Consider the following 144,179-nt stretch of genomic DNA (forward strand, 5'->3'; position numbering starts at 1 on the left):
AGATTATATGGTAGTTCTATTTTTGATTTTTTAAGAAACCTCAATACTATTTTCCATAATTGGCTGTATTAATTTACATTTCCCACAACAGTGGGTGAGGGTTTCCTTTTTTTCTGCATCCTCTCTACCACTGTTAACTTTTGTCTTTTTGGTAACAACCATTCTAGTAGGTGTGAGATAATATCTCATTGTGGTTTTAATTTCTATCTCTGTAATGATTAATGATGTTGAACATTAAAAAATATACCTGCTGAGCATTTGTGTGTTTTCTTTTGAGAAATGCCATTCAGGTGTTTTGCCCATTTTTTATTTATTTATTTTATTTTTATTTTTATTTATTTATTTATTTATTTTGAGACAGAATCTTGCTTTGTTACCCAGGCTGGAGTGCAGTGGCATAATCTCAGCTCACTGCAACCTCTGCCTCCCAGGTTCAAGCGATTCTCCTGCCTCAGCCTCCTGAGTAGCTGGGATTATAGTTGCCGGCAACCATGCCTGGCTATTTTTTGTATTTTTAGTAGAGATGGGGTTTCACCATGTTGGCCGGGCTGGTCTCAAACTCCTGACCTCAGGTGATCCGCCCGCCTCAGCCTCCCAAAGTGTTGGGATTACAGGCGTGAGCCCCTGCGCCTAGCCTGACCATTTTTTAATTAGGTTACTAGTTTTCTTACTACTGAGTTGCTTGAATTCCTTATATATTTTGCATATAGTCCCTTCATAAATAAATGGTTTACAAATATTTTCTCCCATTATACAGGTTGTCTCTTCACTCTGTTCATCATTTCCTTGGCTGTGCAGAAGTTTTTAGTTTGATATAACCCTATTTGTCTATTTTTGCTTTTGCTGTCTGTGCTTTTGGGTTTGTATCCAAAAATCATTGCCGAGACCACTGACAGGGAGCTCTCCCCCTGGCTTTTTTGTTTGTTTATTTTGTTATTCTGAGGCAAGGTCTCACTCTGTCACCCAAGCTGGGATGCAGTGGTGCATTATAGTTTACTATAGCCTTGAACTCCTGGGCTCAAGGGATTTTCTCACCTCAGCCTCCTGAGTAGCTAGGACCACAGACATGTGCCACCACACCCAGCTCATTTCTTTATTTTTTGTAGAGGCATCTTGGTCTTGGTCCAACTCCTGGCCTCAAGCGATCCTGCTGCTTCCACCTCCCAAAGTGCTGGGATTACAAATGTAAGCTACCATGCCTGGTTCCCCTCCTCTCTATTTTTTTCTAATACTTTTATAGTTTCAGGTCTTACATTTAGTCTTTAATCCATTTTGAGTTAATTTTTTAATATGACATGAGAGATAAGGGTCTAATTTCATTCTGTATGCGGATATTGTGTGTCCTAACATAATTTACTGAAGAGATTCTCCTTTCCTCATTGTGTGTTCCTGGCACCTTTGTTGAAAATCAACTAACTATAAATGAAGTGGATTTATTTCTGGGCTCTCTATTCTCTTCCATTGGTCTATGCATCCAGTTTTTTTGTTTGTTTGTTTTGCCAGTACCACACCATTTTCATTACTGTATCTTTGTAGTATATTTTGAAACCAGATAGTATGATGCCTCTAGCTTTGTTCTTTTTGTTCAACATTGCTTTGTCTATTTGGGGTTTTTTGTGGTTCCATATGAATTTTAGGACTTTTTTCTATTTCTGTGAAGAATGTTATTGGAATTTTGATGGGAATTGCATTGAATATGTAGATAATGTTTAGTAGCATGGAGATTTTAACTATATTAATTCTCTTAATCCATGAACACAGGATGTATTTCCATTTATTTGTGTCTTCTTCAGTTATTTATTTATTTTTCTTTTTTAGACAGGGTCTCCCTCTGTCACCCAGGCTGGAATGCAGTGGCATGATCTCAGCTCACTGCAACCTCTGCCTCCCAGGCACAAGCCATCCTCCCACCTCAGCCTCCCAAGTAGCTGGGACTACAGGCACATGCCACCATGCCCAGTTAATTTTTGTATTTTTTGTAGAGATGGGGTTTTGTCATCTTGCCCAGGCTGGTCTCAAATTCCTAAGCACAAGCAATCCTCCAGCCTCAGCCTCTCAAAGTGCTGGGATTACAGGCATGAGCCACTGCGCCCAGCCTCTTCAGTTACTTTCATTTATGTTTTATCATTTTCAGTACTCATCCTTATGCATTAATATTGGCTTACATATTTCCGTTTCAGTTTTGAGATGTTTACATTGACCTCAAGCACTTCATTTTTAAGTGAGGATTCCTGGCAGGTAGAACCATCCAGGGAAACTTGAGTTTACTGTGTAGTACCTCTGTGAATAAGGTATTTACATTCATTGACCAAGGTATCTCAGCATTGGCACTATTGACATTTTCAGCCAGATAATTCTTTGTCATAGGGACTGTCCTGTGTATTACTGTAGGAGGTTTGGCAGCATCCCTTGCCTCTACCCACTAGGTGCCAGTAGCATTTTCCCCACTGTGGCAATCAAAAACTTTCTGCAGAAACTGCTAGATGTCTTTTGAGGGGTAAAATCAACCAATCAAGAGCCACTACATTGAGACTGAGCTCAATAACAAAGAGGATTTCTGATTTACTTACTATTGCATGGTAAATACCATATCAGGCACAGAGTTGGTGCCTGATAAAGAGCTAATCAACCAAAGCACTAGATTTCTGCTAATTTGTTCAGTATCCTTACTATGTTTGTATTGAATTGTATCAACCACAAGTTTTCCCAGGGATTGAACAAGGAAGGGTTGGGTTAGCTTCATGGAATCTTGTGATGAAACTGCATTTCAGTCAAAGTTCAAAGCCCTAATTATACAGCATAAATACATAAATCCAGCACAGTATGCAGTTAGTTTTAGAAGGTTTCTTCATTTATGTAAGAAAAAAGGCCGGATGCAATGGCTCACACCTGTAATCCCAGCACTTTGGGAAGCTGAGGCGGATGTATCACGAGGTCAGGAGTTTGGGATCAGCCTGGCCAACATAGCGAAACCCCATCTCTACTAAAAATACAAAAATTAGCCAAGTGTGGTGACACGTGCCTGTAGTCCCAGCTACTTGCACGGCTGAGGCAGGAGAATTGCTTGATCCCGGGAGGCAGAGGTTGTGGTGAGCTGAGATCACACCACTGCATTCCAGCCTGGGCAACAGAGCAATATTGCATCTCGAAAAAAAAAAAAAAAAGGAAGAAAGAAAAAAGAAAAACGATCACTGACAGTTTAAGTCTGGCAGGGAAGCTGATGGGATGAAGGCAATTGATTCACCACACAGGGAAATCCTGTGTGTATTATGCAGGGGTCTGGTTTTGATGCTTCTGGGTAAGTTATCCACTTGGTCTGTGAGGAAGGTTGAAGGCTCATTCATGCTGAACTATCAGAGACCTTTCTTATCTTAGCTGCAATAAATGCACAATGTGAAAAGCAATCTTTTTTTTTTTTTTTTTTTTTGAGACAGAGTCTCACTCTATCGCCCAGGCTGGAGTGCAATGGCACGATCTCAACTCACTGCACCCTCTGCCTCCTGGGTTCAAGCGATTCTCGTGCCTCAGCCTCCCAAGTAGCTGGGATTACAGGTGTGTGCCACCACTCCCGACTGATTTTTGTATTTTTAGTAGAGACAGGATTTCACCATGTTAGCCAGGCTGGTCTCAAACTCCCGACCTCAAGTGATCCGCCTGCCTCAGCTTCCCAAAGTGCTAGGATTACAGGCGTGAGCCACTGCACCCAGCCAAAGCAATCATTTAACTTATATTTGTCAGGCAAGAGAGGCATGGAAAAATTGTGTGTAAAATCATTACATTAAAAATACTATCTTGAAACCGGGTGCAGTGGCTCACGCCTGTAATCCTAGCACTTTGGGAGGCCGAGGCAGGTGGATCATGAGGTCAAGAGTTTGAGACCAGCCTGACCAATATGGTGAAATCCCGTCTTTACTAAAAATACAAAAATTAGCTGGGCATGGTGGCACACACCTGTAGTCCCAGCTACTCGGGAGACTGAGGCAGGAGAATCGCTTGAACCCGGGAGGCAGAGGTTGCAGTGAGCTGAGATCGTGCCACTGCACTCCAGCCTGGCGACAGAGCAACACTCCATCTCCAAAAAAAAAAAAAAACATAACTGGTTGAGGATGTAGAAATGCAGGAACTGAACAATAAATGCTGAATAGTGTTATCAAATTCTATTCTGTGTGTTATCTATGATAGCCACTGGAGAATATCAGAGATAAAACTAGTGGTTCCAGATTAGGGGCAGGTGAGACATAGGGTAAGAGTAACAGGTGACAAAGCAGAACACAGTGCTGCTGCAAGCTGGAAACAGGATGTGTCAAGAACCAACAAATGATAGGTTGTACCCACCAACAAAACTGCCTTGCAGGAGACAGGGGAGTATAAATCCTGTAGAAAATGTCCTTAATTTGCCCCCTAAAAGGTACATTTATATCTCTAGGTCTCATTTGTTTAAGCAGCAAGCTACTGCATATGCAGTTGTTATTAGGCTACTTTCTTTTTTTTTTTGAGACAGAGTCTCACTCTGTCGCCCAGGCTGGAGTGCAGTGGTGCGATCTCTGTAAGCTCCGCCTCCCGGGTGCACACCATTCTTCTGCCTCAGCCTCCCGAGTAGCTGGGACTACAGGCGCCTGCAACGACACCCAGCTAATTTTTTGTATTTTTAGTAGAGATGGGGTTTCACCATGTTAGCTAGGATGGTCTCGATCTCCTGACCTCGTGATCTGCCTGCCTTGGCCTCCCAAAGCGCTGGGATTACAGGTGTGAGGCACCGCGCCCCGCCTATTAGGCTACATTTTAAAAGGTAAATCTTGCAAAATCTAAAATACCTAGAGTGCTGCTTTACCTTGCAAAGTCTCCTTTATTGTGCTTTCAAGGGATTTGAACTGCAGTTCAATTATAACATAAAACAGGTACTTTCAAAATCATGAATATATAGATGGTAAGAAGACCAGGCAGCCAAATCTCTCAGAAAATACTCATCTTGGAATGACCTTAACTTTAGGTCTCCCCTGCAAGAGTTTGCCTCATTAATGTCTCCTTGGAGCAGCTTTTATCACTGAGACAGTATGACTTTTGAGGTCATTAAGTATAAGAGAAGGATGTTAAATACAAAATAGAAAAATTTGAAAAATATAGAGTCCACGAAACCTAGCATTAACATCTTAGCAAATGTTAGATAATATTTTTTTCAATAGATCTTATTTTTAAAAGCAATTTTAGGTTTACAGAAAATTGAACAGAAAATACAGAGCTCCCATATACTTCCTGCCCCCACACATGCCCAACTTTCCTCACTACCAACGTCCTGCACCAGATCAAGATCGTATTTTTGTTTGTTTGTTTGTTTGTTTTTGAGACGGAGTCTCGCTCTGTAGCCCAGGCTGGGATTACAAGCATGAGCCACCGCACTTGGCCATGTTTGTTTATTTATTGTCTACTTCCTCCCTCTAGAATATAAGCTCTACAAAGTCAGAGTCTTATTTGTTTTGTTTTGTTTTTGAGATGGAGTCTCACTCTGTCACCCAGGCTGGAGTGCAGTTGTGCAATCTTGGCTCACTGCAACCTCCACCTCCCGGGTTCAAGCAATTCTCTCACCTCAGCTTCCTGAGTAGCTGGGATTACAGGTGCATGCCACCATGCCTGGCTAATTTGTGTATTTTTGGTAGAGATGGGGTTTCACCATGTTGGCCAGGCTGGTCTTGAACTCCAGCTCATAGGAAAGGCACTATTCAGGGGCCCTCTGCTTATAATCTGAATTTGCTCAGGCTTTCAAATGTGTACAAGTTCATAGTAGTGGCTGCAGCTCTAGCTTCACTGTTTGCGCTCCCACCTGCACACACACATAATGCCTGACTTCCAAAGATCTCCTATTTTCCCTCCAACTATTTCTGGATTCCCTAGATGCTCTTCACATGTTCTCGCATATAAGCCTTCTTTTAAAAAGTAATTTATTTTTATTAAAATTTTTATGAGGTTAAATTAGCATAACATATCAACCAGCCAGGCGCGGTGGCTCACGCCTGTAATCCCAGCACTTTGGGAGGCTGAGGCAGGCGGATCACGAGGTCAGGAGATGGAGACCATCCTGGCCAACATGGTGAAACCCTGTCTCTACTAAAAATACAAAAAAAAAAAAAAATCAGCCAGGCGTGGTGGCAGGCACCTGTAGTCGCAGCTGCTCAGGAGGCTGAGGCAGGAGAATGGCGTGAACCCAGGAGGTGGAGCTTGCAGTGAGCCGAGACCGTGCCACTGCACTCCAGCCTGGGCGACGAGCAAGACTCCGTCTCAAAAAAAAAGAAAGCGAACACTTCAATGGCATTTAGTACATTCATAATATTGTGCAACCAATACCTCTATCTAGTTCCAAAAGATTTCATCACTTTAAAAGGAAATCCCATACCCATTAAGCAGTTGTCCTCTTTCAATTCCCTCCCCATATTCCCTGGAAATCACCAAGTTATGCTACCTATTGGGGATGTTTCATGTAAATAGATCATACAGAATGTGACCTTTTATGTCTAACTTCTTTAACTTAGCATAATGTTTTCGAGGTACATTCATGTGGTAGCACACAGATGTACTTCATTCCTTTGTATGGCTGAATGATGCTCCATTGTATTTATGTACCACAATTTGTTTAACCTTTCATCCACTGATGTACACTTGGGCTGTTTCCACCTTTTGGCTATTTTGCATAATGCTGCTATGAACAGTTTGTACATGTACCAAGGCCTTCTCTTCCTGGATGAAGCCACTGTGTTATGGGGGACCACAGAGTCTACCTCTTGGCGTTGTTATTGCCCACCTGGGCACTCCCACCAGTGACCTCGATGGTACCTTGTGTTTCCAGGTTGTGTGGTTCTTATTTTGTGATTTGGGTTGTATTCTTAAAGCCTTGGTCCTTAGAAAAGAGGAGAAATTCTATGTAAAACATTGTATTGGTCTCATTCCTTTCGTCTCAGGCTCACAGAAGACCAGTGGAGAGAGGAAAGTAAGAAAGAAAATTCTGTAAGAAATTTTCAAAGGAAGCAGCTCTTTCTTTCTTACTTTCCTCTCTCCACTGGTCTTCAGTAAGCCTGAGAGGAAAGGAATGAGACCAATGCAATGTTTTACACAGAATTTCTCCTCTTTTCTAAGGACCAAGGCTTTCTTATAGGTCACTATTGCTTCCTAGTTCTTTCTTAGGATGAGTCGTTTTCCAGCAAAATCTCAGTCTTCCTTTGCCACAGGTGTCAGTTTACCAGCCAATACCATTGAATTATTAGACTCAAGCTAGAGCTCCAGCTACATAGAGATATAAAGGTTCACAATTAAGTCTTCAGTAAATTCATAAATGGGTACATCTTGACTTGAGATAATTTGACTATAACTAATAAATGTTTATTTATTTATTCGGGCAAGTTTTTCGCTTGTGGTGGTGATACAGTTTGGATATTTTCTGCTTCAGATCTCATATTGAAATTTGATCTCCAATGTGGGAGGTGGGGCCTGGTGGGAGGTGACCGGATCATGGGAGCAGATCCCTGTGACCTGCTTGGTGCCATAAGAACTGCTTGTTAAAAAGAGGTTTGCCTCCTCTCTCTCTCATCCTCTCTCTCCTTGTAATATACTGGCTCCCCTTTGCCTTCTGCCATGAGTAGAAGCTCCCTGAAGCCCTCACCAGTTGCAGATGCTGGTACCATGCCATGCTTCTTGTACAGCCTGTAGAACTGTGATCCAAATAAACCTTTTTTTTTTTCTTTGAGACAGAGTCTCACTCTTTCATCCAGGCTGGAGGGCAGTGGCGCGATCTTGGCTCACTGCAATCTGTGCCCCTGGGCTTCAGGTGATCCTCCTACCTCAGCCTCCTAAGCAGCTGGGACTACAGATATGTGCCACCATGCTTTGCTAATTTTGTATGTTTTGTAGAGACAGGGTTTCACCATGTTGCCCAGGCTGGTCTTGAACTTCTGAGCTCAAGTGATCTGCCCACCTTGGCCTCCCAAAATGTTGGAATTACAGGCGTGAGCCACCATGCCTGGCCCACCTGTTTTCTTTATAAATTACCCAGCCTCAGGTATTCCTTTATAGCAACGCAAACAGACTAAGGAAGATTGTTTTAAAATGTCCAGAAACTCACGCCTGTAATTCCAGCACTTTGGGAGGCTCAGGTGGGTGGATCACGAGGTCAGGAGTTCAAGACCAGCCTGACCAACATTGTGAAACTCTATCTCTACTAAAAAAATACAAAAAGTAGCCGGGCATGGTGGCATGCACATGTAATCCCAGCCACCAAGGAGGCTGAGGAAGGAGAATTGCTTGAACCCGGGAGGTGGAGGTTGCAGTGAGCCAAGATCGTGCCACTGCACTCCAGCCTGGGCAACAGAGCGAGACTCGGTCTCAAAAAAAAAAAGTCCAGAAACTTGACGCTGTTTGCTACAAAAGGTGGAGCCTCATTTTTCTCCTGTTGTATATGCGCCATTCTGAGTGACTTTCTTCTAATTAATAGAATATGATGGTGTGACTTTTGAGGCTTCTTTCTTGCTCTCCTTCTGATACTTATTGCTCTGGGGAAAGCCAGCAAACCACCAAGTGATGGAGCTACTCAAAAAGCCTGTGTAAGGGCTAGGCACAGTTCTTCATGCCTGTAATCCCAGTGCTCTGGAGGGGTGAGTTGGGAGGATCGCTTGAGGCCAGGAGTTTAAAACCAGCCTGGGCAACATAGCAAGACTCCCATCTCTAACACAAACATACACACCCACACACCCACAAACAAAACCAACTTAGCCAGGCATGGCAGTGTGTGCCTGTAGTCCCAACTACTTGGAAGGCTGAGGTGGGAGGATCACTTTAATTCACTTTAATTCAGGAGCTCAAGGCTGCAGTGAGCTATGATTGCACCACTGCATTCCAACTTGGCAACTGGTGAGACCTTGTCTCAAAAAAAAAAAAAAAAAAAAAGGAACTGAGGCCTTCTGCTGACAGCCATGTAAGTAAGGCATCTTAGAATCAGATCCTCTAGCCTCAGCCAAGCCTTCAGATGATAGCAGCCCAGGCAACATCTTGAGTGAAACCTCATAAAGAGACTGGGCCAGAACCACTGAGCTACACCCTGAATTCCTGGCCCACATACATTTTAAAATAATTTTTTAAGCTGTTAACTTTCAGAGTGATTTGTTACACAGAAATATATAATTAGTATATTTGTTTCTTGAATGAGCTGGACTTTGTAGGGCACAAACAGAGAATAATGTTATTCTTTATTACCTTTTCTCCTACAAACTTGTTTGCTCTATTTGTTCTTTGCTGTCCCAGGATGAAACAGTAGGAATTTGCTTAACTTTTCTGAATATGCTTAGATATTAGAATGTCCATTTTAGTCTAAAAGTTATAACTTCTAACTCTTATTCAATTAAACTACACTCCTCTGCCAGCCAAGGCCTATTTCAGGCTTAAAAGCCTGCAGTTGGAAAGAAAACTTGGCTCACCTCTTTATTTCACATCGTGCTCTATTACTTTTCCCCCACTCACAAGGCTATCTCTGATGCCTCCATGGGTAGGAGTCAGAGTAGAGAAATGAGGCCAGGTAAGAATCAGGAAAGGCCTTGATTGACTGCTTTGGCTGTAATCTGGCTTTTGTGCCTTCTGGAAACGGTACAGTGGTATGTGGGAACTGGCCTGCACTGACTCAAAAGAGCTGACAGTTAAATTAGTTAAATCAGGGATTTTTGCAAGGAGGTTGTTAAATCCAGCCATCATTATAATTAAATGACAAGGACAGGCATGGTGGCTCACTCCTTTAATCCCAGCACTTTGTGAGGAGGGTGGATCACTTGTGCCCAGGAGTTTGAGACCAGCATGGGCAATATGGCCAAACCCTGTCTCTACAAAAAATATTAATACAAAAATTAGCCAGGTGTGGTGGCACATGCCTGTAGTCCCAGCTACTTGGGAGGCTAAGGTGGGAGGACTGCTTGAGCCCAGGGGACAGAGATTGCGGTGAGTTGAGATTGTGCACTCCAGCCTGGGTGACAGAGTGAGATCCTGTCTCAAAAAAAAAAAAAAAAAAAAAAAAAGAAACCAAAAATAAAAAACATACTCATTACCTCCAATTATTTAACTACATTTACGATTACTCATGCTCTTATCTTGAGTTTACTTATACCTAATTGTAAATGCAGAGTGGAAATACTCTATATAATGATGTTCTGTTGTGCATCTTTTCTCAACTCCATGTTCAGTGACATCACATTAGTAACTTGAAGTTGGCCTTGGTAGGAGTCAAGAACCACGAAATTATAACGCAGGCATCAGAAACACTTCATATATGGGCTGTTTTCCTAGAGATCTGGTTGTGAAATCTTTACTGGAATACCAAATGCAAATTTATGTTCTCATGGAATGCTTCTGCTGGGAAATATGGTATATTCCAAATACAGATCTCTGTTTTCACAGGATGTTTCTGCTGAGAAATATGTTTCCTGGAGTTCACTGGACATGGGTCCTGTCTGGTTTACCTGGCCATTGAGTCATTGTCTGTTAGGGGTACTGCATCCCTCTAGGCAGCCCTAGTGGACAGAATCCCTCATGTCATAAGAAACCCATTATGGCTCTTTCCTCTAAGATCCACTTCTGGCCCATGAGAAATTCATCTTCATTTGCCCCGCCTGGAAGTACAGGCCATTCCCATCCAAGTTCCATCTTCTTATCTTGCTGTCAGAGTAGCAAGTCTCCTGTAGCCTCTAGCTGTAGCCTCACCCCAAGACTGGGGCACCAGTGTCCCTTAAACCTGAGAGAATATATGCCAAGATCTCTGTATGCTCTCTCTAAGTGCCCACCTCCCACTTTGCTCGGCTTGGGAAGGGAAGAAGCATACCACCCAAATCCCTGTGGGGATGCTGATAGTGATATTCAGATCATGTGATAACTCTTCAAATAAATTCATACTTACCCATCTCTTCAACTCCTCTATGGGTTCTTAGTCTACATATACAGGCTGGATATGCATGGTGTGCTGATGGTAAAGCTGGCTAAGACACACTTTTTATAAGTCCCACATAGATAGTCTAATACCTCACGTTACACTATGACTATCTTTGCTAACTATTTTTTGTTCTGTGCTTTCATTATTAAGCAAACAGTCTTGGTGCCTGATGCACACGGAAGCCAATAACCATAGCACTGGCTTTTGAGAAAAGAAAGGCTTTATTGCAAACTGGCCAGTGAGGAGATAAGAGTCAAGTTCAAATCCATCTCCCTGATTTGGAGTTTGGGGCAAGTTTATGGGTTCAGAGAGCAAGGCAAAGGGATTTAGAAATGTTGGCTTGGCATGGTCTGATTGGAAGGCTTCAAATTTGACCATTTACCAAATTATGGCATTCAGGTTCAGGTCATGTCCCAGTCTTGATGGGTCTGAGGAGAGAAATTGTTGGTTCCAGGTATTGTTAAGGTCAAAGCTTTTTCTACTGCACATGCCCAGGCAACATGACCTTCAGTTTTTGGCTCTGTTATACCTATAAGGTAACTCAACATTTTATTATCAACAGAGTAGACCTAGTTTGGGCTGGTCCTGCCACTATACTTTGAGGGACTCTGTTCAAAGCAGAAGAAAAGAAAAGTCATACCTAATAACGTGTTACACATATCACGGCCTCAGTCTTTTTTTTTTCCAAATCTTTTTCCTTGGGGCTTAAGGCAATCTGGGATGTTCACTGGTCATAGGGGTTGGGGAAGGGTCCCAGGGAGTATGAGGCTCAGGCTGAGTTGTTCACTTAGTGACAAGAAGCAGATAGGCATTTAAGTGCTGGTGCAAAACTTATCCTCTGAAGGTTCACTGAAAAATCAGCTCACGAAAGACAGGTTAATAGGTGAAATGGCATACAAATGTATTAACATGTACCAAGCTGCCTGCCATTTGAGTGGCCCACGCCAGCAGACTACAGCATGGTAATGTAAAGAGTCACACAGTGATTACTCCATGCAGAAAATGAGGCACAAAAGCTTATAGAACCTCTTAAGGTTACAGAAAGAATGGAGGGTTTGATGGTGGCAAAATAGGTTATAGTTGGGGAAGAAGAGGACTGGCTAGAAAAGATGGTCTTGTTATGTAGAGGAAATCTCACAGATAGCAGCCCTCAGAGAGAATAGATGGTAAATATTTCTTGCAGATCTTTAGAGGTATCAGATTCTCAGTTAATCTTCCTTAGATTTGAATAAGAGAGAGCCTCTGAGAAAGCCTGGCTATATCAATGCAGATTTTCTCTACAGATGCAACTCTCCCCAACAAAAAGACAGCTTTTCAGCTGTTCTCGTATTTCCAGCCCTTCTGAATAGCCATCTTGAAATATGTTAAAGAATTCTGTTTTGGGGTGAAATATTTTTATTTCCCTCAATGCAAATTACAAGAAAGAGCCAATGTTGTCCTGGGTGAGTGGTATCCGATATCAGGAGCAGAGTACAAGCCAAAAGATATTGTTCAGATTTGTGTCTGCACCCAAATCTCTTGTCAAATTGTGATCTTCAGTTGGACAGGGGCGTGGCGGCAGGTGACTGGATCACAGGGGCAATTTCCGCCTTGGTCTTCTCACAATAGTGAGTGAGTTGTTACAAGATCTGGTTGTCTAAAAGTGTGTAGTACCTTCTAGAAGTTCTCCCTCCTACTCCAGCAATGCAAGACATGCCTGCTTTTCCTTTGCCTTCCACCATGATTGAAAGTTTCCTGAAGCCTCCCCAGCCATGTTATCTGTACAGCCTGTGGAACTGTGAGTCAACGTAACATTTTTTTTCTTTATAAATTACCCAGTCTCAGGTCGTTCTTTACAGCAATGCGAGAATGGACTAATACAGAAAATTGGTACTGAGGAGTGAGGCATTGCTATAAAGATACCTAAAAATGTGGAAGTGACTTTTGAACTGGGTAATGGGCAGAGTTTGGAACTGGGTAATGGACAGAGGTTGAAACAGTTTGGAGGGCACAGAGGAAGACAGGAAGATGAGAAAAAGTTTGGAGCTTCCTAAAAACTTGTTAATTCTTGTGACCAAAATGCTGAGCGTGATATGGATGATGAAGTCCAGGCTGAGGTGGTCTCGGATGGAGAGGAGGAACTTACTGGGAACTGGAGCAAAGATCACTTTTGTTATGCACTAGCAAAGAGGTTGGAAGCATTGTGCCCCTGCCCTAGAGATCTGTGAAACTTTGAACTTGAGAGTGATAATTTAGGGTAACTGGCTGAGGAAATTTCTAAGCAGCAAAATGTTCAACACATAGCATGGCTGCCTCTCACAGCCTATGCTTATATTCATGAGGAAAGCAATGATCTGGAATGAGATAAAAGGGAAGCAGAGTGTAAAAGTATGGAAATTCGCAGCCCAGCCATGTGGTATAAAAGAAAAAACAATTTTCTGGGGAGGAATTCAAGCTGGTTGCAGAAATTTGCATAAGTAAAGAGGAGCCTAATGTTAATAGCCAAGACAATGGGGAAAATGCCTTGAAGGCATTTCAGAGACCTTCATGGCAGCCTCTCTCATTACAGGCCTGTAGGCCTAGGAGGGAAAAATGGTTTTACAGTCTGGGTCCAGGGCCCTACTTCCCTGAGCAACCTCAGGACACTGCTCCCTGCATCCCAGTCACTCTGGTTTCAGCCATGGCTAAAAGGGCCCCAGATACATCTCAGGCCACTGCTCCAGAAGGTGCAAGTCGCAAGCCTTGGTGGCTTCCATATAGTGTTAAGCCTGCAGGTGCACAGAGGGCAAGAGTTGAGGCTTGGGAGCCTCTGCCTAGATTTCGGAGGATGCATGGAAATGCCTGGGTGTTCAGGCAGAAGTCTGCTGTGGGGGCAGAGCCCTCATGGAGAACCTCTACTATGGCAGTGCAGAGGGGAAATGTGGGCTTGGAGTCCTCACACAGAGTCCAAGTGGAGCCATCCTCCAGAACCCAGAATGAATCCATCTACAGCTTGCACCATGCACCTGGAAAAGCTGCAGGCACTCAATGCTAGCCCATGAAGGCAGCCGAGAGTGCTGTACCCTGGAGAGCCACAGGGTCAGAGATGCCTAAGGCCTTGGGAACCCACCCCTTGCATCAGTGTGGCCTCGATGTGAGACATGAATTCAAAGGAGATTATTTTGGAGCTTTAATATTTAAGGACACCTGCTGGCTTTCAGACTTGCATAGGGCCTATAGCCCCTTTATTTTAGCTGATTTTTCCCTGTTGCAATGAGTTTATTTAGTCATTGCCTGTACCCTCATTATATCTTGGAAGTAATTAACTTGTTTTTTATTTTATAGGTTCATAGGCAGAAGGGACTTGCCTTTTCTCAGATAAGATTTTGGACTGTGGACTTTTGAATTAATGCTGAAATGAGTTAAGACTTGGGGAACTGTTGAGAAGGGATGATTGTATTTTGTTATGTGAGAAGGACATGAGATTTGGGAGGGGCCAGGAGTGAATGATATGGTCTGGATTTGTGTCCCTGCCCAAATCTCAGGTGGAATTATAATCCCCAGTGTTGGAGGAGAGGCTGGGTGGGAGGTGATTGGATCATGGGGGCTTGGGGGGAAGACTTCCCCCTTGCTAATCTTGTGATAGCAAGTGAGTTCTCATGAGATCTGTTGTTTATATTATTTACTTATTTATTTATTTTTGAGACAGGGTCTGGCTCTGTCACCCAGGCTGGAGTGCAGTGGCATGATCTGAGCTCACTGCAACCTCTGCCTTCCAGGCTTAAGCAATTCTGTCATCTCAGCCTCCCAAGTAGCTGGGTGATATGGTTTGGCTCTGTGTCCCCACCCAAATCTCATCTTGAATTTTATTCCCATAATTCCCACATGTTGTGGGGGGCACCTGGTAGGAGATAATTTGAATCATGGGAGTGGTTCCCCCATACTGTTCTCATGGTAGTGAATAAATCTCACAGGATCTGATGGTTTTATCAGGGAATTTCACTTTTGCATCCTTCTCATTTTCTCTTGCTGCTACCAGGCAGGAGGCACCTTTCGCCTCCTGCCATGAGTCTGAGGTCTTCCCAGCCATGTGGAACTGTAAGTCCAATTAAATCTCTTTTTCTTCTCAGTCTCAGGTATGTCTTTATCAACAGGATGAAAACAGACTAATACATTGGGACTACAGGCATGTGCTACCATGCCTTGGGTAATTTTTGTGTTTTTTGTAGAGACAGGGTTTTGCAATGTTGCCCAGGCTGTTATCAAACTCCTGAGCTCAAGTGATCCACTTGCCTTGGCCTCCGAAAATGCTGGGATTACAGGTGTGAGCCACCACGCCTGGCCTCTGGTTGTTTAAAAGTGGGTAGCAACTCCTCCATTGCTCTCTCCCTCCTACTCCAGCCATATAAGACGTGGCTGCTTCCCCTTCAGCTTCCACCAAGATTGAAAGTTTTCTGAGGCCTCCCCAGCCATGTTACCTGTACAGCCTGTGAAACTGAGTCACTTAAACCTCTTCTCCTTATAAGTTACCCGGTCTCAGGTAGTTCTTTATTGCAATGTGAAAATGAACTAATCCACCAAAGATGGCAGATGAGGGAACAAGTTAGAAGCTGAGGTCAAGACCACATTGGGAAGTGGGTGTGGCTGTCAACGAGCTCCTCATTACCATGCCCTAGTCGGCTGGCATGGACCACTCAGCTGGCAGGGGGCTTGGTCAGCTGCTTGAAGGCACAGGTTGGGCATAGACAGTGCCATTTTAAATTGCTCAGGAGCCAATCAGATGGGCTTTTTGCTTTCTTATCCAATTCCCTACCAATTATGCCTTCAACAATAAGATACAATAGGAAGTGATACCCAAGTGAGATCATTTTCAAAATCATCATTGATTTGGTTTGCAGCATGGTACAGAGTACCAAGAGATGTAAGCCAAAAATAAAATTTCCTGATCAACTGAATCAACCCCTCCTCTCGGCCAAGGACATTCCAAAGTTAACCAGAAAAACTATTTCAGGCCATGATGGGAAGTGAGGGTCAGACATGATTCATTATACCCTCCTCCCTTTGGAATTCAGGCACAGCTGACCAGCATTAACATTAAAATAGAGATCTTAAAACTGATGAAACACAGTTTTTGTAGCAATAAGACACCAAATTTCAGCCTGACTCGAGAATGGCATCACATGGCAGATAGTGGGCCTTGAGAGAACTCAAAGTATTTTACCCCAAAATATATTAATTTGACGGAGGATACTAGAGAAACGCATTTAGTTTCGGTGTCTGCTAACTTAGCAAATACCTGCCCAATTTGATAATCAGTTTTGTCTATAACATGATTTCCCTAAGGGCAGACCCCATGTCTTTTGTAGTACTTCCACAATACCACCACACTGGTAGATATCAAGTGGACATTCAATACTTTTTTTTTTTTTGATATGGAGTTTCGCTCTTGTTGCCCAGGCTGGAGTGCAATGGCACAGTCTCGGCTCATGGCAATCTCTGCCTCTCGGGTTCAAGCTACTCTCCTGCCTCAGCTTCCTGAGTAGCTGGGATTACAGGCATGGACCACCACGCCAGGCTAATTTTGTATTTTTAGTAGAGACGGGGTTTCTCCATGTTGGTCAGGCTGGTCTCCAACTGCCGACCTCAGGTGATCCTCCTGCCTTGGCCTCCCAAAGTGCTGGGATTACAGGCATGAGCCACCGTGCCCAGCCAATATTTTCCAATCTACTGAAAGCTTTTCTCCCTTACTTAAATGCCCTTAGGTTTTCATCACATACAAATTAAAAACTCTCTTGCCTAGTTTCCAAAGCACGCTTCAGTCTCCCCAGAACTCACCTGACCTGTCTTATTTCCCACTGCTTCTCTATATATATGCCAAACCAGTTTTACACTTGCCTATGAACATACCTTTTTTGTCTTGGTCACCACAGTTTAACTCACTTGGAAAAAATTCCTTTTCCCCCTTATTAAAATCCTACCCATCACTGAAATCAAGCTCAGATTTCACCACTTTTTAAAAGTCATCTCTATCAGTATCTACCTGAATAGGTCACTCCAGGATTCTGGTCCGTCCCCTCATGGGCATGACAATAAGTGGGGTACACAGTTGGCTGAGGCAAAATTAATGTAAGTAGAGTTAATTTGGGTCAAGCTTGAAGATTGCAACCGAAGAGCATAGATTCAAGTTGCCTTGCATATACACACTGATTAGCAGCCATCTTCAAGCAAACACTGCCTAGGGATGCTTATTCTATGGATGTTGGGAACTTTTATTCAAATTTCTGTGAATATATTACTCCTCCAACTTGCCAGTAAACCCCTTGAAACTTATGACTTGATTGCATGCAATAACCCTTAATACTTTAGATATCTCAGAACCTCCCAAGTTTATGACGTTCACTACAGCATGATTTACTCCATAAAATGTAGTAAGGTGGCCAGGAGCGATGGCTCATTCCTGTAATCCCAGCACTTTGAAAGGCCGAGGTGGGCAGATCATTTGAGGTCAGGAGTTCGAGACCAGCCTGGCCAACATGGTGAAACCCTGTCTCTACTAAAAATACAAAAGTTAGCTGGATGATAGTGGTGCATGCCTGTAATCCCAGCTACTTGTGAGGCTGAGGCAGGAGAATCATTTGATCCTGGGAGGCGGAGGTTGCAGTGAGTCGAGATCGAGCCACTGCACTCCAATCTGGGTGACAGAATGAGATCCCGCCTCAAAAAAAAAAAAAGTAGTAAGGTTCAAATTCAAAATAAGTCTTTTATATACAATAATTTTTAAAAATTGTTGACCTCAATCCATTTAACTACATCTTAGAAGGAAATCAAATCAACAAACATTTGTCAAGCTGATCATGTGCCCAGCATTCTGGTAGGTACTGCAGAAAATAAGATGATATAGAGTACTCTTGTGACAGACTGAATATAGAAATGGACAATGACCAGAGCATATATAAAAATAGAACTCTGACCTACAACCTCTCCAGGAACTAGTCCAGAAAGACAACAGCTATTTCTGCGTTAATCATCCCAGAACTTGATCAACTGCCAGTTTCCTTAGTTTTTGTCCTGTTTCCAACCTAGGACCAACCAGAGAAAGCCAAATATGTATCCCCAACTGACCACATAGGATGCCGTGCTTCCACTTAACCTGCCTCTAGCCAACAACATCAAATCAGGGCATACCTGAAGTCTTTCCTTTTTTCACATTATAAAGCTTTCACACTCTCCTGCCTGCCTTCCAATCTCTGAAAAACACAAGTGATGGTGGCTGACAGCTTTGGTACAGCAAGCTTTGAATAAATATCCTTTGCTTGTACTCATTTGAGTATTCTCCATTTATTTCTGCTCTTGGAATTACAGAATTATTATAGGTGGTTTCAATTATTAATTTATACCCCCAAAGACTCAAGACATAGTCATTTATAATTTTAGTAGGGCTGGGATTTGAATTATACTATTTGAGACTGATATATGGCAGTAAGTGACTGCCCTGTACACACATATGACTTTGCTTTTATATTCACACTGTGACACATGCACCTTACTGGGGAAATTATATTCTCTACAGTGTATTTTGGGGGATTATTTTTGAAGGCGTTGAACTTAACACCTGATGTATCTTAAGGGTCTACTATTGAGAAATTTCAAGAGTGATCGACTTTGAAGAGTAAAAACAAAATTAATAAAATTAAAAGATCAAGCCTGTGGGACTTAGAAAAATAGTGCTACTCTGTTGACCTAAAAGGAAGAAGCTGAAGCAAAATTAATATAAGTAGAGTTAATTTGGGACAAGCTTGAAGATTGCAACCTAGGAGCATAGATTCAAGTTGCCTTGAATATACACACTGATTAGCAGCCATCACAAGTGAATCTTTTTTATTTACTTATTTATTTATTTTGTGACAGAGTCTCGCTCTGTTGCCCAGGCTGGAGTCAATGGCACCATCTCGGCTCACTGCCACCTCCGCCCCCAGGTTCAAGAAATTCTCCTGCCTCAGACTCCTGAGTAGCTGGGATTACAGGTGCGTGCCACCATGCCCGGCTAATTTTTGTATTTTTAGTAGAGACAGGGTTTCGCCACGTTGGTCAGGCTGGTCTTGAACTCCTGACCTCGTGATCCGCCTGCCTCGGCCTCCCAAAGTGCTGGGATTACAGGCGTGAGCCACTGCGCCTGGCCCACAAATGAATCTTTAAAGGCAAAAAAGGGAACAAGGAGTGGGCTGATACCACGTTGTGTACAGAAATTCTTATTGGTTTATGGAAATAACATTTATTAGTGATTGGTTACATTGTTAAGCTATAGGATGTGGGTTATACTGTCCAATGGGACATTAGGTTAATTTATAGCTACTTGTGGCATAAGCAAGTAGTTTCAAGAGATGAATACATAGCTCAAGGGAGAAGTAGGATGTGATTGTTGTCTCCTTTTAATGTCCCTCTGGGCCTGACAGTTTAAAATAACTACATTCCTCAGATAAAAATAATTTTCTTTTCTCACTACTAAATGACAGAAATGGAGACTTCAGAAAGGAATTAAGTATGAGGAAAAGATCAAGAGCCAGCAGGATGTTCAAGTTCATTGAACAAACATTGACTGCCAGCTAGAGAATAGTAAGCACTATTCTAGATGCTGAGGATAATAGTGAAGAACAAAATAGACCAAAATCCTTGCTCTTGTGGAACTTACATTTGAAATTATACAGCTGAAGATTTAGCCTTGGGTAAGACATAGACATAAGGACGAAAAAAGGAATGCCTGAGATGCTCAGGATGGTGCCGAAGCACAGAAACACACTAGGGCTTATGTTACAGCAGTCCAGTGGAATTTCCCTTAAAGACCCAGGGAAAAGATATTAATGGAAGTTAAACTATGTTTTGAGACTAGCTGAAGACAGTCTGCCAGAATTACTTTATCCGTTACAAGAATATCCACAGCTTGTCCTTTAACAGATGGTCTAGAAACAGGTGGTAATAATGGTAACTTAACAAAGTACTATCATTACAATGTTTTAATTCAGAAACCCATATTCATAGAAAAAACTAAGGCACAGTAGAGAGTGGAATAATCCTCAGGATTACATAACAAATTGTAGTCAGAGTAAGAATTGGTATCTAGCTTTCCTGACTCTTAGATTCTAAGAGAGATTTATAATGCTCTTATTTTTTAAGACTATACATCAAATATGTAGGATAAAGAATTCTTAGGCGTATTACGGGCTGATACCCTAAAGAATGCTAATGAAATAAAAAACCAACTGGTGCCGGAACAATGTGATTAATGTCTGCAACCAAATTTCCCCTAAGTAGTAATACCAAGTAGTTGGTTAAGGATTTATTTATTTATTTATTTATTTATTTATTTATTTATTTAGAGACGGAGTCTTGCTTTGTCGCCCAGGCTGGAGTGCAGTGGCGCGATCTCGGCTCACTGCAACCTCCGCCTCCCGGGTTCACGCCATTCTCCTGCCTCAGCCTCCCGAGTAGCTGGGACTACAGGTGCCCGCCACCACCCCTGCCTAATATTTTGCATTTTTTTTTTTTTAGTAGAGACGGGGTTTCACCGTGTTAGCCAGGATGGTCTCGATCTCCTGATCTCTTGATCCGCCCGCCTCGGCCTCCCAAAGTGCTGGGATTACAGGCATGAGCCACCGCGACCGGCCTGGTTAGTTTTCTTTTACTCTGCACAATAGGTTTCTGAATGATTTATTAGAGGTGTTTGATGCTGATAGTTTGAAACTGATGCGATCAATTAAAAATGTTCATTGGTATTGTTTTAGTAGTTGCTAGAATATGCATTCAACTTCACTGAAACGAGACTTAAAAGGTAAGAGGTACACTACATCTCGACTATGGGAGTAAGAAAATTTAATTTCTTCACACCATCTGACCAAGATGTTAAATTACAGAACCCTTTAGTCTTGTTTTTGTTTTCTAGATAGAAATCAGGATGCTGGACAAACCTTTCTCATGGAATAGTCAAAATATTTAAGGAACAAATCTATACAGTTTAATAACTGCCAACACTTGGCAGGGCGTGGTGGCTCATGCCTGTAATTCCAGCACTTCGGAAGGTCGAGGCAGGCGGATCACTTAAGACCAGGAGTACGAGACCAGCCTGGCCAACGTGGCGAAACCCCGTCTCTGCTAAAAAAAATACAAAAATTAGCCGGCATTGGTGGATTGCGCCTGTAGTCCCGGCTACACTGGAAGCTGAGGCTGGAGAATCGCTTGAGCCTGGGAAGTAGAGGTTGCAGTGAGCTGTGATTGTGCCACTGCACTGCAGCCTGGGTGGCAGAGAGAGACCCTGTCTCAAAACAAACAAACGAACAAAAAATTGCTAACGTTTGTGAGGTTCTTATTATATGCCATGAATTGATCTAAGTCCTTCACATATGTAAACTCATGCAATCCTGGCATACACACAAAAAACGAATATGGCAGGTACTATCATTATTGTAGACAAGGAAATCGAGGGCCAGAGAAGTTGAAGTAGCTTGCCCTAGGATGTAGCTTGTAACTCCTAGAGCTGAGATCTTGTTTATATACAAAAGGTTTCAAGAATCAAAAGTACTCCAAGCCACTTTGCGTTTCGGCTGTCATCGAGAAAGGGATATCCAAAGTTTCAGGTTCGCAGTTTGTGAAAGGGAGCCGCCAGCTTTCGTTCTAAGACGGGCGGAGGTTTGGCCACTCCCTCGTCCTTCGCTCTGCCCCAGACACCCACGCTCGCTTTCCTCTTCTTCCTCCACCTCGCCTTACTTCCCTTCTTCCTATCTTCTCTCTTCTTTCGCCTCGCCGCAGTGTGTCTTCGCTCGGTGCCCAGCGCCTCGCATTACTTCCCTTGGCTCGGCCAAGCCACGCTGAATAAGCGCCCACGCGCAGTCCGCCGTCGCGCCTCTATGACGTCACCCGCGCGCCACCGCTTTCGGGCTGGGGACGGGGGGCGGGGCTGCGCGGAGGGCAAGCCGGGGGCGGGGCCGGGGCCAGAGCAGAACTCCGGGCCTCCGCGGCCATCGCTGACTGTGCCGTCCCTTCCCCTCACCCGCTCCACGCCCTCCTGGGCCGAGTGGAGTTGGGTGGTGTCAGGAGCCTCTCCCTGAGGGGCACCGCGGCTTCAGGAGCTGGGCCTCCAGTGCGGCGCGATGTCTGGCGCGGTGACAGCTCTGTGAGTCCGAGGCCGCGGCCGTGGCGCTGGGCGGCTGCGGGGCCTGACCGGTCCGCTCATGGTGCCGCCACGACGCCATCGCGGGGCAGGAAGGCCAGGTAGGCGGGCAGGGAAGGGCCCCGACATCACCGGAGCCCAAACCGGGACGGAGTGCCCACCAGCAGCACCACCTCCTGCCTTTGGTGGCAGCAGGAGCGCCTTGACCGAAACCGTGAAGGTCTCTAGGGGCGGAGGGAGTGGGAGCTGACAGGGGCGCCCGAGTCCTGCGCCCACCGCTGGCAATTGAGGAAGCCGTGCGTGCGCCCTCGCCTCGGCTCCCCGGGGAGGTGTCGCTGCCTTAACTGTCTTCCCCGCTCCAAAACAGAAGGATGATTCCTTTTCCCAGCTGTTTCTTCTAAAATGACTGGATGTTTTGACAGAGGTGGGTGGAGGAGCGTGGAGAATCCTTTTCTTTTACCACTTGAAAAGATTGGAAAGGTGCCTTCAAGACCCACAACAAATCACTTACTCTCCGATAACCAAATTCCATTCCAGGAGATCAGGGACACAAAAGACACTTTTAGAAACAGTGTCTAGACGCTGTCCCCGGGGGTGGATTCCTCTGGATGGAGAGGTGAATGGAGTTCCGTATTTGTGCAACTCAGAGAAGCTATTTTCTAGTAGTTAACTATTCTTAAATGTGCCGTATGTTGTATATTACTCCCCCTCCCTGCCCGCCCCGTATCGCGTATCTCTCTATAATCTGAAGCGTACAGTGGATACCATGAAAGTACTGAGAAAGGTGGCAAGTATGTTTAACACATTTTGGTCCTTTTCGTTGATTTGCTTTCAGTTTGAAGATGAACAGTAAAAAACTATGTGATGAATCTTACCTTGAGTTATTCACGTTTTCATAGCATAATTTCATGGTTGTTTTTAGGGGTGCTGAGTTCTTCACCTCCTTTTAGACTGAGATCTGCCAAGTTTTCCGGCATTGCTCTTGAGGATCTCAGAAGGGCTCTTAAGACAAGGTAGATTCCACATGTTTATCCTCTATGTAACTTTCACACTGAACATTAGCTAACAAATGTCAAATGTTTCTGTTATACTAATTTTCTCATTTTTAATGGTTATTTTCCTAAAATCATCTCTAATGTGATCTGTATTTTCTAAAAAACAGACTGCAAATGGTGTGTGTATTTATCATGAACCGAATGAATTCACAGAACAGTGGTTTCACTCAGCGCAGGCGAATGGCTCTTGGGATTGTTATTCTTCTGCTTGTTGATGTGATATGGGTTGCTTCCTCCGAACTTACTTCGGTATGTACCTTTGGTCCAGGAATGATGTTACATTACAACCACAATGTTACTGTTAACCTGTATTAACTCTAGCCATTACAATCTCCTGCTTTCTAAAAGCAGTATCTTAAATACTATTGAGTTTTTAAAAAATGTATTATTTTTAAAAATAAAATGAATTATTTTAAATGATTCATAAAAAATTCATAAAAAAATGAATTATTGCCACTTGAAGTTAAAACTGAAAGGATGATCTTTTTTATTGTTTCATACAGTTTTCTTGTACCTTTTAGGGAGGGTTACTTAGAGAGACTATGCATATTTTCTTATATTTGAAAGTGTTACTCGTGGCTTTTTTTCTAAATTCAAATTCTTTCTGTAAATATTATTTTCTAGTGAAATAACTGTCAGGATGCAAAACAATGTCACCATTTAGTAGAAAGTTCAGAGTGCTTTTGGACAAATGCGTAAAAATAATGAGTTTTCTTGTATAGGTCACTGTTATAATGCCCATGAGTGGTTGCATCCACATTTATGCTTGCTGACTCAAACCTTATTATAAGGTGCATGGTACACCTCATAATTTTCCTTCAGTTAAATTGTATCTTTACAGTTTCCTTCAGTTAAATTGTATCTTTATTGATGACCTATTGGTAGTAATGTGGCATTTTGAATTTGCAAGCTAGTTTTTCTTTCTACTTGTATACTTCATTCTGCTTGGTTAGTGATCCCTATAAAAAGCAACTTTTATTTTCAGAAGTCGGCATTTCAACTTCTGTGTTGCAATTTTAAGGCGAATGTACAGCAGGAAACTGGCATTTATAAAATGAACCTAATTTTCAAAAGAAGCAGTTTAATACTCAGGTCTTCTCATATTGTAGCTAAGTAAATATTGACATTGTATCCTATGAGTATATAAGTTTTTTGTTTTTGTTTTTTTTTTTTTTGAGATGGAGTCTTGCCCTGCTCTGTCGCCCAGGCTGGAGTGCAGTGGCGCGATCTCGGCTCACTGCAACCTCCGCCTCCCAGGTTCAAGGGAGTCTCCTGCCCTGGCCCCCTGAATAGCTGGGATTACAGGCATGTCCCATCACGCCAGGCTAATTTTTGTATTTTTAGTAGAGACGGGGTTTCACCACGTTGGTCAGACTGGTCTCAAACTCCTGACCTCGTGATCCGCCCGCCTCGGCCTCCCAAAGTGCTGGGATTACAGATACGAGCCACTGCGCCTGACCAAGTATATAAGTTTTTATGCTTTTCGGAATTAATCTCTGGAATCTAATAGGCCATATATTTTTCACTTTAAAACTCTTCTATAACCTTTTAGATGAACATTTTGTACTTTTACCTCAAAGAAATGTCTTTGATATTGACAGGGAACTAAACCTATATTTTAAATTTTATTTTCATTTAAAATAAATAAGTTGTTTTTATTTATCAGTTAATAAAATTTAGGACAAAATAGCACCTGGTTAAATTATAATTTAACCATATCTAAACAAAGTAGAAAAGAAAAAACAATTTGTTGTTTGTGGTAATCATTTCACAATGTATACATATATTGAAACACCATGTTGTAAAAAGTACATATATTTGGTGTTTGTCACTTGTACTTTAATGAAACTGGAGAAAAAAACTCAACTTATCTTTATTTTTTTAAAGTAAAATATTTTAGTAAGAGGATATTTTTTAATCTCATTATTCAAGAATATATGTAATGTCTCTACTTCTTCAACCAGATATGCTCATTAAACTTTGGAGATAGGGCCGGGTGCAGTGGCTCACACCTGTAATCCCAACACTTTGGGAGGATCAGGTGGGCAGATCACCTGAGGTCAGGAGTTCGAGACCAGCCTGGCCAACATGGTGAAACTCAGTCTCTACTAAATACAAAAATTAGCTGGGTGTGGTGATGGGCGTCTGTAATCCCAGTTACTCAGGAGGCTGTGGCAGGAGAATCGCTTGAACCTGGGAGGCAGAGTTTGCAGCGAGCCGAGATCATGCCATTGCTCTCCAGCTTGGGCAACAAGAGTGAAACTCCTTCGCAAAAAAAAAAAAAAAAAAAAAAAAGAGAAAAAACAAACTTTGGAGATAAAATGTGTATTTCAAAAAGAAAATCAGTCTTTTTATTATGGATATTTTCTAACATACACAAAGTAGAATATTATAATGAGTCTCCATGTATTCATTACTTACCTTTAGCACTTAACCAAATTCGCCAACCTTATCAACCTGTCCTCAAAACTTTTTTTCCTGGCGCATTTTAAAGCATATTTTAAAGCATATGTCACATGCCATTTCACCCACAATTTCTTTCCTATTTACTTTAAACTGAAAAGGACTTTTAATTTTCTTAAACATAATCACTATGCCATTAACATAGTTAGCAAAATTAACTAATTCCTTAAGATCATCTGATATCCAGTCCATGTTCAGTTTTCTCCAGTCTAGTTTTCTCAAGTGGTGTCAAGGACTATTTTTTCCCGTTAAGTTTGTCAGGATCTAAACTAAGATCACGCACTGCATTTGTGATATCTTTTATTCCTTAACTGCATCTTCCCTCCTTTTTTTTTCATACCATTAATTTGTTGGAGAAACTGGGTCATTTTTCCTATTGGATCTATCACACATTCTGGATTTGGCTGATTGTTTCCTTGGGGTATCATTTAACTTGTTATTTTTCTCTTATTTCTTGTAAAGTGGTAGTTAGGTGTAAAGTCTTGATTTAGGTTTAGTTTTCAGAAAAGAATACTTTGGGGTACTGAGTACTTCCTGTAACATTCCAGCATGACATACATAATGACTGCAAGTCTCACTTTAGATGATGCCAATTTAAGTACCATAAAGTTCCTCATCAACTTTTAGGTAATAGTTGAATATCCACATTTCAGTTGTCTAGATAAAGTATTTCATTAGGGGTTGCAAAATGGTGATTTTTTTTGAGTTATTCCCTCTGTATTTATTAGCTGGAATTCTTTAAGTCTGTTTAATATGGACTTATTAATCTTTTTTTTTTTTTTTTGAGATGGGACAGAGTTTTGTTCTTGTCACCCAGGCTGGAGTGCAATGGCGCGATCTCAGCCCACTGCAACCTCCGCCTCCCAGGTTCAAGCAATTCCCTGCCTCAGCCTTCCGAGCAGCTGGGATTATAGGCACCTGCCACCATGCCCAACTAATTTTTGTATTTTTAGTAGAGACTGGGTTTCACCATGTTGGCCAGGCTGGTCTTGAACTCGTGACCTCAAGTGATCCACCTGCCTTGGCCTTCCAAAGTGCTGGGATTACAGGCGTGAGCCACTGTGCCTGATATCTTATTAATCTTTAACATTTTCTTTCTACCACAAGATGCCCTGGGCCCATCTTGTACATTTTCTGCTGCATACCTGGATTTGGCCATTTATTGTAGGAGCCGTTGTTTCTTTTTTCTTTTTTGGGGACAGAGTCTCACTCTGTTGTCCAGTCTGGAATGGTGCAGTGGCATGATCTTGGCTCACTGTAACCTCTGCCTCCTGGGTTCAAGCGACTCTCCTGCCTCAGCCTCCAGAGTACCTGGGATTACAGGCGGGTGCCCCCATGTGCTGCAAATTTTTGTATTTTTTGTAGAGACAGGGTTTCACCATGTTGGCCAGGCTGGGCTTGAACTCCTGACTTCAAGTGATCCACCCGCCTTGGCCTCCCAAAGTGCTGGGATTATAGGTGTGACCCACTGTGCCTGGCCAGAGCCATTGTTTCTTTTAGTGTAAAATGGCGTGGATCACCATTTACGTCCTAGAGTTGCACTTTCCTCCTGGATTGTCATTTTTTTCTATGCCTTTTTAGTGGATACAACTAGGAATTTTGTTAGGATATAAAAAATTGTGAGTTTATATTCACAATACACTAAAACAAACGAAAAAAAAAACAGTCTCCCTTGGGAAACGTCCATAACCTTGAAATTTATCAGTCTCCTTTTGGTGCTCCCATGGCATCCTGAACCCCTCTCTTGTTACTTGGCACATTATGCTGTCTTCTCTTCATATATATGTCTCTTCTATTAGATGTTAAGCTCCCCAAGGGCAGGATAACTTCGCTTACTTCTCTTTTGTTTTTCTTTATGAGATAGGGTCTTGCTCTGTTGCCCAGGCTGGAGTGCAGTGGCTTGATCATGGCTCACTGCAGCCTCAACCTTTGTGAACTCAGGGGATCCTCCTGCTTCAGCCCCCCAAGTAGCTGTGACTGAGGGTGCACGCCACCACGCCTGGCTAATTTTTCTATTTTGTTGCAGAGACAGAGTTTTGCCATGTTGCCCAGGCTGGTCCTGAAATTCTGGGCTCAAGCAGTCTTCCTGTCTTGGTCTCCCCAAGTGCTAGGATTATTGGCTTGAGCCTCCACGCCTGGCCCTGTCTTACTTTTCTTTAGCTCCTAGTATAGGCACTGTTTCATCGTAGGTTTCAATGAATGTTAAACCAAACTTATTTTAGCAGGTTGTTGCTGCTTTGTTTTCTGATATCCTTTTGTATGCAAGGTAAATACAGTATTCAGAAATGAATCTAAAATATTTTTGTAATCCCTTTGACTTTTTCTTTCCAAGTGAACTTCTGAAGAGTTAAAAATCATGTAGTCACTTTATTTTGGAGATGAGTAATAAGGTTTAAGGTCATCTCAGAGTTGTCTGTGTAACTTTTTCCTCTACAGTATGTTTTTACCCAGTACAACAAACCATTCTTCAGCACTTTTGCAAAAACATCTATGTTTGTTTTGTACCTTTTGGGCTTTATTATTTGGAAGCCATGGAGACAACAGTGTACAAGAGGACTTCGCGGAAAGCATGCTGCTTTTGTAAGTTTTTAATTTTAACTGTCTGTTAGGAAGGGGGTATAGATATATTTTTTCAAAGTTTAAAGATGTATTCGTTTCTTTAAGGACAGTCATATGTTAAGTTGTTCAGTTAAGTGAGTGAAGATGATATAAGAAAACCGCTCTTGTCCAGAATTTTAAATTTATTCTTCTAATTAAGTAGTATCAGAATATTTTGTGAGAACTCTTACTCCATGACATTTTCTGAGTTGATAAAAATTGTTGAATTAGCCCAAATCAATTAATGTGGCGATGAAGATGAAAGTAAGGAATAAGAAGAATATCAAGAGTCTGTCATTTGCAGATTGGATGAGTATCCTCTAATTGTTAGGTGGATTCTGGAAGCAAAAAAATTCAAAGTTTTATGTATTAAAATGAAAATATCATATTTCCAGACATATTTTAGATGTTTGGCTAATCAAATTATATTCTTTGATTGATGTAATATAATATGCTCATTCATAGTGTTGAAAGAAATATGAGTTTATATAATGATATATCTTCCTTATAGAAGTAGAAATTTTGAATTATTGAGAATGATGAATTATAAGACTTTCTTATATTAATCCTTTTAAAAAATTCTTTATTATGTTAAAATATATATAATGTGAAATATACCATTTTAACTATTTTTAAATGTATACTAGTGGCATTAAGCGCATTGACTTTGCTGTACAACCATCAGCTCCAGAATTTTTCATCATCCTAGACAGAAAGTCTGTACACAGACTTAAAAATAACCTCTATTCATTCTTCCCTCCAAACCCTAGTAACCACTGTATTATTTTCTGACTCTATTAATCTTTTTCTTTCATGTGTATTATTTTTTGTGGGTTAAAATAGTATTGTTTCTTGTCTTATCTAATAAGTACATTCTTTTTAAAATTATTGATTTATTTTTAGAGACAGGGTCTCACTTTGTTGCCCAGGCTGGAGTGCAGTGGTTTAATCACAGTTGGCTATAACCTTGAACTCCTGGGCTCAAGCAGTTCACTTAGTCTCTCAAGTAGCGAGTACATAGCCACGCAACACCACACCCCACTAATTTTTGTATTTTTTGTAGAGACAGTGTCTCATTATGTTGCTCAGGCTGATCTCAAAGTCTGGCCTCAGGCATTCTACCGTCTTGGCCTCCCAAAATGTTGGGGTTACAGACCTGAGCCACTGCACCCAGCAGTCAGGGGCTTTCAATAATTGTTTTTTAAAGCTGGGCTTGGTAGCTCATGCCTGTAATCCCAGCACGCTGGGAGGCCAAGGCAGGCAGATCTCTTGAGCCTCAGGAGTTCAAGACCTGTCTGGGCCACAGTGGCTCATGCCTCTTATCCCAGCACTTTGGGAGGCCAAGGGGGCGAATCATGAGGTCAGGAGATCGAGACCATCCTTGGCCAACATGGTGAAACCCCGTCTCTACTAAAAATACAAAAATTAACTGGGCATGGTGGCGTACTCCTGTAGTCCCAGCTACTCGGGAGGCTGAGGCAGGAGAATTGCATGGACTCGGGAGTCGGAGGTTGCAGTAAGCTGAGATCGCGCCACTGCACTCCAGCCTGGTGACAGAGTGAAACTCCATCTCAAAATAAATAAATAAAAAACAATTAAAAACAATTTTTTTAATTTAGGTGAAGCCTGCAAATGTATACTCATGTAGACACACAAATTTAGCTTACCAAAAATATGAGTATGTATTTTTTTACTTTGCAAAAGTAATACATATACATTGTAGAAATTATATGTACATCATAATATATGTAGGGATAAATTGTATGTGTATTAGCATAGGTATATTGTTGAAAATTTAGAAGCTACAGAGAAACAAAAAGAGGAAAATAAATTCTACCATTCAAGGAATAACCACCGATAATATTTTGACATATATCCTGCCATTCTTTTCATGTGTGTATTTTTTATTTTTTACAAAAATGGAATTGGGCCTGGTGCGGTAGCTCATGCCTATTAGTCCAGCACTTTAGGAAGCTGAGGTGGGTGGATCACTTGAGGCCAGGAGTTTGAGACCAGCCTGGCTAACATGGTGAAACTCTGTCTCTACTAAAAATACAAAAAAGTAGCCAGTCATGGCAGTGCACTCCTGTAATCCCAGTTAGTCGGGAGGCTGAGGCACGAGAATTGCTTGAAGTCGCGAGATGAAGGTTACAGTGAGCAGAGATTGAGCCACTGCACTCCAGTCTGGGTGACAGAGTGAGACTGTCTCAAAAAAATAAAATGAAAATGAAAATGGAATAGTTTCTTTTCAAGGTTTATCCATATTGTAGTGTTTCTGTACTTCATTCATTTTTTGTTGCTGTTGTTGAGACAGAGTCTCACTCTCTTGTCCAGGCTGGAGTGCAGTGGCGTGATCTCGGCTCACTGAAACCTCCACCTCCTGGGTTCAAGTGATTCTCCTGCCTCAGCCTCCTAAGTAGCTGGGATTGCAGGTGCCCGCCACCATGCCTGGCTAATTTTTGTATTTGTAGTAGAGACGGGGTTTCACCATGTTGGTCAGGCTGGTCTTGAACTCCTGACCTCAAGTGATCCACCCACCTCGGCCTCCCAGAGTGCTAGGATTACAGGCGTGAGCCACTGCGCCCGGCCAAATAATGTCATTTTTAAAGCTTTTAATTCTTATTGCTAAATTACTGTCTGTAATGGTTGCATTAATTCTTATCTCTGTTAGCAGTATATAATTAAACCCTTGTTAAATACTCATTAAATCTCATGATTGAACCCTTACCAACATCCCATCATTTGCCAACTTGACAGGTGAACAATGATAATAGCTTGTTTAATGTGCATGTTTTTGGTTACTTTTTCATATATTTTTTGGAAAGTAGAACTCTTGTGTGTGTTGTCTGTGTCTTATTTTTCTACATTGACTCCCTTTTTGTTATTGATTTGTTAGGGTTCTTTTACAGCATGGGCTCTAGTGTTTGAATCTTGTTCTATCACTTGCCAATTTTTGACCTTGGACAAGTTTTTTAACCTCTTCAGACTTTCAGCAGAGATAATGATAGACTAGCTGTGGATATGAAATGAAATCATACTTACATAGCATTAGTGCAGTGATTCTTAAAGTGTGATCCAGACCTTGAAATTCATTCAGGGTTTTTTTTTTTTTTTTTTTTGACATGGAATCTTGCTCTGTGGCCCAGGTTGGAGTGCAGTGGGGTGATCTCGGCTCACTGCAGCCTCCACGTCCTGGTTCAAGCAATTCCCCTGCCTCAGCCTCCTGAGTAGCTGGGATTACAGGCACGTGCCACTGTGCCTAGCTAATTTTTGCATTTTTTAGTAGAGATGGGGTTTCACCATGTTGGCCAGGCTGGTCTCAAACTCCTGACCTCAAGTGATCAACCCACCTCGGCCTCCCAAACTGCTGGGATTACAGGTGTGAGCCACCATGCTTGGTCTCATTCAGAGGTTTTTGAGGTCAAAACTAATTTCATAATAATACCGAGATGTTTCCTGCCTTTTTTTTTTTTTTTTTTTTGAGACGCAATCTTGCTGCCTAGGCTGGAGTGCATTGGCACAATCTTGGCTCACTGCAACCTCCACCTTCAGAGTTAAAGTGATTCTCCTGTTTCAGCCTCCCAAGTAGCTGAGATTACAGGCACGTGCCAACACTTAGCTATTTTTTTGTATTTTTAGTAGAGACAGGGTTTTACCATGTTGGTCAGGCTAGTCTTGAACTCCTGACCTCAAATGATCCACCAGCCTTGGCCTGTTACTTGCCTTTTTAACTAACCCATCCCTCCTTTCCCTACTTAGCTGAAATGTTATAATAGTGTTGTGAAAAGGGCATAAGCTTTGGTTTTAGACTAACCTGGGTTTTAATCCTGACTGTCAGGATTAAAAATCTCTCAGCCTCAAATTTTTCATCAATAAAATGAAGATAATACCTACCTCACAATGGTGAATATGTGGCATTAGCTGCTATTATTATTAGTAACAGTTTTAGTCTTATAGGTTGATTCTGGATTTTTGCTTCTATTTATTTGAGTTATGTCTGACTAGTCCTACAGTATAATGTAAGTTTCATTGAATTTTGTATCTTGTTATCTGTATTTAGTTCACAGATGCTGAAGGTTACTTTGCTGCTTGCGCAACAGATACAACTATGAATAGTTCTTTGGTAAGTGCTTCTTTTCTTGTCAGGAATGGAGAGGTGGGGTTGAGCCATGGTAGGAAAAACTGAAACAGTTTTGATGGCAGCAAAGCTGTATTACAATATAGATATGGCTCAATATTGGGTGCCCATCATGAGGATTGTAATCTGGTACTTTTTTTCTCCTTAGGGATACCTGGGGCCTAGAGGTAAGCAATTTAGCTGCCTCTGAAGAGAGAGGGAAAGGGGAAACTGGTTCAGGAGTGAAAATAGTAAAGGACAATCCTTTGTTACTAACCAACTTTTTCACTTCATGCACATTATTACTATCATTTAGAAACAAATATTTTTGACACTGAGACTATATAGGCAAATTATTCGTTTGTTCCACAGATTTTTTACAGTGACAAATATGTGTTAAACACGTTCTAGGCTCTGAAGATACAGCTTTGTTTTAGTGTGTGAGTGTGTGCGTATTTGCGAGGGGACAGGTAATAAGCAAGTAAAGTAATTGACATAGTCACTTATTTTAAGTATTTGTAATCTAGTTGGAGAGGTAGTATATAAAAATCTGTTTTTTTAAGATGATCACTCAGGCATCTCTTTTTTTATTTTTTATTTTTAGATTTCTTTTTAGAGACAGGGTCTTGGTCTGTTGCCTCGGGTGGAATACAGTGGCACAATTATGGCTCATTGTAACTTTGAACTGCTGGGCTTAAGCGATCCCCTTGTCTCAGCCTCCTAAATACAAGCATACTCCACCACTAACTTTTTATTTTTACTTTTTAGAAACATGGTCTTGCTGTGTTGCTCAGGGTGGCATCTCTTTAAAATGTATTTTTAACAATACTTGTATTCTTTCCAAACGTGGCATTTTATCTGAGAAAAATTTTAGTTACTTTAATAGCAATTTGTGAAGCACTGGCTTGGTGACCTTATTCACAGCACCGTGTTTTGTTTGTCTCTCTGTTTTTTAGAACTACAGTGGCATGCAGAGTAGGTTAATAGGTACTATGAAGAATTTTTTTTTTCCTGGGATCTTAAGCATCAATAAAATAACTTAATATCATTTGTCTCTATCAGTACAGAGGGCAGAGTTGAGATGGCAGCCTGCTCTTCTGACTACTCTTGTACTAATTCTTACTATTATCTGTAAGATGGATATGTCAAATTGCTCTAGGCCAGATGCTGTATTGAAAACTTCAGTATAACAAAGAGATTATGTCTATTTCCAGACCCACTGTCCCTTCATTTACTGATTTTTTTTTTTATTGGTAGAGCGCTGTACCAGGAGTTAAAAGAGAAATCAAAGAAATAAAAAAAGTTCTGTTAATTTTGAAGAATTAGCCTAGTTGGAGATTTGTACCTTAAATATAGATCATCTGAAGAACATTTGCAAAAACAGTTGAGGAATTTATAACTACCTAAAAATATGGACCTTTGGAGCATGGTTAGACAAACCTGGCTTTAATTCTTTTGTCTGCTACCTGATTACTTTATATCTCAGCTTTATTCTCTAAAATTATAAATATTATTATTATTTTGAGATGGAGTCTCGCTCTGTCACCCAAGCTGGAGTGCAGTGGCGCAATCTCAGCTCACTGCACAACGTCCGTTTCCTGATTTCAAGCGATTTGCCTGCCTCCACCTCATGAGTAGCTGGGATTACAGGCACACACCACCACGCTCAGCTAATTTTTGTATTTTAGTAGAGATGGGGTTTCACCATGTTGGCCAGGCTGGTCTCGAACTCCCGACCTCAAGTGATCTGCCCGCCTCAGCCTCCCAAAGTTCCGGGATTACAGGCATGAACCACTGTGCTGGCCATATTCTATAAAATTATTGTGACGACTAATGAGAAATATACATTTAACTGCTCTAGAGTTGGTGCTCAATCAGTAAGAACTGGTAAGTAGTAGCTATTTTGTGTAAAGGTCTTCAAGAATTTTAGTTTTTTATTGAGTTTTACATAATAAGAGGAGACAATTTAGTAAATATAAATACATACTATATACCTGGTTATCAGTTTGTTATCTGCCTTGCCTGTTACACTGCATGATCACTGAGGAAGAGACTGCTTTTATTCACCCTTATATCCCCAGGACTTAGAACAGCGTCTGACCTAGTAGGAGCTCAATAAGCATTTGTTAAATGAATGAAAAGGAATGAGAGATAATCTGTTAGCTGAGATGGAATCTGTTAGCTAAGAAAGAGATATGTTTTTATGACATTTAAATATTAGATATCATAATATGCCAATGCTGTTATATTACATTTCTAAACTGTAAACTGATTCTTTTCTGTCATTGTACCTGTATGGATCTGTTGAATTTCCTTTTTTAAGTCTTGAAAATTGCTGTTTAAACTTGATGGCGAACAACCATGTTTTAGATGGTATCTGTGTCTACGTACTATCCGTTTAAATTTTAACCACTACGTTAGCTTTTATATTTGTTGTTTATATTTTTTTTTGTTACATTCCAGAGTGAACCTCTGTATGTTCCTGTGAAATTCCATGATCTTCCAAGTGAAAAACCTGAGAGCACAAACATTGATACTGAAAAAAGTAAGCAAAACTTGGAAATGGGTAGAAAGTTTACCTTTATTCAAGCCACTTCAGAACTTAGCGATGATGTGGGTTGACTGAAACACGTAGCAGTTCTGCTCCATGTGGTGTTGGCTCAGCCTATAGTCTTCTAGAAGTTTGACTGGATTGTGAATCTAATATAGTATAATCATTTTGTATTATTTCAACTGGAAATAATTTCCAAATACCAGAAATCTCTATGGTTTCATCATATATATGTATACACACATACACACATGCATCACACACATATATATATATCTATATTAACAAATAATATCCTCTTAAATATGCCCTCGAAGAGCCTGATAGCAAATTATAAGAGTTTTGCTGGTTCTGTGAATTTAGTAAAGAATGCCACCTTTAACATAAGGTGCAGTATTTATCCTTAATTTCCCTTGCAAGGAATGGACCTATAGAGAATTGTTCTGCATGCTTGCCCAAGAAACTAATTCTTGTAAATTGGGTATGCATGAGGAAAAATACAAATAAAGTTTTACTAGAAATACTAAAATAGTAATCAAACTAAAATCCTGAAATACGCAGTTGTATATATACAATACACAATTGCAGAAAACTTGTTTGAATATTGGTCTCATTTTAAACCTTTTACAACATTTTTGTAAATGAAATCATTTTTCCTTTTAACTCTTTTAAGTGAACAAAGTTGTCTCTTTTTGGTTTACTTGGACTGTCTTACTCTGATCATAGATGAACTTATACATTTATCAGTAAATTAAAACTTGTGACTTTTGTTGGAGAGGAATTATTTAATTATTTCATATTATGCTTTTCCTTTTAAGCCCCCAAAAAGTCTCGTGTGAGGTTCAGTAATATCATGGAGATTCGACAGCTTCCCTCAAACCATGCATTGGAAGCAAAGTTGTCTCGCATGTCATATCCTGTGAAAGAACAAGAATCCATACTGAAAACTGTGGGGAAACTTACTGCAACTCAAGTAGCGAAAATTAGCTTTTTTTTTTGCTTTGTGGTAGGTCTTTTTATGATATGTTTGCATATGATGTTTGAAACTTGAATTTTAAGACAGTATACATACCAACAATATAGGATTGAAGTGTGAGACAATTAGGTTGTTTAATCATGACTTTAAACTCTGCTATTTGATACTTGTAGGAAGTTAGGGTATCAAAATTAATAAATGCTTGATATACCTCAAAGAGTTAGAATTCAATAAGTCCTATAACACTTCAGCTATTTACATATGTACACAAACTTATGAACACACACAGGTTGGGAAGTTCTTCAGAATTTAGCATTGCCTCATGGTCAAAATTATGAATAGAGTTATTTTACACTGTGATATATGTATATACAAAGGCTAGTAAATATCCAGATAAGAGTTTACTCTATGCATTGATTTTTTTCAAATAAGTCTTTTGCAGTTTTATATTCATATAAATGAGGTTAAGTATTATTTTGTCAAGTACTCAGTATATTTCTACAGAATTTCTGGTTGTATTATTTATAGTTTCTTACTTTTTAAAGATAGAAACTGAAAAATGTGCTTAAGATTTCACATAGAATAATGATGGAGTAAATAAAGTATTGTTATTTTGGGCTAAGCTGGGATTAGAGACTTGTCTGAGTTAGAACTCTAACATGTAGAATTTAAAGAATGAATTTCTGTGATATTTTATGTATACATCATTGGAAGTAGCCTAATCCAAGGTTTTTAAATATGAGCCTTTAAGATTCAAATTTGTACTGAGCATCTTAAAACCCTAAACAATGAAATGCTAATGTCAATGTTATTAGCCTGATTATAAAATGTTTTTAATGTCATGATTTTGCCTTTCATACTCATTAAATAGCCCATTTTTCTCCATTCCTTGGCTCTATTAATAACACTATTCTTTATAGCAGATTTAAAGATATGTGCAGATAATAGCCTTTTTAAGAATTAATTTTTGGAATTATAATAAAGTATACATAAAATATACCATTTCGATCTTTTTTTTTTTTTTTTTTTTAAAATGGAGTTTCGCTCTTGTTGCCCAGGCTGGAGTGCAATGGCACGATCTCAGCTCACCACAACCTCTGCCTCCTGGGTTCAAGCAATTCTCTTGCCTCAGCCCCCCGAGTAGCTGGGATTACAGGCATGCGCCACCACACCCAGCTAATTTTGTGTTTTTGGTAGAGACAGGATTTCTCCATGTTGGTCATGCTGGTCTCGAACTTCCAACCTCAGGTGATCCCCCCTGCCTCAGCCTCCCGAAGTGTTGGGATTACAGGCATGAGCCACCGCTCCTGGCCCTGATCATTTTTAAGTGTACAATAAGTGGCATAAAGTACATTCACATTGTTGCGCAGACATCACCCCATCCATCCACATAATTTTTTCATCTTCTAAAACTGAAACTATCCGTTAAACAATAACTCCTCTTTTCCACCACCCCCAGCCCCTGGCAACCACTATTCTGTTTCTGTTTCTATGGATTTGACTACTCATAAGTTCCTCATGTTGAGTGGAATCATACAGCATTTGTCTTTTTGAGACTGGTTTATTTCACTTAGCATAATGTCCTCCGGGTTCTTCCAGGTTGTAACTTGTGTCAGAATTTCCTTTCTTTTGAAGGCAGAATAATATTTCATTGTACAGATATACCATCTTTTGTTTATTCATTATTCTGTCAATAGACGCTTGGGTCACTTTGACCACAAATTGTCTTTAAAAAATAGCAACTTAAAATACATTGTGAAAGCAGAGAGCTAACAGATAATTTCAGTTTTATAAGATGAAAAAATCTGGCCAGGTGGGGTGGCTCACACCCGTAGTCCCAGCACTTTGGGAGGCTGAGGTGGGTGGATCACGAGGTGAAGAGATCGATACCATCCTGGCCAATATGGTGAAACCCCATCTCTACTAAAAATACAAAAATTAGCTGGGCATGGTGGTGTGCACCTGTAGTTTCAGCTACTCAGGAGGCTGAGGCAGGAGAATCGCTTGAACCCAGGAGGCGGAGGTTGCAGTGAGCCGAGATGGCGCCACTGCACTCCAGCCTGTGACTGAGCGAGGGTCTGTCTCAAAAAAAAAAAAAAAAAAAGAAAAAGAAAAAAATCCTGTGGATGGATGGGGTGATGGTTGCACAACAATGTGAATGTACTTTATGCCATTAACTGTACACTTAAAAATGATCCAAATGGTATATTTTATGTATACTATAATTTCAAAAAAAAGTTTTTAAAAACACTATTATCTGCACATACCTTTACATCTGCTCTAAAGAGTAGTGTTATTACATAACAATTTACGTAGTACCTTTCTCTCAGAGTTTTAAGTTAGGAAAACATTTGCTTTTTCCAAGGAAGGGAGATAGTTCCTTTTAACAGACAATAAGCTGTGTAACTCAGGGGCTTTCCTATTGCCTCCCTGCCTTTTTGCCTACAGATGAGTTGTGTGCTCACCTGAAGTAGCTTTCTTCCTTTAAACTGAAGTTTCTGATATAATCATCATGTTCCACAGCCAGCTCCCACTCCATTACCCATTTAATCTGGCTCTTATCTTTTTACTCTTGTTTTAATTTTTACCGTATGCAATTGGTCCTTGAACAGCATGGGTCTGTATTGCGCAGGTATGCTTACACACAGATTTTCATCTATCTCTGCCACACCTAAAACAGCAAGACCAATCCCTTCTCTTCCCCAGCCTTCTTACACAACATGAAGATGACGAGGATGAAGACCTTTATGTGATGGTTCATTTCCACTTAATGAGTAGTAAATATATTCTTTCTTATGATTTTCTTAATAGCATTTCTTTTCTCTAGCTTACTTTATTATAAGCGTATAGTATACAATACATACAACATACAAAATATCTGTTTATCATTACTTATGTTATTAGTAGGGTTTCCAGTCACCTGTAGTCTATCAGTAGTTACATTTTGGGAGAGTCAAGAGTTATAGCAGATTTTTTATTGCCTGAGGGTTGTCCCGTAATCCCCATGTTGTTCAAGGGTCAACTATAGATGCTTTTATTATACATCTCCTTTGAAAACTGGGTAGCATATAATTAATACATTTTAGTCCTGCCTGACACTCATTTAAAACAAGCAAACAGAGATCCCAACTAATAAAATAACATGAATATATGAGACTTTAAACTATTTTTATTACATATGTAATTATCATACTACAAATCCCAAAGATTTTCTTTTGATTTACATAGCAGAATATTATTAATCAAGTTAACACTAAAATAAAGGCATTTCTTTGGGAAGTCAGAGGAATATAGTCCAGACATACAGTTGGCCCTCCAAATCCTTGAGTTTTCCCTCCTTGTATCCAACCAACTACAGATCAAAAATAATGAAGGTGAAAAAATAGAAGAATAGCAATACAACAATAAAAATAATAGGGATTAAAAAACAATAGCACAACAACTATTTACATTGTCTTAGGTACAAGTAATCTAGAGACGATTTAACATATATGGGAGGATGTGTGTAAGTTGTATCCAAATGCTGTGCCATTTTATGTAAGGGACTTGAGCGTCTTTGGATTTTGATACCTTTGGGATTGGGGTCCTGGACCCAATCCCCTGCAGATACTGAGAGAAAACTAGCTTTTTGGAAACCTAGCTTAATATAATGATAAGCTTTAGATAAGGTTAAGAGCAGTGCTGTTCAATAGAAATATAACATGAGCCTCAAATGCAGGCCACAAACATAGTTTTAAATTATCTAGTAGATACATTTAAAAAAGGAAAAGGAAACAGATGTTATCAATTTCAATATTATATTTATATTTAGCCCACTATATGTAAAAATATTATTTCAACATGTTATTGATGTAAAAATTATTGATGAGATAGTTTACATTATTTTTTGGTACTAAAATCTTCTAAACCCAGTATGCATTATATTTAAAGCACTTTTCAATTCAGACCAGCCAATTTCAATTGCTCAGTAGCCATGTGTGGCTAGCGTCTAATGTATTGGACAGTATAGATCAAAAGGAGTTAATGATTACTGTATTTGCCAGTCTTCTTTGAATATCTTTTGTCTTACTAGGTTTTTTTTTTCTGTAAAATATAATTGAGGTGATACTGGCTTTATCAAGAATATCTCTTATTACATATCCAAAGTAAATGAAATCAGTATCTCGAAGAGATATCTGTACCTCCATGTTTATTTTACAGTATTCATCATAGACAAGATATGGGAACAACCTGAGTGTCTATCGATGGATGAATATATATAGTACATTTTCATGGCTGAACATAATGTAATATTATTCAGCTCTAAAAAGAAGGAAATCCTGCCATCTGCAACAACATGGACAAACCTGAAAGACATTATGCTAAATGAAATAAGCCAGGCATAGAATGTCAAATACTCACAAATATGATCTCACTTATGTATGTAGAATCTAAAAAAGAAGGAAAGAGTAGAATGGTGGTTGCCAGAGAGTAGAATGGTAGGGAAATGGGGACGTGTTGGTCAAAGAGTACATTATTTCAATTATAAGATGAATAAGTTCTGGGAACTAACGTATATGGGGACTTCAGATAACAGTACTATATTCTTGTAATTTGATAAGAGCAGATTCTTAAGTGTGTTCATCACATATACACACAGAAAAATGGTAACTATGGGTGATGATGGATGTGCTAATTAATTTGACTATGGTAATCAGTAGACAATGTCGTGTGTATATTAAATCATGTTATATACCTTGAACATACACAATTTTTATCAAATATTAACGTTTAATGCAATTTAAAAATGAATTACTAATGAAATTATGAAATATATTAATTATTTGCTATAATTATTCATAAATGGTTGTCCTCAACTCTGAAATAATGAAGGGAGACGTTGCATGGACAATTTTTATTGGAGGATGGTTGAGACGGGTCTTCTTTGGTGATGAGGGTGCTGTGGAAACAAGAGCCAGAGAATGGAGTTTGGGGAGAGGTAGAGAATGGGAAGGTTATTCTGGAAAGAATTCACAGCTAATGAAGGATTCTTACAACCTTTGAATGCTTCTTATCTAAGTGATCTGTTTTTTATTTATTTACCTTGCATTAGCATGGACCAGTGAGGTTGTCTGGAAAATAAGCACAATATTTAAGTATAAAAATAGTAAGAGAAGTGGGTCAAGAAAGCTAATAATCACTCTGTGAGCATTATCTGCTCATGGAGAAAATCTTTGACAGATAAGATTAAGGGTAGAATCTTCTAGCACTTCATTGGCATGCAGATTGTGGCTTCTCTTGCCATATATGTTTGATATTGCCCATCAATTGTTAACTTGTTTTATCTAGATAGGCATGTGAAATTATCTAGGAAATCAAAGGATTGCAGATGGAATCAGAACCACATTGCCACAGTTTCATTCTGGCTTTAGCCTTGAGTACAGTATGGACTGAATGGAGACTACTAGGCTCTCAGCCATCTGCTGCGTTCTGGTAGTGCTCTACAATCATGTGTCTCTACTGCTTCTTTGCAATGTAAATACTAATGTAAAACTACTCAGTCACAAGCTCTGAGAGAGATCGAGAGATGTCCTTCTCTTAATAGAGATAAATCATTTGGTGGAATAACTCTTCGAGTCAACCAGTGTAAGTAACAGAGACACCAAAAACAGTAGCCATTAGTTTATTTTGCTTGACCCAGCAATCTTAGTGTATGCTTTGGTGACACTCATGTACTTATGCACCAGGTGGCAGGCGTGTACTAGAATGAAGATATTCATAGTAGCATTGTTTCAGATAGTAAAAAAGTGTTATCCACAAAAAATGAATGAATTATCAGTGAAAATTACTGAACTTTGGACACACACACATCCTTCCAGCCTTCATCAAAAAAAGTATTATTTCTTATTCTCCATCCTAACCTAGATAAGTGGAAGAGAAGAAAGAATTTTTTTAAAAAAGTCCTGATAGCTGGAAAACTTCCTTCACTGTATCCAAAGTTATGAGAACTCTTTGGGTTGTGTCTCCAAACTGAGATTCAGAAAAGCAATCACAATTAATCAATAAATTAACATTTTCATAGGACATTTCTAAATTTCCAAAGTGAATATAGCCTTTTATTTTTCAATCCAGCTAGCTAGCTAGGTCCATCCATATCCATGCACGTCATCTGGTTTAATAGATATCTACATTATGCTGTTTTCATCTATACGTATTCTAATGTTGGAGAATTTTCTCAAATTTAAATATGATTTAGATAACAGAGTGTCAGCAGTACTTAGATAAAGCAACTTTTTTTTTTTTTTTTTTTTTGAGAAATGGTCTCTTTGTCACCTAGGCTGAAGAGCAGTGAGGCAGTCATGCCTCACTGCAGCCTCAACCTCCCGGGCTCAAGTAATCCTCCCACCTCAGCCTCCTGAGTAGCTGGGATTACAGGTGTGCACTACCATGCCTGGCTAATTTTTGTATTTTTTTTTTTGTAGAAATGGGGTTTCACTGTGTTGCCCAGGCTGGTCTCTCTGGGCTCAAGCAATCCACCCACCTCAGCCTTCCAAAGTGCTGGGATTACAGGCATGAGCCACTACGCGCAGCCTAGATAAAGCAAATTTTTAAATTGATTTGATACTTGATTTTACTCTCATTAAAAAAAAAAAACCTGAATGCTAATTGTTAACCAACTATTGTTAAATTTTAAGGGAAATTGTGTAGCAAGGTCTTAGGTCTGATTATAAATGTTTGTCTTTTTTGGGAGCCTGTGATTTTTTCAGTACAAAGCAGCTTTTAAAACATCTTGTGAGAACAGTATTTAGGAGGAGAACAAAAAAGGGAATTCTGAATTGTAATGACAGATGTAAACATGTTTTTCATTAGGGTTCACTTTGGTTTTCTTTTTCTTTAGTGGTTTTTGGCAAATTTGTCATATCAAGAAGCACTTTCAGACACACAAGTTGCTATAGTTAATATTTTATCTTCAACTTCCGGTAAGAAATTTGTCTTTAAAAATCTGCATTATAAATCAGTGTATGTATTTCTGGTATATATGTGCATACATATACAACATTTTTATCTTGTTATAGCTTCTTACATTAGTTCTAATATACATTAGTCTATTATAACTGCCTTTTAATCTGTATACAGTCAGGTGCTGCATATGATGTTTCAGTCTACAACAGACTGCATATATGATGGTGGTCCCATAAGATTATAATACTGTATTTTTATTGTACCTTTTCTATGTTTAAATATGTTTGGATACACAAATACTTACCACTGTGTTACAATTGCCTAGAGTATTCAATACAGTAACATGCTATACAAGTTGGTAGCCTACGAGCAATAGGCTATAGCATATAGCCTAGCTGTGTAGCAGGCTATACCATTTAGGTTTGTGTGAGTATGCTCTATGATGGTGGCACAAGGATGACTCTGCCTAACGACACACATGTTCTCTGTATTTGTCCCTGTTGTTAAGCATGACTGTAGTTTCATGCCTTAGCCTGTGCTATTTATGTTCCTTCAAATACTTTACAATATTTTTTATATAACAATATATTACAGTTTTATAGGCCGGCCTTTTGTATTGTAGTTGCCTTTCCCTTCACACATCCTTTCCAGAGATCTTTTTCTAGACCCTTTGGCTAAAATGTAATTGCTTATTTCAGAACTATAATTTGCCCTGTGATAGGTGTTTTATTTTTAAGATTGAATCACCTTTCAAATCTGGAAGACAAAAGTATTTTTGAAGCTATAAAAATAACTTTAGGACACAGGCTTGATTATGATGAAGTCAGCATGTTACTCTGAATAAGATTTAAGTTTCCTATTAGTTTAAAATAAATAGGACTGTACTTGATCTGTACTGTTGAAATAAACATGGTTTAGTTTGGAGGCTATTTTATGCATGAACTTTAAACATTTCAGTCTAGTCATTACTTAACTGCAGTCATTTTCTTAGTTAAGAGTGACAAAAATAATTTGAAAGGTAGGTATATAATTTGCTTATTTAAACAATGAAGTTGGTAGTAAAAATGTTGACAGTATTTAAACTCATGTACCATTTTTAAATTCTTTTCTCCTCATAGGACTTTTTACCTTAATCCTTGCTGCAGTATTTCCAAGTAACAGTGGAGATAGATTTACCCTTTCTAAACTATTAGCTGTAATTTTAAGGTAAGCATATAGTGTGATAGCTGGTTTACTCTGCTTAAAAATACAATGTTACAATTTCTGATAGTGGCACCAGGGTAGTTTATATTGTAAGAGCAAAGAAAGATGTGGATAAAAGAAGGCTTTAAGTGGACATGATGCTACTTAGCCCTGTCACATCCTGCACTAGGTTTCTAAACCTTCCTGGGTAGGGTAACCAGAGGGTAAACCCCAAGGCTGCTTTGGTTCCCGTTCATGTGTCTGCAGACTCATCAAGTATTGGACTGACGTTCACACTTAATGTGGCAGCTTAATCCTCATAATCTCCCAAGTTTCTATTTCTTTTTCTTAAGGCAAGTTCCCCTCTTTGTTTTGATTTTTATTTCTCCTTTTTCTACTTCTCTTAGAAAGCTAACGTTCAGTTTTCTCTAATTGTCTAAGCCTCAGGTGATGTTTCAGTTATTTTCTGTATAATTTATTTGGCAATTTTGCACTACTGCATAATATTAGTGTTGCTGATAACTATACTTAAATATTTTATTTTTATTTAACTTTGTGTATGTTTGTCTTGTCTTCCCTACTAGTTTGTAAACCCTTGAAGGCCAAAGCCTTATTTTATATTTGTGTCATCAAAGACCTAGCATAGGGCTTTGCCCATAGACAGTACTGAAAAAAGATGTGTTGGTTTAATAAAACTTATTTTTATGAAAGAAAATCAGAGAAGGTAGCAGGATGATTTAATGGAGAGTGGTGTTTCTTGGTTATCAAAGCTGAGATTGAATAAGAGCTCTGCTCTTTGCCCTGGGGCAGTTTTCTTAAACTCTGAAAGGGTTTCCTAGTTGAGAAAATGATATTGTCTATTATACCTTGCAGCCTTGTTTTAAAGTTTAGTGGTAATAGCTACGAAGTGTCTGGTATTGGACAATCATGTAAGACTGGTAGCTCTTAATATTAAATGTTTTTCTTTTTTAGATATAAGGGTAAATTAACCACAGTTGCTCCAATGGGCAGCTGGTTGATCCAACTTAATTTATCATTTAGACTTTATGGCCACTAGGGATTTGTTCTTTTACATGGTTTGCTAATGTTTTAAGCCAAGCAAATTTTTGCATTAGGGAAATATATTTGTATTGGAGAAGTAAATGAGGTTTTATTTAACTTTATTTAAAATATGTGCTAATTTATAACTTTTCTTCGTGGTATCTTAATAAAGACTTGATAAAGAAGGAAATGGATATAAAATATTGAACTTGTAAGTATTTTGACAGACTACATTACTTCTTCTCATTAAAGTAGGTAGACAAACAGAGGTTGGCAAACTATGTTGGGCCAGCTGCTGGTTTTGTAAATAAAATTTTATTAGAACACAGCCACTCTCATCTATTTGCAAATTGTCTATGGCCGTTTTAGCACTACAGAGGCAGAGTTGAATTGCAATGCCATGTGGCCCAAAAGCCTAAAATACTTACTATCTGTACCTTTAAAAAAAAGTGTTACTTAGAATTTTTTTGTGTAAGTATATGTTCTTAAGAATTATGTATTAAACATTGTTTAATATTTTGTTTTGAATTGGCATTTTACTAAGAGATTCAATTTCTGAGGATATAAAAATAATTTTACATAGCAACAATTTTGAAGGGAATCTAAGCAAAGAAATCTCATTTCATCAATTGAGAGACAAGAGTGTGGCCTCAAGCCAAACAACTTGGAATCCAATCCCATCTCCATCATTACTAGTTTTGAGATCTTGAACAAGTTCGTTACATTTCTGTGCCAATTTTCTCGTCTGTATATTGGGGATAATAATAGGATTTCTCTCATAGGATTATTATGAGGATTAAATGAGTAGAACTTCTAAAGTGCTTGGAACAATGTCTGATACACAACAGGAGGTGCTCACTATATTTAGCCATTATCATAATCATCTTCATTTAAATCGAAACAAAATCCCTGGTTTCTAATATATTGTGGATACTCAATAAATAATAGCTGAATCTGAATACGAACAGTGATTATTACAGAAAATTGTGATGATTTAATTGAAGGGTTTGCATATTTAATGTAAGGACTACACTTGAGTTCTGATGACATCTTTCCATAAGGGAATACATATTTTCTTTCATCTTCCTCTCCCACTGCCACCCTGGTCTTTCTCACCAGGGTGAGAGAATTAGGCTAATTTTTTTTTTTTTAATTAGCAATATCTCATCTACTTGAAAACATGTTACAATTTATAAGATTCATAGAAATAGAAAGACAATGTAAACAGTTCCCTGAGGACAGGAACCACATCTGTATTGTTCACTTCTGTAACCCAGTGCTTTGCCCATGTTAGATGCTCAGCAAATAACAATTGAGTTTATGAATGACCTCTGATATCTCTACATCCTTAATTCAGTCTTATTTTTATCCACTAAAATCATGAGATTAGTGAAATTGTTTAAGCACATGAGGATAGTTTTACTGTTAATTTAGATTTTACCAATAAGCAAGAGTACTACCATTGCTGGATTTATATGGGTTTGATATATTTGTATAATCCAAAAGAAAGACTGGAAAGGGATGACAAGTTGGTTAATTCATTCTTAATTGAAAGACAGTGGATAGCATAGCACATAAAAGCAATGGACTCTGGAGTAAAACTGCCTGTATTTCAGTCTCGGCTATGTGATCTTGGTCAAGTTACCTTACCTCTTTGTGTATTAGCTTTCACATGTAAAATGGGAATGGCAGTAATAACACTTCCTTATAAGGTATAATATTGTACATTCTGTGAGGATTAAGTGAGTTAATACAAATATAACACTATATTATATTGATATTGTTAGATATTATTATTGAAATTGCTAAATTATTTGATAGTTTTACCCAAAGTTGAGATTAGTCTTGATCACTTATAAATAATTTTTATCTTTATGATTAGCCTTTTCAGAATTCTTTAGCTCATCATTAATGACTGTTATTCTCATAGCATTGGAGGTGTTGTACTGGTAAACCTGTCAGGGTCTGAAAAATCTGCTGGAAGAGATACAATAGGTAAGTACTTGACTCTGGATTCTCTCTGTTAGAGTATACAAGAAAGTTTTTTGTTAGAGTAAACAAGAAAGTTAAATATGCATGCTCATGTGCACAGATACATGTACAAAGGGTAGGCACTAGCAGGGTTTTTTTTTTTAACTTCTCCTTTGGAAATAATATAAAAAAATGAGTAAATAGTTTAGTGAATTCTCATAGCCTTCACCCAGATTTTTCAAATGTTAACAACTTACATAACTATTATACAGTTATAAAAATCAGAAATTAACATTGATTATAATACTGTTATCTATAAAGCCTTTTCAAATTTTGCCATTTTTTCCACTAATGTTCTTTTTCTGATCTAGGATCATTTATTGCATTTAATTGTCATGTTTCCTTAGTTTCCTTTAAATGCAGAAGTGTTCCTCAGTCTTCTTGTCTTTTATGACCTTGACACTTTTGTAGGGTACCACCTAGTTGGTTTGTAGAATGTTCCTCAATTTGCATTTGTCTGACATTTTCTTTGGTTAAATTGAGGTTGTGCATTTTTGGTAAGAATATAATGGAAGTGATATTGTTTCCTGATCAGTGCATTCTACCAAAAGGCACATGATATTGATTTGTCCTGTTGCTGGTAATGTTAATTTTAAGGTGGTTAAAATTAACCACCCTACTCCAGTGTAAAGTTACTAATTTTTCCCATTGTAAGTAATAAGCATCTTGTGGGGGATACTTTGAGGCTATACAAATTTCCTGTTGCTGTCATATCTTCACCCACGAATATTGTCATTCACTCTTGATTCTTGATTCATAGTTACTGCTATGGTGAACACTTAGATTTTGATCCATTGCTTAGACTTAACAAAAACAAAAGTAATCAGAACCTAGCTGGGCTGAGCATGGTGACTCATGCCTGTTATCCCAGTGCTTTGGGAGGCCAAGGTGGGAGGATTGCTTGAGGCCAGGAGTTCAATACCAGCTTGGGCAGCATAGTGAGGCCTCATAATAAAAAATAAACCTAGATTAATTATTTCTCTTTGAATACTTCTTTAGATATTTGAGGTTTATTGAATAGAACAATGCTTTCTAAATTATTCCTAGCTACTACCCAGTGAGCTGCGCTTTGAACCTCCTCACCTCTTTCTCAACCAGAGCAGCTTTGTGTATATAAAACAATATATGTATTTGGTATGTGCATGTATATGCAAGATTTTGTTGACAGGCTTTTCCTTAGCTTTAAAAAAAAGTTTGAAAATAATAAAAAAAATTTAATAAAACATTCATCTTTTGAATAATTGATTAAAGTATTGAATATGACCACTTGGCAGAACATTATTTAGCTGTTTTGAAAAGTTTAAATGTTTTTGAGAGAGAGTTAATAAAGAGAATCAGTGTTTATTATTCATGTACTGTGAGATCTGTATTATGTTAGCTATTTTGGAACATTAAAAAGTATAAATTATATGTTTGCAGTTTTCAAGGAGTTCTTGATTTGGAACAATATGAGATTTATAAAATGAAGCTACTAGGGATTAAACTAATACCATACTTGACAATAGTAAGTATTGTCTAAAACAGAAGACAGGACAGAAATACAGCCAATTAGAAAGAGGATGCTTTGTGGAAGAAATGAAACTTTAACAGAGCCTTTAAGATGGGAGTGGTAGTGCAATACGTATTAAGAATGATATATGGGGGTAAGGAAGACAATACAAGCAACAGCTTAGTGATGGAAAGAGACATTTGTTAAGTTGGAAAATGCCAGGTGTCAAGATTGTTTATGTAGGGTAAAATAAGAAACATGCATTTCTAAATTAAAAACAAAGTGTTACTTTGGAGTTGTATTATTATAATATGTATAGGTTTTGGTCAGATCATTGAGGTGAATGCTTTTGCATTTATTTGTTAACACATTAAACTCCTTCCTGTACTCCTAGAAGACGTGGATGGGGTCGGCTATACCTTTTCATTATATATCTTTATATCAATATAAAGGTGATTTATATCATTATATATCTTTTCACTTTTGTATATTCTTGCAATATTATCTGACACATTATTGGATTTTAAGTGTATATTGAATGAGTTAATGAGTGATTGCTTTAAATCATGTCCATTTTTACAGGTTCCATTTGGTCTCTTGCTGGAGCCATGCTCTATGCTGTCTATATTGTTATGATTAAGAGAAAAGTAGATAGAGAAGACAAGTTGGATATTCCAATGTTCTTTGGTAAGAATATGTTTAACTTGGGAGGCTATTTACTCTAAATGATTAACACAGGGTTTTGCTTTTGTTTTTTGGAGGGAATAGGGAAGCCTTTTTTTTTCTTCCATATGATTCTTTAAAACCATTTAAAGATTATGAAGGCCAATCCCAATGTTTTCCTTACTTTATCCTGCATAGTTGTGCACCTATGAGGGAATGCCCACCTCCTCAGTGTGAGACAGAAGGAAACTCCTAACACTTTTTTCAAATTGATGTCTTCAGACTGCAAGTCAGATATTTATCTCATTGATATGACAGATTTATGCTCTTGTAAGCATGTGAGAGTTTACCTGCTGTATTTTACATTTTGCCATTTTTGAATAGTTAGCAAAGGATTGGGGAGACTGCCCCTGAATTGTGTGTTTAATGCTGTCACAGTCTATGTACTTATGTACATTAAAAATTGTAGGCCATTTAAAGGCTTTTCATTTGGATTTTATCTTTAAGACACAGACACTTTTATAACATAGATTCATTCTCAAATTACCCAATTATAGTTGCTGGATATGGTTTATAAATTTTCCTTTGCCTAACATCAGTTCAGGAAAGAACTTGCGATGTCTGTAGGACTGCAGAAGAAGAACACATTGACAAGATATCTTTCAAAAGATATCTGAATATAAATAGATAAAGAAGCTCTGTGATAAGAGTTCAAAGTGCAGCTTACAAGGAGTCAGGAGACCTGGAATCCAGCTATTGTAACTTTAGTTATCTCATAGGCATCTGCAATATGAGGAAATTGGACGAGACGAATGGCCTCTAAACTGTGATTTAGGGAATAGGTAGGCTCCTGGGATGGTTGGAAGGAAATAGAGTTGCATGCAGGGGTCTAGTTCTTGGACTCCTTTGCTGCTTCACCTGTGGAACAGCTCTACTTTGTTGAGCATTTTGCATTAGAATTTAATTTGTAGTAAAGATTTTTCTTATGGCTGGGCATGGTGGCTCACGCCTGTGATCCCAGCACTTTGAGAGGCTGAGGCAGGAGGATTGCTTGAAGCCAACGATTCAAGATCAGCCTGGGCAACATAGGGAGACTGCATTTCTATTTAATTTTTCTTTTTAAAAGACTATTTAAAACTATTTTAAAACTAAAAATAGTTTAAATACTGGTACCTAAAGACTAACAAAAATAAAATGTTTGAAAAGCCATGAGGCTGAATGATTGCTTAAATTCTTTTTAAATATAGAATTCAAGAAATATAGCATAATAGCCAGGTTTGGTTACATGTGTTTGTAATCCCAGCTGCATGAGAGGCTGAGGCAGGAGAATCACTTGAGTCCAGGAGTTCGAGTCTGCAGTGAGCTATGATTGTGTCTCTGCACTCTAGCCTGGGTAACAGAGTAAGATGCTGTCTCTTAAAAAAGAAAAGGTAATTTTAATGATATTTTATTTGAGAGTCATAGAAAATTTTATTTGGAATGGAATAAAATGCTAGTTTTTTTTAGTGTTATAGGTAGGTGGTTGGGTCAGTGGTACTTTTTAAAAATTTAAACATTGACAACTTGCAAGAAAAATTGCTTAATTTACTCATATTAGGGAGAGTGCCTATAAACATGTAGCTTGTGTTGGTCCTGTTCATATGTGATGTGATATGTAAAGCAATATTGATCTGCCCTGGGCTTTAGAATAGACAGGATTCGGAGAAGTTAGGATTGGGATGTTGGGGGCTCTTCAGGCAAGGGAGTGTGAGCAGAGGCTTAACAGGGAGCAGTGAGTAGATCTGAATGATTGTGCTGGAACTTCACTTTGTGGAAGAAGAACAGAAAGACATGTGGAGCTAGATTCTGGGCAGTCTAGGGAATAGGTGGGGTCATTGGGACTTTTGTCTCTAGGTCAAAGGATGTTAATTTATGTGGGATTTCATAGACTCAGCACTTCAGGGACTAGAAAATAGATTTAGTTCTTGGTAATGCCACATTTTGGTGTTTCATTAAAACAACTTTGTAATGTTATTTAAGCATTTTAGGTCGTGTGTCCTTTCTGTATATGTGTTCTTTTGTTGTTTTTTTTTTAATCAATAGATGTCTTAAGTTGGTGTATTAGTCTGTTTTCACACTGCTATAAAGAACTACCTGAGACTGAGTAATTTATAAACAAAAGAGGTTTAATTGACTCACAATTTTGCATGGCTGGGGAGGCCTCAGGAAACTTAGAATCATGGCGTAAGGTGAAGGGGAAGCAAGGCATGTTTTACACACTGGCAAGAGAGAGAACTTGAGAAGGGGGAACTGCCAAACACTTTAAAACCATCAAATCTTGTAAGAACTCACTATGATGGGAACAGCATGGGGGAAACAGCCCCCATGATCCAGTCACCTCCCACCAGGTCCCTCCCTGACACGTGGGGATTACAATTCGAGATGAGATTTGGGTGGGGACACAGAGCCAAACCATAATAGTTGGGCTGCCTAAAACAGGATATGAGATGGGGAATTTGTGTGGGTGATTTATTTTGGGGAGTTCACTGAAGGAAAAAGTTGGAGTGAAGGAAGCAAGATAGAGAAGGGGAAAGAACCGGGTGGCGCACAAGTATAACTGAGTTTTGGCCCAATTCATTGCAGGTACTGAGGCAGGGAGCAGAGGGAGAGCAGCTAATATGTCTGGGCCTTGAGTCGTGATGGCCGGCCTCGTAAAGCCTCCATCAATTAGTCATGAGCTGCAGAAGATGGGGTGGGGTGGAGGGTGGGAACTTGCTGGGAAAGGCAGACTTATTTGCCCCCCTTCACAGAAGTGGGGTGGCTGTGAGTCTTTAGCATCAGATAGAGAGTGGGTGCTCCTGCCCTGTTAAGATTTAACTAGGCATCCTAATGACCGGTTTATTATTTAGGTGACATAGTAAGTATCAATTATATATCTACTGTAATTTAATTTTCTTTTAAGAAAGCTATAGAGTTACCACATAAATCATATAGCAAATTTGTGACATAAACTGTATAGGAAGTACAACAAAATTTATTATACAATTGTAATCTTTTTTCTTTATAGTCTTTACTTTCACATGTATATAGTCATATATAAACTTAATTTCTATAATAATATTAGCTAACTTTTATTAAGTGCTTACTGTGTGCCAGATACTATGCTATATATTTTATGTGTTTTGTCTAATCTTCCCAGCAACCTAATTAAATATTATTAAACATTATTTTATGTTTATAGATTGGAAAACTGAGGCTTAAAGCGGTATAAGGCTTGCACTATTATTGAATGATAGATAGAGCTGGGATTGGACCCAGGCAGTCAGACTGCCGAGCACACACTTAACCACTATGTGGGATGGCTTTCCTTAATAACTAGTCAGTCTGTACTTTGCTCATATGTTGAATAGCTCTTTGTGTGTACATACTTTCTCACTAACTAGTTAGAGGTCTGGGAATGCAGGAACCAAGAGTTTTATCTCCTTTGGAACCTTCTTCCATTATTGCTCGCATAGCACAAGTGTTTTGGACATAAATAATTGAATCAGAGAGCAAACCATCTAATTCCTCAAAACTAATTTAGGCTGAGTATGCAAACACATACATACCAGTTATTTCTTTTAAGTTCTAGTGCACTATATTATCAGTAGCTAAGGTTAACAGCCCTTCTTGCTGAGTTGTCCTAAGTGGTTTATTCCACAGTAGTTGCTCCCATACAATGTGGATAGTTGAACTGAGTGATCACCAGTTGCTTCAGACAGTTTTTTTTTTATGGTGTTGAGCTTCACAGGACTGACTTAAAAACAAACCAACAGAAGTTTTAGCTAAGGAAAGCTCCCAGAGTAGTTTTGTGCAAAATCTAATTTTGATTTTAGAGTTAATAAGCTTGGAAAATAGAAATAAATCACAATTTTAACTTTTGTCTCTTTTATACATGTTCAGGTTTTGTAGGTTTGTTTAATCTGCTGCTCTTATGGCCAGGTTTCTTTTTACTTCATTATACTGGATTTGAGGACTTCGAGTTTCCCAATAAAGTAGTATTAATGTGCATTATCATTAATGGCCTTATTGGAACAGTACTCTCAGAGTTCCTGTGGTTGTGGTATGTACTGTTTATTCTCCAATTATTAATTATCAAGTTGATTAATTTTTGGATATTTTAAGCGTTTATATTTGTCTGTTTGCTGGTGGCCCTTCCTGTGCACCCCATTCTGCAACACACATACAACTGAATACTTTGACTCCACTAGAGCAGGGACTTTGTTTTTTAACTTCTGTGTGCCCATTCCAGAGTAGTGCCTTGTCCACAGAAGGAGCTCAATAAAAACTTGTTGAATGAAAGAATGAATATGAATGGTCTAAATCTGTAAAAATGTTTTAGAAAGTGGAGTATTATGCAAATGAAAGTAGTCATTATCTAATGGATATCCAAACATATGAGGTATATATGCCAAGTATGAATGCATGAGTTCTAATTGAGAATCCAGGAGATGGTGCTTAAATTTAAGAGGCTTTGGAATATCTGTTTGCTTGTTCATAGGTGTTTTTGTTTTATTTATTTTCAGGACCTTTCATATGGGTGAGCCAGATAGGTAAACCTTAAACTCTGATTGATTTGAGATGTTAACATACTTTGATATGCTATATATGCAATATATTGATATGTGATAATAAACTTAAAATAATTTGAAGACAGTATCATGTATGGAGTTTGAGAGACCTTTCAAATAACAGAGCTTTATACTTAGTCCTATTTTTATTTAATAGAAACTTGAATAGAATGAATAAAACATAAATGAATAAAATGAATTTTATTACATACCCATTGAAACTGTTAACTAGTTTTCGCTTGCAAAAGACTGCAACAGAAATAGACTTTTTTGTGGAGTCTTCCTTAATGCTCTGCCTATAGTGCTGTGTCTCCCTGCCCAGTTAAGGAATACCTATTTTCTTGGTATCCCCCATATCACTCTCTTTTGTGTAATACTTAAAGATTTACTTTGTATTGTAGTAATTTATGTTCTTATCTAAACTCCTTTGCTGATCTAAAATTCTTTAAAATCATAATCCATTTACTCATTAATTTTTTCATCTTTAGTTATGTACATTTTAGATACTTGATTTTTTTAATCTCAACTATTAACAGATGACAAAAGGCTTTAGCCATCAGCTAAATTGGATCCACCTTAAAAGCTGGATTAAGTCAAACAGGCTTTATAATTCTACCTCCCAGGTTTTTTATTAGAGTACTCTGCATGATAAATATCCAAGAACATATGCTGTATTTGACCCCGAATGCTCTTTTCACAGAGCAGCTAAGTAGTGGGAACCACAAGTACTTAAGTTTCCTTTACCTCATCAATAAGGACTCATTGTTCAGCCTCTGTTCATTACTTCTAGTGACGCTTTATTGGGAGATAGCCCCTTTTATTGCAGGACAGCATTATTAATTCTGACATATACTGAGCTAGATTTTACTTGCCTATAACTTCCATGGATCTGTAGTCCTAACGATATACATTATGGTTTTATCTTGGCTTATAATTCATTTTCTCCTTATATACCCAAATTATCAGTCTTTATAAATGGCTCATGTGTCTCCATTGGGTATAATATTTTCTTTCAATTCAACAAAATTGTATGCAGATAGATATTTCAAAATTTCATGCCCACATTGATAATTCAAGGTGAAAATAAAGAGCTTACTTAGCTTTTGGTTAGGACAATTGTTAGAAAAATGGAAAACAACAAGAAAATATTTTTTAAGAATATTCAAGTCTTTCTTTTTTTATGCCAAGCCAAATCAAAAGAATAACACATTATTTTAGTGTTTATGAAGGTGAGATATTTTTGCTTGGTGACAGAATCATATGTTGTCTTATCACTTCCTTAAAGTCTATGTGTGAAATATTGTCCTGCAATGTTACTAATGCTGTTTTCTTTGTTATCTACATATCATCACAAAACTGTAATAACTGTTCAACAGTTTTTAAAAAAAATTAATGAAATATAAGCTATACACCCAAAGTTGAATAATATCTGCAAACAGATCTTGAAAATAGCATAAAATATTTTGAGCTTTTTATACTTATATATTTGTATTTTTAATAGTTGAAGAAAAACTTTGAGAATCATCTTAATAACTTTTATTATATTTTATGTCTCAATCCATCCTAGCCTCTTATCTTTGCTCCTGATCTCACAAGGCTATATTATAGGATAGAAAGTCTTTGTTCAGTGTTTTTCTTTGGTTGTTTAATTTTTTAAATATAGAAATGTATATTTTCTTTTTTTAGGGGCTGTTTTCTTACCTCATCATTGATAGGCACACTTGCACTAAGCCTTACAATACCTCTGTCCATAATAGCTGACATGTGTATGCAAAAGGTAAGGAAACTATTTATTATTCATAGATATTTTAGGTATGTTATTAAAACAAACCTAATGAAAGTTGAGATGTGATTAAATTATAAGGATACAAACATAAATAATACTTGATGCTTTCTCTCCCAAGGTGCTTTACTGCATAGAAATATAAAAAGTACTGAAGAAATAGATAATTTCCATTTTTAGCTTTTCAATCTTTTCCCTAAATTTCTAAGTTAAGGGCATCATCTTCATATGTAGTTCTCCAGTTTTTGAGCTGATTCTGTTCCAGATGTTCTTTGGTAAGTCACATTTTATCATATAAGCATTTTAGTTTCTGCGATAAACCCTATCACAGGTTCCTTAACACTGTGCTGAATGAGCAGCACATGAATCATGTTGTTTGCAGTAAAAGTTAGCCATCTCTGTCTGGACTCAGCAGAGTGGGTATCCCATCCCTCTTCTCTGAAGGCCTAGTATGGATGTGGGGATTCTTGTGATAAATATTGGCAATGCTAACACCACAGAAAAGAGAATCTGGGATGTTTCTGCCAGCAGCCTAGAAGGGAAGAGTTTATTCAGTGCTCCTGGGTATAGCAGGAAGAACAGAGGTATGCTGTTGCCCAGCACTGAAAGATGGAGCATAGCCATTTATCACACAGTTCAGTATATGTAGTCACTTAACTTTTAACTGCAACTACTAAGTCACAGAAATGTGTGTGTGTGTGTGTGTATGTGTGTATGTGTGTTTTAGTCTAATATAATTTGAAGAGGGAAATACTTCAAGGCCCAAAGGCTTATAATGTGTACAAGCAATAATCAAAATTTTAAACCTATTTTTCTCTAGGTCTTAGCCAGGCGCGGTGGCTCACGCCTGTAATCCCAGCACTTGGGAGGCCGAGGCAGGCAGATCACTTGAGGTCAGGAGTTCGAGACCAGCCTGGCCAGCATGGTGAAACCCCGTCTCTACTAAAAATACAAAAATTAGCTGGCTGTGATGGTGTGCACCTGTAATCCCAGCTACTTGGGAGGCTGAGGCAGGAGAATCACTTGAACCTGGGAGGCGGAGGTTGCAGTGAGCCAAGATCATGCCACTGCACTCCAGCCTGGGCAACAGAACAAGACTCCATCTCAAAAAAAAAAAAAAAAAAAAAGATAAAAGCAAAATATGCTTAGTGCTCTGTATTTATTTATATATATATTTTATATTTATAAAATTTATTTATAAAATAAATTTTTATTTTATTTTATTTATAAAATAATTCTTTACTGATATTTAACTTTGTTTTATGGTTCAGTAAATTCTTACTTATTTGTCATGGTTAAAGAACTGAGATTCTCTCCTTAATTGAGAATTAATTATCTTACATAACTTGCATTTTCAAAGAATGTGGATATTCTATATAACACTAACATTTCACATTATTACACATCATTCTTTTATAGATTTAATTAATATCTAGGCCCTTCTTCATCTTCAGGTCATAATCCTGAATATGAACCAAACTGGTTGTGAAACTGGGAAGGTGCTACTTGTTAGAGGATTTTGGTAGACTACTGTGTAAATCATCTTTATTGTACTGATATTTTAAAAACGTAAGCTTTCGTAGATTGAAAAAAAATTGCAGCTTAATGTTCAGGAATTTTTAAGAAAATAGTCACAGGGGACCTAATTGTATTAAATGATTAGTCATTTCATAATTATCATTACAAACAATAATGGTTATAATTTGTTTAATAAAGTCTTTTAGGATAAAGACAAAACAGGGGGAAATGTATGCACATGCAATTAATTATAAAAACATAACCAAACTTTAACTGATTGCCCAGTTCTGGATATGAAGACAATCAAGAAAAGATTTGGTGTTCTTGATTGTCTTCATATCTAGAACTGGGCAGTCAGTTAAAGGAGCAGGCTGTGTGTTGGTGTCAGGATTGAGGTTAGGGAGATTCCATCTGGAAAAAGCAGCAGGGTGTGTCCAGAACTGTAACAGAAACATGATAACAGAAATCTACTTTTATAGGGTTTTTAGGTTTAATTAGCTAACTGTATTTATATATAGCTTCTGAAATGTTAGCATTTATTAACATTGTGCTTGAAACAAATTGGTTATTTAAATCTATTTATAATCATTTTATATACTAGGAAGCATCCCTGATCATATTCTATTTGATATTCAGATATATTTAGGAATTAGAAAAAAAATTTTTGTTTACATAGGTAATTTTCTTTGTTGTAATAAATGGCTTCATTTCTTTTGTCTTAGCTTGTTGGAAATCAAATTAGAAGTTTTTTATTATGAGACAACATATAAACAAGTACATTGTGGAAAGTGAACTTGCCTTCTAAAGTCTTCTAGGGCTTTATCTATCTTTATTAAGTTTGCTTTGATTCAGTTATGAAATAAGATTTTCAGTTGAATATTCATGAAATAATTCTATCAACTATATCTACATTTTTAATCGCATTATTTATAACTTCTTAATACCTTTTCTGATCTTGGATAATTTAAATGCAGCATGGTTTTTCCTGATTATTAGTCATTCTGGCAAATATTCCAGGAATATGTTAAAATATATTGGTAATTTCATAACTAAATGAAGGCTTTTCAGTTTAATGACTATTCTTTCCAGGGTGTTCTTAGGCTGACTCAGTCATTGTGTATGAGTACCATACAAATAGGGCATGCATGTTAAAAATTGTCAGTTATTATTCTTGTGTTATGCATTGTGAGTTCCCTCATAAAAGACATTATGCTCACAAAACTCGTTTACTCTGACTAATGGTGCTATGAAATGGAATAGTATATGTTTTTCACCAGAGGGAGTCTTACCTATGAGTCCGTGCCTTTTTTTTTTTTTTTAAATTCTCAAAGAGGACAAACACAGTTTTCCTTCCCTATTTTATAGATAGAAGTTACTATTTTCATCATTATTTTTAAAGCAAACCTCCTGTGTGTTACACTTAAGTCTCAGTGGTTGATCAGTATAGGCTTCTTTGACAGTTGTTTCTGATCTTTCGCTGAGTCTAGATGGTAAAAGTGAACTAGTGAAAGGGAAGAATGAGTTTTGTTTTGGATGGCATCTCATTGTTTTTTATTTTCTTTTTATTTATGTATTTGTTTTTCTTATTTTTTTCTTATTTATTTTTTTCTTTTTGATTTTAATACCTCCACCCTGCTTACAGATATTTTTTATTTTCTTGACAACCCTGATAAATGATGGATTGGAGGATCAGACTTGTTGACATCACTGATGAGGCTTGTCTTGTTGCTTGTCTTCTCTGGCTAACATTCCTTAGTAAAAATATTTCTGTATTTTTTTCTTTATTTTACTTGGTCATTGTTTCATTTTGAGCTTTTTTCATTTATTACTGGATAAGCTAGTTTTGAGTGTCAAATTTGCACTTAATTTGTTTTTGGTACTGTCATAAGAACTGTAGCATACACAGCATACCACAACTATAACTTTTTACGAAAACGTACATTTTTTGAGATGACTTCAGAAACTGAGGGAGAGAGACCCACTTGAGACTAGGCAGTAAACAGTGAAGAAGAAATGAGCAACATGGTGTGCAGGACCAAAGTTTCATACTGTATATCTCTACTCTAAGTGTACAATGCCTATAAATGGAAAGTATGCTTTCTTGGCTTTCCTTTAGCCTATTTTCCAAGCAAGAACTATTGTTGTTGGTAATTTAGGTACATGGAATTGTAAGTTGAAGTCTTGAATTCTTATTTAATAATAATACACTTAATACATTGTTAGTGTTTAATTTTGTCTTCCCATTTTTCTTATTCCTGCTAGTTTTCACAAACAGAAAAGTTACATTGAAGGGGGAAATTGCCTTAATGATAATTGTGGGTGTGTTTTTTCCTCTATCTTTTATTTTTAGGTGCAGTTTTCTTGGTTATTTTTTGCAGGAGCTATCCCTGTATTTTTTTCATTTTTTATTGTAACTCTCCTATGCCATTATAATAACTGGGATCCTGTGATGGTGGGAATCAGAAGAATATTTGCTTTTATATGCAGAAAACATCGAATTCAGAGGTAAGTTTAGTCTCAATACACATTTTTAAAAATAGCGTTTGCTAGATAACTGAGAATCGCATCATGCTGGCCTAGCTTTTAGAGATTTTGTGAGGAATTATTGAAAGATGATAACTTATATGTTACGGCAGATAAAAATAAAATAATTTGTTTAGATCTTTTGGGTAATAAGATTATTTCTCTTTCTTTCTTTCTCTCTTTCTTTCTTTCTCTCTCTCTCTCTTTCCTTTTCTTTCTCTCTCTCTCTCTTTCCTTTTCTTTCTTTCTTCTCTTTCTTCTCTTTCTTTCTCTTTCTTGACAGAGTCTTGCTCTGTAGCCCAGCCTGGAGTGCAGTGGCACGATCTCAGCTCACTGCAACCTCTGCTTCCTGGGTTCAAGTGATTCTCCTGCCTCAGCCTCCTGAGTAGCTGGGATTACAGGCATGCAACACCATGCCCAGCTAATTTTTGTATTTTAAGTAGAGACAGGGTTTCACCGTGTTGGCCAGGCTGGCCTTGAAGTCCCGACCACAAGTGATTTGCCTGCCTAGTAACTACATTTTTTAAAAAAAATTTTGATTCACAGGTAATACTAAAAGGTTTACTGTTTTGCCATAACAAACTTAAATATAGAAAACTTTTATTGGTTTGAACATAATTCATGATAGAATAGTATTGCCTCAGTTTTTCTTTCCAATTTCTTTCTTTTTAAGAATGAAAGCTTTTTACATTTTGCTATAAAAAGAACTTGGTTCCAGTGACTCTGGAGACTGAGGTGGGAGAATTGCTTGAGGCTAGGAGCTCAAGACCAGCCTGGGAAACATATCAAGACCCTGTCTCTAAGAAAATTAAAAAAAAAAAAAATTACCCAGACATGATGGCATATACCTGTAGTCCCAAGCTGCTTGGGAGGCTGAGGTAGGAGGATCACTTGAGCCCAGGAATTCAAAGCTGCAGTGAACTATGATAGCACCACTACACTTTAGCCTGGGTGACAAAGTGATACCCTGTCTCTTATTTAAAAAACAAAAAGTGAGACCCTATCTCTTATTTAAAAAACAAAAACAAAAAACACTAACTTGGGACAAGTTCTTGGGAAATTTTATCCTAGTGTTGGTTCTGCCACTGACTTGCATCCTGTCCACATAGCCTCAGCCAATGGAATAAATAAGGTTTAAGGTTCCTTTTCAGCTCTAAAGCTTTCCTTAATTATTGCTTTTTTTTTTTTTCTCTTAAGAGTTCCAGAAGACAGCGAACAGTGTGAGAGTCTCATTTCTATGCACAGTGTTTCTCAGGAGGATGGAGATAGTTAGCTGTTGTCTGTAGCCCAGGTTTGTATGTGAGCTGGGTTTAGTATTGAATAAGGTTCTTATTTGTGTAATATTCCAACAAAGGATTGATTTTCTATAATTAGTTGTTTGAGAGGCAATACAGCCTTAAAGGCTAAAGGGGCTAAAGCCTGGACTCCAGTTCCATCTTCTCCACATACTAGCTGTGTGGCCCTATGCAAGGTTCTTAATCTCTTGATGCTCCGGCTTTCTTATTTGTGAAATGGGATTACAGTAGAACCTCCCTTATGAAGGTGTTAAGATAGTAAATACTTGGTAAATATAAAGTATGTATAACAGTGCCTGACTCAAATGATCAGAAAGTTTTAACACATTTTTATTCATGCTAAGGGTCATTTTATTTAATAATATGCTTTAGAAAAATATTTTTTCTCTGATGATAAAAGAAAAATGTAATATTCTGGTGTACAATATACTGGTTGGAAAATACTAGTCTTTATGTGTGTGTTTTACATAACTGGCACAGTGTTTATCCTCATTCTCTGACATTGCTTTGTCATTTAACAATGCTTCTGGAATATTTTTCCATTTTTTACATTTTAAGAAATAGTGTCTTTTATATGTCTTTGATGATAGAGTACATGACATTTAATATTTTGCTGAATGAATGCTTGAATTAAATGCAACATACAGATTTTGCAGGTACAAAAGTGATTATTTATTTAGAATGAAAGATCACAGTAAACTACTAGAATTTTTCTAGTTTTTCTAAGACATCTTTAGGCAATTTATATTGAAATGTTTCTTGATTGCTACTGAGTTTTCCCTCCCTATCTAGAACATTGTACAACTCCTGTCAGTTGTTAACACTTATATTAGCCTTGAAGATTGTTTCATTATCCTCATGGTAAACTTGCTTCTAACCTACAGCTAATGGTCCTGGTTTTCTGTTTTTCTTTAGTGTGCTGTTTTTAAATCTAGTTTATACCTGCACATGGTTTGAGCTCTAGTTCTCCAAGACTTTTTGTACAAGGCAGCTACCCCTGCCCTTCCCTGCCCTGCTCATCCTGCTTTCATTTTCTTCCCACTCTGAGGAAATTAAACTCTTAGCTGATTCTTTTGGTATTTTCCTTCTTGTCTCCCTAAGTATCATGCTTATGACTTGTGTTTCATGAGTTCTCGGTTTTAGGCATCTTCAGCTGACTTTTCAAGTTTACAGATGAGGACAGATTATTTTCAAGTTTACTCCTCCTCTGCTCCCACCTCACATGCCTTCTATCTCTATATCAGTTCTGCCTCCTCATCATCCCTGTATAGTTATTGCATAATTTTGTATAGATCTGTAGTCGGTGTTTATATTGTTGTCACTAAAAAACTGTTACTTATAACTGAGCTATGTAGGATTCGTCCTGCTATTTCACTTATCCAGAGATTCTCTGTTACTACCCTTTTTGGAGAGTAAACCTTAAAGTCTTCTCCTGGGATAGAGAAAAGGCACTTGGCCAACTGTGAAAAGTAAGAGAGGGCATCTGAGTGTCTGTCTGCTTTTTCTATAGACATTATACCAGTCTTCTTGTTTTTAGTTGTTTCTTCACCCCTCCTTACAGAGATATCTGGTCCCATTTTTCCATTGCTAACAAAGAGTTGGCTGTTATTTTTTCATCTCTCTACTTTTCTTTTTGTCCATGTGGTTTATTCCTTTTAAGAAAAAAATTCCAGGCTGGGCATAATGACTCATGCTTGTAATCCTAGCATTTTGGGAGGCCGAGGAGGGAGGATCACTTGAGCTCAGGAGTTTGAGACTAGCCTGGGCAACATAGTGAGACCTTATTTCTGTTAAAAAATATATTTTTTAACCCTTTGTTTCCTTTTTAGTGAGGTTTTGGAGAACAAGTGGAACTAAATATATGTTTATGTGCCATCTTTAAATTTAAAAAAAACATAAACACAATTACAGTAAGTCGTCACTTAACATCATCAATAGGTTCTTATAAACTGTGACTTTAAGCAAAATTACAGCAAAACTATTTTTTTTTGCATCAACATTATAACATAACAACACTGAACAAAACAATGTTATTCGGGGACCTAAAGTCAGTTTCCTATAACCTATGACATTAAGTGAGGACTTTGTATTCTTGAAAGCTTTTTAATGCTGTAATTTATGCATTATTTTTCTTGGATATGCTGTGCATTATTCTCATACTCACACTTAAACCTACCCATATCCAGCAAGGTTTCAGTATTTTTAGAAGTGAGAGCTGGGTAAAGAAGAAAGAGTGAAGACTAGAGAGGATGGATTGCAATAGAGTAGAATAGACTGGGCAGGTGTCTTTGTCTTTGCAGGAGTAATGGTGGAATATACCAGGAGTACAACTAACTGCTAATACACAATCTTTAGTGTTGATGTCAGCTTTTGACATTGCTATAGAAGTCACATTCATAAGTTCTTAGTACTCCAAATTTGAGTGTCCAGTTATTAAGTATGTATACAGTGAAAATAGGTATTTCAATTTTAGGATAATTTGCTTTTTAAAATGTAAACTATAGAAAACTAAAACTGTGAAATTATAATCTAATCACATTTCTGTGGTTTCTGTTTTTAGCTTGATAATGGAACTATACAGCGAAGAGACAATCTCTGGCAAGTTTTTGTAGAAAAAATGTTTCAGTGCCTAGTCTGAAAAATAACAGTTTCAGTTCTTTGAAACTCTAAAATATATTTTTCTCATACCTGTTTTCTTCATTTTCATAATGAAGCACTTTGCTATGTAGCTGTGTACATATCACTACAGTTATAGGAAGTTCCAGTCTACAGTCCGTCCAAAGGACCAACCTGCCTTACACATCTCAAGGAATTCAGCTATTGAAATCATTTGAACTAATCAAGGAATAAATCCTAATGTTCTGGGACTTTATTTTCACATGTTAAATGCTGGAATATATTATGAAAATGTTTTCAAGAAATCACTTAAGTGTTCATAGACCAGTGTTTCTGACAGGTAAAATGCTAAAATAAGCTACCTGTAATAAGTGTGGATTATATTTTTGGGTTTTGTAGAATATTGCAAATTAACCACACAAAAAATGTTTAATTTATGCAACAAGCATGTTTGTGCAAATTTCATGGGACTTTAAAAAGAATAAATATATGAGAAAATATCTGGTTCACTTACACTACATTTACTGTATTATTCTTTTATAGCATTAGGTGCCTTGTATTTTAAATCTGTGACAAGCCATGGCAAATTTTTAAAGGGGAAGTATTATTATAAAATGAAGAAATGTGTATTTCTAAAGGCTATATTGCTGTAAACTTAATTGATAAAGCTCTGTTTAATTTAGAGTTTTGAAGAAATAGTCTCCCTTCAATTAAGAAATTTTCATAATGGAATGATTTAAATTGAAGTGACAAAGAGTATTATTAAAATACAATGTTTATATGTGTATTTGTGTATTATAGATGTATCAAGTGATTTCTAATTTTTTTCACATAGGAATGTGCCACATTACTCTAGAACTAGATGTCTCTTCTTTAAATAATTTTAGTTTTCCTGAATAAATTTGTAATGGTTAAAGTACCAAGTAAGTAAGGCGAGAAGGGATTCTGTTTTTAAAATCACATCAGAACTTTTCCTCTACTAAGATTAAATTAAATGTAAAATACTCCTAATTGCAATTCTTAAACTTAGGCCTTACATGTACTTATTGTGCAACTGCTCCTGGACTCTATTCACCATAGATATCAGTAAACATATGTCCCAGGATTCACAGGCTTTTGATTAATCAATATTCTTTTCAAGTTTTCTGTGAAGAGTTTAGTTCTCTTCAAAATTTCTTAACTAATCTGATTTTTAAGAATTCTCTTTGCAGTGTTTAGCTTCCTATTCACATTCTTAAAATTACTTTGGTGTTACCATGAGTCTAAAATGAAGTTTAGCCTTCCTTTTGTTTCATCCTGAGAACTTCTATATTATATTACCTTTAAAAATTGTTTATGATATTAAATTTAAAATACAAACAGCTCTCTTTTCTTTTTTTTTTTTAATCATCCAGCCCAAAGTGGCAAAAACAGCTCTTTTCTCATTTGGCACCACCAATAATGCAAGTTAAAAATAATGTTGAGTTTATTATACTTTTGACCTGTTTAGCTCAACAGGGTGAAGGCATGTAAAGAATGTGGACTTCTGAGGAATTTTCTTTTAAAAAGAACTTAATGAAGTAACATTTTAATTACTCAAGGACTACTTTTGGTTGAAGTTTATTATCTAGATACCTCTACTTTTTGTTTTTGCTGTTCGACAGTTCACAAAGACCTTCAGCAATTTACAGGGTAAAATAGTTGAAGTAGTAGAGGTGAAACTGAAATTTAAAATTACTCTGTAAATACGATAGGGAAAGAGGCTGAGCTTAGAATCTTTTGGTTGTTCATGTGCTCTGTGCTCATATCATCACACAGGTCATGTATTACTCAGGATTCTGGAAGTACTAAGCCGTAGTTAACAGGCTGGATAGATCTTCAGCCAGTCTTTTTTCACTATACTGCTGCTTTTCTGTTTCTTTAAAAAAAAAAAAAATCAAAGAACAACTTCTTTAGAAGGAAGCACCACTGTTCAATTGGTTAACTGAAAGTAGGAATCACTGCCGCTTTGCTTGCCCACCTGTTAGCTTTTTCTCACAGGTTTTATTTATCTGAATGATTGTTGTATTTGAATACTGTAGCCATGGTGAGTGAGCAGTTGAAGACTTCCTTTCTGCATCTTCATAGTTAAGGGTTCATCTTCTCAAGAAATAAAGTTGTGCCGGGTTGTTTCAATTCTGTGGATTACCTAGAATCTAGGTAACAAGGCCCTTAGATCACAATGAGCACATTGCCGGTCTTTGGAAATGCTGGGAAGGGGTTACATTCAAGTAACTGCTGACGTCCTTCCTCTCTGTCAGACCCATGTTGGCCTGTTAATTATATTTTTCTGAATCTAAAAACAAATAGAAATTTCTGATATCTTTTCAGTCTCCTACTTTTCTTTCCATTCATCACTTAAATCTCATTATTGTATAATGTTTCAAATTATGACCTGGATTGAAGGAAGTCTGTTTTGTCAGAGACTTTGTTAGGTGAACATCAGAATCTCAACTACAACAAAGCTGAAAAATGAGGCAGCCTTAAAAGTGAATGCTTTTGGGCCGGGCGCGGTGGCTCACGCCTGTAATCCCAGCACTTTGGGAGGCCGAGGCGGGTGGATCACGAGGTCAGGAGATCGTAGACCATCCTGGCTAACACGGTGAAACCCCGTCTCTACTAAAAATACAAAGAATTAGCCGGGCGAGGTGGCGGGCGCCTGCAGTCCCAGCTACGCGGGAGGCTGAGGCGAGAGCATGGCGTGAACCCGGGAGGCGGAGCCTGCAGTGAGCCGAGATCGCTCCACTGCCCTCCAGCCTGGGCGACAGCGAGACTCCATCTCAAAAAAAAAAAAAAAAAAAAAAAAAAGTGAATGCTTTTGAAATGAATGCTTTTTGAAGCTTAGAAGAACCATTAGGTTTATGTAATGCACCCATACTTATTCCTTTAAATAAATTTTAGTTTAAAAACATTGAGATATTGGCTTCTGTCAGCCTGATTTAATTAATTCTTTACATTAAGCTGATTTTCCCCCTGGCAGCTGACAAATAAGTTCATTGTTCTTGTAGAAGTGAGCTCACAAGGTTAAATGTGAGTGTTCTCAAAGGTACACAGCCTTGTTTCAGAAGAATTTTAATGCCCACTGTAAAATCAATCATGCAGAGCCAGTTTGGGGTTGCAAGGTATGACTCCTCTGGAAGCCAAGTTTTTTCATAAGGCACTGTGGTAATACCCATAGCACTAATCCTCAGTGTGCTGGTTGAAGAAATAAAATGTTTTTAAAGAAGGATAAAGGAGGAATTAATTAGAAATTTTTTTTTCCACGTATTAGCAAATAAATGAAATGTCATTTTCATACTAAATAATTATAGTTATGATCTTGCTTCATTTCTACCTACTCTCCTTTTGAAATATTCTTTATTACTAAATAATATTTTAGGAGGAATTAACAGAAATAATTAGTGTAACATCTGCCGATAAACTTACATAGCTAACATTGTGTGCTGACTTTTTTAAATGGTGAAGTGGCATTAATGAGATGTTCAGTTTACAGAATTTGAAGTTTGAGTTCTATTTTAATAGTCTGCCATGTCCCCCAAATCCCATTTAGATAAATTGAGGTTCATTTTTCACATAGACTTGCAATTTTTAGACACCACTTTTTTTTTATAGTAACAGCCTCATTTGCCTGTACAATAACTAATAATACAGTATTTCATAGGTACGTTGTATGTGCACAGGAAATTTTTCTTTAAATCATAAGAGCCTTTAATAAACTGGGGATATTTTAATATTTTAATGTTACTACATTTAAAAAATAGTGTTTTCCTACAAAATTTTCTGTATTCAGTATATGTTAACTATGAAAATGTCAAACAATGAAATCACTGAAATATATTTAAGGAAAAATTACCAACCAAAAGTAATGAGTACCCTCTATATGCATATTTACTGGAATGTTCATGTGAAATGGCAACATCTCCAATAACAGCATTTTGAATCTGTGGTGACACAAACATGATTTTTATTTTTGAGCTAGGGATTTTGATGGAGAAGCACCTAGATGAAGACACCATTTCATTAATGATATTTTAAAATTAGAAAAGTAAAGCTAAATTGAAACTCTTAACAGGTCATTTCATGAAATTTTTAGTTTTAAATTTAATTTTACATGAGATGTCTTTCTGAAGAGCTACTTTTATTAACTTTCACTTAGATCCTTGTATGCTAGGCATTCAGTATTTCTCTACTTGATTTTCCTATGCCTAGTTTTGATTACAGCAAGTATTTAATAATAAAGTCAGTCATGTGAGAGTATCCATTAATTTCAGTGGGTCCTTGCAAGGCAGGCAGGAGATTTCTGTCCAAGAGTCTTATTTTTGACATGAGGTGAAATTCTTTTTTTTTTTTTTTTTGAGATGGGGTCTCTCACTCTGTCACCCAGGCCGGAGTGCAGTGGCAGGATCTTGGCTCACTGCAACCTCCCAAGCTCAAGCCATCCTCCCACCTCAGTCTCCTGAGTAGCTGGGACTACTGGCATGTGCCCCCATTCCTGGTTAGTTTTTTGTATTTTTGGTAGAGATGGGGTCTTGCTATATTGCCTAATTTTTGTGTTTTTAGTAGAGATGGGGTTTCACCATGTTGTCCAGGCTGCTCTTGAACTCCTGAGCTCAAGTAATTCACCCGCCCTGGCCTCCCAAAGTGCTGGGATTACAGGCATGAGCCACCATGCCTGGCTAAAAGCAATTCTTTAGATTGTTTTTGCCACCATTTGCTTACTTGGAATAGCTTTCACATTCATTTTTCTTATGAAGGAATCCAGTGTCAGACCATGTAACATCAAAGCAAAATTTCATTGAAGGCTATCCTTGTCTTAATTATTCTAAAATAAAGTACAATAAAGTGAATTATTTTGCCCTTTGTAGTAGCATAGTGTTAAGTTATATATATTTTAATATGCATACTCCTAAGTAAAGTTTCAGAGACAACATGCTGGAGAGCGGTGGCTTTCAGACAGCATCAGCATCACCTGAAGGCCTTGTTGAATACACATTATTGGAAGAGAGGGGAGAACACAGGCTCATGCCTGTAATTCCAGTGCTTTGGGAGACTGAGGCAGGAGGATCACTTGAGCCCAGGAGTTCAAGATCAGGCTGGGCAATACAGCAAGACCCCTGTCTCTACAAAAACAAAAAACAAACAGGTATGGTAGTGCATACCTGTAGTCTGAGCTGCTTGGGAGTCTGAGGCAGGAGGATCACTTGAACCCAGGAGTTCGAGGCTGTAGTGAGTTATTATTGGGCCACTGCAGTCCAGCCTGGGCAACAAAGTGAGACCCTGTCTATTAAAAAAACAAAACCAAAAACTTGATTGCTGGGTGCCACCCCAGAGTTTCTGATTCAGTAGGCCTGGCGGTGGGGGTGGTGGGCCTGGGAATTTGCCTCTCTAACAAGCGTCCAGGTAATGCCCCAGCTGCTGGTCCCAGGACCACACTTTGCAAATTATTACTCTGAGAAGAGCACTAACTTTGACATTGGATTCCTTCTGTTCCTCATTAGTGAATTTATTTGGGGGAGATTATTCAATCTGGTAGATCCACGTTTACTTAGCTGTGAAGTGGAGGTTAATGCAACCTGCCTGAGACTGTGAGAATGAGAAATTTTAATTGAAATACCAGGCCCAGCGTGCCTGGGTGCTTGAAAAATGCTGACTCCCATGGTCCGTCCTCCCTTTACTCTTCTCAGCTGTAAAGTGAGGAGCGAAATTTACTATCTTTTCAGAATCTTAATCCTCTCAGGTGTAAAATGCTGTGATTCTAAAAGTTTAATTTTGTAGTTCCAGAGACAATGCCAAACACCTATGTGTATTTAGTGCTTTATAAAGAGTGGTAATAACAGTGATACCACATAGGCCGTAGTTTTGTTTTTGCTTTTGTTAGGGTGTTTAGCATCTTGACTCCTTAAAAGTTTTCAGTCAGATTTATAAAGCAGCATTGAAGAAGTTGTATTATATTTGAGTACAGTTTGAATCTATGGCAGTTTTATGGAGGCCAAATATATCAGATGAATAGGCTAATTTCCCTGAGTTGCTGGCCTTATTAGTCCCTACTATGTTGCCCCCTGGTTACCTAATGCATGTTCAAAAGGTATAGTTTTCATCACCTGCTTGATCTTGATTTTCAGACAGCATCAAGTCAGTTGCAAAACAAATCCAAGCTAAAATTGTGAGCATATGATTAATTTACTATAGCATGTAATTATGCAGTATTTTATTTTTTGTTTTTTTTGAGACAGAGTCTTGCTCCATTGCCCAGGCTGAAGTGCAGTGGCATGATCTCGGCTCACTGTAACCTCTGCTTCCTGGGTTCAAGTGATTCTCCTGCCTCAGCCTCCCAAATAGGTGGGATTACAGACATGCACCACCACACCCAGCTAATTTTTTGTATTTATAGTAGAGACGAGGTTTTACCATGTTTGCCAGGTTGGTCTTGAACTCTTGACCTCAAGTGATCTACCCGCTTCGGCCTCCCAAAGTGCTGGGATTACAGGTGTGAGCCACTGCGCCCAGCTATCCAGTATTTTATTTAAAAGTTGTCACTAGGGTGTTCACTGTTGTGAATTTATAATCTTAAAAGTTGGGGATGCTAAAAGTACCAGACTAAAATACCACTAGGTTTTCTCATCTTTTAATTCCATTTTGTCAGAAAAAAATAATCACAACCAGGGTTCTTTTACCTTTCCCCAGCCATCTAGACTGCTTTACTGCAATGGTGGGAAGATTGCATGCAATAAAAAGTGTAGCTAGTTGATTGGGATTTGGAAAAATTGAATCAAGCATTTGCATTCATCCAGAATGGTCTTAAACTGCTGACTGTGGAGTGCCCACAGGATGAGCACTGGTGGCATGGGTGGGAGGAATTTCCTTGGATGCTGCAATTGCATTTGAAAGATCTATTTTCCAAAACCTGAGCAGAGAGAGGCTAGGAGGAATGCAGACAGGACATTGAAAATGCTAATTTCCTTTACTGGTAGAACATGAAATATCTGATAATGGTTTAAAAAAAATAAGTGCCAGGATACATTGTAGTATAAAGGTTCAAGTAGTATAATTTAAAATGAGTCTTTATATTCAGGCCAGGTGTGGTGCCTCACACCTGTAATCCCAGCACTTTGGGAGTCTGAGGCGGGTGGATCACCTGAGATCAGGAGTTCAAAACCAGTCTGGCCAACATGGAGAAACCCCTTCTCTACTAAAAATACAAAAAATTAGCCAGGCATGGTGGTGCGTGCCTGTAGTCCCAGCTACTTGGGAGGCTGAGGTAGGAGAATTGCTTGAACCCAAGAGGCAGAGGTTGCAGTGAGCTGAGATCACACCACTGCACTCCAGCCTGGGTGACAGAGCGAGACCATTTCCAAAAAATAAAAAATAAAAAGTGAGTCTTCATATTCAAATTAGTATATGAGGTTAGGCAACAATTCTTGTGTGGGACCAGGTATATTTAATTTGCCTTTCTTTGCAGTCATCCTAGTAAATCCTTGTAAAGGGTTGTTTTATATACAATTTTGTAGTATATTCTAAATCCCCTTTGGCAAATAAATTAAAGCTGAAGTTATCTAGTGTCAGCATACTGTGATTTGTATATTTATATAAGACAAGATTGCATCATTCTGATCAAGTTGCAGCATTTTAATTTTATCTGATAGGTCTGTATTGAGTAATCAGTAGCTATGTGCAAATATTAAGTCAACTTAATTACCAGACCCAGAAGGCCAGAGGTAATCAAAGAGTACTTTAGGAAGATGAAATATTTATAATGAGTTATGGAAACAATGTTTTAGAAATGTTTTTCTTGGTGTAATTTAATGCAGATTTTTACCTCAATTTTGTTAAAAAACTTGATAATTTGATCCCTCCATCTATTTAATATTTAATATTTTCAGATTCTAGAGTATTTAAAATTTAAACACAATTATAAAATTAATTATAATTCTTACTTATGTTAGCTATGATTTAGGGCCAAAACTATCCTGGTTTTTTCTGCAACTTGAAACATTGTGTATTTTAAACTATATAATTTGGGAACATTATTTTATAGACTGTGGATAACCAAATATAAGATTTGTGATTTTTAATGCTTCATTTGTGTAAAATCATTTGTATATTCTATTTATAGTATGCATTTTCTAGCTCATTAAAAGTACAGAAAAACTTCAAATCTATCCTTATACAAATATTTGATTTCTAGTTTCCTTTTATTAAAACATTTTCACTCATTCATTCTTTCACACCTTAGTCTCTAAATGTGTCTCGGGTATTTGATCAAGTAGGTCTTCTTGTGGAGCACATCACTCAGTTTTGGAGACCAAACATTAAACACACTGAGTTGCGTCTTATGCATGTTAAGGTCTAAAGCCAAAAGGTGAAATTTTTGAATAATCAAATTGCCCTTGGGAGGGTCCTGAATAAGAGACCTACATTCCATCTCATGATAAGTCCCTTCCATTGAACTTTTCCTCCAAAATTGGAATAGAAATTAGCAACAGCAGAAAGCCAATACTATCCCTAGGATGGTGGGGTGGAGGGAGGAAGCCGTCATAAAGCTCAAGGCCAGGGTCACCCAGAGGAAGCACAACCCCCGCAGCAGAGCACAGGGGCCTTCAGGGTGCTGCAGCTGGAGGCAAAGGAGGAGGGAAAGAAATACTCTCACTTTGCTTTGCTTTTTGCCATTGACTCCCAGTGGCAGGACCTGACTGGAAGCCAGCTGGCACAGGAGCTTGGGAGACGTATCCCTCTGGTGTCGACTCCCCTGACTTAGAGCAGAGCCGCAGATCTCAGGTCAAGCAGGCTCAGAATTGGCACAGGCGCTAAGTAGCTGGCTTGCACTGGGGGCCATATTTTATGGACAACACTTACTTTCAACGATAGAATCACAGCCTGCGAAGATGTCACAGTACAAGAAATATTCTGGAACCAAGATCACCTTTATCCATGTCAAGTCCACTCCAGAAAGTGGAATTAGGGGAAAGTACCTGCCCTGGACTAGTATTTCGAATCCCATCCCTCCTCTACTTACTCCCCTTTCCCTTTTTCTTCTCCCAAGCTAAGCTAAAGGGAAATGTGAAGAACATTATTGCCTCTTTAAAACCAAACATATATAAAACATGAAAAATATTTTTCAGTGACAAAAGATAAGAATGAAAGCATTCAGAATAGTGTATTCATAGAAGCTTTGGGAAAGAGTAAAAATAATTTCTTAAATTTTTTTTTGAAAGCCTGAAAATAGAATCTTAAGGAGATAGTGTTCTTAAAGCCTTGATCTGACTACTTGACTACTTACAACTTCTTTCTTCATCTACTAATTATTTTGAAAAGTCACTTAGTCATTTGTCAATCCTAACCTTTAGAGATAAACATTTAAAATCAGTTCACTAATCACAGCATTTTTTTTTTTTTTTTTTTTTTAGATGGAGCCTTGCTCTGTTGCCCAAGCTGGAGTGCAGTGGAGAGATCTCGGGTCACTGCAACCTCCGCCTCCTGGGCTCAAGCAATTCTCCTGCCTCAGCCTCCCGCGTAGCTGGGACTACAGGCGCACGCCACCACACCCAGCTAATTTTTGTATTTTTAGTAGAGACGGGGTTTCACCATGTTGGTCAGGATGGTCTCGATCTCTTGAACTCGTGATCCACCCTCCTTGGCTTCCCAAAGTGCTGAGATTATAGGCGTGTGCCACCACACCCGGCCCACAGCATCATTTTTCAAGGGTCTTTAGGGTGACCAGGTGTCCAGGTTTGCCAAGGACAGTCCCAGTTTCTACCTGCTGTCCTAGGACAATCATGAATAGTGCCCCTTTCAGTTTCAAAAGTGTCATAGTTTAGACATTAAATTACCTGACCACCCTTATATGCCCCATGTTTCTTAACATCTAGGCTGCTGACAAAATTCACATTTTCTGACTGTCAGTCTAGTGTTCTTTATACTGGACTGATATGGATCCGCAAAGGAAGCAATATTGGCCAACAATTAATCTTGAGTCTTTGGATTAGCGAGAGGTGACAACATGCTGGCAGCCCTCACAGCCCTCACTCACTCTCCTCGCCTCCTCTGCCTGGGCTCCCACTTTGACGGCACTTGAGGAGCCCTTCAGCTTGCCGCTGCACTGTGGGAGCCCTTTCCTGGGCTGGCCGAGGCCGGAGCCGGCTCCCTCAGCTTGCGGGGAGGTGTGGAGGGAGAGGCGAGGGCGGGAACCGGGGCTGCGCGCGGTGCTTGTGGGCCAGTGCGAGTTCGGGGTGGGTGTGGGCTCCAGGAGCCCCGCACTCGGAGCGGCCGGCCGGCCCTGCCGGCCCTGGGCAATGAGGGGCTTAGCACACGGGCCAGTGGCTGTGGAGGATGTGCTGGGTCCCCCAGCAGTGCCGGCCCACTGGTGCTGCGCTCAATTTTTCGCCGGGCCTTAGCTGCCTCCCAGCGGGGCAGGGCTTGGGACCTGCAGCCTGCCATGCCTGAGCCTCCCCCGCTCCGTGGGCTCCTGTGTGGCCAGAGCCTCCCCAACGAGTGCCGCCCCCTGCTCCAGGGCGCCCAATCCCATCAACTACCCAAGGGCTGAGGAGTGCGGGCGCAGGGCACGGGACTGGCAGGCAGCTCCACCTGCGGCCCCTGTGCGGGATCCACTGGGTGAAGCCAGCTGTGCTCCTGACTCTGGTGGGGAGTTGGAGAACCTTTATGTCTAGCTAAGGGATTGTAAATACACCAATCGGCACTCTGTATCTAGCTCAAGGTTTGTAAATACACCAATCAGCACCCTGTGTCTAGCTCAGGGTTTGTGAATGCACCAATCCACACTCTGTATCTAGCTAATCTAGTGGGGACATGGAGAACCTTTGTGTCTAGTTCTGGGATTGTAAACGCACCAATCAGCGCCCCGTCAAAACAGACCACTCGGCTCTCTGTAAAATGGACCAATCAGCAGGATGTGGGTGGAGCCAGATAAGAGAATAAAAGCAAGCTGCCCTAGCCAGCAGTGGCAACCTGCTGGGGTCCTTTTCCAGGCGGTGGAAGCTTTGTTCTTTCGCTCTTTGCAATAAATCTTGCTGTTGCTGACTCTGGGTCCACACTGCCTTTATGAGCTGTAACACTCCCGTCCAAGGTCTGCCGCTCCACTGCTAAAGCCAGTAAGACTACAAACCCACCAGGAGGAATGAACAAGTCCAGACGCGCCGCCTTAAGAGCTGTAACACTCACCTCGAAGGTCCACAGCTTCACTCCTGAGCCAGGGAGACCACGAACCCCCCCAGAAGGAAGAAACTCCAAACATATCCGAACATCAGAAGGAACAAACTCCGGACATGCTGCCTTTAAGAACTGTAACACTCACCGCGAGGGTGCATGGCTTCATTCTTGAAGCCAGGGAGACCAAGAACCCACCGATTCCGGACACATTAGGATGTTAGAGTCCTACCTTCAAAGCATTTTCCTCTTGGAGTGGACTTTGCACAAATGGTAGGGTGATTGTGGAGTCAGTGAAGAACCAGGCTAATCCAGCTTGCTTTATTGGCCCTAATTTTTCTTCTCAGGGCAGAAAACCAGTTATTACCAGGAAACAAAAGCGACCAAGCAAGTATTTAGTTTTAAATTGGTATTGAGGAGAAACATTTAAAATCAAATCTCACCACATAAACCCAAATCACCCCCAAAGCTAAGGGGATCTAAAATATACACCCCCAAAGCTAAGGGGATCTAAAACAGGTGCTGTTTTCATCAAGATTATGGAAAAGCCTTCACAGGTAAGTTGCTATACCTTCACACAAAGAAAATAGCAGGTTATTATGCTTTTGTTAAAACAAGTGACTAACTACTACATCATCTCTAAATCATTCCAGAATTAAGATGAGTCCTAAAAAAAAAAAAAAAAATACCGTGACTCTGATAAGTGTATTTAGATTTGCTTGAAAGAGGGAGCAGTTATTACTTGCCGCTAAAATGCTCTGGAAACTCTGGTGCATACTCCAAAAAAATGCAAATAGTTAGGCCTAAGGAGGGAATGATACATTACATGAACACCGGCAAAGAGCCTTACAAGAATATAGCTGTGGAGAATGTGACCAGGGCTTTACAAACCACCAATTAATAAAATTCTGTACATGTGATAGAAAAAGACTTGTCTTGACCATAGTATCAGTCTGGGCTGCACTATACTCGAGCGGAAAAAATCCAGAAGTTTAAGAGTGCGTTGAAGCCCTTCAATAATCAAAATGAGAGAATATTAATGAGACCTTTTTTTCTGTCAGGTACATTTAATCCAGGAGACCTATTAACCCTGTGTTCTTGAATAGTGCTTGCGAATCAACCACTCAGTCTTCAGTGTACGTGTATGTCCTATAACCTGAATTTTTAAGTCGGATAATTTTTGTTTTAACATTCATTTTAGATGGATGATACAAGCATACCTACATGAAACTGTTTCTCAATTAAAACCAGTACTAGTGGCTCAGAAGATAATGGGTGTTCCAAAACAAAACATAAAAACAAAAGCGAATTCTAGGATGGAAAACTTGGGAAACATGTTCACAGATTTCACTGTAGCAGTGAAACAGGACTCTCTACTGCAGCATTGTGTGAAAGATTTAACATGTATATAAATAAAGGGGATTTTAAAGAGGATGAGAGGGTTTAAGAGAGGATGTGGCCTAATTTTCAGTTTTCTTCATGCTCATTTGATCACCAATTCCTCATACTCCCCCACCCCATAAGTCCTTACTTTTTTGCTAACCATCTATTCTCATATGCAGAGACACTTCCATTCCATGGAATACACTTTAGAAAATGCTGGCAAAAGGACTCACAAGGCCGGGCGCGGTGGCTCACGCCTGTAATCCCAGCACTTTGGGAGGCCGAGGGGGGCAGATCACGAGGTCAGGAGATCGAGACCATCCTGGCTAACACGGTGAAACCCCGTCTCTACTAAAAATACAAAAAATTAGCCGGGTGTGGTGGTGGGCGCCTGTAGTCTCAGCTACTTGGGAGGCTGAGGCAGGAGAATGGCGTGATCCCGGGAGGCAGAGCTTGCAGTGAGCCGAGATGGCGCCACTGCACTCCAGCCTGGGTGACTGAGTGAGACTCTGTCTCAAAAAAAAAAAAAAAAAAAAAAAGGACTCACAAAAGGTCGGGAATCTTTATGCGTTTTTGTGTCATTTTGCATTTTTGGTAGAAGAAATGTTTCCCTTTCTGAGATAATGAAGAGGGTGAATAGATAATATGTTTTCCCAGGCACAGATGGCAGAATTGAAGTGCTCTGGCAAGCAACTTTGTGTCCCTAATATGTATGTAGTACTTTTACCTTCAGCTTGTAGTAAAACATCACTCAGCAGAAGATTGATAAGCAGTAAAAAAATAATGTATCCTATCCTTTTTAAATTAGATTCTCAAACCGGAAGAAGCTTTGCAATTACTGCCAAAATGTCTCAGAGGGCATTAGGTTAACTGAAGCTGGAGAGGAGTGAGAAAACAGGCAGCTGCTAGTCACTGAGAATAAGGACTCTCTATTTGCTGTGAGGTTTGTAGGGGCAGCACTTTGCTGTTGGGGTTTGGTAAGGGATTTGTTTTAAAATTGGAATTATATTTTGTTGGCTTTAATCATAAGCAGGGAAATACATTTTTCCTACGCCTAAGAATATACATAAGCTAATTTGTTCCATAATTAGAAAAATCATTGCTTTTAGCATATGGACTGTAACAATAGGGGTGGTAACTCATGAATCGTGTGACACATTGTTTCCCTTTGGCGAAGTTTTACTTTAAGATCTGTTGAGTATATCCAGGGAGAGAAAGAGATGAAGGTCAAGACATGCTTATTTTTACAGATGAGAGAGAGAGAGAAAGAGAAAGAGATTCATTAAACTTTGAGTTATACTTATTTTTATTTATTTATTTTTTTTGAGATGGGGTCTTGCTCTGTCACCCAGGCTGGAGTGCAGTGGCATGATTTTGGCTCACTGCAACCTCCACCACCAGGGCTCAAGTGATTCTCCCACCTCAGCCTCGTGAGTTGCTGGGACTACAGGTGTACACCAACAAGCCTGGCTAAGGTTTTTGATTTTTAGTAAAGATGAGGTCTTGCTGTGTTGCCCAGGCTGGTCTCGAACTCCTGGCCTCAAGCAATCTGCCTGCCTTGGCTTCCCAAAGTGCTAGGATTACAGATGTGAGCCACCATGCCTGGCCCATATTTTATTCAGTAGGAATCTTTGCTATTTGCTATGATTTTTAGTTCTTCTTGCATCTTAATTTTGCTTCCCCAATGAGTATGTTAAATGTTCTTTAAAATCTTCCTGTAAAAAAATCATAAACATATTAAACAGCAGTTCTCTAATTGAATGTGCTAATTTGATAAATATTTGAGTGGATACCTACTATTTGCAAAGCTTCAAGGAATACAGTGATGAATAAGATAGTCTTTTTTTTTTTTTTTTTGAGACAGAGTCTTGCACTGTCTCCCAGGCTGGAGTGCAGTGGCGTGATCTCGGCTCACTGCAACCTCCACTTCCTGGGTTTCAAGTGATTCTCCTGCTTCAGCCTCCCAAGTAGCTTAGATTACAGAAGCACGTTACCATGCTTGGCTAATTTTTATATTGTTAGTAGACATAGTTTCACCATGTTGGCCAGGCTGGTCTTGAACTCCTGAGTTCAAATGATCCCGCCTGTCTCGGCCTCCCAAAGTGCTGGGATTACAGGTGTGAGACTGCGCTTGGCCAATAAGATAGTCTTTAATGTCAAGGAGTTTATGATTTTTTTCTTGGCGGAGGTGATAAGAACCATATGTAAAAACAATAAACATAGGTTACAGTAGTTGCCATCAAAGGAATGGGGAAAGGCTTTTTACCAAGCTTGTCTAGCTTGCGGACCGCAGGCTGCGTGTGGGCCAACACAAATTCATAAACTCTCTTTAGACATTATGAGATTTTTTTTTTTTTTTTAAGCTCACCAGTCATCATTAGTGTTTTATGTGTGGCCCAGGAAGCCAAAAGATCGGACACCCCTGCACAGAGAAAGTAGCACTTGAGATGAACTTGAAGATTGAAATTAAACTTTGAGAGGTGTTGTTGGCAGGCAGGAGATAGGAAGCAAATAACTGCATAGAGTTGGAGAAATTTGTTGGTCTTTGGGGAAAAGCAAGTAGTTCAGTCTGGCAGGAGTTGGAATAAGTGTTAGGGAATAATGGGAAATAGAGTTAGAAAAGCAAATTGTGAAATACTGTGTATCGGTCGGCTTAGGCAGTTAAACTGCAGTAACAAAGGACTCTCCAAATCGCAGCAATACTACAAGCTTATTTCTCTCTTACATTACATTTCCCTTGTGGGTATCTGTAGCTCTGCTCCATGACTCCTTTGTTCTGGGGTCAGGCTGAAGAGGCAGCTTTGATCTGGGTTATCATCAATTCTGGCCAAGGGAAAGAAAATATGGCAGAACTGTTCAATGGTTTTCACAATGTCCGCTTGACTGTGGCATATGTTACGGCTGTTCACGTTTCATTGGCCATGCCTGCCATCCCTGGGAAAGGGGAAGTATAATCCTCTTACAGGAAAGGACAAAAAATATATAAAACAATTTACCAAAAGCCTTGAAAGCCAGTCTGAGTCTTTTGCATTTAAATCTTTAGATGGTTTGGAGCCATGGCAAGTTTCTGGACAAGATAATATGGCTTAGTAAAACAAACAAACAAAAACATCAGGGTGTTTTTTTTGTTTTTTTGTTTGTTTGTTTTTTGAGATGGAGTCTCGCTCTGTCGCCCAGGCTGGAGTGCAGTGGTGCAATCTCTGCTCACTGCAAGCTCTGCCTCCCGGGTTCACGCCATTCTCCTGCCTCAGCCTCCCGAGTAGCTGGGACTACAGGCGCCCACCACCACGCCCAGCTAATTTTTTGTATTTTAGTAGAGACGGGGTTTCACTGTGTTAGCCAGGGTGTTCTTGATCCCCTGACCTCATGATCCACCCACCTCAGCCTCCCAAAGTGCTGGGATTACAGGCGTGAGCCACCGCGCCCAGCCCAGGGTGGTTTTTATATTGTGTGTGTGTTTGTATGTGTGTGCATGTACATAAAAATTATTTAGGGTATTTATTATAAATGCAGGTTCCAGGATTCCAGAAGGTCTGATTCAGGGAGCTCAGGAATCTGCCCGGTAGCAAGCAGCCAGGTGGAGAGGATGTAGATTGTCCACAGACCTCATTTTATAAAACCCTGGATCAAGGAATAAATGGAGAGTGCTCAGGCAAGTGCAGGTGAGATGGGGCAATGAGTGAGGGAACGGCAGGTAGGTCATGAGTGCAGAGGCCCAGATGCAATGTGGGCACGTGGTAAATGGCCAGTACGGAGGCAGATAGATACAGAGAGAACAGATGGAACTAGAATTACTCAAGGTGGGAGGCTATGGTGCAAACAGCCAGGAAACAGGGTAGTGGAAGGGGCAAATCTTGGGAGCTGAGATTAGGAATATCAGGGGATCTTGATCTTCCCTGAGAAGGAGGGGGCAAGCCTAGCTGATGCAAGAAAAAGCTGAGAACTTGAGGAGAGCAGAGGCAATAAACAGGAAGTCGCAGGAAACTCAAAGCTTATAAGCAGCTATGGAAAACTGTTGACTAGAAGTGACCACATAAATTTGATTTTGTATTCGGCCAGAAGAGGGCACTACAGTAGCACATATGCTGATGTCTGGGCTCAGCCGCCCAAACTGAGTAATGCCAGCTCCTGTCCCACAGGATTATTAACCCGACCCACAGTGCAGTATTTTGGGCGATTCATTTATTACTTTTATAGCCGTGAACCTTTTTAGAAGGAACTTTAAGTTTTCTATTTAATTATTAAGGAATCTAGGGTTTTTTTTTTTTTGAGCTGCCAATTCCTATAGTCAAAAAGAAATTAATTCCATGGAGTTTAATTTGGCATCACTTGAGGCATGGAGAGGAGATTAAGACAGAGAGGAGAAAAAACCTAGAAGACAGAAAAGTACATTTGAGGCATGACTTCTGGGAGTGTAATTGCTGAGCCCAAAGGGTTGGAATCTTACAGTTTTTTTTTTTGTTTTTTTTGTTTTTTCCGAGATAGTAAGAGTCGCGCTCTGTCGCCCAGGCTGGAGTGCAGTGGCTTGATCTTGGCTCACTGCAACCTCCGCCTCCCAGGTTCAGGCGATTCTTCTGCCTCAGCCTCCTGAGTAGCTGAGATTACAGGCATGAGCCACCATGCCCAACTAATTTTTTTATTTTTAGTAGAGACGGGGTTTCACCATTTCGCCAGGCTGGTCTTGAACTGCTGACCTCAAGTGACCCACCCACCTCAGCTTCCCATAGTGCTGGGATTACAGGCATGAGCCACCGTGACTGGCCTATTTTTATGACCAAATAATATTCCATTGTGCGGACAAACTACATTTTGTTGATCTATTTACTAGTTGTTGGGTGTTTGGGTTGTTTCCACCTTTTGGCTATTATGAATAGTGCTGCTGTGAATGCTCGTGTTCAAGTTTTTGTGTGGACACGTTTTTATTTCTCCTGGATATATACCTGGGAGTAGAACTGCTAGTTCGAATGGTAACTCAGTATTTAATGTTTTGAGGAACTGCCCAGCTGTTCTACAGTGGCTGCACCATTTTTCCTTTCCACCAGCAATGTATGAGTGTTTCAGTTTCTCCACATCTTCAACAACATTTGTTATGCTTTGTTTTTTAGGGGCTTTCTTGTTTTCATACAGCCTTACTCGTAAGTCGAAGTGGTATATCACTGTGATTTTTTGGTTTTGTTTTTATGGTCTATGCTTGATATAGTTACTCTTACGTGTCAACTTGACTGGGTGATGGGATACCCAGCTGGTTGGTTAAACCTTATTTCTGGTGTGTTTGTGAGGGTGTTCCCAGAAAAGATTAGCATTTGAATGGTTGGACTGAGTAAAGAAGATGGTCAATGTGGGTGGGCATTATCAGTCTACCAAGGGCCTGAATAAAACAAGAAGGCAGAGGAAGGTTGAATTAACTCTGCTTGACTACTGAGGTGGGACATCAATCTTCTCCAGCCCTCACCACTCCTGGTTCTCAGGCCTTAAGACCTGGACTAGAATCTACACTATTGATTCTCCACCTCTTGGACTTTGGGACATCACAGGCTTTCCTAGGGGTCCAGTTCACAGGTGGTTTGCAGCGGGACTTAGCCTCCAGAATCATGTGATCCAATCAACATCTTTTTAATTTAATTTAATTTAATTTTACTTAAATTCTGGGATATATGCACAGAACATGCAGGTTTGCTACATAGGTTTACATCTGCCATGGTGGTTTGCTGCACCTATCAACCTGTCATCTAGGTTTTAAGCCCCACATGCATTAGGTATTTGTCCTAATGCTCTCCCTCCCCTTTCCCACCACCCCTCAATAGGCCCCGGTGTGTGATGTTCCCCTCCCTGTGTCCATGTGTTCTTATTGTTCAACTCCCTCTCATGAGTGAGACATGTGGTGTTTGGTTTTCTGTTCCTGTGTTAGTTTGCTGAGAATGACGGTTTCCAGCTTTATCCATGACCCTGCAAAGGACATGAACTCATTCTTTTTCATGGCTGCATAGTATTCCATGATATATATGTCTCACATTTTCTTTATCCAGTCTGTCATTGATGGGCATTTGGGTTGGTTCCGAGTCTTTACTATTGTAAATAGTGCTGCAGTAAACACACATGTGCATGTATCTTTATAGTAGAATGATTTATAATCCTTTGGGTATATACCCAGTAATGGGATTGCTGGGTCAAATGGTATTTCTGGTTCTAGATGAGCCAATCAATATCTTATAAACAAGCAAACAAACAAATTCTACTGGTTCTATTTCTCTGGAGAACCCTGACTAGTACAATGCTTTAATTATTTGTTTCTTACTGTGGTAAAATATGCAGCACATAAAAGTTATAATTTTAGCCTGTTGTTGCTGTTGTGAGACAAAGTCTCACTCTTACCCAGGCTGGAGTGCAGTGGTGCAGTCACAGCTCACTGCAGCCTCAACCTCCCAGGCTCAAGCGATCCTCCCACCTCAGCCTTCCGAATAGCTGGGACTACTGGCATGCACCACTACACCCAGCTAATTTTTTATTTTTTGTAGAGCTGGGTTCTCCCTATGTTGCCCCAGCTGGTCTTGAACTCCTGGGGTCAAGGGATCCTTTCACTTTGGCCTCCAAAAGAGCTGAGATTACAGGTGTGAACCACTGCACCTGGCCTATTTGAGGCATTTTTAATTGTACAGCTCTGCAGCCTTCATGACATTCACATTGTTCGCATCATGGTGGTTTTGGTTTGCACTTCCCTGATGATTAATGATGTTGGGCATCTTTTTCCTGGGCTTGCTGGCCATTTGTATATCCTCTTTGGAGAGCTGTCTGTTCGAGATCTTTGCTCATGTTTGATTTGGGTTGTGTTTTTATTGTTGAGTTGTGACTATTCTTTATATATTCTGGATACTTGTCTCAATTGTAACGGCAGGATTTTAGTTTATGGAGGTGACTGAATGATGACACAGAGAGGCCAACGCTCCTGAAAGAAGAGTTTTCTTACAATTCCTGAGAGGAGGGGACATGCCACAACACACAGGGCCACAGCGAAATCATTAGGATGGTCAAGAGGCAAAAGATGAGTGAGAAGGCATGGGCCAGAGCCCTTACTGGAGTTTCTGCAGGAAAGGTGAGGCAGGGCCGGGCCATCAGTTTAGGACTGGCTACTTTGAATAACATGGGTAAGCCTGGGCTATAGGAGGTGGTCTCTAGTTGCCTGGAACCTGGCCTTGAGATGATTTAGGATAAGGGAAATATTGGTTTGGTGTGTGAGAGTTATATAGAAGGCAGGTGGCGGCACAGACTTGGATCAGCCTGTCTGCACATGAAAGGAGAATTCCAGGCAACTTGACATATATTTGTACAATTGTTTGATAATGCATTTCCCTGTTTTTGGAAACGGTGAATCAAACGTGGACGGGAACGAGTCTCCCTCACTTGCCTCCCACACCCAGCCTTGCCTCACTGTGGGAATGCCCCATCCTTGGAGGGGAATGCCCCTTCTTGAAGGAGAGAGGTAAACACTTGTCTGCTGGCCTTGCAGTTACTAGATGCCAAATAGACATAAAGAATTTAAGGCCAGGCGTGGTGGCTCATGCCTGTAATCCCAGCACTTTGGGAGGCCAAGGCGGGCAGATCACTTGAGGTCAGATCACTTGAGGTCAGGAGTTGGAGACCAGCCTGGTCAAAATGGTGAAACCCCATCTCTACTAAACATACAGAAATTAGCCAGGTGTGGTGGCCTGTGCCTGTAATCCCAGCTAATTGTGGGGCTGAAGCAGGAGAATCACTTGAACATGGGAGGTGGAGGTTTCAGTGAACTGAGACCATGCCACTGCACTCCAGCCTGGACAACTGAGCGAGACTCCATCTCAAAAAAAAAAAATCTAGGAAATCACAGGACAATATTAGACAGACCCTGAACAGATATATACAGTTGGCAAACATATTCTCTCATTCTGTGGGTTGTCATTTCACTTTTTTGATAGAGTTCTTCAATGCACGAAAGTTTAAAATTTTGTTGAAATTCATTTCATCTATGTTTTTCTCTTGTTGCTTGAGCTTCTGACACACTGTGAGGGAGTCGGCATTCTCAGAACAAAGAACCCACTGCCAAATCTAAGATCATCAGGATTTATCCCTGTGTATTCTCCTACATTTAGGCCTTTGTTTCATTTTGAGTTAATTTTTTATATGGTATGAGGTAAGGATGTATCTTATAAAAATTTTTGTGTTATAAAGTGACAAGCCAAAGCCTACAAAGGACAATTTGGTGATATTTATTGCAAACGTATATCCCTCGCAATTCTATTTCTAGGAATTTATTCTGTAGATACAATGCAAAAGATATATGTGTAAGGTAATTCACTGCAGCATTCTTTTTTTTTTTTTTAATAATAGTAAAGCATTGTAAACAGTCCACGTGTTCCTCAATAGAGGCTTTGAAATAAATTGTGCAAAGATAAAATACTATAGGGCTACAAAAAATGAATTTCTATATGTGCTGCTTTGGAAAGCTCTCCAAAAAATATTGTTCAATGAAAAGAAAAACAAGGTTTAGAACAGAATGGTTTTTTGATGTGTGAAACATTTGGGACAATAAGATGCACATTTATTTGTGAAGTTTTTAGTTTTTTTTTTTGAGACAGAGCCTGCGCTCTGTCGCTCAAGCTGGAGTACAGTGGTGCAATCTCGGCTCACTGAAACCTCTGCATCCTGGGTTCAAGTGATTCTCCTGCCTCAGCCTCCTGAGTAGCTAGGATTACAGGCACATGCCACCACACCTGGCTGATTTTTGTAGTTTTAGTACAGAGTGGGTTTCCCTATGTTGGTCAGGCTAGTTTCAAACTCCTGACCTCAAATGATCCCCCCTCCTCAGCCTCCCAAAGTGCTGGGATTACAGGCATGAGCCACCACAGCTGGCATAAATTTTTTAAAAAAATTTAATTAAAAAATAATTGCATGTATTTATGGGTTACAATGTGATGTTTTGATACACATATACACTGAGGAATGATACAACCAGGCTAATTAGCATATCCATCACCTCCGATAGTTACCATTTCTTTGTGGTGAGAACATTTAAAATCCTCTCCTTCAGGTCTTTTGAAATACACAATACATTAGTATTAACTATAGTCACCACGCAGTGCAATAGAGCACCAGAACTTAATCCTTCTAACTGATGATGACTTTGTACCCATTGGCCAACCTCTCCCCTTTCCCTGCCCGCCCCTCCCTCCAGCCTCTGGTAACCATCATTCTACTCTCCACTTCTGTGAGTGACGTTTTTAGAATCCACCTGTAAGTGAGGTCATGCACAATTTTTGCTCTGTATATGCACATGTCTTATGTACAAGTAAAGAAGCTCTGCAAATTTTAAGACACCAAGGATGGGGCATTCCCACAGCGAGGCAGGTGCTGGGTGCAGGAGGTAAGTGAGGGAGTGTTGTTCCAGTCCAGATTTGATTCACTATTTCTGAAAACATGGAAATGCATTACCAAACAATTGGACAAATATGCATTAAAATTTAAAAAGAACCTTCTGCAGAAAAGAAAGGAGCAATGGGGATAAAACAGCCACACTGTCATGGGTGTTGCACGTATAATATTTTGTTCCAGTTGAAGCTCTGTGTTTTCTTAGCCGGTTTTCTCATGACTACTGACGTACTAAGTACAATCACACCAGAGCTGGCCGAGGTTAGACTGCGAGCTGTGGCCACAGATGTCGAATAACAGCCCTGGCCTCGTCCACACAGTAAAGAGCCGACCTCACACGGGATGGTTTACCATCAAGGGGTCCAGACAGAAAGGCTGTTCTAGAACCCCTATCACTTAAAGAGCACAAATCCGAATGAATACATAGTTTTATTGTTTTACCAGTAAGGTTCTTAACACTGATGACTTACCTTCCTATCCCCAGGAAACAGACGGTAAGTGTCCTTGAGAAGAATATCCCTTCACAGCAAATTCACATCTGTCCTTCAGCCTAGAGAGATCGGACAGAGATGAAGACCTCACCACTAAAGACCCACTCTCCTAGCTGTTTTGGAGAGGTCGCTCTTGTCTTTATAAAGTTCTGAATTTGTCTCTTGGCATATTTCCCTCCCCTCAAATCCTTATAAAAACAGGTGTGGCTAAAGCCTGTCTTTGCTGAAAGAACACTCTCTTCCTTAATAGAAAATTCTCTATTGAAAATGTATTTTCCCTGGCTGGGCGCGGTGGCTCATGCCTGTAATCTCATCACTTTGACAGGCCAAGGCGGGTGGATCACACAGTCAGGAGATCAAGACCAGCCTGGCTAACATGGTGAAATCCTGTCTCTACTAAAAATACACAAATTAGCTGGGTGTGGTGGTGCATGCCTGTAATCCCAGCTACTTGGGAGGCTGAGGCAGGAAAATAGCTTGAACCAGGGAGTTGGAGGTTGCTGTGAGCTGAGATCGTGCCACTGCACTCCAGCCTGGCGACAAAGTGAGACTCCATCTCAAAAAAAAAAAAAGGAAGAAAGAAAGAAAGAAAGTAGTTTCCCTTTCTGGCTTCTGTGGTTAGCGGTGCAACAGTAGCAAAACTGGTCCCAGACGTGTGAGTGGGAGGCAGGAAATCTGCAAACCGACAATGGTCACCATGTGTACTTTTCACCCTTTCTGTGTGTGCTAGACCAGAGGCCCGTGCTGGCATGCCATTCTGACACGCACTGTGAGGGAGTTGACATTCTCAGAACAAATGCCGCATGTGTGGAAGATGGAGGAGCACCGTGTGAAGGAGGCAGACCAAATTCCTTCTGTTTTTATCCTCCTTCCAGTAGGAGCCCCAGATATCAACTCCACAAATTTGAAACTGTGCTGGACCAGACTGTGTAGAGAAGTGATTGGGGAACTGTGGGAGGGGGAGAAGATAATATTGGTATAATAAAATCAAATTCGGGGGTGGGCATAGTAGCTCACACCTGTAATCCCAGCATTTTGGGAGGCCAAGGTTGGTGGATCACTTGAGGTCAGGGGTTCGAGACCAGCCTGACCAACATGGTGAAACCCTGTCTCTACAAAAAAATACAAAAATTAGCCAGGCGTGGTGGTGCTTACCTTTAGTACCAGCTACTCTGGAGGCTAAGATAGGAGAATGGCTTGAACCCAGGAGGTGGAGGTTGCAGTGAGCTGAGGTCATGCCACTGCACTCCAGCCTAGGTGACAGAGTGAAACCCTGTCTCAACAAACAAACACACACACACACACACAAAAAGAAAAAAAAAAGAAAAAATCAAACTTGAAAAAGAACTCCGTTAAAAAGAAAAAAACTGATTTTATAACTATAATAAAATACACTATAAATATAATAAAATGCCATGGAGTCTTTGTCTAACCCTGAAGAAAAAGAATTGTCATCTAAAAGACAAATTCTGGAACCAAACACCAGAAAAGTTCTCAAGAAATGAATGGCTTCTTTAGAAGACAAAGAATGAGTAAGTTCAGTTGTAACCAGAAGTGAAAGGAAAGTCATCTACAGTTATGCTTGGAGATGTTGGTCTTTTCATAGCATGGTCTTTTTGTGGCATGCAGCAGTGAGGGCAAAGAAACCACTAGGGAACTTTGAAGCCTTGGTTCGCTGCTGCTAGGGATTCCTTTTCTTCTCTGGTAGTGCAGGAGCTGTGAAGGAATGGAGATTCTGAGAGCCAGGAGGCAGGAGAAGCTCCATTTTGAAAAATGGGAATGAGCTTTGGTGAATGCAAGGCACACAACCCTACTTTGTGGCTCCTGTCTTGTGGTTGGCACGAGACACCACATGCATCCTTTCATGTGGTGAACGTCAGCTCAAAGTAAAATCAGATTGTTTGCTTTATTGTTTGAAAAATGCTCAGTTGTTAAACTTTCCTGTTGGACCAGTTTTACCAACTGCATTCCATCCTCTGGGTTTGAAAACTTGGAGGCAATTTGACCACATTTTTTCACCCCATGTCTCCAGAAGTCACCAAAATGTAGCTAAATCTTTCTTGGTGGAGTTAAGCTTTTTTCCTTTTATTTTTGCAGAAATCTTAAAAGAAACATTAAAGGAACTCTACTTCTATCTTCCATTCATTGCTAGGGTCCTCTTATCTTTGATAAGAAACCACATAACCTTTTGATTAAAATCTCCAGAGATGTGAACTCACCTCCACTAAAGAGAAGTCCGGTCATAGGTGGATAACTCTCTGGTTTCACACATTTCCTTGCGTTTCACTATTTTGCTTCCCTAAGAGCTCAGTGTTGCCCCATTGAGCAAGGCTGACTCTTCTTTCTTTTGATGGCCCTTCAAATATGGGAAGTTAGTTCTCGTGTCTATCCTGTGAGCTATTTCCAAAGTGAGTCACACCTTTCCCCAGGATTGTGGCCCCATCTGCCATTTGGATCTTCAAACTGCCGATGCCTTCTGCAATCAGGCTTGCACATTGACGCTAGGTTTATCTAAAAACAGCTTTTCCTTTGCAATCCCTTGTTGAAACATCAACAAAGTGTTCCTGTTATACAAAAACACATTTCCTGCTAAGGCTTTTTTTTCCCCTCCAACAGCCCTATCATTGGTTTATAACCTGGGTCTCTATTTCCCAATAAAGCCATCTCCTGCTCTGGTTAGGCAACCTTCACAGTGGTCCCTCCATTTACTTTGCTCATCTCTCAGCTTCTCACCATATGCATTCCTGGGCTTCCTCATCTGGCAAGCTTTACGTTGCTTTCTCCAAAATCGTAATTATTTTTTGTAAGCTTAAATGTCACCTTCTCTATAAAGCCTATCCTGAACAACGTTAGTCTCAATTATGTGACATGTATTTTGAATGTGTCCTCGTAACTGAATGTCTCCGGTCAGGTTCCCCCAGAAACAAACTATGAAATGGAGATTTGCATGTAGGATGTTTATGGGGTGTAGTCTCAAATACAAACCTGATAGGAAGTAAAGGAAGAAGGATTGCATACAGGGTAAATTTGAACTGCGATATTGTTGCAACAGAAGCTTCAGCAAAGTCGTGGGGCACCCTGGAGCTGGGATTGCCTGTTGAGGCCGGGTGGCCAGACTTTCTATTGCTGTATGGACCTGTCATTGGATGTGGGCTGCCTCCTGTGAGAAGCAAAATCTTGAGCCAGCAACTTTCTTTTGCAGAGAACAATTTCTGGGGAGGAGGTGGCTGTGAGTTCTCAGCAAGCAACACTCCCAGCAGCTGGGAAGATGAAGATGAGTCTCTCAGCTCTGAGGTGGAGTCTGGGTGGCAATCCTTAACATGAACAACATGCGGTTAAGAACAACCTAGCTTGTGCTTGTCTAGATGTACAAGAACTTCAGGTGATTCTTTTGTACCTCTTGGTAAGAACCACTGTTCTAGCCCTTCAGGTGACTCTATGGACCCACAGATGTTTGTGGGTGTTCTTTACTATCTAACAGAAGACAGTATATTGAGAGGAGACAGGTAGATATAGATCAAAATAGTTGAAGGTGGTTAAAAATTAAAATGCCATGAATATTGTATGCAGTTTGGATATATATTTTCTTGCCCTACAAATTAGGAAATTTCTACAATTTGATTGTGAGAAAAATATTTAAATGTAACCCTATAGATTCCAGATTTTAAAAATTGATGAGTTTAATTTTATTACTACATGTGGTATATTCAACAGTATATTACATACAGAAAAAATACACAGATCCTAAGTGTACAGCTTGATACATTTTCACTTAGTGAGTAAACCCATATATCTGGCATGCCAATCAAGAATGAGAACTTTACCTTATCCGAGAAGTGTTCATGTACCCATTGCAGTTTCCCTAATTACAGTGAAGAGTAACCTCTCTCCTGACTTCCTGCACCGTAGTTTAGTTTGCTCACTCTTGATATTCATGTAAATGGAATTATACAGTGTGTCACTTTCACAAACTTGTGCTCAACATTATGAATGTGAGTCATTCATGTTGTGATGCACAGTTGTAATCCATTCATTCTCCAAAATGTATTTATCTATTCTACTATAGATGGACATTTGATTGTTTTGAATTTGGGGATATTATGATTAGTGAGACTAAGGACCTTCTTTTACCTATCTTTTAGTGAACCTGTATATGCACTTCTGTTGTTTGTATATCTAGGAATACAATTGCTGAACTATACATATAGAAATGTTCCTTTACTTACAATGGAATTATGTCCTAATAAACCCATCGTAAGTTGAAAATACTATTAAATTGAAAGTATATTTAATATATTTAATACACTTAATCTACAGAACACCATATCCTAGACTAGCCTACCTTAAATGTGCTCAGAAAACCTTACATTAGCATACAGCAGGACAAAATCATCTGGCAATGTAGTACGCCACACAATATCAGTTGGTTATTCTCATGATTATGTGACTGACTGGGAGCTGTTGCTCCTCGCACTGCCTAGCATCACGAGAGAGCACTGTCCTGCATATCGCTAGCCCAGGAAAATATCAAAATTCAAAGTATGCCTCCAGCTGGGTGGAGATGACACCTATAATCCCAGCACTTTCGGAGGCTGAGGTGGGCAGATCACCTGAGGTCAGGAGTTCAAGACCAGCCTGGCCAACATGGAGAAACCCTATCTCTAAAAACCCCATCTAAAAATTAGCTGGGCATAGTGGCGGGCACCTGTAATCCCAGCTACTAGGGTGGCTGAGGTGGGAGAATCACTTGAAACTGGGAGATGGAGTTTGCAGTGAGCTGAGATCATGCCATTGGACTCCAGCCTGGGTGACAGAGCGAGACTCCGTCTCAAATCAAAACAAAATGAAACAAAAGTATGCCTTCTACTGAATGTGTATAACTTTTGCACCATGTATGTTTAAAAATCATAAGTTGAGTCATCACAAGTCAAGGACTATCTGCACATATGTTTAGCTTTTCTAGATACTGTCAAACAGCTTTCCAAAGTGGTGGTACCAGTTTACCTGCCCATCAGAAAAGTATGAGAGTTCTAACTGCTTCACAGCCTTGCCAACATGTGCTTTTATCTGTTTCTTTCGTTTCGGCTATTTTGGTGTATATGTAGTAGTATTACATTGTGGTTTTAATTTGAATTTCCTTGATGACTAATGAAGCTGAACATTCTTTTAATGTATATTGAGCATTTCCTTCAAAAATCGGTTTTTTATTTTATTTTATTTTTTTATTTTTTTTGAGACAGGGTCTTGCACTGTTACCCAGGCTGGAGTGCAGTGGTGCGATCATGGCTCACTGCAGCCTCAACCTCCTGGGCTCAAGTGATCCTCCCATCTCAGCCTCCTGAGTAGCTGGGACTACAGGCAGGCACCACCACACCTGGCTAATTTTTGTATTTTTTGTAGAGACAGGGTTTTGCCATGTTGATCAGACTGGTCTTGAACTCCTGGGCTCAAGTGATCCACCCACCTCAGTCTTCCAAAATGCTGGGATTATAGGTGTGAGCCAACAATGCCTGGGCTGCTTAAGTCTTTTGCCCATTTTTCTGTTGGGTTCTCTGAGCTGAGCAAAGGCTTCTTTATGATATGATGTGATGGATTTTTATTTATTAACATATAAAGATGCTCATGATACTGGAAGAGAAAGTAAAAATTATAATGGCTATAACACAGCTTGCTTAATATAATCATATTGTCTTAGTCCATTTTCTGTTACTATAACAAAATACCACAGACTAAGTAATTTATAAAGAAAAGTAGGTTATTCATCTCATGGTTCTGGAGGCTGGAAAATCCAAGAGCATGGTGTTGGCATCCGGTGAGGCTTCCTTGCTGTGTCATAACATGGCAGAGGGCATCATATGACGGGGAAAAAGTGTGCATAGCAGCTCAAGTCTCTCTTCTTCTAATAAAACCACCAGTCCCATCATGGGGGCCCCACCTGATAACCTTATCTAATCCTAATTACCTCCTAAGGGTTCTACCTCCAATCAATGTATAAATTTGGGAATTCAGTTTCCAATACATAAAATTTGGGGGACACATTCAAATCTTACAGGTTTTTATTTAAAATTACATAAACTTGAAGGATAATACACTAAAATATGATCCATAACTCTCTCTGGTTGGGAAGATTATGAACAGTTTTAACTACTTTCTAGCTACCCTTATTTGTTTTGTCTTCATTTGTTTTAATAACAAGCATGGATTACTTTTATAATCTGGAAAAACAATAAAACTGGTTTTATTTGGAAACAAACCATCAAAACTCAAAATGAAACAAAACCTTCTCAGCAGGTGCAGGTTTGGCTTAGCCATCAGCCCTGTCCCATCTGGAGCTCCAAGAGACACTGAGGAAAAGTGTCCTCTCTGGGCATGTTTTGAAAGTTTGAGTTAGGAGAATAGAGTGTAAAAATGAAGAATTGCTTTTATTGCCCTATAGCCATGTGCTTCCTCCCATCCCACTGAGCCTGGAAGATGATCAGGGCCATAAAGACTGGCTAATTACTTAAATTGCCTCTTCTTTGTGGGAGCAAACTTTCTCAACACCATCAACTGGGCTTATTTGGTCTGATGACTGGAGTCCTGCTGTTAGCTAGGATGAGGAAAGCACATTATTACAGTGTGTAGGTATAATGCTTTTGTTTACATTTCACAAGGCAAAGAGAGTGACTTCCAGTCTTATGTAACCTGGAATTCTACCAGAACCAGGGCTAGGAAACACGTGATACTTCCCTCTGTTTCCCATTTTGTTCTATTTGGTCCTACTAACCCATAAATCAAAAACAAATATGAAACCACCCTACCCATTAATATACAGGTTCTAAAACTTTTTGAAACAATTTTAAATTTCTAGAAAAGTTGCTAGTGCAAAGAACATTTACCCCCTGGACTGCTTGAGAGGAAGTTGTCCACATGATTATCCATCACTCAAAATACTTTAATATTTTCCACAAAGAGGGTCATTCTCTTACATAAAGAGAATACAACCACTAAAATTGGGAAATTGACACTGAAACATTAATACCATCCAAATTCAAATTTCTTCAGCTTTTCCATATAATGTCTTTTATAGCAAAAAATCCAGTTCAGATGTATGCATTGCATTAAATAACTGAGTTTTTGATGACTGTGTTGAAAACTTGCATTTTTTTAAAATCTGAGCATTCCTTGGCCAGGCCTTCTTGTCTCTGTCCCAGGAAGACTTCCTCCCTCTCCTCTACCACCCACAGGAAGGTGCTATGGATGCTCGGTCTTGAGGGGCACAGACACAGGAAGAGTGCCAGTGTTGCAAAAACGAAGGGCAGGCTTGGCATGGGGAAGCAGGGTGCAGACAGGAATGTGGGGCAGAGAATCCTCCCATGATGGGGATAGCACCCAGGAAATGTCAGCTAAGCCCCATATAAAATTCTCCATCTCTGCCTTTTAATTTTTTCTCTGTCTCTCTTCTATGTCTTCCTTTTTCCTATTCCTTCTAGTTCTTTCTTCATACCTTTCTCATTTTCAAACTCTTCCATCATTCTCCTGTACTCCTCCTCTGTTTTCTTTTTTTTTTAATTTAATTTTTTTTTTATTATTATACTTTAGGTTTTATGGTACATGTATGCAATGTGAAGGTTAGTTACATATGTATACATGTGCCATGCTGCAGCGCTGCACCCACTAACTCGTCATCTAGCATTAGGTATATCTCCCAATGCTATCCCTCCCCCCTCCCCCCACCCCACAACAGTCCCCGAAGTGTGATGTTCCCCTTCCTGTGTCTATGTGTTCTCATTGTTCAATTCCCATCTATGAGTGAGAATATGAGGTGTTTGGTTTTTTGTTCTTGCGATAGTTTACTGAGAATGATGATTTCCAATTTCATCCATGTCCCTACAAAGGACATGAACTCATCATTTTTTATGGCTGCATAGTATTCCATGGTGTATATGTGCCATATTTTCTTAATCCAGTCTATCATTGTTGGACATTTGGGTTGGTTCCAAGTCTTTGCTATTGTGAATAATGCCGCAATAAACATACGTGTGCATGTGTCTTTATAGCAGCATGATTTATAGTCCTTTGGGTATATACCCAGTAATGGGATGGCTGGGTCAAATGGAATTTCTAGTTCTAGATCCCTGAGGAATCACCACACTGACTTCCACAAGGGTTGAACTAGTTTACAGTCCCACCAACAGTGTAAAGGTGTTCCTATTTCTCCACATCCTCTCCAGCACCTGTTGTTTCCTGACTTTTTAATGATTGCCATTCTAACTGGTGTGAGATGGTATCTCATTGTGGTTTTGATTTGCATTTCTCTGATGGCCAGTGATGGTGAGCATTTTTTCATGTGTTTTTTGGCTGCATAAATGTCTTCTTTTGAGAAGCGTCTGTTCATGTCCTTCGCCCACTTTTTGATGGGGTTGTTTGTTTTTTTCTTGTAAATTTGTTGGAGTTCATTGTAGATTCTGGATATTAGCCCTTTGTCAGATGAGTAGGTTGTGAAAATTTTCTCCCATTTTGTAGGTTGCCTGTTCACTCTGATGGTAGTTTCTTTTGCTGTGCAGAGCTCTTTAGTTTAATTAGATCCCATTTGTCAAATTTGGCTTTTGTTGCCATTGCTTTTGGTGTTTTAGACATGAAGTCCTTGCCCATGCCTATGTCCTGAATGGTAATGCCTAGGTTTTCTTCTAGGGTTTTTATGGTTTTAGGTCTAATGTTTAAGTCTTTAATCCATCTTGAATTAATTTTTGTATAAGGTGTAAGGAAGGGATCCAGTTTCAGCTTTCTCCATATGGCTAGCTAGTTTTCCCAGCACCATTTATTAAATAGGGAATCCTTTCCCCATTTCTTGTTTTTCTCAGGTTTGTCAAAGATCAGATAGTTGTAGATATGCGGTGTTATTTCTGAGGGCTCTGTTCTGTTCCATTGATCTATATCTCTGTTTTGGTACCAGTACCATGCTGTTTTGGTTACTGTAGCCTTGTAGTATAGTTTGAAGTCAGGTAGCGTGATGCCTCCAGCTTTGTTCTTTTGGCTTAGGATTGACTTGGCGATGCGGGCTCTTTTTTGGTTCCATATGAACTTTAAAGTAGTTTTTTCCAATTCTGTGAAGAAAGGCATTGGTAGCTTGATGGGGATGGCATTGAATCTATAAATTACCTTGGGCAGTATGGCCATTTTCACGATATTGATTCTTCCTACCCATGAGCATGGAATGTTCTTCCATTTGTTTGTATCCTCTTTTATTTCCTTGAGCAGTGGTTTATAGTTCTCCTTGAAGAGGTCCTTCACATCCCTTGTAAGTTGGATTCCTAGGTATTTTATTCTCTTTGAAGCATTTGTGAATGGGAGTTCACTCATGATTTGGCTCTCTGTTTGTCTGTTATTGGTGTATAAGAATGCTTGTGATTTTTGCACATTGATTTTGTATCCTGAGACTTTGCTGAAGTTGCTTATCAGCTTAAGGAGATTTTGGGCTGAGACAATGGGGTTATCTAGATATACAGTCATGTCGTCTACAAACAGGGACAATTTGACTTCCTCTTTTCCTAATTGAATACCCTTTATTTCCTTCTCCTGCCTAATTGCCCTGGCCAGAACTTCCAACACTATGTTGAATAGAAGTGGTGAGAGAGGGCATCCCTGTCGTGTGCCAGTTTTCAAAGGGAATGCTTCCAGTTTTTGCCCATTCAGTATGATATTGGCTGTGGGTTTGTCATAGATAGCTCTTATTATTTTGAGATACATCCCATCAGTACCTAATTTATTGAGAGTTTTTAGCATGAAGCGTTGTTGAATTTTGTCAAAGGCCTTTTCTGCATCTGTTGAGATAATCATGTGGTTTTTGTCTTTGGTTCTGTTTATATGCTGGATTACATTTATCGATTTGCGTATATTGATCTAGCCTTGCATCCCAGGGATGAAGCCCACTTGATCATGGTGGATAAGCTTTTTGATGTGCTGCTGGATTCGGTTTGCCAGTATTTTACTGAGGATTTTTGCATCAATGTTCATCAAGGATATTGGTCTAAAATTCTCTTTTTTGGTTGTGTCTCTGCCCGGCTTTGGTATCAGGATGATGCTGGCCTCATAAAATGAGTTAGGGAGGATTCCCTCTTTTTCTATTGATTGGAATAGTTTCAGAAGGAATGGTACCAGTTCCTCCTTGTACCTCTAGTAGAATTTGGCTGTGAACCCATCTGGTCCTGGACTTTTTTTGGTTGGTAAGCTATTGATTATTGCCACAATTTCAGCTCCTGTTATTGGTCTATTCAGAGATTCAATTCTTCCTGGTTTAGTCTTGGGAGGGTGTATGTGTTGAGGAATTTATCCATTTCTTCTAGATTTTCTAGTTTATTTGCATAGAGGTGTTTGTAGTATTCTCTGATGGTAGTTTGTATTTCTGTGGGATCGGTGGTGATATCCCCTTTATCATTTTTTATTGCATCTATTTGATTCTTCTCTCTTTTTTTCTTTATTAATCTTGCTAGTGGTCTATCGATTTTGTTGATCCTTTCAAAAAACCAGCTCCTGGATTCATTAATTTTTTGAAGGGTTTTTTGTGTCTCTATTTCCTTCAGTTCTGCTCTGATTTTAGTTATTTCTTGCCTTCTGCTAGCTTTTGAATGTGTTTGCTCTTGCTTTTCTAGTTCTTTTAATTGTGATGTTAGGGTGTCAATTTTGGATCTTTCCTGCTTTCTCTTATGGGCATTTAGTGCTCTAAATTTCCCTCTACACACTGCTTTGAATGCATCCCAGAGATTCTGGTATGTTGTGTCTTTGTTCTCGTTGGTTTCAAAGAACATGTTTATTTCTGCCTTCATTTCGTTATGTACCCAGTAGTCATTCAGGAGCAGGTTGTTCAGTTTCCACGTAGTTGAGCGGTTTTGAGTGAGATTCTTAATCCTGAGTTCTAGCTTGATTACACTGTGATCTGAGAGATAGTTTGTTATAATTTCTGTTCTTTTACATTTACTGAGGAGAGCTTTACTTCCAAGTATGTGGTCAGTTTTGGAATAGGTGTGGTGTGGTGCTGAAAAAAATGTATATTCTGTTGATTTGGGGTGGAGAGTTCTGTAGATGTCTATTAGGTCCACTTGGTGCAGAGCTGAGTTCAATTCCTGGGTATCTTTGTTGACTTTCTGTCTTGTTGATCGTCTAATGTTGACAGTGGGGTGTTAAAGTCTCCCATTATTAACGTGTGGGAGTCTAAGTCTCTTTGTAGGTCACTCAGGAGTGCTTTATGAATCTGGGTGCTCCTGTATTGGGTGCATATATATTTAGGATAGTTAGCTCTTCTTGTTGAATTAATCCCTTTACCATTATGTAATGGCCTTCTTTGTCTCTTTTGATCTTTGTTGGTTTAAAGTCTATTTTATCAGAGACTAGGATTGCAACCCCTGCCTTTTTTTGTTTTCCATTTGCTTGGTAGATCTTCCTCCATCCTTTTATTTTGAGCCTATGTGTGTCTCTGCAAGTGAGATGGGTTTCCTGAATACAGCACACTGATGGGTCTTGAGTCTTTATCCAATTTGCCAGTCTGTGTCTTTTAATTGGAGCATTTAGTCCATTTACATTTAAAGTTAATATTGTTATGTGTGAACTTGATCCTGTCATTATGATGTTAGCTGGTTATTTTGCTCGTTAGTTGATGCAGTCTCTTCCCAGTCTCAATGGTCTTTACATTTTGGCATGATTTTGCAGTGGCTGGTACTGGTTGTGCCTTTCCATGTTTAGTGCTTCCTTCAGGAGCTCTTTTAGGGCAGGCCTGGTGGTGACAAACTCTCTCAGCATTTGCTTGTCTGTAAAGTATTTTATTTCTCCTTCACTTTTGAAGCTTAGTTTGGCTGGATATGAAATTCTGGGTTGAAAATTCTTTTCTTTAAGAATGTTGAATATTGGCCCCCACTCTCTTCTGGCTTGTAGGGTTTCTGCCGAGAGATCTGCCGTTAGTCTGATGGGCTTCCCTTTGAGAGTAACCCGACCTTTCTCTCTGGCTGCCCTTAACATTTTTTCCTTCATTTCAACTTTGGTGAATCTGACAATTATGTGTCTTGGAGTTGCTCTTCTCGAGGAGTATCTTTGTGGCGTTCTCTGTATTTCCTGAATCTGAATGTTGGCCTGCCTTTCTAGATTGGGGAAGTTCTCCTGGATAATATCCTGCAGAGTGTTTTCCAACTTGGTTCCATTCGTCACTTTCAGGTACACCAATCAGATGTAGATTTGGTCTTTTCACATAGTCCCATATTTCTTGGAGGCTTTGCTCGTTTCTTTTTATTCTTTTTTCTCTAAACTTCCCTTCTCGCTTCATTTCATTCATTTCATCTTCCATCACTGATACCCTTTCTTCCATTTAATCGCATCGGCTCCTGAAGCTTCTGCATTCTTCACGTAGTTCTCGAGCCTTGGTTTTCAGCTCCATCAGCTCCTTTAAGCACTTCTCTGTATTGATTATTCTAGTTATACATTCTTCTAAATTTTTTTCAAAGTTTTCAACTTCTTTGCCTTTGGTTTGAATATCCTCCTGTAGCTCGGAGTAATTTGATCATCTGAAGCCTTCTTCTCTCAGCTCGTCAAAGTCATTCTCCATCCAGCTTTGCTCCGTTGCTGGTGAGGAACTGCATTCCTTTGGAGGAGGAGAGGCACTCTGCTTTTTAGAGTTTCCAGTTTTTCTGCTCTGTTTTTTCCCCATCTTTGTGGTTTTATCTACTTTTGGTCTTTGATGATGGTGATGTACAGATGGGTTTTTGGTGTGGATGTCCTTTCTGTTTGTTAGTTTTCCTTCTAACAGACAGGACCCTCAGCTGCAGGTCTGTTGGAGTACCAGGCCGGCCGTGTGAGGTGTCAGTCTGCCCCTGCTGGGGGGTGCCTCCCAATTAGGCTGCTCGGGGGTCAGGGGTCAGGGACCCACTTGAGGAGGCAGTCTGCCCGTTCTCAGATCTCCAGCTACGTGCTGGGAGAACCACTGCTCTCCTCAAAGCTGTCAGACGGGACATTTAAGTCTGCAGAGGTTACTGCTGTCTTTTTGTTTGTCTGTGCCCTGCCCCCAGAGGTGGAGCCTACAGAGGCAGGCAGGCCTCCTTGAGCTGTGGTGGGCTCCACCCAGTTCAAGCTTCCTGGCTGCTTTGTTTACCTAAGCGAGCCTGGGCAATGGCGGGCGCCCCTCCCCCAGCCTCGCTGCCGCCTTGCTGTTTGATCTCAGACTGCTGTGCTAGCAATCAGCGAGACTCCGTGGGCGTAGGACCTTCTGAGCCAGTTGCGGGCTATAATCTCCTGGTGCACCGTTTCCTAAGCCCCACGGAAAAGCACAGTATTCGGGTGGGAGTGGCCTGATTTTCCAGGTGCTGTCTGTCACCCCTGGAAAGGGAACTCCCTGACCCCTTGCGCTTCCCAAGTGAGGCAATGCCTCGCCCCTGCTTCGGCTGGCGCATGGTGCGCTCACCCACTGACCTGCGCCCACTGTCTGGCACTCCCTAGTGGGATGAACATGGTACCTCAGATGGAAATGCAGAAATCACCCGTCTTCTGCGTCGCTCACGCTGGGAGCTGTAGACCGGAGCTGTTCCTATTTGGCCATCTTGGCTCCTCCCCCGTCCTTCTCTGTTTTCTTAGAAATTTCTTTTTATTTTCTTTTCTTTCTTTTTTTTTTTTTCTTTTTGAGACGGAGTTTTGCTCTTGTTGCCCAGGCTGGAGTGCAGTGGCACGATCTTGGCTCACTGCAACCTTTGCCTCCAGGGTTCAAGCAATTCTCCTGCCTCAGCCTCCTGAGTAGCTGGGATTACAGGTATGCACCACCATGCCCAGCTAATTTTTTGTATTTTTATTACAGACAGGGTTTCATCATGTTGGCCAGGCTGGTCTCGAACTCCTGACCTCAGGTGATCCACCTGCCTTGGCCTCCCAAAGTGCAGGTATTACAGGTGTGAGCCACCGCACCCGGCCTCCGTTTACAATCGCTACAGAAAAATTACCTAGGAATACATCTAACCAAGGAGGTGAAAGTTCTCTATAAGGAGAACTGCAAAACACTAATGAAATAAATCATAGGTGCCACAAACAAAGGGAAAAGCATTCCATTCCACGTTCATGGATTGGAATTAATATCTTTTTTTTTTTTTTTTTTTTGAGACAAGAGTCTCACTATGTCGCCCAGGCTGGAGTACAATGATGTGATCTCGGCTCACTGCAACTTCTGCCTCCTAGGTTCAAGTGTTTCTCGTGCCTCAGCTGCTCGAGTAGCTGGAATTACAAGCACACAACACCATGCCCAGATAATTTTTGTCATTTTAGTAGAAACGAGGTTTCACCATGTTGGCCAAGCTGGTCTTGAACTTCTGAGCTCAAGTCATCTGCCTGCCTTAGCCTTCCAAACTGCTGAGATTATAGGTGTGAGACACCGCGCCCGGCCAGTAAACTGATTTTTGATAAAGGTGCCATGAACACACAATGGGGAAAAGACAGTTTTTTAAATAAATGGTGTTGGGAAAACCGGATACCCACATGCATAAGAATGAAATTGGATCCTTATCTCTCCCCATACAAAAAACAAACTCTAAATGGATTGAGGCCTTAAATGTAAACCCCCAAAACTATGAAACTGTTAGAAGAAAACATAGGGGAAAGCTCCATGACATTGGTCTGGGCAATAATTTACCTCAAAAGCACAGGCAGCAAAAGCAAAAAATGGACGAATGGGATTACATCAAACTGAAGAGCTTTCGCACAGCAAAGGAAACAATGGCGTTAAGAGACAACCTACAGAATGGGAGAACATATTTGTAAACTGTGTATTTTATTTTATTTTTTTGAGACGGAGTTTCACTCTTGTCCCCCAGGCTGGAATGCAATGGTATAATCTTGGCTCACTGCAACGTCCGCCTCCCGGGTTCAAGTGATTCTCCTGCCTCAGCCTTCCGAGTAGCTGGGATTACAGGTGCGTGCCACCATGCCCAGCTAATTTTTGTATTTTTAGTAGAGACAGGGTTTCACCATGTTGGCCAGGCAGGTCTTGAACCCCTGACTTCAGGTGATCCACTTGCCTTGGCCTCCAAAAGTGCTAGGATTACATGTGCGAGCCACCACGCTCAGCCAACCTACATATTTCATAAGAGATTAACGTCCAAAACACGTGAGGAACTCAAGCAACTCAATAGCAAAAATAGATAACCTGATTTTAAAAATCGGCAAGAGATCTGACAGACATTTTGCAAAAGAAGATATACGAATAGCAAACAGGTACATAAAAAAATGCTCAACATCACTAGTCATCAGAGAGATCACTTCTTGGCCCTTTGGCTAAGATCAAGTAATTACCAGAGAATGCAAATCAAAACTGCAATGAGATATTACCTCACTCCAGCTAGAATGACTTTTATCAAAAAGACAAAAGATAACAAGCGATGGAAAGGATGTGGAAAAGGAATCCCTTACATATCACTAGTGGGAATATAAATCAGTCTAGCCATTATGAGAAACATTACGGAGGTTCCTAAAAAATTAAAAACAGTACTACCAGATGATCTAACAATCCCACCACTGGGTATGTAACCAGAAGAAATCAATATGTTAAACAGATGTCTGCACTCCTATGTTTACAGCAACACTATTCACAATAGCCAAGATATGCAATCAATCTAAGTGACTATCAACAGAGGCACGGATAAACAGAATGTGCTATATATATATATATATACAATGGAATACTACTCAGCCATTAAAAAACATTGAAATTCTGTCATTTATGACAAAAGGGAAATGAAACTTAAAAAAATAAAAAATGAAACGTGTCTCATTAAGGCATTGTAGACTTTCTTTCTTTTTTGTAGTTCCACAGATATTTCTGTTCTAACTCTTCTCAGGCTCCATAGGTGTGTGTTTTCTAGAAGATTCTGTACTGTCTTGCTTGTTCTTAACACTCACTGTCATGATGATCTCCCTCACTCCCATAATTTGAACTCTGTGTGTGATTCCCAAATGTATCTCCTTCAAACTGACATATCTCTGAGCTCCGGGGTTGCATTTCTAGGTGCCTATCAGACACCTTAAACTCAACCAAACTTGTTAGTAATATTTTGTACCCTCCTTAGAGCAGCTCAGTCTACTGACTTCTGATGCAAAAACTTGTGATTTTTTACTCCTTCCTCTCTTTTACCCTGCCCTTCCAAGTTTTAGGAATTGTCAGTTATTTCTTTGAAACGTTATGTTTATCTTTTTGGGTTCATTCCCACATCATTTGCTTCTGCAGTATTTAATAAACATATATTAATTTTTCTATTTCTATTCTAGTACTTTTTCATTTTTAATTAATTTTAGTAGCTTTATGGAGATACAATTTACATGCACAAAGTTCACCCAAGATAAATGCACAGTTTAATTACTTTTGTAAATGTAGAGAGTGATGCAACCATCAACACCATCTAGTTTTATGACATTTTCTTCAATTCATAAAATGCCCTTGTATCCATTTGCAGTTCTTTTTCATGCTCACCTTCAGCCTCAAGCAACCACTGATCTGCTTTTTATTTCTATAGATTTGCTTTTTCTAGAAATTTTATATAATTGGAACTGTATAATATGTAGCCTTCTGTGTCTGTTTTTTTTTTTTTCATTTAGCACAATGCGTTTGAGGTTTATTCATGTGGAAATATCAGTAGTTTGTTTCTTTTGTATTGCTGAGTAGCATTCCATTGTACAAATCTACTACATTTACTTTATGTACCAGTTAATGGATATTTGAATTATTTTCAGTTTTTACTTATTATGAATAATGTGGCTTCAAACACTCCCATGTACGTTTTTAGGTAGACATAAACCTTCAATTCTCTTCATAGGTACTTAGGAGTGAAATTGATGGATCGTTTGTTAAGTACAGGTTTAACTTTTTAACACACTTCCAAACTATTTTCCAAATGACTATGTCATTTTAAAATCTTACCAACACATACTTGTCAATACTTGGTATTGTCAATCTCTTAATTATAGGCATTTTAGTGGGTATGAACTGAATGTACGTTATTGTGGCTTTAGTTGCACTTCCCTAATAATCAATTATTTTGAACATTTTTCATGTGTTTATTAGCCATTCATATATCTTCTTAGGTGATATGTCTACTAAAATCCTTTACACGTTTTTAATTAGCTTCTAACTATTGAGCTGTTCAAATTCTTTGCATTATCTGTATATAAATCCTTGATCAAATAAATCATCTGCAAATATTTTCTCCAAGTGTATGGTTTATCTATTTACTTTCTTAATGCTATCTTTTGAAGAACAAAAGTTTTAAATTTTGTTGAAGTATAATTTATCAATATTTTATTTTATGAATCATATTTTTGATGTCAAATCTAAAAATCTTTTTTCTACCTAATTCAAGGCCACAAAGATTTTTCTTCTATCTTTTAAAGAAGTTTTATAGTTTTAGTTCTTACATTGAAGCTTATGGTCCATTTAAATTAATTTTTGTGTATATCTGCTGGTGGGAATGTAAATTAGTACAACCTCTATGGAAAACAGTATGGATATTTCTTTAAAAACTAAAAGTAGAGCTACCATTCGATCCAACAATCCCATTTCTGAGTATCTACCCAAAGGAAAAAAAACATTATAAAAAAGACACCTGCATGCATATATTCATTGCAGCACAATTCACAACTGCAAAGATAAGGAACTAACCTAAGTGCTCATCGACCAATAAGTGGATAAGGAGAATAAGGTATATGTACACCATGAATACTACTCAGCCATAAGCAAGAATAAAATAATGTCTTCTGCAGCAACTTTGATGGAGCTGGCGGCCATAATTTTAAGTGAAATAACTCAGGAATAGAAAGCCAAATATTGCATGTTCTCACCAGTGGGAGCTAAGCTATGGATATGCAAAGGTATACAGAGTGATATAATGGACTATGAAGGCTCAGAAGGGGGAGGGTAGGAGGGAGGGCAAGTTATAAAAAGCTACATATTTGGTACAATGTATATTACTCAGGTGACACTTGCCTTAAAATCTCAGACTTCATCACTATACGATTCATCCATGCAACCAAAAACCACTTGTACCCCAAAAGCTATTGAAATAAAAAATATTAAATAAAAATACAAATTAAAAAGGCAAAAAATAATAATTTTGTGTATGGTGTGAGGTAAAGGTCTAAAGTCATTTATTGTATAGCAATTCACTTCTATAAGTATATTAGTCCATTCTCACGCTGCTAATAAAGACATACCTAAGATTAGGTAATTTATAATGGGAAGAGGTTTGATTGACTCACAGTTCAGCATGGCTGGGGAGGCCTCAGGAAACTTACAATCATGGTAGAAAGGGAAACAAACACATCCTTCTTCACATGGTGGCAGCAAGAAGTGTCAAGTAAAAGGGGGAAAGGCCATTATAAAACCACCAGATCTCATGAGAACTCACTCACTATCATGAGAACAGCATGAGGGTAACCGCCCCCATGATTCAATTACCTCTCACCAGGTCCCTCCCCACGATACATGGGGTTTATGAAAACTATAATTCACGATGAAATTTGTGTGGGGATACAGCCAAACCATATCCATAAACATTATCTGTTGAAAAAAAGCTGTGTTTTCTACAGGGATTGCATTTGAACCATTGTCAAAAATCAATTGTCCATAAATGTAAAGGTTTATTTTTATACTCTCTATTCTGTTCCATTGACCAACATGTCTGTCTTTGTGCCAATACCGCCCTGAATTGATTACTCTAGTTTTACAGTAAATTTTGAAATGAAGTAATATGAATTGTGGGTTTTTTTCAAACTTACATTGGCTAGTCTAGATCCTTTGCATCTTAATATATATTTTGGAATCAACTTGCTAATTTCTACAAAATCCTAACTGGAGTTTTGGTAGGGATTGCATTTGATTTGTAGATAAATTTGGGTAGAATTGCCATCTGAACAATACTGAGTTTTCCAACCCAGGAACATAACATATTTCTCCATTTATTTAGAGCTTCACAAAACATTGTTTCGAAGTTCTCAGTGTATGAGTCTTACACTTCTTTTGTTAACATTTTCCCAAGTGTTTTATTATTTTTTATTGCATTGTGAGTGCAATTTTTTTCCTTAATGTCATTTTAGATTGTTCATTGCTAGCATATAAAAATACAATTGATTTTTTATATTGGTTTTATATCCTGCAACCTTCCTAAACTTACGTATTAGTTCTAGCAGGTTTTTTAAAATAGATTCCATCAGATTTTCTACACACATCTTCTGTGATTAAGGACGGTTTTATTTCTTTTTTCCCAGTCTGGATGCCTTTTATTATTTTTTTCTCGTCTATTCCTGGCTATAACTTTCAGTAAAATTTTCAATAGAAGTGTTAAGAATGGACATGCTTGTCTTGTTTCTGATCTCAGTCTTTCACCATCAAATATCACATAGATACAGGTTTCTTGAGAAAAGTTCTTTATAAGGTTGAAGAAGTTCTGCTTTTTTCTACTTTGTGGAAAGTTCTTTTTATTTTATCATGGATTTCGTCAAATGATTTTCCTATATCTATTGAGATAATCATGCGATTTTTGTTCTTTATTCTATTAATATGGTATGTAATATTAATATATTTTAAGATGTTACTCTAACTTTACTTTCCTGGGGTAATTCCCACTTTGTCATGGTGTGTACTTAAAAATATATGTTTATGTATTCAGTTTGCTAGTATTATTTTTAAGAGTTTTTGCATCTATTTTTATGAGAGATTTTAGTCGATAGCTTTTCCTACTTCTGATATCTTTGTATTGTCTTGGTATCTGGGTACCGATGCTGGCCTCATCAAATGAGTTAGGAAATATTTCCTCCTCACCTATTGGTATGGGCTGAACTGTGCCCTACTTCCCAAATATATATGTTAAAATGCTAAGCGCCAGTGCCTCAGAATGTGATCTTATTTGGAAATAAGGTTTCTATAGAGTAGTAATCCAGTTAAAATGAGGTCTTTAGGGTGGGTCCCAATCCAATACGACTGGTGTCCTTATAAGAAGGGGAAATTTGGACACAGACACAGAGAGGAGACAATGTGAAGACAGGCGGAAGATGACTCTGCAAGCCAATGAAAGAGGCCTGGAACAGACCCTTCCCTCACAGTCCTTGGAAGGAACCAACCTACCCACACCTTGGTCTTGGACTTGTAGCCTCTAGAACTGTGAGACAATAAATTTCCGTAGTTTAAGCCACATAGTGCAGTACTTTGCTATGGCAGCCCTCATAAACAAATACACAGATTTTCTGAAGAGTTTGTGTAGGATTGGCAAGATTTCCTCCTTAAATATTGGATACAATTGACCAGTAAAGTCACCTGGGCCTAGACTTTTTTTTTTTGTGGGAAGATTTTAAGTTACTAATTCAATTTCTTATTTGTTATCAGTCTCTTCAGATTTTAAATTTCTGATTGAGTCAGTTTTTGTCTTTCTAGGAATTTATACATTTCATCTATGTTGTGTAATTTGCTGGCATAAAGCTGTTCGTAATATTCTCTTAAAATCCTTTCTGTAGGGTCAGTAGCTGCATTCCCTTTTCATTCCTGCTTTTGGTAATTTATGTCTTATTTCTTTTTTTCTTTGTCAATCTAGCAAAAATTTTATCAATTGCATTTCTCTTTTCAAATAATCAGCTTTTGACTTTCTTCCTTATTGTTTTTATTTTATTGATTTGTATTTTGATCACTATTGTTTCCTTCCATTTACTTTGGGTATAATTTGCCCTTATTTTTCTACCTTTTTGAAGTGAAAGATTAGATTATGGATTATAGATCTTTCTTCCTTCTAATTTAAGCATTTAAAGCTTTCAGTGGTTTTGTTTTCATTCAGTTTGAAATATTTTCTAATTAACCTTATGACTTTTTCTTTGACCCATGGTTATTAAATTATTTATTTATTTATCTATTATTTTATTTTTTGGGGGGATGACGTTTTGCTCTTGTTGCCCAGGCAGGAGTGCAATGACATGATCTCGGCTCACTGCAACATCCACCTCCCAGGTTTAAGCGATTCTCCTGCCTCAGCCTCCTGAGTAGCTGTGACTACAGGCGCGTGCCACCATGCCGGCTAATTTTTGTATTTTTAGTAGATATGCGGTTTCACAGATGGAGTTTCACTCTGTCAGCCAGGCTGGAGTGCAGTGGCTCAATCTTAGCTCACTGCAACCTCTGCCTCCCAGGTTCAAGCAATTCTCCTGCCTCAGCCTCCTAAGTAGCTGCGACTATAGGTGCTTGCCACCATGCCGGCTAATATTTTTTTTTTTTTTTTGAGTTGGAGTCTTGCTCTGTCGCCCAGGATGGAGTGCAGTGGCGCAATCTCGGCTCACTGCAAGCTCCGCCTCCCGGGTTCACGCCATTCTCCTTCCTCAGCCTCCCCAGTAGCTGGGACTACAGGCGCCCGCCACTGCGCCCGGCTAATTTTTTGTACTTTTAGTAGAGACGGGGTTTCACCATGTTAGCCAGGATGGTCTCGATCTCCTGACCTCGTGATCCACCCACCTCGGCCTCCCAAAGTGCTGGGATTACAGGCGTGAGCCACCGCGCCCGGCCGCCGGCTAATTTTTGTATTTTTAGTAGATATGGGGTTTTGCCATGTTGACCAGGCTGGTCTTGAACTCCTGACCTCAGGTAACCTACCTTCCTCAGCCTCCCAAATTGTTGGAATTACAGGTGTGAGCCACCGCTCTCGGCCTCCACGGTTATTTAGAAGTATGTTTTTCAAATGTTTGAAGTTTTACCAAATTTCTTTCTGTTGTTAAATTTCAACTTAGTTCCATCAGGGTGGGAGGACATACTTCAGATGACTTCAATCCTTTTAAGTTTATTGAGACTAGTTTTGTGATCCAGCAAAGGCTCTATCCTGGAAAATGTTCCATGTGGATGTGAAAGGACTGTGTACCCTGCTGTTGGGTGGGAGCGTTCTATATGTTAGTTGGGTAAAGTTGGTTGACAGTTGTGCAAGATTTATATATCCTTATTCATTTTATGTCTAGTCATTCTATCAGTTACTTAGAGAAGTGACTTAAAATTTCTGATTACAATTACTAAATTGTCCATTTCTCCTTTCCATTCTGTCAGTGTTTGCTGCCTGTATGTGTTATTCAATGCCTATGTCTTTGTAATTGTTTTATCTTTCTGATGTTTTGATACTTTTATCATTATGAAATGTTGTTGCTATTTATCCCTAGCAATATTTCTTGATTTAAATTCTATTTTTTTCTGATATTAACATAAGTACTTCAACTCCCTTATGGTAACATTTTGTATAATTTACATATATTTTCTCCATTCTTTTTTTTTTTTTTTTTTTTGAGACAGAGTCTCTCTCTGTCACCCAGGCTGGAGTGCACTGGTGCGATCTCAGCTCACTGCAATCTCCGCCTCCCACGTTCAAGCGATTCTCTTGCCTTAGCCTCCTGCCTCCTGAGTAGCTGAGATTACAGGTGCGCACCACCATGCCCAGCTAATTTTTGTATTTTTAGTAGAGATGGGGTTTCACCATGTTGGCCAGGCTGGTCTCGAACTCCTGACTTCAAGCGATCCGCCCACCTGGTCCTCCCAAAGTTCTGGGATTACAGGCATGAGCCAGCTATATTTTCCCCATTCTTTTACTTTGTAACAACTTTTGTCTGAATTAAAAGTGCTTTTCTTGAAGACAGCTTATGTAGTCATGTGTCAATTAACGACAGGGATGTTTTGAGAAATGTGCCTTTCCAGAAACCTAGATTGTATAACCTACTACACACCTAGACTATATGGTATAATCTAGTGATCCTAGGCTACAAACCTGTACAGAATGTTACTGTACTCAACACTGCAGGAAATTGTAACATAATCATGACTATTTGTGTATATAAACATTTCTAAAGATAAAAGAGATAGAGTAAAAATATGATATAAAAGATAAAAAATGTAACCCCTATATAGAGCACTTACCATAAATGGAGGTTGTAGGACTAGAAGTTGCTTTGGGTGAGTCAGTGAGTGAATGGTGATTGAATGTGAATGCCTAGGACGTTACTGTACCCTACTGCAGACTTCATACACCTGTATACTTAGGCTACACTTAATTTATTAAAAATAGTTTTCTTTCTTCGATAATAAAATAACATTACATACTACAACTTTTTAAATTTATATCCTTTTATTTTTTTGAGACAGAGTCTAGCTCTGTTGCCAAGCTGGAGTGCAGTGGTGCGACCTTGGCTCACTGCAACCTCTGCCTCCTGTGTTCAAGCGATTCTCCTGCCTCAGCCTCCTGAGTAGCTGGAATTACAGGCACGTGCCACCATGCCCAGCTAATTTTTGTATTTTTAGTAGAGATGGGGTTTCACCATTTTGGTCAGGATGGTCTCGATCTCCTGACCTCGTGACCTGCCCACCTCGGCCTCCCAATGTGCAGGGATTACAGGCGTGAGCCACCACGCTTGGCCTATATCCTTTTTAATATTTTAACTTTTTGACTTTTTTGCAATAACACTTAGCTTAAAGCATATATTGTAGAGCTGTACAAAAGTATTTTCTTTCTTTATATCCTTATTCCATTTTTTTATTTTTAAAATTTGTAATTTTTTTCCTACTTTTCAAACTTCTTTGTTAAAAACGAAGAGACAAACACACACATTAGTCTAGGGCTCTACAGGGAGGGTCAGAATCATCAATATCACTGTTTCCCACCTCCACATCTTGTCCCACTGGAAGGTTTTCAGGGTCAGTAACATGGACGGAGCTGTCACTTCCTATGACAGCAATAATTTCTTTGGGAATATCTCCTGAAGGACCTGCCTGAGGCTGCTTTACAGTTAACTTAAAAAAAAATAAGTAGGTGTACACTCTAAAATAACAACAAAAAAAGGTATAGTACGGTATATACATAAACCAGTAGCGTAGTCATTTATTATCTTTATCAAGTATTAGAGACTGCAACTATAATTATGTGGGCTATACTTTTATATGACTGGTAGTAGATTTGTTTACACCAGCTTCACCATAGACTCATGAGTAATGCTTTGTGCTGCAACATGACCACAGATATGACATCACGAGGCAATAGAAATCTTTTAGCTTCTTTATAAACCTATGGGACCACCATCTTATATGCGGCCTGTCATTGACTGAAATGTCATGATGTAGCACATGACTGTAGTTAGACCATGCTTTTTTGTCCATGTTGATAATGACTGCCTTTTGATTGGAGTGTTTAATCCATTACATTTAATTTAATTGTTGATATCACTGGATTTACATCTGCCATTTTACATTTGTTTTTGTATGTCCCATGTCTTTTTTCCCCCATCCTATTTTGCTGCCTTCTCTTGTGTTAAACACATCCTTTTTTTTTTAAGTGTGAGACATTTTAAGTCCTAGGTTATTTTATTAACTATTTTGTAATTTAATTTTCTTTGTGGTTACTCTAGGGATTATAGTACATATCTTATCACAATCTACTTTAGATTAATACTGGGAATTTTGAAAAATATAACAACTTTATTCTAATATAGCTCCATTTCCCCATTCTTTGTGCCATTAATGCTATATTTATTATACCTATATATGCCATAAATCTGACAGAACAGTGATATAGTGATTGCCTTATGCAATCATATAATATTTAAACAAACATTTTAAACTATTTTATATTAACAAATGTATATATATTTATATATCGTATGAACTTATATAATCTATAAATATATATTTAAAGAGAACATTTAAAACAAACTCATATAAGAAAAGAGAAAAAAACCTGTTCATACAGCCTTTTATGTTAACCTACATATTTATCATTTCCATTGCTCTTCATTTCTTTCTGCGGATTCATTTTCTGGTACCATTTTCTTTCAACCTGAAAGTCTTCCCTTAGTATTTCTCATGGGACAGTTCTGCTAGCTACAGATTCTGTTTTTGTTCATCTTTCTTTTGAGGCAGAATCTTGCTCTGTCACCCAGGCTGGAGTGCAGTGGCACGATCTTGGCTCACTGCAACCTCCACCTCCGGAGTTGAAGTGATTCTTGTGCCTCAGCTTCCAGAGTAGCTGGGACTATAGGTAACTGCCACCAAGCCTGGCTAATTTTTGTATTTTTTGTAGAGATGGGGTTTCACCATATTGGCCAGGCTGATCTCAAACTCCTCAGCTCAAGTGACCCATCCGCCTCGGCCTCCCAAAGTGCTGAGATTACAGGCGTGAGCTGCCGTGCCCGGCCTGTTTTTGTATATCTTTGAATGAATTTATTTTAGCTTCTTTATATATACATATATATATATTTTTTATTATACTTTAAGTTATAGGGTACATGTGCACAACGTGCAGGTTTGTTACATATGTATACATGTGCCATGTTGGTGTGCTGCACCCATTAACTTTTGTCATTTACATTAGGTATATCTCCTAATGCTATCCCTCCCCCCCTCCCCCCACCCCACAACAAGCCACGGTGTGTGATGTTCCCCTTCCTGTGTCCAAGTGTTCAATTCCAAGTGGACCAATTGGTCCAGTTGGACCTGTGTCCAAGTGTCCAATTGTTCAATTCCCACCTATGAATGAGAACATGCAGTGTTTGGTTTTTTGTCCTTGCGATAGTTTGCTGAGAATGATGGTTTCCAGCTTCATCCATGTCCCTACAAAGGACATGAACTCATCATTTTTTATGGCTGCATAGTATTCCGTGGTGTATATGTGCCACATTTTCTTAATCCAGTCTATCATTGTTGGACATTTGGGTTGGTTCCAAGTCTTTGCTCTTATGAATAGTGCCGCAATAAACATATGTCTGCATGTGTCTTTATAGCAGCATGATTTATAATCCTTTGGGTATATATCCAGTAATGAGATGGCTGGGTCAAATGGTATTTCTAGTTCTAGATCCCTGAGGAATCACCACACTGACTTCCACAATGGTTGAACTAGTTTACAGTCCCACCAACAGTGTAAAAGTGTTCCTGTTTCTCCATATCCTCTCCAGCACCTGTTGTTTCCTGACTTTTTAATGATCGACATTCTAACTGGTATGAGATGGTATCTCATTGTGGTTTTGATTTGCATTTCTCTGATGGCCAGTGATGATGAGCATTTTTTCATGTGTCTGTTGGCTGCATAAATGTCTTCTTTTGAGAAGTGTCTGTTCATATCCTTTGCCCACTTGTTGATGGGGTTTTTTTTTTCTTGTAAATTTCTTTGAGTTCTTTGTAGATTCTGGATATTAGCCCTTTGTCAGATGGGTAGATTGTAAAAATTTTCTCCCATTCTGTAGGTTGCCTGTTCACTCTGATGGTAGTTTCTTTTGCTGTGCAGAAGCTCTTTAGTTTAATTAGATCCTATTTGTCAATTGTGGCTTTTGTTGCCATTGCTTTTGGTGTTTTAGGCATGAAGTCCTTGCCTATGCCTATGTCCTGAATAGCACTGCCTAGGTTTTCTTCTAGGGTTTTTATGGTCTTAGGTCTAACATTTAAGTCTTTAATCCATCTTGAATTGATTTTTGTATAAGGTGTAAGGAAGGGATCCAGTTTCAGCTTTCTACATAAGGCTAGCCAGTTTTCCCAGCACCATTTGTTGAATAGGGAATCCTTTCCCCATTTCTGTTTTTGTCAGGTTTGTCAAAGATCAGATAGTTGTAGATGTGTAGTATTATTTCTGAGGGCTGTGTTCTATTCCATTGGTCTATATCTCTGTTTTGGCACCAGTACCATGCTGTTTTGGTTACTGTAGCCTTGTAGTGTAGTTTGAAGTCAGGTAGTGTGATGCCTCCAGCTTTGTTCTTTTGGCTTAGGATTGACTTGGCGACGTGGGCTCTTTTTTGGTTCCATATGAACTTTAAAGTAGTTTTTTCCAAGTCTGTGAAGAAAGTCATTTGTAGCTTGATGGGGATGGCATTGAATCTATAAATTACCTTGGGCAGTATGTCCATTTTCACGATATTGATTCTTCCTATCCATGAGCATGGAATGTTCTTCCATTTGTTTGTATCCTCTTTTATTTTGTTGAGCAGTGGTTTGTAGTTCTCCTTGAAGAGGTCCTTCACATCCCTTGTAAGTTGGATCCCTAGGTATTTTATTCTCTTTGAAGCAACTGTGAATGGGAGTTCACTCATGATTTGGCGCTCTGTTTGTCTGTTATTGGTGTATAAGAATGCTTGTGATTTTTGCACATTGATTTTGTATCCTGAGACTTTGCTGAAGTTGCTTATCAGCTTAAAGAGATTTTGGGCTGAGACGATGGGGTTTTCTAGATATACAATCATGTCATCTGCAAACAGGGACAATTTGACTTCCTCTTTTCCTAATCGAATACCCTTTATTTCTTTCTCCTGCCTGATTGACCTGGCCAGAACTTCCAACACTATATTGAATAGGAGTGGTGAGAGAGGGCATCCCTGTCTTGTGCCAGTTTTCAAAGTGAATGCTTCCAGTTTTTGCCCATTCAGTATGATATTGGCTGTGGGTTTGTCATAGATAGCTCTTATTATTTTGAGATACGTCCCATCAATACCTAATTTATTGAGAGTTTTTAGCATGAAGTGCTGTTGAATTTTGTCAAAGGCCTTTTCTGCATCTATTGAGATAATCTTGGTTTTTGTCTTTGGTTCTGTTTGTATGCTGGATTTTCCTGGACATATTGGTTGATACTGTTTTCTTTGAGTCTTTTGAATATGTTGTTCTACTGCCTTTTGGCCTCTATTGATTCTGATGGAAACTCAGCTGTTAAATATGTTGTTGTTCTTCTGTACATGGGAGTTATTTTTCTCTTACTGCATTCAAGATTTTTAAATTGTCTTTGGCTTTTAGCAATTTAACTATGATGTGCAAATCTCTTTGTGTTTTTCTTACCTAGGTTTGTGGGGCTTCTTGAACTTGCTGATTAATGTTTTTCAGCATAGTTGGGAAGTTTTCAGGGCATTATTTCTTCAGAAATTTTTTTTTTTACCTTTTTTCTGCTCTCCTCCCCTTCAGGACTCCTATTATATGTATGTTCGTATGCTTGATGTTGTCCCAGAGGTCTCTGAGGCTCTGATCATTTTTCTCCAGCCTTTTTTCTCTGTGTTCTTCAGAAAGGATAGTTTTTCCTTCTTATTTCTTTCTTTTTCTTTGAGGTAGAGTTTTGCTCTTGTCGCCCACAGTGCAGTGGTGCTATCTTGACTCACTGCAGCCCCCGCCTCTTGGGTTCAAGTGATTCTCCTGCCTCAGCCTCCCAAGTAGGTGGGATTACAGGCACCTGCCATCATGCCCCACTAATTTTTGTATTTTTAGTAGAGGTGGGGTTTCATCATTGTTGGCCAGGGTGGTCTCGAACTCCTGACCTCAGGTGATCCACCCGCCTCGGCCTCCCACAGTGCAGGGATTACAGGTGTGAGCCACCTTGCCTGACTGCAGAAAGGATAATTTCTACTGATCTATCTATATCTATAGATGTGAGATAATAGAAGGAAATAATCAGTAAGTTCAGACTCCAGCTGTTCTTATATGACATTTGGGCATATTTCATGAATAGACTCTTTTTGGTTTATTATTTGCTTTTGGTTGATTTCAAGTCCTAAAACGCTTGTTTAAACAGTTTTGTACTTATTTTTAAAATGAAATGCTTCATGAATTTGCATGTCATCCTTGTGCAGGGGCCATGCTAATCTTCTCTGTATCATTCCAATTTTAGTTCACGTAGTGCTGAAGTGAGCAAAACAACTTTATACTTTTATATTTGTTTTGCGGGGAAAGGATTTGTCCACCTTTTTAGGCTGCTCTAACTTGAAGTATCATCTCTGGTATGTTTATAGTTTTTTTTTAATGTTTATATTTTGGAGTTTTAATTTTGTTCATTCAGTAGCTTGAGATAGGGATCTAACTTTGTTTTTCTTCCAAATGAATAGATAATTTACCAAACAACTTCTGGCTGACTGACTGCATCCCCAGCTTCAGTCTGTTTGTGTATATAATTTTTGGTTGAGACTAATGTTTGAGTATGTGTGTGTATGTTGGTGCAGCTGTGGAAGTAAATGAATGGCACGTAGGTCCTCAAAATAAAATGAATCACCTCGAAATGTTAAGATAAAATGGAAGCATCTGTATGCAATGGGTGAGATTAATCTGTGGAAGACATCCCAGAGATGACCAGTGTTTAGACTGTTATTTGTGATGCTGCCGTGTCTGACTTTGAGCCATTCATGACTCTACATATTTGTTTTTTTACATCCTGTCTACATCTTTTCCTGTATCTAATCTTAGTCCAACATTTTGATTTTAGCTTTTCTGCTATTTTTGTACGTTTGGCAACAACATGGGAACCTTATTTAAAAGTGCAAATGCCCTTGTAAAAGAGACCCCAGAAAGATTCCTCACCCCTTTTACCATGTGAAGACACATAAAAAGACAGCCATCTATGATCCAGGAAGCAGACCCTCACCAGACTCCAAATCTGCCAATGTCTTGACTTTGCACTTCCAGCCTCTAGGACCATGAGTAACTAATTTCTGCCTATGGCATTTTGTTATAGCAGCTTGAACAGACTAAAACAATGACTTATGTACAAGGAAAATTAACTTTTGGCAAGTTATTTTTATGGCAATGACCCTTCACTCAAGGATATTCAGCGGGTAATTGCAGAAGGAGATAGGAACTCACCTCTGTCTGCAACGGTTCTGAAAAATTCTCTTAAACACCACAATTCAACAGGGGGATGTGTCCTGAAAGAGAAATGGGCTTCATTTTAGGTAGGTAAGTCAATCTCCATATTAATTAGAGACAAAGTACATAAAGCACATCATATGACGTAGGACTCAATAAATGGTAGTTATCAGTATCATCATCATCATAATCATTATATGATTGTTGTTTTATGATACAGCTAAAATTAAAAAAAAATTTAAGGATACCGGCCACCCCTAAATGAAATGTTAGGATGAAATTGCAGACTCTAACAAGCCAAGGCCCAGATAGAACCATAATGCAAGGTCCCCTTACATGTCACTACTATGCTGAGAGCTTGGCCCTGCCTGGAAGGGTCACCTACCTTATCAGTTGCACCATCACTGTAGTTAGCTACCTCATGCTGGGGAGTGTTTCTACGGTGTACGATAGGCCCGCTGAGAGAAAGAGTCCTTGATGCTATTTATTTGGGCTGAGATAGGTCTATGGCTGCCTACATGGGCAACATTTCAGGGGTAGCACACAGGCTTTGAGATCTGGATCCAGCCCTACTCATGTCCTAGCTGCGTGAGCTTAGCAAGTTGCTTTATCCCTCAGAGACCCAGGTCTCTTATCTATAAAACAGGGTTGATGATACTTTGCAGGGTTTTTGTGAAAATTGGAGATAATATGTAGGAAGTATTCAGTACACCCTAAGTGCTATATAATGGTATTATTTAGACACTTCAACAGCATCCATTAATGACCCCTATCTTGGAGGTTTTACTTGAGGCTTAAAAGAAAAAATATGTAAAGTACCTAGTACATAATAGACCCTTAATAATTGGTAGACTATTATGTAAATTTCAAGGAATAGAGTTATCGAATGGACTTCTTTAAGTGTAATTCTCAATTTGTAGTTAAGAGGCTTGGGTCCTTGGATCTAGAGCTAATTAGATGTGTACTTTTAAGCAAATCACTGTGGGTCTCAGTTTCCTCACTCAAAAATTACATATTTGCACAAATGAGAAGCTAAGATGTCTCTTTTTATAAATTGAAAAGGAAACTTTTTTACAATTAGCAAAGAAGGAGCTTTGGAATACTAGGGAACATTCGAGAAGCCTGGCTTAACACTACTAAGTTAGGGTCATTAAATTTTCAAAATGAATGAATTCATTACGAATAAGAGAGGAAGAAAAATATGCATAGCCGAGTTAATTCATTCAGCTATGTTAGCTGTGCACCTGAGTCTTGGAGAAATGTCTTGCTCCTCTGAGCTCCTCCAAACGGGATTTTTGATGGAGTCTTACATGTTTTGCTTTCTTCTCACATCAAAACATTCCACGTACTTTGAATTTAGATTCAGCCCTTCCTCCTGGTATTAAGGAAGCAGTGAATACATCACCATCAACCTTCTTTCTATCGATATGAGAGACCTACCTGCTGGTTTTTTTTTATTTTTATAAGAAAAACACCTTTTTGCCAGCCAAAAGATTCAGCTTACCTTGAATCTTTCCTCTTAATTAAGAAGCTATTAACGACATGCTCTGCAAAACATTTCTTTGAGTTGAACATTGGTGTTTGTGGGGGAGGGGTGCGAGGAGAGTTTGGTGAATGAGAAAGTTCTGCTTTGGGGATTTTGATACAAAAACTATTAAGGGATTACATAGTTGCCTTAGCCCTGCATACATTCTTCATGATTCATTTATTTGTTCTGGTACGCTCAGTGCCTGGCACATAGTACAGGTAGCTGCTAAAATGTTTGTCGAATTAGTAAATAAATAAGAGAAATGTCTTTTCATAGTCTCTAGTAAGGAAAATAGCATAAATAATCTTGAATGTGTTTCTGGTGGATCCCATTTGAATGGAATTTAACTGGGCAAGGCACGTGGACTTTGGGAAACTGGGTTTAGGAGCAGTCAGAGAAGGGGAGATGCTAGCTTAGAACCTGCTGGGACCTCTTCCTTCAGACAGAAAAAGGGATGGCATAGTGTGAGGAGGTTAACAACCCATTGCTGTGGGCTTAGCATTCAGTCTCCAGCCCGAATAAGGCCTGTTGGCCTCCTCCAACCATAGTTGGGAATTGGGTGTGCATGTGTGGGAAGGATGGGTAGGAATGGCTGAGCCTTGCCTGAGTTATTGGAAAGAAGCGAAGGCTGCAAAAACAAAAATTAAAACGAAAATGTTGAAACTAAAAATGTGTTTATATGTGTTATGAAGCAAGTGAATGACCCTTACACTCACATTTGGTACTTGATGCCACTCTTTAAGGATGATGACTTTTCATACTGAAGTTGCCCTTTCCTTTCTAGAGGACCAAGAACTTCGCTTTATTCCTGGCAGCGTGCATTGCTCATGGCAGCATGAAAAAACAGAGTCCTGAGTATGAAGTAGAACAAAGAATAGACTAGAAGTCATGGATCACTTGGTAAGTTGTGAGGCTTTTGGCAAATTAACCTCTCTGGGGCTCTGTTGGAACATCTGCAAAGTGAGGCGTTTGGACTAGTTGATCTTTTTTATTCAGCAACATAAACTGGGCTGGGTGCTAGGCAGTAGGAGCTTGAGTTGAGTCACACACAGTCCCGGTTCACATTCTGGCTGATAAGAGCTGGAAGAGGAGTTAATTAAAAATACCAGCAGACACACAGGAGGGGATAATTCATTCTGTTTGCTAGGGCTTGGGAGCTGATATTTGAAAAGTAGGAATTCTCCAGAAATTTATTAATTTTATCATCATTCATTCATTTATTCAACAAATGTTGACACTATGGCAACTGTATACAAGGGTGCCTGCTTTCTATAAAGAATGGGGAAATAGTTATGAAGAAAGACGACAAAACCGACTTTCAGTTTAATCTAAGCTGAAGGTGCTAGGGGAGGTTGGGAAAAGGTACTATTAGTTTTAGCTTTGAATGAATATTTAATATTGTTTCATTTCACTCTCCCAGTATACCCACAAAGAAGGCAATATCCTCACTTTACAGTGAGAAACCTGAGGCCTAAAGGAGTGAAATCATTCACTGAGCTCATACTAATAAGTCATAAGGACTCAAGCCCACCCCTGCCTGTGTTCAGAGCTCCAGCATTTACCCATATTGCAATTTTATGGCAGAAGTGGCTTCCTAGGCCACTGGGTGAGTGAACACTTGTTTCACCTTCCCAACACTCCTTCCTTGAGTAACAGTGCACCTGTTTTCCTCTGGAGAGCTAAACCCTCCCACTCTCAATTCAGTCCTGTAAAGACGAGCTCTCATCCCTCCTACAGGTGTCAGAGGCGAGGTCATGATGTGACCGCATGTCCTTCTAGGCACAGTGATTGGCCCAACCAGTGATGGGCACATGACCAAGCTGCACCAACTGGCATCAATGCCTGGACTTTTGCTGGAAATATTGAAAAAGAGTCTTGTTTTTTTCCCTGGGATTGTTAAACTGTAGACTGTAAGCCTAGAGTAGCTGATGTTCTCCAGAAGGGGTGAGGGAGCCTGCCTGAAAATGAAGCATATAGAGAAGTATATTAGTTCATTCTCACATTGCTATAAATAAATACCTAAGACTGGATAATTTATAAGAAAAGAGGTTTAACTGGCTCATGGTTCTTCAGGCTGCACATTAAGCATAGCACCAGCATCAGCTTCTGGGGAGATCTCAGGAGGCTTCCAATCATGGGGGAAGGTGAAAGGAGAGCAGCCTTCTCTCATAGTTGGAGCAGGAGGAAGAGAGATAGAGAGTGGAGAGGGAGGTTTTGTTGTAGGACTTTTCCCTTAGTTCAGCTAAGAGCTGGGTTCTTGTCACATGGCCATGAGAGATCAGGCTTGCAGACACTTTGAAGGGTGAGAATAAATGGAAATTATTGGGCAAAAGGGAAAAAAAACCCAACAGGGACCTTCTACAAAGCCAGAATCCTGCTAGTGTGCTTCCCGCCTTGCAGACTGTATCCTACGTTCCGCCCAGGAAGAGGAGGGGCCAGGCTCCTTCCGGCTGCAAACAGCACGAACTTCCCGAGGCTCCACCCCAGTGTGCACCCCTCCCAGTGCGCAGGCCATTTGGAGTTTCTCTTGGGACCCCTTTACACTTGGCTGTCTCGGTTTCATACACTTTTAAATGACCAGATGTCTCGAGAACTTGCTCACTATTTTGAGGACAGCTCCAAGGGGACTGTTCCAAACAATTCATGAGAAATTTGCCCCCATGATTTAAATCACTTCCCACCAGGCCCTACTGCTAACATTGCGGATTATAATTCAGCATGAGATTTGGGCAGTGACACACATCCAAATCACATCAAGAGGAAAGCAAAATCAGAGTAACAATTTCCAGAAAACATTGTTGGAGGCCTTGGATCTAATTTTGCCTGAAACGGGCACTTATTCCTGTGCTTTCAGTTCTATGAGCTAATACATTATTCTTTTTCCTGTTAAGATAGTCTGGGTTATTATTACTTGCAATCTAAGCATCTGGAAGAATAAAGCCTCCAAGAGAGTGCAGACAATGTTTATTTCTCTTTCTCCCTAGTGTATTCTTCACAGTACCTGCAAAAGTCTCTACCAACTTCACCTAAACTTTTCTTCTTGGAGGTAAACAGGACATGGTTTTTTGCTCTGCTCTGTCTCAGAACTCTGTCCCCAGGGTCATATTTCTATATATGAGGTGATGCCAGGCTTCGCATGCTCAAGTATGGATTGGGCAGCCTCCTTATTGAATGTTAACCAACATCTCTCCCTCTGTCCTCCCCAGGACCTCTGCTATCCAGTTCTGGCTCCTTTTCTCACCATGCTGTGACCCCAGACAAGCTCTGTCTAACACTGAGGATGTCATGCTCAGAGTCTATATGACCTGCTCTACGGTGGCAGCATGAATGAAGGCTGAGGATGACCAGAGGGGACAGCTTCTTCCCTGATCCTAGTTTCCAGTAATGTTTTTTCCAGACTCAGGTTCCCAGAATCTCACCTCTGGATAGCCTGCCGGATGTAGGCTAATCTTTATAAGCTGAGAGTCAAAGGAGCCCTTACTATCTTTTTATTAGGAATGAGAGAGGTTGTTGGGTGCTGCATTTGACCTTACCTAGCCTCACCATCTGTCTCACTGCTGACATCTGGGACCCAGTCTGATTGTTCCATTATTTTCCTTTAGAGTTCCATCCTCCAGGGTCATCAGAACCCATTTATTCAAGGGAATGGGGTGACTCTTCTGCTTCCTGTTCATGTTTCCTGACTACTCCCAGGCAAACTAGCATCTGAATTGGTAGGTATACCATTGCTGTATGCTAACAGGAGATATCCTCTTTCCCATAACCAGAGCAAAATGATAGGTGTTTTCACTTCATTGGGTCTTTAAGTTTTGCCCAAGAAATGATCCACTTGGGTTTGGGCGGTACCTTCTCTAAAGTTATGGCCTATGGAGTCCCAACCAGATAATTCTCTGAGGTGCACGGAGTCCTGCCTGTATTGACTAGCACAGCTTACGCAGGGTCTCCACCTTGACCTTGGATGCCTCGGCATCCTCCTCCTCACCATCAGAAGGGATCTTCCTCTTCAAGCCAAGTCTGGGGTTGAATATTGCAGCAAGTGCTTTGTTGTGCATAATCATGTGTTGGAGGTTCTTAAGTGTATAGCTCTCAGTAATAGAACCATCAGCCTCAGTATTTAAGCAGATACTTTTAATCTACTGTCTGGAAAGTGTTGGGCATCTGAACTGCACAGCCTGGAGACCTGAGGCATTTGGCCCCCAACAACAAAGCACTGTTCCACTTGAGGACACGAATGAGTTAAACATGGGTCTCTATGACATTCTTTCCAATAGCCATCTCTTTCCACCTTGATCCCTGCCTGTGTGGTCCTTGAACCAGGAATGAATTTTTCTCTTCTCGCAGAGTTGCAGGAGCATTCTCTGAGACCAGTCTCAGCTTTTGTTAAGAAAGAGCTTTGTAAAACACCATTGACAACAAATCCAATGCCTGCCTGAGGACATGAGTCTGAGCTCTAGGGGGGGCTCCTTGGCAGTATTTGGTCTTGACCAACACCTCCAAAATAAGTTCACTCTAGAAGTGTGACATCACTTTGTAAGTATGAAGCCATCCTTTTCAGAAATACTGTGTAGACAGTAGCTTGCAGATCAAACTTCACAATGCCTGGGAGGGAAGACTGAATGGAAGGTCAGATTAAAAGAGGGTCAGTGAGTCCTAGAAAGAAGGAATCCTGCATAGTAGGCCATATTCTTTAGTAGGGCTTGATAATAGTGAGGGAGGACACAACTTTTTCTCTGCCCTCTTAATGTTGTGACTGAGACCTATGAATTAAGCTGACAAAAGACAGATTAATAATGAAAAATCATTTAAATTTTATTTGAGGTTAATATTTGCATGTGACACAGGAAGGGGGCCTTCATAGAAAAAAAAGTGAAAACCTCAAGGAAGTGGTGAGACTTGGGGGCTTATGGTACCATCATAACAAAGGGCAATAAATTGTAGGGAAATGACTAGACAAAGAAAAGGAATTTGGGCTTCTAGGGTTGGCAAATTGAGGGGGAAAAACTAGGAAATATGTGGGAGAAATGAATGGACAATAAGGGCTATTTCCATAAAGTTTATTTGTGCAGACTCATATCAGAGTTGACTTCTCATCTCCAGTGATAAGAATGTTTTCTTCTTCCTAGTATTGGAAACACAAATTTCTCACAGAAAATTTATACACTGCTTTTAGGCAGAAAGGAGGAGGGCAGAGAGCCCTTCCTGCATTGGCTGTTTCTTAATTGCCTTCACCTGAAAATGGCATATTTTGGGATGGCATGTTCTAATCTTCAGTTCCAAGAATAGCATACTGATACCTACCATGAAACAAGCTATGGGGAAAACCTTTGTGTGGCCTGAAATTTCTGTTATACTGGATCCCAAAACCCCATAATATTTAAGAAGTTGTGCATCCTTCCTAAGTGAGTTAGAAAGGATCAATAATTAGGTGGGTTTTCCTTTCTAACAGGCATCGTTGAAACTCCCTGAGACTATTGACATAGCTCTGCCCGCTTGACTGGGGCAGAGGTCCAAGCCAGTGTGGGTAGCAGCCTGCTTGCAGAGAGGAACAAGGCTGCAGAATGGTGCCTCCACAGCGACACAGACTCAGGTTGACAGGCAGCCCAGGCTCACTGTTGGCACATGTAAGATACATCCTGGTGATTCCCAGGAATATGTGGAGCAGAGGAGAAAAACTGTGAGAATTGAAATTCTTGACTGGGCAAATGGATGCTTAGGCCTAGGGAATTTCGGGTATCAATATTCATGTGATTGCATTCGACTCACCCTGGGGAGGCTAAGGAGCATCCGGTCTCATGGTGGCTGGGGAGGGTGTCTTGTGAGGAACCTGTTAATTTTCCACAAAGTGTGAATTTGCACCAGTCTAAGATGCAAATCATTTCTCTCCTTGCCTTTCTCCTTTGCATCATTCTCAGTGCCCCGTCACTGGAGGGGTGGTGGAAGGAGGGGAAAAGAACTGTGCTGAGCTCAGTTGCTCTTGAGGGGGGCCTGCCACAGTCAAAATAGGGAACCTCTACCAGGACTCTCAAGCCACAGGCGACAATAGACTTCTGGAAGTGTTTGGTAGCATAGCTTTAAGGAACCAGCAAGGAAAAAGACCCTGCAGTAAATGTCAGGGGAGCCCTAATTTATTTCTCTAAAAGCCCCAAAGCCCCCATTACTAACTTCTCTACCAAGGCCTAAAAGACCTCTATTAAAATGCAAATGGATTTGCTAAAGACTTTCCATTAAGTCATTACTAACAATTAATGCCTTAGCTGCCCCTCCTTTTTTTAGGTACGAATACCGTAGGGAGTTTGGACACAAGGCAGCTAAATTTTGATGGGAGAGGGTGAGAACCTGATCTACGCATGGGTGGAGCTAGGCACATAGACACATCACAGGAGCTGGCAGTAGCATGAGAACCTAACTTTCAAGAAAGGAAAGAGAATGACTTTTTTTTTCTTTTCCTTTTTTTTGAGAAACAGCCTTGCTCTGTTGCCCAGGCTGAAGTGCAGTGGCACGATCATAGCTCGTTGCAACCTCAAACTCCTGAGCTCAAATGATTCTCCCGCCTCCTGCCTCAGCCTCCCAGGTAGCTGGGACTAGGAGTACACACCACCATGCAGGGCTTATTATTATTATTATTATTATTATTATTATTATTATTTGTAGAGGCAGGGTCTTGATGTGTTGCCCAGGCTGGTCTTGAACTCCTGGCCTCAAGTCACTTTCCCACCTCGGCATCCCGAAGAGCTGGGATTTACAGGCATGAGACACTACGCCTGCCTGAGACATGGAAAAGAGATGAAGAGAGCCTTTCAGATCAATTTGACCAGTTTTCAGTTTTACTTGGGGTTGAAATTGTCCGGATTACTTAGCACCAGCCTTTCTCAAGGCATGACTGACCCACTCGAATCACACTTTCCTTTTGGAAATACCCATTTTGAAGAGCATTGGAGGTGCAAGCCACACATGACTAAGCTCTCTGTCCAAGAAAAGACCACCCTCAACATCCCCGCCCCCAACGCCTTCTTTTGGCGCTTTCAGATTAATGAACTTTGTTTGGACGCTTCTCAGATGGGTTTTTTGGCTGCCCCAGCCAGCCTCCCTAACTGCATAATTTTTGCATAATTTTCTTTTTTGAGACGGGGTGTCGCTCTGTCGCCCAGGCTGAAGTGCGTGGTGCGATCTCCGCTCACTGCAAGCTCCGCCTCCCGGGTTCAAGCCATTCTCGGATTAGTCGGGACTACAGGCGCCCGCCACCACGCCCGGCTAATTTTTTTTGTATTTTTAGTAGAGACGGGGTTTCACCGTGTTAGCCAGGATGGTCTCGATCTCCTGACCTCGTGATCCGCCCGCCTCGGCCTCTCAAAAGTGCTGGGATTACAGGGGTGAGCCACTGCGCCCGCCCCTTACTGCATGATTTTTAGCTTTAAACAGCTCTTCCTTCAGGAGGACCTTCACACAGAGTCTCTGGCCTGCTAACCAATTGCAGCAGGCATTGTATTGTTGATATACTTCACTTTATAAACAATTAATATGAGATGTGTTGGTCTTTCAGCCTGGAATTATTTTCAGACTCAAATCTTATAAATTTAGACTCTCCTTTGAGTTTTCTGAGGCCCCTAAGTGGTTTCCATGCAGATTCATATCACCTAATGGCGATCGGTGGAACTGCAGGGTGTATTTGTCAAAGTGCTGTTTAATCATTGGGGTAATTTTGAGTGTTTCTACGACTGGATGATTTCTGGAAGAAAAGTCCAGTATGTTTCAGACATTCCTAGCTGACATCTTTTTTTTCTGATTTCAAGACATCTAAATTGATCCTCCAATTGCCTCTTAATTTTACAGAGGCATATAAAATGTTTCATGCTTAAAGCTGGCATATTAATTTTACATCAAATTTATAATAGGGTTATTATTATGTGCTCTATAACATTTTAGAGAACAGTGGAGTCCCTTGGATGATCAATATGTTAGGTTCATTTATGACAGTTTTATAGGGACAGAAGCATAATTTTTTGCTTTACTATTGTAGACATTTATAGTTATTTCGTTGTAGATTGCTGGTCATGTCTGTAATTTACTGGATGCCAGTTTCTTTACCAGTGCTCTACCCTCACCCCCTTTCCTTTACATTGGACTCTCCTGAATCTGGATGAATCTTGCTTTCTAGTGTTAAGGTGAAATTAGGGGCTTCCTAAATAATCAGTCCAAACTGTAATTCCTTGAAATATGTGAGTATGAGTGCATTTTAGACAATGGAACCCAAGAAGCCAATGGTTTTGCAGCCTTCTCAGTATTATAGAGCATGAACAGATTCTTAAAATGCATCTCAACCCCCAGCCTTGAAAATTCATCTCTGTGCCCAGAGTTGCAGGCAGGGAGAAGGCTGTGGCTCATCTAGACTGCCATTTCTGGGTCGGTGGCATAGGCCTCCGGACTGCTGCCTTACTGTCCCTGGGCTTCTTTTGTTTTATTTGGCTTGGCTTTACCTGTTCTTATTTGAAACAGCTGGTGGGTGTGTGCTTGCAAGAAGGAACAAACAAGCAGGCTTGGCTGAAACCTTAAAATGAAAATGAATCCATTCCCAAATGTGGGCTGTTTTCTGTTTTGCTTCTGACTTATTTTCTCACCATGTGACCTCAACAGGGATCCATTTTTATAAGATGGGGGCAGTAAGAATCCTTTGTTCATCCCTGAATCAGGTTGAGTCTTGAAGCTCCCTGGAAATATTGATGCCATCACTGAACATGTTAGCCCTGGGATTTCATGGCAGCTGGTAACAGATATGAAATAGTGGAAGCTCTCTGGAAACGAAATTAGGGATTGATGTTTAGCAGTGCAGAAGAGTGCCAAAACAGGCCCTTCTTTTCCTTGAAGATTGGTTTGACACAAGGCGATTTTAATGGTGCCAGAAACCACATGCTAAGCTGTAATTGAGCGTAATTATTGCTCTGTGTGCTGCAAAGTGCTGGACTTGAGGCATCCTACAGAATCCCATTAATTTCTTGATTGGACTCTGAAAAATGGTGCCCCCCACAAGGTCAGTGAGAGCTGTGTTTATCTGTCTGGTCTTCAAATGAAGAAGTCACTGGCTGTCCAGTTGGCCAATGTTTCCCCCTAACTCTGGGGCCTCTACTAGCCACAATCCAGGACTCCACTGTCAACACACTTGCTTAGAATTCTGCTATGGTATCGCGTCAGCCTTGTGATATTTCCACATAAGAAAACTGAAATGGTCAATGGAAGAATTCATATGAATAATTCAAACACACACCTACAATATGCCCAGAGTACAAAATAAGCCATTTGTATTATCTGGTTATTTCAAGTGAGATATTTGTTAAAAGGCCAAATTATTTGGGTAATTGCCTTATCCTTCTGATTCGACATGTATAATGACCCAAACTTCATCTATGTTACCTAGAAGTTCTCAGGGATGCAGGATTCTGCCTCTTTCCCCAACATTATGTAGTAGCCTATGTGGGGATGTGACTGTCCACTCCTAAATATCCTCCAAGCTTAGGTATATTTTCTGAAAGCAACTTAAGCATGCTACAATGGTTTCAATTGTTTATTGTTAAAGTATCCTTCCAAAATGTTTGTGTCTGGTGTCCTGCCTTCATAAATACAATTTGTGAAGCAGAAGTTAATTTTTGCCGATTAAATTTGTCCAGCCCTTCCAGGATCTTTGTCTTGATCATTAAATCTCACTGTTCAACCTGTCATTGTGAATGGAAATGAAAACTGGGATGAATGCTAACTGTCCCCAGGAATTTTTTTTGAAAGAGGCATGTTTTAAACGATCAAGGCTAGATATTAGATTTTGTTTTCTCATGACTTCTCTTTTCTCTTAATAGAAACCATGCCAAATATCCAGTTAACTGAAGGTTTCTATTATGTGCATTCCAGTGAACTTAAATGTTGACAAATTTTAGGTGGTCTAGAAAAGTCAAATGGCTGTCGTGGCTCCAGTGTCTTTACAACAGGAAATTTCCTGTTACTTTCTCTGGAAGCCTCACTTCTTACCACCTCTGGTAGAGATTAGGGAAGAATTTCTTCTTGCCAGCTTGCAAAGATGCCAGCCATGTCTGCCATACTATGGATTCAATAGGCTACCAAATCATTTTTGTGGAAAACATATTTGGAGTTCCAGCTCTGAATTTGAAAAACTGGGAACCCATCCCTGTCCCAGCTTCTCCAGGGGATAGCAAGAAAATATTCCAGTGTTTTCCCCATCATCCATGCCCCATCCGCATGCCCCACCTTGCATATTGCAGGACTGTACGTATACTGGTTGATCATGTCGTGAAGGAGGCTGCTGGTCTCTTTATTTAGTGTCCAAGTCCACTTCCTCTGTAAGTATATGTGCTAGAAATCTTTTCCTCTAGGATGGTATTGGTGTTTAACACTATTTGTGGTGACTTTTATTTATTTATTTATTTTGAGATGGAGTCTCGCTCTGTCGCCCAGGCTGGAGTGCAGTGGCATGATCTCGGCTCACTGCAACCTGCGCCTCCCAGGTTCAAGCGATTCTCCTGCCTCAGCCTCCTGAGTAGCTGGGACTACAGGTGTGCACCACCACATCCAACTCATTTATTTTTGTATTTTTAGTAGAGATTGGGTTTCACCGTGTTGGCCAGGATGGTCTCAATCTCTTGACTTCGTGATCCAACTGCCTTGGCCTCCCAAAGTGCTGGGATTACAGGTGTGAGCCACTGTGCCTGGCTCCGACTTTTATTATATAGCAGCTTCAAAATATTATGAAATCTAATTAATCAAAATTCTCCCTCATTCTCCAAGATTCTAGGCTCTGTTCCTTCTTTAGGAAAGACTAACCCAAACTAAGATAATTAAAAGAGATGGAATAAAAATTATTTCTGTCTATATTTGTTTTCTATTGCTATTTCTATTTCATAACCAATTGCCACCACAAATTCAGCAGATTAAAACAAACATGCACTTATGACTCACAGTTTCCTTGGACCAGGATTCTGAGCACAGCCCAGGTCTTCTGTGCAGTGTCTTACAGGGCTCCAATCCAGGTGTTGGCTGGGGCTGGGGTCTCATGTGAGGCTTGAGATCCTCTTCCAAGCTCCCATGGCAGAACTCATTTCCTTGCAGCTGTGGAACTCATGGGGTTTGCTTCTTCAAGGCCAGCAGGAGTGTCTTTGAGGCTTTAAGTCTCTCACTTCTAGATCCTCTTCTAAGTGTTCATCTGATTAGGTCAGGCCCTCCAGGGTAATTTTCCTTTTGATCACCTGAAAATCACTGATTAGTGATCTTAATTACATCTGTAAAAATCCTTTTGTATTTTCCATTTAATACAATGTCATCATAGCAATGGCAATCATCATATTCACAGGTCCCAGTCATACTCAAGGAGAGGAGATAATATAGGTCTTGTACACCAGGAGTTGGGAATGTTGGGGTTCATCTTAGAATTCTGCTACCACACTGCTTTTAAATAGCACTGTTTAAAAAATCGCTTTATAAAGAAGGCTGAGAATTTTAATAATTATATATGGTGTCAAGTAGGTACAAGAACTTCTATTATAACATGACAAAGTTTTTCTGAAAACCCTCATATTCTGCAAGAGAACACACTAAAAATCCCAGGGTTATGGGAAAATCAAAGTTAAGGAACGACCACTCAAAACCTAAGCTACTTTGTAACCAGAGCACTAAAAAGACAATAAGAATCCTAATAAAGCTACTAGCACAGTTTAAAAGACAGTTTAAATGCTTAATAAATAATGACATATTGTAGCATATATAGAATTCTACCTGACAGAAAAAACTGAGCGTAGCTTAATGGTTGAGGAGTAAGAAAAGATGGAGACTGCTAAGTGCAGCAATAATGGAAAATGTGCAAAGAGTGGGGAAGCCACATCACGGGCATGTTGCTAAACTAAGCCCAGAGAAAAATATACAGTGAAGAAACACTGCATATAGAATTGTGTCCCTTTGCAGATTATACATTCAGCTGTTTTAGCATATGTTGTGGTCAGCTGCTGTTCATCAGTTGCAAAAACTTTAATTTCTTGGAAACCCTTGAATACGAACATGACTCCACATTGTACTGACCTGATTCTTTTATTTACCAACAGCGTATGAGCTAATTTGTATTACAGAAACTCATGTTGTACCTAAAGAGATTTCACATAATTAAAATTTCTCTTCTATTGTTAGAGTGTTATAACACTATATGTTGAATAGTCTATCATTCCTTCTCCAGTTATTTTTTTATTTTTATTTTTTTAGATGGAGTCTCACTCTGTTGCCCAGTTTGGAGTGCAGTGCTGTGATCTTGGCTCACTGCAACCTCTGCCTCTTAGGTTCAAGTGATTCTCCTGTCTCAGCCCCTCCAGTAGCTGGGATTACAGGCACCTGCCACCATGCCCGGCTAATTTTTATATTTTTAGTAGAGACGAGGATTTGTCATGTTGACCAGGCTGGTCTCGAACGCCTGACCTCAGGTGATCCATTCACCTCAGCCTCCCAAAGTTCTGGGATTACAGGTGTGAGTCATCACGCCCGGCCCAGTTATTGTTTTCAATTTGGCTTTTATTCTATCAAAGTATACATACACATAGTCAAATAGTTTTACAAGACTTGTTACAAATGATAGCAGTCCTGTGTATCCACCACCATTTTCCTGCTCCCTGGGGCAACCATTTCAACTATTTTAGTTGATTCTTTTGGTATCTATCTCTGTATCTCTACGTGCTTATATTGCTGTTTCTTGGTAGCTTTTTTTTTTTTTTTTTTTTTGCAGTTTGAGCCATTATCTATTGACTGTCTATCAGAGAAGATGAAGATTTAGCTCATGTTAACTCTTCTGTCTGGTACCTAAAACATTACCCCCTCACCACTCATTCTTCCATCCTCCCAATAGAATTTTATTGTTTTTGTTTGGGCTACATGTAGTATTGGCATTGGTACTGCTATATAAATGCAAATCACAACCAGCTGGTGAAGTTGCCAGTGGTTATTTTTTCTTTCTTGCCCCACGTCTTGTATTACCTAGAATCATTATAAATAACTTAATTTTGTTTTATTTCCATGTACATGTGAATACGACCCTAAACTTTCCTCCAGGTAGATAAATCTCTGGTTTATTTTTTTTTTGTCCTATGTTTCATGTGTTTAAAGTTTGCTTTGTCCATTAAAGGAGAAGAGGCTGTGGATTAAATTAAGCAATTGATGATGTTGATCTTTTCGCATCTAACTCTTATGACTGACTAGGTGATATTTTGCATGGTTCATGTATGTTTATTTAATCGCAGTCACTTTTTTCCAACACAAATTTGAAGTAACTTGCTATTTAATTATCACAAGCTTAGCCTTTAGAAGGATTTACCCAATGTAAAAATCACAAAGAAATTACTACAGTAGAAGCTACAGGAGATGGTAATATTCCCAGGATGCTGGGAAGTTAGCACCACCCTCCCATTTCCAAATTTCCTATTTTGTCCTTGTGTTTTAAACCCATTTCAAAAACCCACTGGTTGCGGAGAGGTGAGAAATGTTTGTCCAAGGTCGCAAGGTAGATGGAAACATGAGGTGATGAAGAACAGTAAACTCTGGCCCATCTGCCAAATCTACCTGGGAGCCTGTTTTTGTACTGCTAGAGAATTGAGAAGGGTTTTTACATTTTTAAAAAATTGCAAAAAACAAAACGAAAGCAAAACCCTCCAAATGAAGACATGCGCCATATGTGGTCACAAAACCTGAAATATTTACTACTTACTTGACCCTTTACAGAAAAATTTTGTTGACTCCTACTTAAGAGCTCTGGCTCTAGAATCAGATGGACCTGGGTTTGGAGTCTAGTGAGACCTAGGCAAATTACTAATGTCTTTGAGCCTCAGTTTCCTCATCCATAAAATGGGATTGATATGAGGATTGAATGAAGTTGGGTTGCAGAGTCCTCCTCACAGAGCCTGCTAAGTGCTCAACATAGAAGCTTATCTATTTGTATTGTTTTTAAGGGAGCAAATTCTCCTGATACTTTCTAGAGCAGGCTACTCTCTGCCCTGGCTGGATCTCCAGAGGTGTCATCATCTTCGTGTATTGAAGGTGCCATGGCCTTTCTCCTCCCCCTGCTCCCAGCTGTAATCAGGCAATCACTTTGGCCCTAGCACCTAATCAGACAATTTTGCTATTTCACATTCAAACACTCTGTGTTTCTTAGACTATTCTGTGAAACCTATATATTTTCATTAAGAGTTGATAATAAACTCTAGCACTGAAAGTTTTTCCAAGTTCATGATTGATGACAATGTGATAGGGAGCTGAGTGGCTCCAGTCGCCAGCTCAGACGAGAATCTGCTTGGGGCAATTGCAGAGCCTCCCAGCAGCGCATTCCAAAACTCTTCAGTTTCACTGCCTGCCCAGAGCCATCTGGAGACAGCCCCCTCCTCCAGGCAAGATTTGCAGAGTAAACAGACTGGGCATTTGGCAACTTTCTATTTCCTTCTTCTTGTAGTGCTGCTCTACAGGCAGAGTATTCTGGCAGAAGGCAAGCTGTGACCATAATCCAGAAGGCTTGGAAATGTGGTCTTTATTTTTATGCATTTCAGTGGTAGCAAAAGATGAAACCTGTGAATTCTTTCTTCCTTGCTTTTCCTTTTTTTTTGGTTTCTTTATCTTTCTCTTAAATTTGCCAACACTCTGAAATCTGAGTTTCTTAAATTCTTGAAGGCAGGATAGAGAGGGTCCCTTTCGAGTCTGTTCCAGGAGCTGAGATGTGACAAGATCTGAGAGAAGCCAGAGGGGCCAAGATCCCCACTGCTGGACAACTAGATGTTTGGGGGATGGGCAGCTATTGCCCTGTCCTGGGAGCACTGCAGCTTTAGCAGAAGCAGGATGTGCCCACACCCGTGTACTCCAGCTGCAGCCTAGCCTCTGTAGGAAGTCAACGCCTGGCACTAGGTCCTGAACAGTTTGGAAGTGTGCTCCTCCCCTCTGCCAAAGCGGGAAGGACCAGGGAGATTGTAGGGAGCTCTGCCCACTCGCTAGTGGGAAACAGAGCCACTTGGACAGGAAGTCAAAGGCAAAGAGGAGTGGGTGTTGCGAAGAATGTCGATGGCCACACACATTTTGGGAGGGAGCCTAGCACCAAGTACTAGGATGAAGATGGCAATTACCAATTTTTGCCCATGTGCACATAGTATCAGCTCAGAGAAGCTTTGGGAAGTGGAGCTTAGTGATCCCCAGCCAAGGAGATGAGAGTCTGAGTGTGGGTGTCATAAAGTTGTGGTTTAAGAGGGGATTGTATTACTGGGGGAGGAGTGCGCCTGGGTAGGGCTTGTGGGCTGTGCAAACAGTCTGGAGCCCCTCCCTCCTCCAGGAATGGGACTACTTGTGTCAACTTTACCTCCATCTGTGAGGCCAACCCAGATGACGGAATGTATGTTTGGCCTTGACTTTTCCTAATTGATAAATTTTGTTCACAGCCAACCCAGAAGTGTTTCTAAGGAGTTTAGAGTAATGGAAACTAATTGGAATTTGGGGGTCAATTAGATGTGTCCCTTTTTTTAAATCCTAAAACTTAGTTTATTTTTCAGAAAGGTATTTCAGTGCATATTTTTTCTTCTTCCTATTAGATTTTCATTCATATGTGTGCCAAGTCACACAGCCTTAAAGTGCCAAGACAGTTAACAGTCTACCTTTGCCTGTACTTTCTGCATTAGAGGAGAAGGGAGATGATTTGCTTTTTTGGTCTCCCTAGCAAAACCTTGGCTCTGCCTTTAGGAGGTCAGTGAACAGAATGCAAATGGGAGAGCCTTTTATTGTTCCATCCAGAAAAAGCATCAAGGACAACGGATACAGGGTGAGACCATGAAGCATTGGCAAAAGAAGGTAGCAAAACCTGGAAGCTGGTGTTGCCTGTCAAAGAGGGCCACCATCTTGCTTTGGGGAATCCTAGCATTTCCTTCTCTCAAAGGTTCTAAGACCCTAAACTAGACCCCACTTTTGTGTTAAGCTTACCCATCTCTGAACTATCCTGGCTTACCTTTTTCCTTCCCAAGTCCGTTCTACTGAGGGGCTGAGGGCTGATGCTAAATAGAAAGGGGAAGAGTTAATAGAGCAAATGTCCTCAACTTTAAAATTGAACAACCCTTCCTCATTCTCATATCCTTTCATCCCCTCTTCCATGCAAATTCCGTCTCTTTCACAGCCTGCTCAAAGGATAATGTGTTTTCTCTTGCCCATATACTCTTGGTTTTTTTGTTTGTTTGTTTTTGTTTTTTAATATTTCTTCCATCAAGAGGAGAGGATTTCTCACTTAGCCTAAAATGTGAATGATTGATAGCTGTGCCCTAGAAGTCTTGGAACAGAAAGATAGATGTTTAGAAATTAACCTCACCTTCCCTCAATGTTGACATTCCTGGAGCTGCTCCTGTTTTTTACAGCAGTGATATTGGAATTAATTGAGAGAATTGCAAAGGGGAATATTTGCTGGACTCCCTTGTACTAAACTAGCCTTATGATTTACTTCTGTGAAATGTAAGGACATGTTTGCCTTTTTGATGCAGAATTAAATTGCTTTTTTTTGAGACAGGGTCTCCCTCTGTGATGGCTAATACTGAGTGTCAACTTGATTGGATTGAAGGATGCAAAGTACTGTTCCTGGGTGTGTCTGTGAGGGTGATACCAAAGGAGATTAACATTTGAGTCAGTGGACTTGGAGAGGCAGACCCACCCTCAATCTAGGTGGGCACCATCGAATCAGCTGCCAGCGTGACTAGGATAAAGCAGGTAGAAGAAGGTGGAAGGGGTGAACTTGCAAGTCTTCCAGCCTCCATCTTTCTCCCGCGCTGGTTGCTTCCTGCCCTTGAACATCAGACCCCAAGTTCTTCAGCTTTTGGACTCCTGTACTTATACCAGTTGTTTGTCAGGTGCTCTCAGGCCTTCATTCACAGACTGAAGTCTGCACTGTCGGCTTCCTTACTTTTGAGGTTTTGGGACTCATACTGATCCACTACTTGCTTCCTTGCTCCTCAACTCACAGACAGCCTATTGTGGGACTTTACCTTGTGATCGTGTGAGTCAACTCTCCTTAATAAACTCCCTTTCATATATACATACATCCTATTAGTTGTGTCCCTCTAGAGAACCCTGACTAATACATCCTCTGTTGCCCAGGCTGAGGTGCAGTGGTGTGATCATAGCTCACTGCAGCCTTGACCTTCTGGGCTCAAGCCATCTTCCCACCTCAGCCTCCTGAGTAGCTGAGATTATAGGCATGCGCTACCACACCCAGCTAATTTTTAAAAATCTTCTGTAGAGAGAGGGTCTCACTGTGTTCCCCAGGCTGGTCTCAAACTTCTGGCCTCGAGTGATTCTCACACCTCAGTCTTCCAAAGCTCTGGGATTACAGGTGTGAGCCACCGCATCCAGCCTTAAATTGTCTTAAATCATAGAGCATAGCAAACCAAAGACACTTTTATAGAATGAATGAAATAAATCACAACTCTTACACATTTTTCCTGCGGCTCTCAAACTCCCTAAAACGGACATTAAATAATCTGGGGGGCTTGTTAAACCAAAGACGGCTAGGGCCCAGGATTTTGCGTTTCTAGCAAGCTCCTAGGTTTTGCTGATGCTGTGATCAGAAGATGACACTTTGAGAACTAGAGCATTAAAAAGGTTATGGAGTCTCCCTCATGATTTCTTTTCTCAACAAATCCCATGAAGTGCTTTGTTCTCTTGAGTGCATCTGAAAATATTCCCAGAGGACCATCTTTTCCTTTCATTTATGTGAGAAATAATTTAGGTACCAAACTGAACATTAGCATGGCCAACTTTGCAGCTGCTCTCCAGAATGTGGCTGCTTGGTCTGCCTTCTTGGAGACCTGGCTGGCAAATGGACCCTACTAGCAGGAGGGCTTCTAGAGGCTTAAGGAAGGGATGGTATGCTTGTTCCCTTCCCAGTCATTGATAGGATTTCCTGGGAATTCCTGAAATTTTCTTCCTTGTCATGCTCAGAGCAACTTTCTTTATCTGGAACCAGCTTAAGGGAAGGTGGGGCCAGCAGGAGGAGAATGAGGATTTGGTCCCTGCCAAAGGTTCTGGAGTGGGATTTTTTAAACGTAATTGGTTGCTTTCAGACTGTATTCTTCATGCTTCACTCTTTTAGGGGCCAGTGAGAAAATACAAAGCTCAAGCCACCTTAACTAGAAAAAAAAAATGCACTAGCTCAGGTAACTGGAAAGGTCAGAGGAAGTCTAGCTAGCTTCAGGCACAGCTGGATCCAAAAGCTCCCAAGCTACTTTCAAATGAGACTCTCTGTACTTCCCAGATAGATTTCTGTCCATATTGGCACTACACCTACCATTTGAGTGTCCACTGTGAGTGAAGAATTGTTATGGGTGCTAGGAAGAGAGGTTCCACATACCAAAAGAAACCTGAAAAAAACAGGAAAGAAAATGCTTTCCCTTTTTTATGCTTGTTCCTTTATCATAGGTGCTTTTACCTCCTAATTCCGGACTGTTCAATACCTGTAAATGTTTCATCGCCCGCAACCCATGAAACCTTCCCAGATTTCCCAGTTAGTAAGGTCTCTGTCTCTGAATACCACCAGCGGTTTACTTGTGAGAGGCGGTGGAGATTAACAGCTGAGTGTCTCTGCTCTAGTGGGCACTGCCTGGCACTTGCTAGCTGTCTGGCTTCGAGCAATCACTTCATCTCTCTGTGCCTTAGTTTTCTCATCATAAAAATGAAGGTAATAAGTTTCCACCTCCCAGAGTTGTGAGAGTAACAAAACAATGGATGTAAAAGTGCTAAGGTGGTGTCTGTCACAGAGAAAATCCTCAACAAATGCTTCCTTTTATTAATTTTTCCTCTGTGCCATTCCCCATTTTGTACTTTGTATTATTGTTTCTGGTAAAAAGAACCCCAATTTCCCCCTTTTTACAGGCTAGGCCCCCTTGGCTACAAAAATGTCCCGGCCCACAACTTGTAGAAGATGTTGACACTGTGATGTCTGACAACATCTCCTGATCGCCAGCTATACCATGACTCCAACGTGGTTCAGAGGAGAGCTTGTTGATGGATATACTGCTGGCTTGTACCTTGTATTTTCCTTGTTTTCCACCACCTCTAATTTCTTTCCACAGTAACCAGCAGCTCATGGTGAACAGCTTTAGTGGAGTGCCAGCATTTACTGTCAACCAATAAGGTATTAAAACCTTGAGGAGTCCAACCATCCCAGTCTTCTTGGCACTGGTATATTTTTTAAATGCTTCCAAATTCTCGTATCCATATGTCAAAACATGGATTTTTATATTATACCTCACGTTTGATTACAAGAAAAGCCAATTCCTTTTTTTTCTTTTTTTTTTTTTTTTTTTGAGACAGAGTCTCTGGCCCCCAGGCTGGAGTGCAGTGGTGGGATCTCGGCTCACTGCAAGCTCCGCCTCCCGGGTTCACGCCATTCTCCTGCCTCAGCCTCCTGAGTAGCTGGGACTACGGGTGCCAGCCACCATGCTCCGCTAATTTTTTGCATTTTTTAGTAGAGACAGAAGGTTTCACCGTGTTAATCAGGATGGTCTCAATCTGTTGACTTCATGATCCGCCGACCTCGCGATCCGCCTGCCTCAGCCTCCTAAAGTGCTGGGATTACAGGCTTGAGCCACTGAGCCCAGCCCATGAAAGGCAAATTCTTATGCCTCCTCAAGAATTTATCCTCAAATCCTGGTTTGAGAAAAACTATCTTAAAAAAATAACATCTTACTCTGTGGAAATATTTGACTTGCTGATTATTGCTGTTAAAGAGAAATTTTCTTTTCTTTTCTTTTCTTTTTTTAAATTTTTTGAGACAGAGTCTCGCTCTGCTGCCCAGGCTGGAGTGCAGTGGTGTGATCGTGGCTCACTGCAACCTCTGCCTCCCAGGTTCAAGCGATTCTCCTGCCTCAGCCTCCCAAGTAGCTGGGATTACAGGCACCTGCCACCATATCCAGCTAAATTTGTATTTTTAGTTAGAGACGGGGTTTCACTATGTTGGCCAGGCTGGTCTCAGACTCCTAACCTCAAATGATCCACCCGCCTCGGCCTCCCAAAGTGCTGGGATTACAGGCATGAGCCACCGTGCCTGGCCGAGAAATTTACTTTTTATAATTAGTAAAGGACGAAAATGTTAAGATTATCTTTGCAATGAAAACACAAAGTAGTTCTCTATCAGGAGGACTGATAGAGATACACACTATCACTAAGAGGAAATACATATACTGGGTGAAGAGAATTCCAAAGTATTTGCTGGGAAAAACAAAAGAAATAGAAGCAGGCAATTAACGAATGAAAGGGACAGTTAAGGATTCAGAATGGACTCAACCTGGACGTCCTTTTTGAGAACTCAAAAAAAAAAAGCAAGGAACTGAATTGAGAGCCTTCTCTCATCAGCACCATTCACTCCAACTTTGTGCGAACACTGGATTTCTGGACGGTGAATTTAAAGCCTCTATAACACCTACATTTATTATTTATGTATATTTTCTATCTCTTCAACTAGACAAAATTTTCAAGGACGGGTTTCTGTATTTTGTTCAAACCAAACAAGGCTCTTCCTTTAATTTTGTGTAGGTGATAAATTGAGATTGTCGATTTTAAAGCAACATCAACATCTCACAGGGTCCAAGGATCTTTTCAGATTACATGTTTTCAGATAGAACTTGAGGCGCAAAGATGGAAAGACAGAGAAATGAGACATATGTAAAGGATTTGGCAGAAGGAATGAATTAGTGCTGGAGTCTGCTTTGAAGGATCATATCTAGGAACGAGGAAGAATGTATTTACTTATAGAGAAGGAGAGGTATAAACATTGTGCTTCAAAGACAGTATTTTTTCCTCTAAATTAGTTAAAAGACTAAACCTTCATTAAAGTCAGGCAGTATGGAGGATGGTCAGCAGGAAATCCATCATTTCCTTCCCTTTCTTCTTGGTCAGTGGGTTGCAGTACTTGTCAGGCATGTGGTGTCTCGGGAACCTGGGGCCCAAAGTGCAGTGTGGCTTCTGCATATATCTTGAGGAGCCTCCAAAACAACTCTCGCCAGTTAGCTCCTAATAGCAGGATTCTAGGGACACTTTTAAGGCCTTAACCCAGGAGTTGGCAACCTTCTTCTGTAATGGGCCCGATAGTAAATATCCTAGATTTGCGGCCATCTGGTCTCTGTCGCAGCTCCTTGGTGTTGCCACGGTAGCTCAAAAGCAGCTACAGAGGATACATAAATGAAGAAGCATGGCTGTGTTCCCATAAGACGGCACACATGGATGCTGAAATTCAAATTTCATATGCTTTTCAAGTTAGAAAATATTATCCCTCTCTTCATTTTTTTCAGTCACTTAAAAATGTAAAGACCATTCTTAGCTGTGGACCATACAAAAACGTGTGGCATGTGGCAGGCTGGACTTGACCAGTAGGCCATAGTTTACTGATCTCTGATTGATTGATTGATTTGAGACAGAGTCTCTCTCTGTCACACAGGCTGGAGTGCAGTGGCACGACCTTGGCTCACTGCAACCTCCACCTCTGGGTTCAAGCAATTCTCTTCCCTCAGCCTCCTGAGTAGTTGAGATTACAGATGCGCACAACCATGCCCAGCTAGTTTTTGTATTTTTAGTAGAGACTGGGTTTCACTATGTTGAACAGGCTGATCTCAAACTCCTGGGCTCAAGTGATCTGCCTACCTCAGCCTCCCAAAGTGTTGGGATTATAGGCATGAGCCACCATGCCCGGCCCCTGATCCCTGATTTAGAAACCTCCCTAGCTGGTGGTAATGTGCAGCCAATGTTGAGAATCCCTAGGCTAGCCTTGGAGTTTCTCGAGCCATAGGCCTAAGTCATCTTTGCATCCGCACATGGTAGGTAAGTGGTTGATCAAGGTTGAATGGATTAATCTTTATAGGTCCCCTGCATCCCCATGCCATGTCAATATTATTGACATGATTAATAATCCAAGATTACTAGGGAGCAGGGCAGGTTATCATTGGTAAAGAGGAGAGACCAAGCAGCAGCAGGTTCTGGAGGGCTCACGGGAGGCAGAGATGTGGGAGGGGCTGTGTTGGCCATAGGGAACTCCATTCAGACCTTGCTTCAAGAGAACCTACTGTGAGGAGGGTAGCTGGTGGACAGTCATTAAGTACTGCACCTTTGCACCCGCCAGGGTTCACACAGAGGCCGCACTTTCCCCGGCTGTTCCCAGCTAATACTAAGCATGGCAGGGGCCGAGAGCCGGGCCATTTCTGCCCATTGCAAGACCTTCTGCTGGGCTGTCTCTACCCTGGGGCTCTGCACCAGCCTGGCTGAGGCTTTCTCAGAGCTTCGCTGCAGTGTGAGGCTCCTTCCACCCCTTTCTTCCTTCCCTCTCTCGATTCACAGCTGTCAGACCTGCATTATGGTCTGAAGCCATTCCCCAGGTATACCAGCTCCCTCTCCTCTTTATCCTTCACAGGGATTTCTTCCAGTAAATCTCTTCTTGGAGGACTTGGACTGACACAGGGATGCTCAAGGGGGAAGACTGGGAAAAGTAGATAGATCTCACTTTGTCTCCTGTTTGAGATTTCTTTTTTAAAAAAATTCTTTTTCTGTTTTTTTCTTATTTCCCTGAAGATAGAATGAACAGGTTAGCAATAGCCATTCTAATTTTAATGGGATTGTTTTCATTTATTATCATTATTATTATTATTATTTTATTTTCAGGCAAGGTCTCACTCTGTCACCCAGGGTGGAGTGCAGTGGCGTGATCGCGGCTCACTGCAGCCTTGAACTCATGGTCTCAAGAAATTCTCCCACCTCAGCCTCTCAAGTAGCTGGGACTATAAGCATATGCCACAATACCGGACTAATTTTTTTTTTTTTTGTAGAGACCGGGTCTTACTACATTGCCCAGGCTGGTGTCAAACTCCTAGGCTCAAGCAATTCTTCTGCCTTGGCCTCCCAAAATGCTGGGATTACATGCATGCACCACTGTGCCCAGCTTATTCTGATTTTAATGGAATTGATGAAAGAATTGCAGTCAAGTGTGAAATTTCCTCCGGAGCTCACAGGTATTCTCGACTTGAGACTGGCAACTCCTTAGGGAAATTTTACATCGTGCTCATAGCTTCAAGTAAAAACGAATCCTTCTTCCACTTGTTTGTGCTAATGGTTGTGCAGTTGCCATAGCACTGAGACATTTGAGAGGCCTTCAGGTGGGAGGCCTGGGAGCTACACTGGGTTTGACAATCTGAAGACTGACTCCAGCCTGGGTTGGTAACCAAGGGGTGAGGAACCAGATGAGCTGGGCTGCATGGAATGTCCCCAGCTTTTGTCTGTCTTCATTGTCATTTTGTAGAATCTATTTGAGAATAGATATTAAAGTTCATCCCTGGGGAAGAATGATGCATAGAAACCAGACAAAAGCATCAGGGCTCCCTGCCAAGTGCCTGAGGTCTGGCGCTATCCTGCCACCCTCAGAAAGGATGAAAGGGGAACTACAGGCCTGAGAGAAGACAGAGGCCACAGCTCAGTTCCTACCCTTCCCAGGCTTGTTTACCTGGATGCAGAGTCATGGGCTGTATCCAGCTTCTACAGTGGGTTGAGGGCTTCTAGCATGGTTCTTATCGGGTCAGACTTTGGGCTGGGTGGAGTTTGCAGATGCCATCATTAAGGGACTCTTTAAGTTGGCTGGGGGTGATAGAAGCTGACAAGATCTGGCATGCAGCTCCTGGGACTGATGAGCCAGAGAGGGCTAGGGGATACTGGCAGCTCCCGGCTTATGTGATGCACATTGGTAGAAACTCCAGGAGACGAGAGCCTCTTCTCTGACAGTTTCAGGCCAAATCCTTGGAAGGGCATTGATTGACTAGTCCTGAATCATGTGCCCACATTTGGTCAAAGGAAGCCCATGTGGAAGGGGCCCTGTAGCAAAAAAGAGGGGGTGATGTTTCTAGAAGAAGATGAGGTAGGCTGTGTGGATTGTCCCTTACCCCCACCACAGGGGACACAATAGCTACCACTGTCCTCTGCATGTGACAGGAAGCAGGTCAGAGGCCAGGCCTTCAGATGAGATCCGAAACCACACCAATATGAAAAGTAGTAGTCCAGAGTTCAGGAAAATAGCCAGGAATGAGACCTTTGGGAACAGGGCTGAAGAAGGATGGCCAATATAAAAGTAATAACAGTGAGCACATGCTGAATGCTGTATCAGCTAGGATGCTTTCACCTACAAATAACGAAAAATCTTACTCAACAAGTTTAAACAATGAAAACGCTGAAGGTAGAGGCCTCTGGGATGCTTAAGACAGCAGCTCGATGGTCTTCAAGAACCTGGGTCTCTCCACCCTCCCACTTTCACTTCTCATCATTTTTATCTTCCTCTCTAGGTGAGGCTCCCTCACAGTCCTACAATGGCTACGTGTCTAAGTGTTACCACCTTGTGTAATGAAATACAAGTGTTTCCCTTCCTTGAGTAACCCTTCCCCTAACCTTTTTCTAATTATGGTATAATACGCATAACATAGCATTTACCCTCTTAAGCATTTTTAAATGTACAGTTCAGCAGAATTAAGTACGTTCACATTGTTGTGCAATCATTGCCGCCATCCATCTGTGAACACTCTGAATTTTTGAGAAACACAAACATTCAAACCATAGCCCACCCACTCTCCCACAGGCACTGGCATGCAGTATTCAACTTTCTGCCTCTATAAATTTGACTACTCTAGGTGCCTGATATAAGTGGAATAATACAGTATTTGTCCTTTTGTGAATGGCTTATTTCACGTAGCATAATGTCCTCAAGGTTCATCCACGTTGTAGCACATGTCAAAATTTCCTTCCTTTTGAAGGTTGACTCATATCCCACTGTATGTATAGACCACATTTTGTTCATCCACTCATCCTTTAAGGGACACTTGAGTTGCTCCTACCTTTTCACTATTGTAAATAATGCTGCTATGACAAATATCTCTTGGAGACCCTGCTTTCAATTCTTTTTTTTTTTTTGAGACGGAGTCTCACTCTGTCGCCCAGGCTGGAGTGCAGTGGCACCAACTTGGCTCACTGCAAGGTCTGCCTCCCGGGTTCACGCCATTCTCCTGCCTCAGCGTCCCGAGTAGCTGGGACTACAGGCGCCTGCTACCATGCCTGGCTAATTGTTTGTATTTTTTAGTAGAGACGGGGTTTCACCGTGTTAGCCAGGATGGTCTCGATCTCCTGACCTTGTGATCTGCCCGCCTCGGCCTCCCAAAGTGCTGGGATTACAGGCGTGAGCCACCACGCCCAGCCGAGACCCTGCTTTTAATTCTTTTGGAGACATACCCAGAAGTGCAGTTTCTGGATTGTATGATTATTTTATTTTAGTTTTTGAGTCTCTTTTAAGCCTGAAAAAATCTTTCTAGAAGGTTTATCAAACAGGCTTCCCCTTCCACTTCTTTGTCCAGATTGCATCATATGGCTATTCTTAATCAGTCATTGGCAAAGGAAGCAGAAATAGAACTGCTATGATTGGCTTACTCCTGTGGTCAAGGGTGTTGGCTGCCAGAGTAAAATTGGGGTTCTATCAGGAAGAAAGAAGGCAAGAGGCATGCCTGTATGGCAGGCTGCTAGGCTCTTATCCAGCAACTACACGTGTCCCTTTCTTTCCTACTGACAGGGGCTGCCACCCATGAGAGACATAAAATATTCCATAATCTGCATCCTGACCTCTTTTGCAAGAAGGAGTAGCCATGTGATCCAATTCTGACATGAAGCAGGTGACCAACTCAGGTTTGCCTGGGACTTTCTTGGATTTAGTACTGTAAGTCCTGTGTCCTGGAATGCTGTGGGGAAAATCCTTCTATTTGATTATAAAAGAGAGACATGTGAGGGGAGTTCTTCTTAACCCCACTTCCTCCCTGGCTTAGGCAAGTTTGTGTGAGGTCATGATGCCTGGATCTCTGGCAGCCGTTTTGCTATTATGAGGTGATAAGTTTAAGGATGAAAGTCAAGCTCCTTAGTTTAATTAGATCCCATTTGTCAGTTTTGGCTTTTGTTGCAATTGCTTTTGGCGTTTTCATCATGAAGTCTTTGCCCATGCCTATGTCCTCAATGGTATTACCTCGGTTTTCTTCTAGGGTTTTTATGGTTTTGGGTTTTACATTTAAGTCTTTAATCCATCTTAAGTTAATTTTTGTATAAGGTGTAAGAAAGGGGTCCAGTTTCAGCTTTCTGCATATGGCTAGCCAGGTTTCCCAGCACCATATATTGAATAGGAGGTCCTTTCCGCATTGCTTGTTTTTGGCCAGTTTGTCAAAGATCAGATGGTTGTAGATGTACTGTGTTATTTCTGAGGTTTCTGTTCTCTTTCATTGGTCTATATGTCTGTTTTGGTACCAGTACCATGCTGTTTTGGTTACTGTAGCCTTGTAATATAGTTTGAAGTCAGGTAGTGTGATGTCTCCAGCTTTGTTCTCTTTGCTTAGGATTTTCTTGGCTATATGGGCTCTTTTTTCTTCCATATGAATTTTAAAGTAGTTTTTTCTAATTCTGTGAAGACTACCAATGGTAGTTTGATGGAAATAGTATTGAATCTATAAATTACTTTGGGCCGTATGGCCATTTTCATGATATTTATTTCTCCTATCCATGAGGATGGAATGTTTTTCCACTTGTTGGTGTCCACTTTTATTTCCTTGAACAGTGGTTTGTAGTTCTCCTTGAAGAAGTCCTTCACATCCCTTGTTACTGTATTCCCAGGTATTTTATTCTCTTTGTAGCAATTGTGAATGGCAGTTCATTCATGATTTGGCTCTCTGCTTGTCTATTGTTTGTGTATAGGAATGCTTGTGATTTTTGCATATTGATTTTATATCCTAAGACTATGCTGAATTTGCTCATCAGCTAAAGGAATTTTTGAGCTAAGATGATGGGGTTTTCTAAATATAGAATCATGTCATCTGCAAACAGAGACAATTTGACTTCCTCTCTTCCTATCTGAATACCTTTTATTTCTTTCTCTTGCCTGATTGCCCTGGCCATAACTTCCAACACTATGTTGAATAGGAGTGGTGAGAGAAGGCATCCTTGTATCACTTTTTTTTTTTTTTTTTTGAGATGGAGTCTTGCTCTGTTGTCCAGGCTGGAGCACAGTGGCACGAT

General features: G+C 39.9%; 1 protein-coding gene and 1 non-coding gene across 10 annotated transcripts; one reads left to right on the forward strand and one right to left on the reverse strand.

Annotated features, from left to right (window-relative positions):
* The first annotated feature begins 20,606 nt into the window (after positions 1 to 20,606).
* On the forward strand, positions 20,607 to 64,865 carry SLC35F5 (solute carrier family 35 member F5). 9 transcript variants are annotated; one of them, XR_008522592.2, is made up of 17 exons: positions 20,607 to 22,171; positions 22,993 to 23,083; positions 23,233 to 23,374; positions 28,025 to 28,168; positions 32,247 to 32,309; positions 34,767 to 34,848; positions 35,673 to 35,860; positions 42,708 to 42,789; positions 43,891 to 43,978; positions 46,926 to 46,990; positions 49,098 to 49,202; positions 53,100 to 53,259; positions 55,454 to 55,544; positions 59,419 to 59,573; positions 60,789 to 60,882; positions 63,447 to 63,484; positions 63,601 to 64,863. XR_008522592.2 is itself a non-coding variant. In XM_054548723.2 (16 exons), the coding sequence occupies exons 1-15, from the start codon at positions 22,473 to 22,475 to the stop codon at positions 60,862 to 60,864; spliced, it is 1,554 nt and encodes a 517-aa protein (XP_054404698.2). In that variant the 5' UTR covers positions 20,607 to 22,472; the 3' UTR covers positions 60,865 to 60,882; positions 63,447 to 64,863.
* Positions 64,866 to 114,495: 49,630 nt separating this feature from the next.
* Positions 114,496 to 114,605, reverse strand: LOC112132554 (U6 spliceosomal RNA). Its single transcript, XR_002914302.1, has one exon. It is a non-coding gene; the product is annotated as a U6 spliceosomal RNA (small nuclear RNA).
* Between the last annotated feature and the right edge of the window lie 29,574 nt (positions 114,606 to 144,179).

The sequence above is a fragment of the Pongo abelii genome, chromosome 11 (assembly GCF_028885655.2).
Source record: "Pongo abelii isolate AG06213 chromosome 11, NHGRI_mPonAbe1-v2.0_pri, whole genome shotgun sequence".
Classification (NCBI taxonomy): Eukaryota; Metazoa; Chordata; class Mammalia; order Primates; family Hominidae; genus Pongo; species Pongo abelii.

Excerpts from the sequence above, each read along its gene's own strand:
- SLC35F5 (XM_054548723.2), top strand. The coding sequence starts at position 22,473 with ATGACTGGATGTTTTGACAGAG. Across the intron at positions 28,169-32,246 it reads GCGGAAAGCATGCTGCTTTT|TTCACAGATGCTGAAGGTTA; the intron begins GTAAGTTTTTAA and ends ATCTGTATTTAG. Across the intron at positions 35,861-42,707 it reads GCTTTTTTTTTTGCTTTGTG|TGGTTTTTGGCAAATTTGTC; the intron begins GTAGGTCTTTTT and ends CTTTTTCTTTAG.